Genomic DNA, 144,179 nt, shown 5'->3' on the forward strand with positions numbered 1-144,179 from the left:
ACTCTAGAATGGACTGTGTTGGAGTTTTGAAAAAAGACTCTAAGGGACATTACTAGGTCAATTTAAATATATATATATGATTAAATAAGAGTGTCAGTGATAAACTGTTGAAGTTGATAACTATACTGTGGTTATGTAAGAAAATATCCCTATTTTTAGAAAATACACACCAAGGTACTTAGGAGTAAAGGGTCATGATGCATTTAATTTACCTTCAAATGGTTTATAAAAGAAGTTTCATATATATGTTTGGGGAGGGGGGAAGCAAATGATAAAGCAAATACAGCAAAATCATAGTAATAGGTGAATCTGGTCAAAGAATATATGGGTGTGTTTTGTACTATTCTTATTCTTGCAAATTTTCTGTAAGTTTTCAATTTATTCCCAACTGAAAAGGTTATAAAAAACCTTTAAGTTTCATAGAAAAAAAGAAAATAAAGTGGGAAGACTGTACCTGATATTAAGGCCTACTATACAGCTACAGTTATCAAAACAGTATGGTCTTGGCAGAGGGATAGATGCATAGATTAATAAAGAACCCAGAAACAAACCTGCACACATATACCCAACTGATTTTTGACAAGGGTGCAAAAGCAGTTCAATGGAGGAAAGACAGCTGTTTCAACAAACGATGCTGAAGCAATTGGACATGCATTGGCAAAAAAAAAAATTAACCTTGACTTAAACCTCACACCTTATACAAAAACCTAGAAAAATGGATTATGTTATTTTATTCTATGTTATTCTACAGAAAATAATAAGAGAAAATCATCTAGGATCTGGAGCTATGCAAAGAGTTGTCACCAAAAGCATGATCCATAAGAGAAAAAAGTTGGTAAATTGTACTTTATCAAAATTAAATACTTTTGCTCTGTGAAAGACCCTTTTAAGAGGAAAATACAAGCTACAAAATGGGCAAAGATACTTATCTGACAAAGGACTAGTATTTATAATATATAAAGAATTCTTAAAACTCAACATTAAAAAAAATCCAATTAGAAAATGTGCAAAAGACATGAGCAGATATTTCACTAAAGAGGATGGACATACAGATATCAAATAAGCACATGAAAAGATATTCAGCATCATTAGCTATTAAGGAAATACAAATTAAAACCACAATGAGATAGCACTGCATACCTCAGAATGGCTAAAATGAAAAATAGTGACAACACCAAATGCTGGTGAGAATGCAAAGGGAGAAAATGGATCATTTACACATTGCTGGTAGGAATGTAAATGGTACAGCTACTTTGGAAAAGAGTTTAGCAGTTTCTTATAAAACTAAACACAACTACCATAAGACCCAACAATGGCACTCTTGGGTACTTATCCCAGAAAAAAATGAAAACTTATGTTCACACAAAAACCTATACAGCAATGTTTATAGTAGCTTGATTTGTAATAGCCCCAAACTGGAAACAACCCATATGTCCTTTGGGTGAATGGTTAAACAAGCCTTGGTATATCCCTACCATGGAATACTAAGCAATAAAAAGTAACAAAGCTATTGCTACAGGCAACAAACTATATGAATCTCCAGGGAATTATGTTGAGTGAAAAAAGCCAATCCCAAAAGTTACATACTATATGATTCCATTTATATAGTATTCTTGAAATGGCAAAAATTATATAAATCAAAAACAGATAGTGGGACTTCCCTGGTGGTCCAGTGGATAAGAATCCACCTTCGAATGCAGGGGACGCGGGTTCGATCCCTGGTGGGGAAACTAAGATCCCACATGCCGTGGGGCAACTAAGCCCATGCGTCGCAACTACTAAGCCCGTGCACACTGGAACCCGTGCACCACAGCTAGAGAGAAACCCATGCACCACAATGAAGATTCCGTGTGCCACAGCTAAGGCCCGACGCAGCCAAATAAATAAAAAATAACTAAATAGACTTATTAAAAAAAAGACAGATAGTGGTTGCCAGGGAGGAGGGAGATGAGCATGGCTATAAAAGTACAACAGGAAAGGCCTGTGGTGATCGAACTGTTCTGTATCTTGTCTGTATCAATGTCTACATACTGGTTGTGATATTAGACTATAGTTTTGCACAATGTTCCCACTAGGGGGAATGTGTAAAGCTGTACATAGGATCTCTGTATTATTTTTTACAACTGCATGTGAATCTACAGTTATTTTAAAATTAACAGTTTAATTTTTAAAAAGTCACATGTCTGCAATTTCATATAGTTCACTCTAATATCTAAATCGTGCTTGAGCCAAGATTCCACCGAGGCCCACGGCTTCATGGCTACACTCAGCTTTCTTGTGACGGCTGGCTCACTGTGGGAGACCAAGGACCATCTGCCAGGTTCCAGGGCGGAGACATGGAGGACTCGGAAAAGTCACAGGAGCATGGAGACCCAGGTCAGCCAGGGAGTGCTAAACTACTCTCCTGTTTGGAATGAGTCCCTTGGGGGTCTAGATAAGTGACACTCTGAAAGTAATTATGGGCCAGACCTATTTTGTTCTTTCTCTAATCCAAGAAGAATAGGAAGATATAAATATGAAATAAAGAAGCGAAGGGGGGGGGGGGGGGGGCTTCCCTGGTGGCGCAGTGGTTGAGAATCTGCCTGCCAATGCAGGGGACACGGGTTCGAGCCCTGGTCTAGGAAGATCCCACATACCGCGGAGCAACTAGGCCCGTGAGCCACAACTACTGAGCCTGCGCGTCTAGAGCCTGTGCTCCGCAACAAGAGAGGCCGCGATAGTTAGAGGCCCGCGCACCGCGATGAAGAGTGGCCCCCGCTTGCCGCAACTGGAGAAAGCCCTCGCACAGAAACAAAGACCCAACACAGCCAAAAATAAATATATTAATAATAAAAAAAAGACAGATTCTAGTCCTGACTTTGCCTATTGTGACCTCTGATGAGTGACTGAACAGTATGTATGTGGGAGTTCTGAACTACTCGGGTTAATTCTTACAAAAAAAAAAAAGAAGGGGAATGGGAGAGACCAGGAAGAGAGTGCAAATTGAGAGGCGTCCTCTCTATCAGCAATAAGCTGCGTTTTCTTCTACACCAGCCTTCATTCTCCATGCCATCTAGACTAACGTCTAAAGAAATAGACCCTTAGAAGAAACAATCTAATTAACAAAGCTACTCAGAAATAGCAGCCACGTGCCAGCAACTCCTACCCTAGACAAGTGTTGCCCTCTGCTCCTGGGACTTCTTACTTGGCCTTGGGGTTAGGACACCTAAAATCGAATCCTGGTTACCAGGACCATCTGCAAAATATTGGTTATGTCCCTTCCCCTCCTGGCTTACTATTTTAATCACCACGACCTCCACTCCCATTAATGAATGGGATTTAACCAGATGACCTAGAAGTTTCCTTCCAGGGTTTCCCACCGTCCTTCCCTGCATGTCCTAACTCTCACTAGTTTTGAAATACTGCTACGTATCAGTAACCCCAGTGGACCTGGCTTAGAGACTCACCTTTTCTTCTATTGTTTGGTATATCCAGTGGATTACAGTAGCTTCTTGGAGGGGCGCATTTGCTCACTGCTCAGACGTCACTGGTCAGGGTGGGATGAGAGAGACATTCTTCAGCTTGCCCTTTTAGTCCAAACATCATGTGATTTCATGGCACCCCTCCAGCTTGGAGCTGAAACCAGCCAGAAGTCTCTGGCTCCCACGGTTACAGCCTGCTCCAGGCAGATCCAGTGGGAAGCCTTCCCAGCAGTCCCTGGAGCCCATGGGAAAAGAATGCAACCTGAGAGAAGATCTTCCACCCAAGTAGAAACACGCAAGTGCCCTGCGGCACATTCATGAGCACTAGCAACATGGAATTTCTTTTCAAATGTCAAAAGTGCAAAACAAATATTGGGCATAGGACAAAAAAAAAGACTCCCAAAACCCTGAATTCCATTCATGGCATTGTGTTTACAAAGCTAAGTCCAGAAATTCAAAAATGGCAGTGCTCAAAGTCAATGGGATACAAGACTGTGTGTGTGTGTGTGCGCGTGTGCAGTGTGTGAGGGGAGAGGGGGCTAATAGAAAGGACCTAGGCTTTCCAGCTAGGCAGAGCTGTGTGAATCCTGGCTCTGTCACTAAATGTGTGACCTTATCCAACTTGCCTAACTTCCCTAAATCTCAGTTTCCCCATCTGTAAAATGGAGATAGTAAATAGTACCTACCTCACAGGGTTGTGATAAGTTTTACTATCATATGTAAAGAATCAAATAGGCTAAATTAAACAGAGGAGCTTGTTATAATACTATGTCCATTTAGAGATACAGATAAAAAAGAATGGCATCTTCTTTCACAATGAATAAATAAATTGTGTGTGTGTGTGTGTGTGTTTTCACGTGTCTCAAGAGAGAGAAGAAGGGGAGGTTGATAATTGGTGAAGATCACATCCTTCAAACTTCATGATTTAATTCCATGTCTGTCTTCTTTTACGCCTGAGGTGTCCTGTTACTCACCCTCCCTTACAGAAAGTTCCAGAATGTAAACTAAACTGTATAACCTAAAGGCATCTCAGGTGCCTTTGGAACCACTGGATGCTGTTTCATGTTACCCCAATGGCAATGCCAGTAGGACTATTATTAGTACAGGAAACAACTCAGGGCAGTCTCTACTTTAAACTTATTTTTCAGTCTGAAGTTCATATTGTATTGAAAATAAGTGCTTAAAAATCTGTCTTTCCTCCATAGACTAGAGCTCCCATATTTGCATCTGACACCTGGCTTATTAATCACAGGATTCTCTGCACTCGGCACAGACTTGGCAAAGTAGACGTTCTCATTAAATGTATTCTTATTCTGTTTGCGGTTTACATCAGAACAAAGGGACTTTATTGCAGGGGAGTGGTGATCATGAGGCAGTACAGAGAAGAGTCAGAGTAAAAAGTCACTACCACTCTAGGCTGGAAGGGCAGAAGGAGAAGGCGTTACAGCAGCCCGGGGGTTGGGACCACCGGACGGAAGCTGGAACCAAGGGGATGGATGTCTAGGAGAAGAAACAGCCTCTGCAGGGATTTCAGAAAATGTTTTCTGACCGGTACCTCAATGTGCAGCCCCACATAGCCCAGACATCCCTCACTTCCAAGGAGCTTTTCCAGAAATCCTCCTTCCCTGTCTTCCCTTATGTTATCTGGGATTTAGGAGCAGCGGAGAAGAGTGATTAAAGTCACAGAATTGATCACTTCTGGGCGACCCTTGGCAAGTTACTAGCCTCTGTGTGCCTTAGTTTTCTCCTCTGCAAAATAGGGAAATTCATATCTGTCTCGAAGGGGCACGCTGAAGATGAAATGTGAGATTACATTTACAAAGCATCTAGGCTTGTCTGGCATAAAGCAAATGTTCAAATTATGCTAATCCTCACCCTCCCTTTTTAAATGACACAGAACATGCTGTAACAAAAGGTTTTTGTATTCCTCTCTTTTCTATTAGAGAAGAACTATTGTGTGGAGCCTGGAAAATCTATCAAAGGGCAGGGGATCTTTCTGGAAATGTTGGCCCCATGGCTCAGAGTTTAACTGTAGGCTTTGATGGAGGGGAAATGAAATACAGGGTGAGTGGTTATCTACAGACACATAGTTGGGGAGCCTTTAAAGTAGCGAAGGACAGGGCCATGGGAATGGCTGATGGGGGCTGAGGGACGGTGATTTGCGGGTCCCTCCTCCTGTCTTCAATCTCCTTGTCAGAGACTTTTTTGAAAATGACAGTCCAATTGTGTAATGACAAATGATTTTTTTCTTCATGTCTTTCTAATTCTTTTCTTTCTTTCAAGCTCTCTGTGTGTGAATCTTAACTTGTATAATAAGAAAGAAAAAATTAAGTGCCAAGTTTTAGGCCAACTGAAAAAGCTGACTCTGTTGGTGAGGCTTTAAAATGAGCGGTAATAGGAAAATGGAAATAAGGTGGGTTCTACTAGGGACGCAGCTGCAGCCACATGGGAGAGCGGTGGCCATTTCAAACCAGTCTCACCGGCTGGGTCTGCAATCCTCACATCTTTCGTTCTGCTGGAGAGTGCCTTTGCAATACTTAGTATTGCGGTGTAATGCCTTCAGGGAAAGCCGGCATGCTTTTAAATCTTAGAATGTGTACATACACCCCTTTTTTTTTTTTTTCGGTTGAGGTATAATTATATTTAAAATTGGAGTTGTTAACCCCTCCTTCGTTTGCTGTGTATCTTTGTTATCATAGTATTACTTTGCTTTGGTGACAGAGATGGCTGGTGTTCACCAATGCCCATGTTTCTCTTCTTCCTGGGCACACAGCTAGACTACTTTCCCAGCCTAACTTGCAGTTGGTCATGGCCATGTGACTGAGTCTGGCCAAGGGAATGGGGAACAATGACGTAAGCCACTCAGAAGCCTGGCCTCTGAAACTTTTCACATAACCCTCCAAGCTCTCTTTCTTCACATATCAGCTGACTGGAAGCTGAAGATCCAGTTACTGATTTTTTTTTTTTAATAATTTATTTTTTTTTTTAATTTTATTTCTTTTAAAGTTTGTGGGTTTTTTTTTTTTTTTTTTTAATTTATCTTTGGCTGTGTTGGGTCTTCGTTTCTGTGCGAGGACTTTCTCCAGTTGCTGCAAGCAGGGGCCACTCTTCATCACGGTGCGCAGGCCTCTCACTATCGCGGCCTCTCTTGTTGCAGAGCACAGGCTCCAGACGCTCAGGCTCAGTAATTGTGGCTCACGGGCCCAGTTGCTCCGCGGCATGTGGGATCTTCCCGGACCAGGGCTCGAACCCATGTCCCCTGCATTGGCAGGCAGACTCTCAACCACTGCGCCACCAGGGAAGCCCCAGTTACTGATTTTGAAGCCCAGAAGTATGGTGGAGCTTTCAGATGGAGGGAGCCTGGGTCCCTGAATGACTGCATGAAACAAATCTCTCCTGCTCCTCCATCAATCTCATTGGACTGCAGTGTGAGCAAGAAACACCTCTGTCATGTCCAGAATTGAGATTCTGCAGTTGTTCGTTACAGCAGTCAGAATCCCCTTACCTAATAACACCTAAAGAGACTGCATACTGAGGCAGAAATATCTAATTCTGAGTGGTATCCCTGGTGACATGACGCCAGATGGACACTTCCAAGGAAGATTAGCTGGAGCTGCATATCAACATCTCCCAATGGGCCACAAAAAGCAAATAAGAACACTGGATGTAACCTCTAAGGACGAATTTCTCTCAATTACATTTGCTGGTTTACGTTTCCCTCTTCCATGAAAAACTACCTCTGCTTCTTATTTTCAACTGTGGGTCATTAATGATGATGGAAAGAACTAGACTGGGTGGATAGTAAAAGATGTTACAAAATGGAGAAGACTTTTGACAGTTTGAATATTTGAGAGGGTTTGCTTCTGTGAGCTTGGCTTGAAATATTACACTGCCTTATCCTGTGATGCTGACATGCCTCCATGAATTCTTTCTTTTTTTTTTTTTTCATGAATTCTTTCTTTCATTAAACAACTACTCTGAACAAATATCCCACTAGTCCCTTAGAATATAGCTCTGAGCAACTGAACAACTGTGGTTCTTTTACTCAAGGAGCTTATAGTCTAATGGAGGAGAAAGACATTAAATAACCAATTACCCAAACAGATAATCACGCAAGTGGAATAAGTGCTACGAAGGAAAAGCCCAGCGTACCAGCACTGTTAGAACATATAATGGTGCGGGTGGAGAAGGGGGGTGACTAAGCTCACTGAAAGGGAAACATCTCCCTGAGAAAATGAATGGACTTCAAGACCTGCAGGATGACCAGCTGCCCAGGGGAAAAATATATAAGATATAGGAAGCAAATCTTAATGTAGGAGGACTACTATTACTGATAATACTAACCAACACTTTTATAATACTCATTATATGTCAGGTAGTGATCTAAGTACATTACATATAGTCACACATTTAATCCTTTCGGCAACCCAATGAGGTAAGTGCTATTATTATTTTCATTTTACAAGTGAAAAAACTGAGGCAAAGAAAGGTTAATAAGTTACTAATAAACGGCAAAGGAAGGATTTGCACTCCAGCGATCTGGCTCCAGAGTTTGTACACTTAGTCACAATGGTCTGCTGAGATTTGGTGCATTCTGGGCAGGAACAGAGAAGACCTGCATGGGTGAAGCTTGGTGAGCAATGCAAAAGGTGGCACAAAGTGAAACACGAAAGATACGGATTTGAGATTCCTTTGGGGTGGGGGGAAGCTATGGCATGCACTAAGAGGTCAATAAAGTCCCCTAAAATTCTGCAAGCCATCTTAATCTTTGTTTTCTCCACGTGAATTTGGTGACCCATGAACTTCGGAGGGTATGACCCCCGGGGGATAGAGAGGTGGTCCTGCCCCGTCAGCAGCTTGCACATCCAATCAGCCATGAGTTCTTCCCTATGGAGTTTAGTTTAGTTCTTCCCTCTGGCTGATCTGCCTGGGGGCCACCTGGACATCCTACCAATGGGTTCAAAGTTCCCATTTTGAACTTTGAACCTTGGCTCTTTTGTGCTCGTTGAGAGAAGGATGAGAAAAAACAAGTATGAGGGCTGTGAGGGTCTTCCCCTGGCTCTGGTTTTCCAAAGTCTGAAACCCCAGGAATGAGGATGAATCTTAGTTTATACACACTATAAGTAAGAAAAGTAGAGGATTTGAGGACAGAGGGATGGCCCACTCATCTTCTCCTCACCCTTGGATGTTTCCCTGGGAGGAGGGGAGCAGGGAGTCTGAAAGAAAGAGGTGAAGATACAGATTTTGGAGGGTCCTGGAATGAGGGGCTTGGCAGCCTGTCTCTGAGGCAGCATCCTGAGACATTGCCCGTAGACAGTCTCTCAGACATTCCAGTGCTGTGGTAGGGAAAAGGATCAGCAAAACGAGTCCTGGGCCTGAAGAATGATTTCTGTGCCCATGGGCAAGATGGAGAAGAAGCAGGAAGAACATCTTAAGCTGACAGGATGGAAACACCTATGTGACTGATGACCAAGAATCACGAAGATGGATATCTTGGCAGATGCTTATGTTGACAAAGGACCTCGAGTATCAGAGGGACCAATTGCTATCCCATCTCCCAGTTCCTTGGAACTCAGACGCAACCCTGGAGAAAAGGAATGAGAAACTTCAAATTCATTGAGAGTATATCTACAAGGTTGATGTGGTGAGGATTAGAAACAGAAATTAGACCAAATTATAAGAGAAAATTATAAAAATTTTTAAAAGTTCTATTTCGGAATCCCCTGGTGGTCCAGTGGTTAGGACTTGGTGCTTTCACTGCCAAGGGCTCGGGTTCAATCCCTGGTTGGGGAACTAAGATCCCACAAGCCGTGGGGTGCGGGCAAAAAAAAAAAAGTTCTATGTCTTGTACACCTGAGTTATGGACTTACTATCCATCACACACATACACACACACACACAATTTTTTACATACATGGAATCATAAACTACATATTGTTTATATTTTTCATTAAGAATATATCTGACAATTTTTCCAATACATAGTGTTCCACATAAAGATAGAGTATGATTTATTATTTATTACTTAACCATATCCTTAGTGTAAGATATTTAGGTTGTTTCTAGTTTTTGCTGTTTCAATCAAGACTTCAATGTACATTCTTATGTATATAGCTTTGTGCACATATGTATTTCTGTAGGAAGGATTCCTTAAAATAAATAGTATATAGAATCAAAGGACATGTGAATTTTTAATATTGATATATACTAGCAACTTGCCCTCCAAAGTCACTCTATCAACTTGTATATCCTGTGACAGTATATGTTTCCCTTTACATTATAACCTCACAATCCTGAATATCATCAGTATTTTTAATTCTTGAGAGTTTGATAGCTAAAAATGTTTTTCATTGTTCACTTCAGGGTAATTGTAAAATATGAAATTTTCTTCCTCTTTCCAGCTTTGGCCAACTGACATATCCCACCTTAGGAACTGAGGAAGTACAAACTTCTAACAAAAAAAAAAGTGGTTAGCCAAACCAGATTTTGAGTAGAATCTTATGTTAATATATTGCAATGTAATCCTGATTAACAATCTCATTTTTCTCAGATGCAACACTTAATGAATTTAATAACAGAACTCATTTATAGTTGTCCATAACTTAAATGCAGATATGCAATAATAGAGAATATATCTTCTTTTCAAGAATTCATGGAGAGTCACAAAACTTCACAAAAGAATATTCAAAAGTTCCATAAAGTAGAAATCATACCAAAAAATTTTTGACCACAATGCAATACTACTAGAAATTAATATCAAAATTAAAAATCAAAACCCCTTCCACATAGAAATTTAAAAGAAAAACTATTAAACAGCCTTTGTGTGAAGAGAATATACAAAGTAAATACTATAATGAAGACATTGCATCTCAGAATTTGTGAGATATTGCTATGACAATAATCAGAGGGAAATTCACAGTCTTAAACATGTATAAAAATAATAGAATGAATATAAATGAATTAAATTCTCAACTTAAACAGCTAGGAAAAAAAAAAAAAACCAACAAACTGAACCAAGAAACCACAAGGAAGGAGATAATAAAGACAAAAACATAAATCGATGGAATATGACATAGATACATAATTAAAACTTCTTAGGAAAGAATCAGTGAAAGGAACATAGCTAACTTTTGAAATGGAAGAAATTTAAGAAGGCTTATTTATGGAGAAACATGAGTCTAAGGCTAGAAACAAGATAAGGTTGCCATTGTCTCCACTACTACTTAACACTGTATTGGAAATATCAGCCAATGCAGTCAGTCAAGAGAAAACAATTAGAACTAAAAAGTGGAAAATAAGTAAAACTCTTTCTATGTACAGGTATTATACATGAAAGACCCAACAGAATCAATACTATAACAAAGAAATAATAAAGGAATTCCTTAAGATAGCAGAAAATAAAGCTAACATACAAAAATCAACAGCCAACTGCCAGTCAGCCAACTGCTAGTGGTCTTCAAGAAAATAAGGAGCTAGAACCAGATGTAAACCAACTAGGCCTCTAAGCACACTATTGAACTGGACTAACAATTTTTTAGAAGAAAAACATCCTAATTTCTGAAGAACAAAATGAGTTGATTTATATAACACTGGGAGTAGCACTGGGATAAAGCAAATAAATAAATATATTAATGTGAATAGGAAATAAGATTTTCAGTCTGAGAGAAAGATATAAAATAAAAGAGGGTATGGAAAAATCCTGTAATGATTAAATTGGAATTAGAAATATCAGTATGAACTTATAACTTAAAATTTCTATATTTCTTAATTCTATCTAATGTTACCACAATAACAATGAGCATACTTGGTGCCAAGATCTTCGTGGTTTCTAAATACCCTACTACCCCACTAAAAGAGACCAGAACTCTGTGGAGAAATGACTAATTCCAGGTCTTAGAAGGGAAAGTACAAAATGACACTGTGAAATCTTATGCCAACAATCAAGTAAGTGTTCAGTCACCAATGGAACCATGTCAAAAAGAAACAAGAACAACTTGAAAAGGATCCTACTTGCCAAATTTGGGATGATTTGAGCGTGAGAAAGAATAATTATTAGAGCTAAAAAAGGCATTTAGCAAGATGTCAGGACACAACATCAATATACAAAAATTAATTGTATAGCTGTACTAGCAAAAAACAATCTGAAAATGAAATTAAGAATACAATTCCAATGTTACAATAACATTAAAAGAATAAAATACTTAGAAATAATTTTTTTTTAAAATAGCAAAAGACTTGTACACCAAAAGCTACAAAATATCAGTGAAAGAAACTGGAGAAGAATTAAATAAATAGAAATGCATCACATGGTAATGGATTGGAAGACTTAATATTGCTAAAATGGCCATACTCCCCGAATGGATCTACAGATTAAATACAATCTCTAGCAAAATCCCAGCTGTCATTTTTTGCAGAAATTGAAAAGCTGATCCTAAAATTCAAATGGAAATTCAAGGGACCCAGAAGAGCCAAAACATTCCTGAAAGAGAAGATCAAAGTTGGAGACTCATCAACTATACTCCAATAAAAATTAAAGAAAAAAAAAAAAAAGTTTAGAGACTCACATTTTCTATTTCAAAATGTACTGCAAATCTACAGTAATCAAGAGTGTGTTGGGCTTCCCTGGTGGCGCAGTGGTTGAGAGTCTGCCTGCCAATGCAGGGGACACGGGTTCGAGCCCTGGTCTGGGAAGATCCCACATGCCGCGGAGCGGCTGGGCCCGTGGGCCACAATTGCTGAGCCTGCGCGTCTGGAGCCTGTGCTCTGCAACAGGAGAGGCCGCGATAGTGAGAGGCCTGCGCACCGTGATGAAGAGTGGCCCCCACTTGCCACAGCTGGAGAAAGCCCTTGCGCAGAAACGAAGACCCAACACAGCCATTAAATAAATAAATAAATAAAAAATTAAAAAAAAAAAAAAAAAAAAAAAAAAAAAGAGTGTGTTGAACCGGTTTGCAAGGCAGAAATAGAGACACAGATATAGAGAACAAATGTATGGACACAAAGAGGGGAATGTAGTGGGGGGGGATGAATTGGGAGATTGGGATTGACATATATACACTAATATGTATAAAATAGATAACTAATAAAAACCTGCTGTGTAAAAAAATAAAGAAATAAAAAGTTTCTATGACCTGGGAGGAATGGTTCTCAAAACAGAATTTAACTTTAGGTATAGAAAAAAAAAAAGACTGTGTAGTGGGCTTCCCTGGTGGTGCAGTGGTTAAGAATCTGCCTGCCAATGCAGGGGACACGGGTTTGAGCCCTGGTCTGGGAAGATGCCACATGCCACAGAGCAACTAAGCCCCTACACCACAACTACTGAGTCTGCATGCTAGAGCCTGCAAGCCACAACTACTGAGCACACACGCCACAACTACTACACGCCTATAGTCCATGCTCCACAACAAGAGAAGCCACTGCAAATGAGAAGCCTGTGCACCACAACAAAGAGTAGCCCCTGCTCACTGCAACTAGAGAAAGCCCATGCGCGGCAACGAAGACCCAACACAGCCAAAAATAAATAAAACAAATAAATTTTAAAAAAATTAAAAAAAAAAGACTGTGTAGTACTGGCATAAGGATAGACATATAGATCAATAGGAGAGAATTGAGTCCAGAAATAAAACCATATATCTATAGTCAGTTGATTTTCAACAAAGGTACAAAGACAACTCAACAAAGAAAGAATAGTCATTCCAACAAATGTTGCTGGACAATTGCATATCCACATGCAGAGGAATTGGAGCCCCTACCTTATGCCATATACAAAAATTAACTCATAATATTTAGATCAAAGACCTAAAATTCTTAGAAGAAAACATAGGGATAAATCTTTTTGAACTGTGGATTAGGTAATGGTTTCTTAGATATGACACCAAAACACAAACAACAAAAGAAAAATTAGGTAAACTGCACTTCATCAAAATTAAAAACTGTTGTGCTTCAAAAGACACTATCAAAAAAGTGAAAAAAACAACCCATACAATGGGAGAAAATATTACAAATCTTATATCTGATTAAAGTCTAGTATGCCGTATATAAAGAACTCTTACAACTCAACAATAAGAAGACAAATAACCCAGTTTTGTTTTTTAATTATTAGCACCTTTAATTATTATTTATTTATTTATTTATTTTTGGCTGTGTTGGGTCTTCGTTTCTGTGCGAGGGCTTCCTCTAGTTGTGGCAAGCGGGGGCCACTCTTCATCGCGGTGCGCGGGCCTCTCACTATCGCGGCCTCTCTTGTTGCGGAGCACAGGCTCCAGACGCGCAGGCTCAGTAGTTGTGGCTCACGGGCCTAGTTGCTCCGCGGCATGTGGGATCTTCCCAGACCAGGGCTCGAACCCGTGTCCCCTGCATTGGCAGGCAGATTCTCAACCAATGCGCCACCAGGGAAGCCCAATAATCCAGTTTTTAAATGGGCAAATTATTTAAATAGACATTTCTTCAAAGAAGACGTACAAATGGCCAACAACAAAATATGAAAAGATGCTTGACATCATTAGGGAAATGTAAATCAAAATCACAGTAAGATCACATCCACAAGAATAGCTATAATAAAAAAGACACAATAGCAAGTGTTGGCAAGAGTGTGAAGAAATTGGAACCCACTGGAACTCATTGCTGGTGAGAATGTAAAATGGTAACAGCCACTTTGGAAAACAGTTTGGCCGTTCCTTAAAAAGTTAAACATAGGGTTACCATATGACCCAGGAACTTAATTCTTTTCTTTTTTTTCTGGAGTATAGTTGCTTTACAATATTGTGTTAGTTTATGCTGTACAGCAAAGTGAATCAGCTATACGTGTACATATATGCGCTATTTTTTGGATTTCCTTCTCATTTAGGTCACCACAGAGCATTGAGTACAGTTCCCTGTGCTATACAGTAGGTTCTCATTAGCTATCTATTTTATACATAGTATCAATAATGTATATATGTCAATCCCAATCTCCCAATTCATCCCACCGCCCCCTTTCTCCCTTGGTATCCATACGTTTGTCCCAGGAACTTAAGTTTTAAGTATATAATCAAGGGAATTAAAAACATATGTCCACACAAAAACTTGTACACAAATGTTCATAGCAGCGTTATTCATAATAGCCAAAAAGTGGAAACAACCCAAGTGATGACCGGATGAACAAAATGTGGTATATCCTATATAATAGAATATTATTCATCCATGAAAAGGAATGAAGTACTGATCCATGCTACAACATGGATGAACCTTAAAAACATGATGCTAAGTGAAAGAGCCAAGCAAAAAAGGCCACATGTATTGTTCCATTTACATGGAATGTCCAGAACAGGCAAGTCTATAGACAGAAAGTAGATTAGTGGTTACCAGGGGCTGGGGAGAGGGAGGAAGTAAGAAATCAGTAAATACTCAAAATAGTCAATACATTTTTAAAGTTAAAATTTTTTTGCAACTTAGTAATTAAAATTTTTCCCATCTGTAGAAAAGTTAAAAGAATACTACCCCTGGTGCCCTTCACCCAGAGTCATCAACTATAAACTTTCTCTCTTTTTTTTGCCACATCTCCTTGATAACTGAAGGCCAGCTTGGCTAGATATGAAATCCTTGGTTCACACTTTCTTTCCTTGAAAATATTGTGCCATTGTTGGTTTGGTTTGTACATTGAATCACTTGGTCTTTTTGCCTGAAGGCTTAGAGGAGTTTTCCTGGACATATAAGAATATGTCTTAAAGTTGACTATTCTGAGTCAATTTTCAAAGTTCCACGGTGTAACTTTCAATATACAGTGTCCTTTTCAATATATAGATTCAGGATTTATTTATTTATTTATTGGTAAGTTTTTATTGAATTGTAGCTTTAAACATTGGCTTTATTATTTGTTTTTCTTCTTTACAGAATCAGTTATAGGTGTATTAGGTCTTCTTTGTCTATCTTCTATAGCCATTATTTTCTTTCTGAGCTTTTCACTTTTTCTTATTTTGTTTCATCCTCATGGAAATTTTCATTTCACTTTTCCATATCTCCTTTGCGTACTTTGTTGAATCTATTCCCTGTTGTACATCTTGTAATTTAGTCCTCATTTTGGAGATCATTGTCATTTCAGTCACTTTCTTTTCTGTATTCAGCCAATTCTTATTTCACACCTTTTTTTGTGCCCACTTCTCTTTTGCATTTGTGAATTACTGATTTGTGATTTTTTTCATAACTTTTATGCCTTGTCTAACAATATATGATTCATGTTGGAGTGTTGTACTACAGTTTCTTCTGGTTTAAGTTTGGGTCTGGGGTGTTTTCATCAGCTGAAGATTCTTGATTCTCTATTTCCTTTTGAAAGTGACTTTGTGTGGATGTTGGCTGCTTTCACCTGTTCATTTTCAAAACTTTTGGATTTTTCTGGACCAGATGTTTCTACGGATAAGGTTGAAGGATTTGAGTGACTTACTAGTTTCTTAGTTCAAGAGTGCCCTCTTCAGTTGGTACAGTGAAATACAATTTCTTTAACAAAGAGGCTCTGTGGGATAAGGAAGGATGATTAGGGAGAGTTTAGAAAAACTTAATTTCCACCAACTTCTTTATTCTTCTCTCTTCGTCACTAACTCTCCAAGAGATATCTCCTCCTTCCAAGCTCCTTGTTCTCTCCCAGAAGCTACACCTCTTCATACATATTTAGAAACATTTAGACCCATGTACCTTCAAGCCCCTTCCTTCCCCCATTAGTGAGGTCTCTAATCCAGCATGGCTGTCCTCAGTATTTTTCCACTTAGTGTGGGACTCTCTGGGATGCCACAGCACTCTTCTTTTTGCAAATAATCCCTGCCTCACTCTCCATTTCCACATGGGCTCCCTGCTACTAATTACAGATATTTATTTCTCCACTCAAATGCAATGAGAGTTTGCAGTCCTCTGTTTCCTGGTTATGTGGTAGATATAATTGTGTTATGTGGTGAGTTAATTGTGATTCTGTTTGCTTTCCTTGATCTCTATAGTTTGGGGAAGACATGTAGAAACAGTAAGATTGAGGCATGTCATCTTCAAAGAGCCCTCACCATCTAACCTCTATTGATAAATACCAACATTTATAAATTTTTAGGTAAGGTTTTCATATGAACACTAAATAATTGGGCTGTTTTATTGGCTTCATATGGGGGAAACACAACAGTTTTTTTTTTTTTATATACAGATAAAATATGGAAGATGGTTCATTCAGGTCTTTAAGCAATGTTAGCCTGTACCCCCTTCTCCCTGACCCTGCTGGGCTGATAGAAGGCTTCCATATTGTGCTGAGTGCATATGATCAATGTGCCCAGGGTACATCTTGGAGGCCAACATGTCCGGAGTAGTCTGAGATGGTCAGTGCACCCAGGGTGGTTGATGGAATATAACATAGTGGATCTAGAGTGGTCAGTGTATTTGGACCATTATGTGAAGAGAGTGGCTGATCTGTCTTGACTAATCTGGATATGGACCATTCCTTTTTGTATCCCTGATTCCTCCTTGGCAGGGAATCATTTGCTCAGGGTGCATGGACTTAGAATGGGGGTGTAAGATGGCAACGCCTGATGGGATATGAGACCTAATCTCTCCATGGGAGGTCTTCTTGCCTTGTTAAAGGGACTGGCGCTAGGATACTGGCTAGGAGAAAAGCTGGTCACAGGAGAAACGCAACACTGCTCAGGTCCTAGTCACCTCCAAGTGGCAAGGCTCTCCACCCTGACTCCTGCAAGTCCTGCCCAAGGCCAAAGATGCCTTGACTGCAGGGCCCTTAATTGTGGCCCTTCTGGGTCTTTGGGTAGTGAGAGTCAGAATGAGGAAGAACAGCTGAATAATCGCAAGTGAGCACTGGAGTTGCAGTCTTCATTCTACCACTTACTGAATAGGTGGTCTTGAGCAAATTATTTAATTTCTCTAAGCCTGAGGTTCATCATCTATAACTGGTATACAATGCTTGGCCCACTGCCTGCCACCACAGAGTAAACCTTCAGTAAACTGTAACTGTTATCTTCTGTAACATATGCATATATGTACACACATATACATATATAATTCTATTTACACACACATATATAAAATGCATATACAACATAACTAGTTTAGGTAGGTTCCCTCAAGTATGGGTATGGTTTTCATTTAATTATTGGTTGCTTACATATTCAGTGGCTGAAATGAATATGGGAAAATCATACCCAGTCGACCTCTGGGAGAAAAAACTCAAGTGATTTATTTAAACAGGTGTTGTTCTCTGATAAAGCAAAATTCTACATAACTATGCATTTCTTTTGGTCATCAAAGTTAGAAAATCGTCCCCTTCATAGTGCCTTACCCTTACATATCCTACCCCCTCACTTCATAGATATCTAGACTAAGACCCTCATTCCTACCTCCTGAGTGCCTCTGATCCAGAAGTCCCACACCAGCTTAAAATGATATGCTGTTTGGCCCGTGCAATGTTTTCTAACGTTTAAATTGCCAACATTTAAAAATAAGATTTCAAGGGAATATTATGTCTACGTAGGGCTGATTCATTTTGCTGTGCAGTAGAAGCTAACACGACATTGTAAGGCAACTCTACTCCAATAAAAATTAATTTAAAAAAAAAAGATTTCACAGTGGCTCCCCTTTCAGCAAAAGCAGTGTCCCGCAGTTCCTCACAGACCCTGCCGCTCCACACCACCTCCCCTCACTCTCGTTTCACTCATTTTTGTTCCTGACTTCTCCCTTGGAGGCATTTAACTCTCCCCTGGAGGCATTCGTTATAATCCAACCATTCCTTTTTGGTGAACCCTACATCTTAGTTCAGACCTGTAGTACAATTACAATTTTATCATGCAAATCGGATAAGTCACTTCCCAGCAGAGTCTGTACTGTCTATTGCAAATTTTAAGATCAGGTCAATGCAGCTTGATCTTACCTTATCTCCCCAGTCCTGGCCTCCACCTGGCATATATGCTTATACGTCCATACGGATCCCATCCCCTTGGCCTGGGTTCCCCTCTTTCCTGCATCACTCAGCTCAAATATTAACTCTCCCTTGGTCTCTACTTAGCCAGCCAACAGTCACTCCACCTATATTCTGTCAAGTGTAATCCAGTGATTAACTCCAACAGTTATGTGTAGTTATTTAATCGTGTCCATCCCCTCCAGGAGACTGTAAGGAGGTCAAGGACAAAAACTGGGTCTTATTCATCTCTGCAGCCCCACAGCCTAACAGTGTTGCTAAGAGAAAGTTATAACTGGATGACACACTCATCTTGGACCCATTTCTATCAGTCAGCTTGGGATGAATTATGCTATGGTACCAAACTCCACCCAAATCGTAGTGGCTTATAAAAATAAAGGTTTGTTTTTCATGCACACTGCTCGTCCATCATGGAGTGGCTGCAGCGTTGCTCCAAGTCTTCACCTCAGGATTCAGGTAAAAGAAAAGCCCCATAAGGCTGCCAGTCTCGTTACAGAGAGTTGGGTGCCCATGCTCTGGCTCCCAAGGCTTCTGCTCAGAAGCGACACCTTCATTTCTGCTCACAGCCCAGTGGCTAAAGCACATCACATACCCAAGCATGAAGCCAGTGGGGCAGAGATGTAAAATCCTCCTGAAAGGTGAATGGTTTGAACTTGAAAACAATCTCCCACATTGCCATCGTGTCCAGTTCACCTTTCAGGGCCAGGGAAGCCTGGGCGTTTGCCCTTCTCCCTGCCACAGGGCCTGTGTCAGCTGGCTCCTGATTGGCTGCAGCTAACGGAAGGCCCTTTAGGAGGCAGGAGAAGATGAGGTTGGGAGAAGCCAGGCCGCTTGCCCCTCTCCCTGCCACAGGGAGCTTCTCCTGCAGAGGCTGTATTTCCTCCACGCCTCGAGCTCCCACCAGACAGGCCTGGGGGTTCTGCTTCTGCTGAGTAAGCCGGGACTCTAGGACCTTAGAGTCACGTATTCACATATTCGGATCCAGTCTCCTAATCTGTAGGATGTGATCTGTGTAGGATGGGATGATGGGATCTGCTCACATCATCGAGCTGCTTTAAGAATAAACCAAAGAAGGTCCATGAAAATATGTTAAGAATAAAGTGCTGGAAAATAAGGAGCTTGAGGGTAAACAAAGTAAGGCAACATGATGAACAGACAAGAAAATGAGACTCGGGGTCATAACTCTTGGTTTCAGGGTCTCACTCTGCCACCAACTGTCGCCTTATCCAGCGAACACCATGTTCCCTATTTTCCCCATCTACAAATTGGAGAAAACACTGTTGATAATGGGGTGGTTGCAGAGTGGCATAAATGAGAATACCTGTGAAGATGTACATTGCCAAGTGTAAAAAGCTACAGAAATGTTAAATGAACTCACTAGTAATAAGCAGAAAAAAAAAACTTTATTTCTATCAAATTAAAAAGTATGAATCGATCTTCAAGCAAGATAAAATCAATAACACAATTAACAGTTAAGAGAGCATGTACAGATTAGACTACAGGTTTAGAATCTTTGAATTAAGCACATACACCAAAATCAAGAGGGCCGACAACTTTCACACTGAGGAAAAGCACTGACTCATCGTAAACACACGACTTCTGGGAAAATGGAGCTGACATCTCACAGGACAGTAAACCAGAGACAAGTCGTCATTAGGTTAGAGAACTGATTTAAGCGCGAGAGGGATCATAGTGAAATGTCATTGTAACTCAACAATTTCCCGAGATCTATTCATCTCAAAAACAAGAACATATAAAAATCAGTAGTATAAATTCTCATAAAACTAGAAAAGCCCTCTAAGCCCTGACACCCTGGAGCTTACATAAAGACTGAGTTTTTGTTTTTCTTCCCTTTATTCTTCTCTAAATTAAACACAAAACATTGTTTTTATTTAACACATTTCTGACTTTATATCCAAAGCTTTAAATGAAGAAAAGAAAGGTTTTATGAAATGAAGTTAGACACACATCAACCCCAGGGAGAATCTTTAAGGTGCGCTGCTCTTTGACATGTGTTTAAACAGGAAATCTTTCAGGTCAAGAATTAACACTGTGCTTTCTGGAATAGCCTAATTATCACCAAAGAAGGAATGAATATTCTCTCTCTCTCTCTCTCACACATACACACACACACACACACACACACACACACACACACACCAATTTAGGGAATTCCCTGAAGCATACAGATAATGGCATTTATTTTGGCAAGAACTGTGCAACTTGTTAAAAGAAAGATAAGGTCCGGCATTTCTCAACAATTGTAATTATGTCTCAACAGATGCAGGAAGCAGATTTTTCCTCATAGTTGAAATACAGCTTCATGGCTCCCCGACACCTGGGTCTTGCACACTTTTCATCTGGAAACCAGACTGGGTCAGTTATTTATGGAAAGGGACGATAACTTAGGACCAGACCACATTCCCTTATTAAAAGAAGTCTCTGCTACTGGGTTCTTCTTTTGAAACACCAAACAGACAAGGAGTACTGAAAATGGAGGGAAATAGAGAGAAAGCAATTCATACTACGAATACAACTCTGTCTTATGAATTGCCTTTCTGGTAAAACTACTGCAGTGAGAAAAGATATCGTCTATTAAATGAAAAGAAATGAAATTCATCAGGTAGATACAAACGCCTCCCGAGATCCTGTGACCCAGCAGAGTACAGATGAGACACATGCCCTCTGTATATACAGTGTGCAACTACCACCAGGACCCACCCAGTGCCCATTTCCTGTCTCAGCACCAGAGCCAAAAGCAAGGATTCCAGGTGGGAGCAAATATATTGTTTCACCTATTCATGAGAACAGGGAGCTCAAACTACAGAAACGTACAAAAAAGGCCTTTTTGAATTTCCTGATTAATCCCTATAGGTAAAGGAAAAGGTTAAGTAGACAGGATTATGTCAGGTTTTAAATACAAGGAGGCAAGATCATTGAGCTAATACTATCTATTACATAGGGTAATTGTGGGGGATTTAATTACACAATGGATGCAGTACACTTAGCACCGAGTACCAATAAACAGTAACTACCAAGAATATGCTGATACCTTAACATATTTGGAAATCTGCTGACATTATGATCTGGGTAGAGACACTCCCCACCCCCAGCAGATGGTAAGACCTCTTTAAACGAATAGCCAAAGTCAGATGTTGAACTCAGGTCCCAGTGAACTAAATTTTACAAAAACCCTATTTATGGGTTTATATATAGGCATCTTTCTATCTAAATTTATCCTGTCAACAACCTATTAATGGCAGAAAAGGCCACAGCATCACCTCTCTCCCAAGAATCCTCTGTCACCTATGCCTATTCTTACCTCTTCCCCTTCCCTACCAAAGAGAGGGGCACAGCCTGGGTGAAGGTGGGCTGCTGGAGGATGCCAGGAGTGACCCTGTGGAAGGAAGGTGAGACAGGAAGCCAATATCCCATTTCTGCCAGAACTGTGCATGATAAGCACTGCCACCACATCCGAGCGTGGACAGAGGTGTGGATTTGGCATTCAGGATCATGTTCATGTGTAATGTCATACAGGGAAGATAGTATGAAAAGTCAAGGGTATTAGGGGCTCAGTCACCATTTGTTCACCTGCTAGCCCTTTAGGGAAGATCAGTTACTATCAGGGCCTTGTCTCGGCGTGGGAGTGAGGGAGGGATTTGTTCTGATGTCAGGGAAGCAAAGTGAGTCGTGTCTGGTGAACTTGCACGAGTCCAGGCCTGTGTGTGAGCACCACGGCTGGGGTGGCTCAAGCATAAAGGTCCCTTCAGGGGCACAATACCATGGACACCGAAAGGGTAGGTGAAGACCATGAGCTTGCCTCTGCCACAGATTAGCCTGGACCCAAGCCTACTTTGACAGCCTTTCATTTTATTTATAAATGAGTAGTTATGGAGGATCAAGGGCTCAGACTCTCCTCTAGCAGCTTCCTTTGCTTAAGCAAAAGAAAAAAACATTAAAAAAAAAAAGGGAACAGTCCCATACAGAGCTGAATGTCACCATAGTGAACTCCGCTATTTTTGATGTGAGGCCCCTTGGAAATATAAGCAAAACCAAGCAGCTCAGTGCCCTGCCTTGCTTGGGACAGGACACAGGTAGTTAACATCCAGGAGCAGAGTCAGGAAAACCTGGGTTTGAGTCCTGTCTACACTGTGCACGGGCAGCAGGAGGCAGGGCAAGATGCTTTGCTTTTCTGACCCTCGCCTTCTTTGTTTATAAACATGGAATCGTGCCTATCTCAAAGGATGCTGGAAAGATTAAGTGAGATGTTTGTAAAGGTCCTAAAACTGTACATAGCACTCAGTAGGCCTTCAATAAATGGTACCTATTATATGCTTGCTTTAGTGTTAGAGTGTATTAAACACAGCAATATTTTCAAGTTCCAAGTAAGCGGGAAGCCGGTCAGGATAGTGGAAAGCAAAATGAACGCAGAGCCGGCTAGAATCACAGAAGGTGGGGACACGTAGGAATCTTTGAAACCATCCAAACTACTCTTTTTTGCCTAACTGTAATGGAACCTCATGTGTGGCAGTAGAAGGAAAACTAAAGAAAGATATCCCTTTAATTTTACCTTTGTCAAAATATTTTCAAGAAAATTTTATTTTTTTTTTACAAAATCACTGAAGGAAAAACTAGACTTTGTTGAAGAAAACCAGAAACAGATTTTTTAGGCCACTGAACATGAAACAAGCATCATCTTTCAAAGCCCACAGAAACAGTGTTTGGCTTTTATTGGTCTCACCTAGCAAAGGTGATTGCCCTCAACTGCAGGGCAACGTCAGAAGCAGCACAGTGTTGAGATGCTGGCACTAAGTGTCTATTTTGCTGGAAGGGAGAAGGGAGGGAAGGATGGAGGAGCAGAGTATATGGGGTCAGGGGCCACCTAGGCCGTTTCCCATGCCTCTTTCAAAAACTCCAAAGCCAGTGGTTACACTGGAACATCTGCTAAACATTGAAAGAAGTGAAGACAGAGGTCTGAAGATTTTTCCGCTTCCAAAAAAGCACACACTTTCCTCTTCTGAATGATCCACGTAATAACCTTAACTTTCTACTTTTCCCGCTTTGTGGAAATTGTCTCCATGGCAGACGCAATTTTCCTCAGAGCAGACTTGTTTTTCTCTTTGCCTGATTCCCCAGGAAACCTGAGCTGTATCTGCATGCCTGATTTTCACCCTATCCCCATCAACTGGCATTCAAACACGACTCTTCTAAAAAGTCACTATCATGCACTGATGTTTCAAATACCTGAACTGGGCATTTTAAATGCATGAACCTAAAAAGTAAATAATCTTATTTCACTTTGATTCAGAGGATAAGGAGGAAACTGCTCTGTGTTTCCACTAAGGTAGCCAAAGAACATTCACAGGAAGGGACAAAGGGAGAGGGACTGGCAAGAGTGGGGGAAGTATTTGTAAGGAAGATGTACGGCTACCATACAGAAGCCATGGGTCAGTGAACTGACTGTGGATTCACTGTGACATCTTCGGAAAATAAATAACGTGTTTTAACACCACCTATGCTGAAATAGGCTTCTTTTGTTTTCTCACCAGGATGAAGAGTTAGACAAAAGTCACTCCCAGGAATAGTAAAGGACCCTCCCTGGGGACAACCACGATGCATGAAGAGGAATATCTATCTTTAAGGCAACAGGAATAAATTTCATTGTCCTTCCCAGAGGAGAGCAAGAATTATAAAAGATGGCCACCAAGTCTGGAAACCAGGCAAATCCTTAAATAAATGGTTTATTGATACTACATTTCAGTGAATGACAAAATGGTACGATCTATATTTCTAGACTTAATGGCCACCGTATAGAAAGCATCTTTGGAATAGAATAAAAAATTACGATTTTTTTGTCAAATCCCATCATCGTAAACCTGTCATCATCAGTCTAGGCATGGCTAGTGCAACGTTTTCCTCAACCCCACAGGCTCCATTCCCTTCACCAACTATTTATAATATGCTTGGGTCACTCACAGGAGAAAAACACTGTCAGCATTCAATATTTAGCAGCATTTTCAAAATACATTTTTTTTTGTCTTGACTAAAAAGCTAAACTATTCATTTAGTCCAGTAATTCCATATGGTCTTATTTACTTCTATACATAAGATATGATATGATCTTTTAACATTTATGGAGGTGAATATTTGCCAGTTTTTGAGGGTTCCCTAAAGACTCTGAGGGTTTTATTTTGCCACAATACAAGAAAGGAGCAGTGTCAACCCGTGAGAGTCAGACCAGCAGTTTAAATAGACCCTCCACATAGCTCAGTTCCTGGTGCATAAAGAGATTCAACACAGTCCCCTAGCTCTCAGCTCTTAGAAAGGAATTTGAGAGGGATAAAAGCAGGAACAATCTGCATTACTTAATAGTCTAGGAAGGGAGAAAACAGATGTCTAATAAAAGTAGTAAAAGCCAAATCCTTCATTCCAGGATGTCTGGAAAGGAGAGATTCTATGGAGTATGGATGCAGAGAGAAGGCGTCATTCCTAACAGAAAAAATGAATCGTGGGGAGTGACTCAAGGCCAGAGAAGCAACCACCGAGAGCTTAGCTTCAACCCCACTGTCACCAGGAGGGCACATACCAGAGAACCTGGGACAAAGGCAGCTACAGCCCTTGGCATTCTCAGGCCTCCTGGTGCTATGGTTCAACAGCCTTTGGGGGCTGGGGAGAACCAGGGACCCCCACCATCACGTGTGAAAAGGCCACTGTGGCAACACCATGGCTGTCGAAAATCAGCTAGAGCTTGGGTTATACACCACTTGAAATCCAGCCTGTACTTGCCTTCTTTCTTGTGAAGGACTTGAGACATGTGCAGGGACATCTTAAACATGTGCAGGTAGCCCCTCTTTTAGAAAGGCAGAGAAGAGCCTCTTCATTAACTCTTTCTATTCATTAGTTTTCATAGCAGTTCACCATTTAAACTAGAAAAGATGCTGCAAGCTATCTCAGCTAGCTGCTAATTGGGACATGGCACCAACACTACACATACAATTGAATGGATGACCATATCTTCCTGGTTCTTCCACTGGGCGGGCTCAGTAGGCTTCTTTGGACTGAACAGGTGTGATCTTGTTCGAGAAAAGTGTGTAAACATAGGGCCAGATTTTGTTAGTCTCCGTTCCGGAAAATTGGTGGAGTACTCCTCGGCTCCTGAAAAACAAAGTCCAACATACAAAGCATTTTAGGTTTCCTTTTGACATGATATTAGAGCAGAAGAAGATCCCGGGCATAATGTAAGCACAATCTCATTGTCTATATCACACATCACTGAGTGCCAAAACAGCCCCTACAAATGTATCAACACCCCCACTAATTCTGGCAAGCTTGCCATCGTGTCACCTTTTCTTCTCCCCTTTAAAAACATATTAAAGGGGACTTCCCTGGCGGTCCAGTGGTTAAGACTTCGCCTTCCAATGCAGTGGGGTGCGGGTTTGATCCCTGGTCGGGGAGCTAAGATCACACATGGTTCGGGGCCAAAAAACCAAAACGTAAAACAGAAGCAATATTGTAACAAATTCAATAAAGACTTTAAAAAATGGTCCACATCAAAAACAAAAAAAACCTTTAAAAAATAAATAAATAATAAAAACATATCAAAGAATAACATTATAGGGAAAACCCCAAATCTGCCTCAATATACACATTTAAAAAGCAAATCACTGACAATCCTTGCTACTCTAAAACCTTTATTACTTACAACAATAGATCATGAAATACAAGATGTGTCCTAATAATATGATCAGAAACCTCATATCTACAGGGTTGCTAACTTATTCGGGGGGTACCAGGTCAGAAATTGATTATAGCAGAGGCTGTATACTGCTGTGCTGAATGCAGTCCACATATAGGGTTTGTTTGGCTTCCGTGCGTTTAAATTTTTTTAACTTGTTGACAATATGAAAACTGGGGAGAGCCGGTGCACCACTGACGTCACTGCCGCTGACTGATTTCAGGTAGGCAGGAGTGCAAGGCCCGCGAGTTGGTCATAATGGCAGGCGAAGAAATTAATGAAGACTATCCTGTAGAAATTCATGGTACTTATCAACGTTTCAGAATTCCACTGGTGCTGTGGATGAGACGCTGAAGACCATGATGTCTGTTTCTAGAAATGAGTTGTTGCAGAAGTTGGACCCATTCGAACAAGCGAAAAAGTGGATTTAGTTTCTACTTACACATTAAATTCAGTGTTTTGGGTTTATTTGGCAACTCAGGGAATCAATCCTAAGGAACATCCAGTAAAGCAAGAATTAGAAAGAATCAGATTATACATGAACAGAGTCAAGGAAATAACAGACAAGAAAAAGGCTGGCAAGCTGGACAGGGGGGCAGCTTCAAGATTTGTAAAAAATGCCCTCTGGGAACCAAAACTTAAAAATGCATCAAAGTTGCCAATAAAGGAAAAAGTAAAAATTAACCTTTTGGTTTTGATGTACACATGTTCAAAAAGTACATAATTTTTATTGTTTTCCACAGAATAGATGATTACGTGGCAATGTAAGGTTTAAATGTATTCCTTACTGAATTCATATATAAAATTTGCATTTTAAATTTGTAATGCTAAATACTTTTTTCCCCCGAAAGATTAAGTTATCTTTAGAGATTTTCCTATAGAACACTATGAGGTTTTTAACATTGTGGTATATTTTATATTTACAGTTTACCATCTCTTGACAAGACTCATTTCTTTATCTAGGTCAATCTTTCAAGTGCCTTTTTTATAAGCAACTATGAAATTTAAGTTAAATGTTCTTTGTAAACATTTGTCTATTTCCGATGAATAATGATTTTATGAAGTATGCTGAAGTTATAAATATGTCCATTTTCACTATATAAAATTAAGAAAGCATGAAATGAGTTAAATGTCCTTTTTTTCTGTGTAGTTATTTCATTATGCTTTCATGGTTTTGGGAATCACTGCTTTTTGTGATATTTGAAGTATGAAATTAAGACTTTAAGGTTAGTCTTTAATTCTTGGCACTTTGCCAGTATGTCCCATTGAAAGTAAAATATATTCTCATCTATTTTAGATGGGAAATGAGGTTGTATAATGATGGCTGAATTCTGGCATAATGGCTATCCCCTATCAATAAAGCTGTAAATGTTGTGTAAAAAATATAAAAATTTAAAAATTTTAAAAAAAATTAAAATTGGGATTTTCTTCCACAGAGAGAGCCTGATTTCTGCTTCTCTTGAAAAACAGGGATCACTGGTCACACTGAGCCTGAGTGTCTCTGGGGTGATAACTGGCTGGAGAAACAGAGGAAGCTGTCCAGTTCAACTGTCTCATTTCCAATAACTGCCTTGCCTCCGTAGCCGTGTGAATTTGCAATCTGTAGTTTTAGCTCTTCTTTGTTTAAACACCCTCCAGACATGTCGGGGCCAAAAGTCCCTTCTAATCTTCTACCCAAGTCAGATATTTACATATGGGAGTATCAAAATGTAAGCCATTATTTCAGTCCCTTAAGAGAAAAATGAAAAGTCTAGATGCAGTTTTACAATCAAGCAGACAGAGATGATCAGGTTTTGGTCCTTATAAGAGTTTCAGCATAAAAGTACCAGGCATTGTCTCCCACGTACAATGCCAGCATTTCATATGACTTTCATCTGAGAGGTACTGGGCCTTTTGGGTTTATCAAGCTTAAAGAAACACTACCCCACTGCAGCCCAATGTCCTTCCCTAGAGGAGCCACACCTTTCTGGCTGGCCATCTGCCATGGAAACACTGAAGCACACTCACTTGTATAATTCAATGACTGGTTTTGCCACGTCCTTGTACTGTCTTAGTCTGGCAGCAACTGCTTCAGGTTTGTCATCTTCCTGCTGGACCAATGGTTCACCAGTGATGTCATCGATCCCCTACAAATACCAGAGAAACCAGTTAGTATGGCCAACAGTTGGGCTATTCCACAGGTTAAATAAAACCTTCCTGGGCAACACCATATATTCATCTTTGATTCCTACCCCATGATGATTTAGGCCTGGGGTACAATAGTAATGGTGAAGGTAGCTGAAAAAGAAATAGCGTTCGTAACAATATGTTAAGCTGTTTTCGTAAGAGCTGACATTAAATCTTTATTAACTTCTCATGTCTTTCAAAACATGTTCCAGTGGTTCTGATAAATGATACCTTCAACTCACAGTTCAAAATTCCATGCTGTCTCCCCCAACACCAAACAGCCATTAGACAATGTCACTCTAGCCCTCTAAACATTCCTAAAACTAGCTGCCTTTCTAAAGCCTGAGTTCATAATATGGAAAATAAATATCTCAAAGAACCAAATGGTTTACTTAGGGAAAACACTTAATTGAGGAGGAGGTATTTCAGTCCTGTCTCTGCTAGCTTTCAAATTCTGTCACGTAGCTCTTCTGAGATTAAACTTACTCAGGTTATTTTACTAAATTAAATAATGACATCTGAAGGTAGAATAGGCATGAATCATTATACCCATGATAATCAGGAACAAACATTCTGAGAACTGAAAAACTGCAATTTTAGAGAATTTGATTTTCAATATATTTTAACTTCAAGAGCCATACCACCTACTTACAAATAGCAAAATGGACACATGAGAATTTTGTCACCTATGTCCATGGCTATTGCCTACCAGGGGAGAGAGTAAAAGAAATAAATCTGTCAAAAGGTAGGCTAAAGCAGAATCAAAAGGCTCAGGCAACTCAACGGGATAGTCTGAAACTGGCTGTAAGTTTGAAATTCACTAAAATTTTATTATAGCTCAGGGCCTTAGGTACATAACTTACACTTAGGATTTATTGGTGAGCGATATAATTATCGCATGGGTATTCCAGGGCTGTTACCCTAACAAAACACGAGAGATGGGCATGGGAGAAAGCTGTACGTCACCTATAGTTCCCTCTCCATTATTTTACTTACTGCTGCAAAGCTCAGAAGCCATTTCCAGGACTTCAGAGCATCAGGAGATAACAACTGCTTCCAGAAAGAGCAGAATAGGACATCAGCATCTCTCCTGGGGGAGCTTGGCCGCAACAGCTGGTTGACTTAGCCCAGAGTAGCACTTTCACTGCTATCTTTGGAAATAGCACTGTAATTGCAGGTGTTCCTTTAGGGATACCCAGTCTTTGGAAAGCAACTCAGTGTTAAAGCTTCTCAAATTCTGGGAGAGTCTGCGTCAGCAGGTCTAGGCAGAGCCAAAATATGAAGCTTTTGTGTTAGACTCCAATGCATGTTCAGAACCCTATTTTCCTCCCTCTACATTTTTTTTTCCCATACTAGCTTTTGGGGATGGAATGGAGGAAGGGCTCTAATAAAGGACGTCCAGAACTACTTACATTTTAAAAAGAAAACCTGAAAAGGAGACCAGTGCTTAGCCCAAATGAAAAAGACTCATCAGGACTTAATGAAGACTTACAGAGCTAGGAAGGCGTCCTTAACCCCTTGAAGTAGTTTTCTATAGTTATTACTGACTCTATCTATATTCAAGTCTAGCCTATTCCACAAACATTAACCCAATAAGACACAATAGCCACCCCTTCCACATTTGGATAAGAACAAGTAATAGTATCTACCACCAAATAACTGAAGAATTATCAGATTGAACTAATTCATGTCTTTAACAGAAAGAACAGTAACTCTTTAAATGAATTTGTCAAAAGTTTCTTTAAACATATACCTTTACATGTATTTAATCTTATGCAGATGCATAGATGTTATATTTTGAACTTTTTTTTTTTTAAAGATTTTTTTGATGTGGACCATTTTTTAATTTATTTATTTATTTTATTTATGGCTGTGTTGGGTCTTCGTTTCTGTGCGAGGGCTTTCTCTAGTTGTGGCAAGCGGGGGCCACTCTCCATCGCGGTGCGCAGGCCTCTCACTATCGCGGCTTCTCTTGTTGCGGAGCACAGGCTCCAGACGCACAGGCTCAGTAATTGTGGCTCACGGGCCCAGTTGCTCCGCGGCATGTGGGATCTTCCCAGACCAGGGCTCGAACCCGTGTCCCCTGCATTGGCAGGCAGACTCTCAACCACTGCGCCACCAGGGAAGCCCTTAACTTCTTTTTAAGGACAATCTTTCATGCCTTTAGTCCTACCTAGTCCCTGCTCCTCACTCCCACCACTCACATGACCCCACTCACTCTAACCCTGTTCCTTATTCTGTCCCAGCCTCAACCATTGGCCAGCCCAGGATAGTTCCTTTATATCTTTATCACTACTCCTGTGAAGCTAGAGAGCACTTAGAGACATGTAAACAGATATATATAAAGAACGGTGGTCACAGGGAATTCCCTGGCAGTCCAGTGGTTAGGACTCTCTGCTTTCACTGCTGAGGGGCGGGTTCAATCTCTGTTTGGGGAACTAAGATCCCACAAGCCGTGCAGCGCAAGCAAAAAAAAAGAAGAAGGGCGGTCACAGTTTTAGAAAAATGTAATCATTCTGCTATTTGCTTTTCTCATTCAACAATACCCAGGGGAAATATTTCTCCGGGCCAAAGAATGTACTACTATGTCTCTTTTTTTTTTTTTTAACCTTATACATGATTTTCCAAAATGTGGATATTCTCAAATTTATTTAATCATCCACATAGATGAATATTCATTTTGTTTTCAAGTTTTGTTTTATTTTTCCCACTACAAACAACATGGAAATAAGCCTCATCATGTACATGACCTGACTGAAAGTGCTTACATTTCCATAGACTGTACTCCCAGAAGTGGGTTGAGTGAAATATGTATTTAAAAGTTTTAATGTAGGTTGCTTGGTTGCTTTTCTAAAAGACTGTTAATATTTCATATACCTCATACAGATAAGAGTATCATTTTCCCAGATCCCAACCAGCAATAAATGTTGTAAACGTTAATTTACATCCCTTCACTACTAGTGAATGAGAATTTTAAAATATTTGTTGGCTATGTATATTTGCTCTTTTTGGAACAGCCTATTCATATCGTTCCTCCGCTTTTCAACTGAAATGTTTTACCTCTTTCTTGTCAATATGTGAAAGTATTTTGTATATTCTTACATGTACATGAGGTGGATTGAAGTCCAGGTTATATACCCTCCCACTAGGAGGGTGAATCCAGCGTCGGCTGAGACGATCTTTGAGCGTTTCAAATGGAATGTTCAAAGTGATCACTAGGTCCAGGTCACATATTTTGTCCAAGGCTTCGGCCTGAACTAATGTTCTAGGAAAACCTAAATGCCAAACAAAACACATCAAATGTGAGACATTTCCCAATTCAATTAGTTGTTGAAATATTTTCTGAGACAGAATAATCAAATCTGCACATACACTACCCAGAAAGGAGATTTAATCAGGAATTTATATCTACTTCTATAAATTTAATACTAGAAGAAAATATGCTACTTTACAACCTAGCTTTAGCATTTGGAATATGAAAGGTTAAGGAGTCACATGATAAAAGCAATAAGTGCGAAACATCACTAGGCTAGTCCCAGCTCTAGTCTCAGCTCTGCTCTTAACTACCCGTGTGACCTTGGGCACGTTGCAACACCTCCATTTCTTCTTCTGTTAAAGAATCAAAGGGGCAAATTTTATTTGTGTCCTTTTAGTTCTAACAGCTTATAAGCATATTATTCTTAGGATACCACTATATATACACACAAATATTTTTTTAAGTCTAAATCAATTAAAGTAGGATCCTTCACTCAGACCTTCATTTGAGCCTGCACCTTAGTAACAAGGTGGGCAAAATTCCAATCTCTAAAAGAACTGGTGCTTTTGAAACTATTTGGATACTGCAAAACTTATAAATTCACCCTACTTTTCTAAATGTCGGAAAATAAACTGCAATTGAAATTTGGACTCATGGGCATCACTTTCTGTTTTGCAGTTAGTTGACCCCAAATTTTATATATATATATATATTTCCTACCCCCACCCCCAACCCCGGGGATTGACCTGCTTTAAATGTAACCCTAGGTTTGGCTGAGATGGTACACAGTAGTATCTTGTTCCTAAATAGTTTGTCAAGTTGGTCTGTTTTGTTAAAAACCTTACTGTATCCAATTATCACTTTTTAAAAAAATGTTCTTTAAATCTTAGTTAGGTAAAAGAGCTGGGTGGATGGAGAGCAGGAAAGAAAGCATAATAGGAGGTGCAATATTCAGAAGACAAACTTCAATCACTTCAGATAAGGAAACCAGACCATCCCCACCCTTTCATCATTGGAAGTATCAAGAGGACATTGTAAAGATGGCTCTTCATGGCCCTAAAACACTTAACAATCAAAGAACTCCTTTTCCTATTACAGAAAGTCAGTTATTCAAACATGAATGTGCTGCACTCTGTGTTAAAATCCCCAAGTCATTTGAATGCCAAGGTGATTTCAGAGTGTTTGTTGCATTCAATGTGACAAAACCCACCCAACGCTGTCTCTATGCCCCCGCTCCAGGTACCAACCTCTGTTCCCTTTGATGCCTTCCTTATTGCCTGTGAGGCCAGGCCCTTTTCTCCAAAGTTCATTCCTCCCAGGGTCCTCATCCATCATCTTCTGCACACAGAAATAGGCTCCTCTCTTCCCCTCCTCTCCATACACCAGGACTCTGGATGATATTTCTGATTTTCCTTGGTCTTGCATGTTCCCCAGCTGCAACCCAGCTCACCTGTTCGCACAACTTCACCTTTGGGCTACCCATGACACCATTTTCCTTATCTACACTTCCATAATTTATTCTTCTTTTGTTCAGTATCACATGACATGATGCCCAAGGTTGACTTTGGCCACATCGACTTACTTTCAATACTGCTCTCTTCACTAGCTCCTTTCAATCTTTGTAGTGTCAGATACCTCTGCCTCAGGGCCTTTGCATTTGCTGTCCTCTGCCTAAAATATTCTTCCTGCAGGTCTCTGAATATGACTCCTTATCATTTGAGATATATGCATAAATGTAACTTCCTCAGGGAGACTTCTTACACCAGTATACTTAAAATAGTCCCATTCCCCTTCCGCTATCTATCTCATTACTCTTTATTTTCTATTATTTGTTACTATGAATAATTTCCAAGTATTTATGCTTATTTTCTATCCCTATTTCACTCTGAGAAAAGGGACTTTTTCTGTCTTGATCATTGCTATACCCTTCAGCTCCTAAAAAATTAACACAGATGAGCAACTTAGTATAGGACCTTGTAGCTATTTCCAAAGTTTATGCCCTGATGAACTTGCTTACAGTACTTTGTATCTAAGTATCTTTGCAAGTTCCATCAGAAATTATCCATTCCCTATATCTTACTAAACTCAACATCTGGTCTGCAGTCCAATGTAAGCCCTGGTCACAGTAAGCACAGAAATGAGAAAAAACATTTAGGAATTTTATAGCAATTCCACAGAGTAATTTTAACTCTGTTGAATCTAAAATTTGGGCTTGAATTTATTGGGTTTTTTTCTTTTAATTTTTCCAGTAATTTGTATTTGACAAAAAAGATTGCTCTGCAGTGGATTGGGAAAACAAATAACACTGGATTTTCGCTACAGATAGTTTGTTCTAGGCTTCCCCCGGAGCTTCTTTTCTAATTTCTCCAGTAAGGGAAATTATCCAATGGCCCAAGTTTCTAAATTTTGATGTTGTTTATTGCAGAATTTCTTAAGAGATTAAGTGGTATCTCTTTGCAAAGGGATACAAGAACAGAGAGACCCAAACCCAGGGCACATTTCAACTCTATTCTTATGACAAGGAAAGACAGAGTAAGTCCAAACAGAGGTGAGGAGAGGCTTATCTTGCAGAGCACATCTAAGTTCATCAGCTACCATGTGCCCAACCTAAACTAAACACATGCTTCCACCAGGCAAAAGAGCTGTTCCAACATTACAGCTGGCATCAGAAGAAACTGCTTTCACATCCTCATTTGCTGTCCTCTTGTGATCTCTCTTGCATTCAGGCGGGCTTCGTCAGAGAAATAGGTATTTCTAATCTTGCAGCCTAGGCTCTTGTACCAATAGCCACTCAGCTGTATCCTCTCCTTCCTCCCACACTGGCTAAGCAACCCCTTCACATAAAGGTACCCGCATGTTGGGAGATTATGCTTGGAAGTATGTTCATGGTGCTTCTGCAATGGGAACTGAGATACAGTACCTTCAAAATAGAAAACAATACTGCCTTTAAATAAACTATCTAGATTTTTTTCAAATCTCAACATAATTTCTGTCAGATCAGATTATGACTGCTTGGTATTTGGGGAAGTAAAAGGTCAAATCATATCTGCCTAAGATCAAGTACAATGTAGACACCTTGGCCTTAGCTCTGGAAGGCAGCAACGCCTGGTGCACAGTGGGCAAACACTAGGTAGTTGTCTTCTACTGTTCTTATTATTTATTTATTTATTTATTTATTTTACTTATTTGGGTGTGTCGGGTCTTAGTTGCAGCACGCGGGATCTTCGCTGCAGCGCGCAGGCTTCCCTCTAGTTGTGGTACGCAGGGTCTAGAGTACACGGGCTCAGTAGTTGCAGCGTGCGGGCTTAGTTGCCCTGCGGCACGTGGGATCTTAGTTCCCTGACCAGGGATTGAACCCGCGTCCCCTGCATTAGAAGGCGGATTTTTAACCACTGGACCACCAGGGAAGTCCCCTTCTAGTTTTCTATTAAGTGAATATACTTCTTTGATTAGTCTGCCTTATTTGTAAATAATTCCATGAAATTATATGACTCTTGAGCTCTGTAAAGTCTATATGTAACCCTCTTTCTATTATGGAATGGCTTGATTACTTTAAAATTGATTCATTAAGCAACTTCTCTTTTGATTACTATGAAGTTCAAAAACAGACTGACTTTTAGAATTGGGGTTTCATAGCATTTCAGTGTACTCTGCAGCCCCGTATATGTGACAGCTACCACGTAAATAATAATGTAATGCTAGCTGGGTCACCAAGGAGCAAGATTTGGACCCATGTGGGCGCTCACGGCTCAATTCTATCTACGGCTACACAGACTGGGGGACAGGGAAGGGGGTCTTAGGAGAGTCCAGATAAAACCACACCAAATTCTTTCCCACCAAATTCCCTTTTGAATACTACACACACCCTCAGCCAGGTTCTTTCCTCTGTCTCCCTCCTCCCAACAGCTCACTGTAGGTCAGGCTGGGGATGCTAGAGTGAGCGCTTTGGTAGCAGGCCCAGGCACTATGCCAAGTCTCTTAGTCCACTTCACCTACACCACGCACCAGAGTCTGCCCTAGAAGATGAGCTTCCTGAGGTGGGGGTTTAAGACGTGTCTCACTCCCCTTGTTATCTCCTGGTACTGTGCCCAGTACAATCTACATTGAAACACCAATAAAGTGAGGGCAGTCAGCCTACCACATAAAGGCACTCTCCCACTGACGCCCAGGTCCTGCCTTTCCCTGTATAACCCACTCCTCATTGAAGCTTCAAGATGACAACTGGAATTCGAAAGATGCCTGCAGCCAAAACAATCCCAAATCAATCTTCACTCTTTCCTCAAATCCAGTTTCAAGGAAAAGCCATCTTCTAACGCAGTAGCTTCCAAAGAGACCCTCCTTAGAGTACAGAAAGAAACAGAACTTCTATTGTTTTTTTCTCATTCTTTTTAATCTTCTATTTTGGAGGGCCCATTTTACCAGTTTTATATTAATAAAATTGTATGTAATTATATATTTATACATAAATATCCATATACTGAAGATGTAGACAACATTTTTATTGATGACTATGCACAAAGAATTTTAGCAATCACTTAAAGGCCTCAATTCTCAGCCACAGTCCCTGGGGCCTTGTGTTCCAGCATCACTAGTCACTACCCTGACAAGCAAACATTGTTCTTTATCCTTTGGGTAGAGGCTGAGAGCTGAAAAAAGCCGTAGGAAAGAAGAGGCAGCTCTAAAACAGAATATAACAATTCCTTCAACAAATAAAAACTCAAATGTTGGGCTTCCCTGGTGGCGCAGTGGTTGAGAATCTGCCTGCCAATGCAGGGGACACAGGTTCGAGCCCTGGTCTGGGAAGATCCCACATGCCGCGGAGCAACTAGGCCCGTGAGCCACAACTACTGAGCCTGCGCGTCTGGAGCCTGTGCTCCGCAACAAGAGAGGCCGCGATGGTGAGAGGCCCGCGCGCCGCGATGAAGAGTGGCCCCCGCTTGCCACAACTAGAGAAAACCCTTGCACAGAAACGAAGACCCAACACAGCCAAATAAATAAATAAATAATAATTAAAGGTGCTAATAATTCAAAAAAAAAAAAAACTCAAATATTATTGGTTAAAGTTTCCTGGTTCAGAAGCCCGTCTACTCAGCTCCCCTAGAAATGTTTCTGAACTTTTGGGGCCTCTGGAAGAATGGGTGGGAAATGCAACTGTGTACAAAATAAGCTGAATTCCCAAGGAACAGATTTCAAAAACATGCTGGGCAGTGCCAACCTACTGGGCTCTCACATTCAGACCCATATTTAATTCCTTTTCTGAGATTTTCTAAGAGTTTAGGGGGTCACTGGTGCTCTTTGCTCTCTGCCACAATTACAGTTCAGCACACAGACTCCACATTCTGGTCCCACCCAGTCACCAGGGAACTCAACCCAAGCATAGCTTAGAGCCCGGGCACAGCATAACCATGACGGCAATAACCTTCCCACTCTAGTTATCTGTTTACCCCTTTTATCGCCTCATTTTTAGATAATAAAGCTCTTTAAATTTACTTTCCTGATCCAGTTCAATACCTTATCATGATGAGCTTTAATTTAGGTTAAAATTCAGAAGACTGGTAGATTCAGCACAAAGATTCAGCCTCAAGCTGCTGGTAGTACAGGTGTGTCTCGTGGCGGCAATGGGACACAACTTGCAAGGAACTAATCTACATGCAGGCTGCACTAACTGTAACAGAACCCACACCGAGAAAGCTATGGCTCTGCAGTCCTTTCCACCAGTGTGCACCCCATTTCTAGAAACATTCACACAGACAAGGAAACTCTAGAAGCTGGACTAGATAGTTTCCACGTTCCAATAATAATTCAGCAAACACAGCCTTTATGCTTCACGTGTATTTTTAGTCTACTGTTTACAAAGTACTTATATAAATTTACTTATTTCATTCTTCACATCAACCCTAGGAGGTGGGCAGAGCAGGAAAGATCACCCTCTGTTGGGTAGATAAGTATGTTTGCCTTCAGTGAGGGTCAACAGAGGAACTTGGATTTAACATCGGGTCTCTGGTCTTTCAAGCGCTCTTTCCATTCTACTATGCTGCTGTTCCAGGGGTATAAAGGGGGGTACTTAAAAGAATCCTAAATGTCACCCCATCTATCTTTCTTCAACCAAAAGAGCAGAGCATCATGGTAACATCCTCGTCATCATGGTTACTATTTGTCGAGCATCCTCAATGTGCCAGATATATTACATGCAACAGAAAAACCAAAACTTTGCAGTAGCCGGCAAAGGCTTGCTCTTGTTCCTGATTCTTCTCTCTCCTCATCTCCCTGCCCATCACTGACATCCTTGCTGTTCTCAAGCAGGCAGGCTCACTCCCGCCTAAGACATTTATAGTTCACGTCCCCTCTGCTTAGAAGGCTCTCACTCCAGATGTCCAGGTATGCCCTCAGCTTCACAAGCCTTGGCTCGAAGCAGGTCTGTCAGTGAGGGCTTCTCTAACCAGCCCACCACTGGCGCCCCATTCACCCTTCATTCTTTTTTTTTTTTTTTTTTAGGGGCACGCTGTCTCAGCATCTCCATTTTTTTTTTAAATTTTTATTTATTTATTTATTTATTTATTTATGGCTGTGTTGGGTCTTCGTTTCTGTGCGAGGGCTTTCTCTAGTTGCGGCAAGTGGGGGCCACTCTTCATCGCGGTGCGCGGGTCTCTCATTATCGCGGCCTCTCTTGTTGCAGAGAACAGGCTCCAGACGTGCAGGCTCAGCAATTGTGGCTCACGGGCCCAGCTGCTCCGCAGCATGTGGGATCTTCCCAGACCAGGGCTCGAACCCGTGTCCCCTGCATTAGCAGGCAGACTCTCAACCACTGCGCCACCAGGGAAGCCCCACCCTTCATTCTTTTTCTTTTTTTCTCTGCATCACTTTCTGTCTATGACTTATTTTCTGAGTGCTTTTATTCCCACTAGAATGTAAGCGAAGTGAGGGCAGAACTTTTAAAGTTATTTGCTGCCATATCCTTACTGCCTAAAACAGTGCCTGGTATATAGTATGTGCTGAATAAATATTTGTTGAATGAATTAATAAATATCTCAAAAGTCACAATTCTGCCAGGTAAGCGTCATCCCCATTTGAAAGTTATAAAAGCTGAGGCTCAGAAAAGTTAAGTGACTTGCCCAAGACCACGTATTTAATAACCGAGGAACCTAGAACCAAGGAACCAAGTGCTATCTGACTTCAGAATCACACACCATGTACCACACTTTGCTTTCTTCCTTCTGAAACAGAAAACTGCATACTATGAGAAGCAAATTCTCAGATGGGAAGCAGTGCCTGCCTGCTGCTGGCGACCAGAGCAGTCAGCTTACAAAATGACTTGAGAAACCCAAATCCTGGTGGCTTCAGGGGTTCTGCCTGGTCTAGTGCTGCAGGCACAGACTCGCCAGATTCTGTTCCCACATATGCATAATAAATATTCTGCATCTTGCTTTTTTCTGTTAATATATCTTGAAGATTTTTTATACATAGTACACATTGCTCCCTCACTCTCTTTAATACCTGCAGAGTACTCCCTAGTTTGGATGTGTCATAATTTAACCAATCCCCCTACTGCTGGACATCTAAACGGTTTCCAGTATACTCCAATAAATATCATTGCACACACCATTAAACACATGACTAGGGAAAAACAGCATGAAAAATATAGACTCTGAGAATGAATATAGGCTCTGGAGACAAACTTCCTCGGTTGGTGGTTCACCTATGGTTTTCTCACTTTGTGACGTTGGTTACCTAACCTTTCTGTACCTTTGAGAATGATGATACCTAATTCAAAAAATTACTATATGTAAATCCCAGCATGTTGGCTGGCCCAGGGCAAACTGCTGGAGAAGGAGTGGAAAATGGGGGAAAATGAAAACCATGTGGAGCTGGAGGTCAAAAGACAAATAGCAAGTTTGACAGTAAGAAAGACATGAAGGATGAAGATAAGCTTGGGCTTTTATAAAAGTATGAAAGAGGTGGTAGGGAGACAGAATAATACCATCGCCACCACAATCACCCAACAGGATGTTTTCACGTGGGAGAAATGAGTCGCCTCAAAAACAGAAGAGACAAGAAAAAAAAGTAGCATCGTAAGGGGAGACCCAGGTTTTCCTTAAGGCAGAAGGTAGACAGAGCATTCTACAAAGAGAGGGCACGTGGAAGGTGGAGAAAATTGATAAGGAAAGAGGATTCCAGAGTACGGTGGAAGAGTCAAGAATTAGGGGGCAGGAGGAGGGGAATCAGTAACAAAGAGAAGAGGATTTTTAAAAGGTCATGTGAGGGATATAATGTAAGAGGGATGACTTACATTTCTATTAATAATCAAGCATCACAGTTGGAAGTAACCAGTCTCAAATAGTATAATTTTCAGGGCAGCTGTGGTGTCCTAATCTCTGAAGTGGTCACCAAGGCCCTGGGGATGGGCCGGGGCTCCCACTGAAGTTTGGGGTACAATGTCACAGGCCTGAAGGGTCACAGGTCCTGTCTGTCACTCTAGTTAGGCGTAAGGACAAAGGCTCCACGGAGTGAGGAGCGCTCTTTATCTGCTTATAAGATAATTAAAAAATGAATATCCTTCAGCCTACAGATCCTAATTTTAAGACTTCAGGGCAGACAATAGGAAATGGTACTCAAAAAGGCAGCATGGGAGCTTCCCTGGAGGCACAGTAGTTAAGAATCCGCCTGCCAATGCAGGGGACACGGGTTCGATCCCTGGCCCGGGAAGATCCCACATGCCACAGTGCAACTAAGCCCATTCGCCACAACTACTGAGCCTGCGCTCTAGAGCCCGAGAGCCATAACTACTGAGCCCGCGTGCCTAGAGCCCGTGATCTGCAACAAGAGAAGCCACGACAGTGAGAAGCCCGCGCACTGCAACGAAGAGTAGCCCCTGCTCGCTGCAACTAGAGAAAACCCATGCACAGCAACGAAGACCCAACACAGCCAAAAATAAAAAAATAAAAGGCAGCATGGTAGCACCAGAATTCCTTGAATTGATTTACACCAGTGTCTCAAGTTGGGCTGAGTAAATCCTCAAAGTAATTCATTTGTTTTTTTCTTTGTTTGTTTTTATAACTGTCTGTTGTTTATTTTATTTATTTATTTATTTGGGAAGTCCCAAAGTAATTCGTTTGTAATTCTCACATCAATCAGCTGCCAAGAAGAGAATGTCAGAAGAGGTGCAATGCGACCAGCACATTTTAAACCGTTTTTTAAAAAGCGTTATTATCCAGCCATACATATTTTTTAAAAAGAACATAGGGCTTCCCTGGTGGTGCAGTGGTTAGGGCTTCCCTGGTGGTGCAGTGGTTAGGAGTCCGCCTGCCAGTGCAGGGGACACGGGTTCATGCCCTGGTCCAGGAAGATCCCACATGCCGCGGAACGGCTAGGCCCGTGAGCCACAACTGCTGAGCCTGCGCGTCTGGAGCCTGTGCTCCGCAACGGGAGAGGCTGCGACAGTGAGAGGCCCGTGCACCACGATGAAGAGTGGCCCCTGCTCGCCGCAACTGGAGAAAGCCCTTGCACAGAGACGAAGACCCGATGCAGCCAAAAATAAATAAATAAATAAATAAATTAAATAATAATAATAATAAAAAATTAAAAACAATAAAAAGAACATAATGTCAGAGGGGCAGAGTATGAAGACTACTTGAAACCTGTCAAGCAAGATGCCCCTGTATCAGGACATGAGATGTTCATATTGACTTTGGGGGTGGGGTAAATGTGGGCATTTTGCTCTAGAATACACTTAGTTACCATTTGATATCCACTGATCCAAGTTCTCTGCTAGAGATCTACTCTTGGTATGAGATTCAACTCGTTGGTATTTTGAATTGCTAGGCTACTGGGATTTGGAAGGAAACAAATAATTAGCTAATGTATGGAATGTTAAACCATGATCCCATGGAAGTCTTGTAACAGAAAATCTGTATCTAAATAGGAATAGCCATTCTGAACATGAAAGTATTTCAGTGCATATGCAAAGTATTTAAATACATTCTAACCAAGAGATTATCGTCTCTTAATTAAGTGATTTAGACGAGGCAGGCTATGATTACACTGGCAGGCCCAAGGAGAACCTGCCACTCTAGCTGTGGATATTTATTCTTCTTTAAATATGCTTGCTCATGGAGCCTATTAAAATTACAAGATCCCTGAGGGCTGGGGCTGTGTTTATTCCTGAAATGCCCAGGATACAGTCAGATCTCATGTGGTTATGGTATTCCTGGCAGGCAGGGATTACTAACCAAGTGGGCTGATGCACACTCAAATTCTGTCAACAGGTGGCAGCATTAATAATTTTTCCACTTAAAGAACTGCAACAATTGTGGTATGCTTTTATTTTTACTAAAACTAACCCTGAAAGACATGCTTCTAAATGACTAGCAGTATTCCAGCCTCCTTAGACAGCCTGTTACCAGTGAATACATTCCATTGTTGAGGAAACCAGAAAGCCCAACAGGTAAAGTAAAAGAAAGATCATATTTAAGCATAGAAAGCTTGCTTCCTCCCTTTAGCTACACATATGACACTGTTCCACTGCATGGTCTCTGACCAGGAGTATGGAAAACCTACTTCATGGTTTCCCTGTCTCATCTCATAACCTGGCCTGGAAAAGCTGCTCTGTCCTGTTCAAACAGCCAATCCACGTTGAAAGCTGAAATTTTATACAGTCTCCCAGAAGCTATCATGGTGCATCACTACTTATGGTGCCTTACAGGTTGTTTATAAAAACTCTCCAAAAGGGTTTCCCTGGTGGCGCAGTGGTTGAGAATCTGCCTGCTAATGCAGGGGACACGGGTTCGAGCCCTGGTCTGGGAAGATTCCCACATGCTGCGGAGCAGCTAGGCCCGTGAGCCACAACTACTGAGCCTGCGCGTCTGGAGCCTGTGCTCCGCAACAAGAGAGGCCACGACAGTGAGAGGCCCGTGCACCGCGATGAAGAGTGGCCCCTGCTCGCCGCAACTGGAGAAAGCCCTCGCACAGAAACGAAGACCCAACACAGCCAAAAATAAATAAATAAATAAAATTTAAAAAAAAAAACCTCCCCAAAAGATTTACCAGGTGCAGAGAGATGTCACTAAAGTCTTGACGGGTATTATGTTCCCAGCAGTGCTGGCCACTGGACCTTGGCACCGACTCCTGTCAGCCATGCCAAGAGCCTGAGGGAGGGCAGCTGAAGCAGGAGATGCCACAGCAACAAGCTCAGGCAGTGGAGGGCAAGAGGGAACTAGGACGTTTGTTTTTCTAATTTGGAGTGCATTCACTGCAGAGGAAGGGCACAGAGCCAGAGTCCACCACCACATTCCCAGGCAGAAAAGCAAGCCCTCCACTTGACGGAAATAAAAGGGCAGTTCTGAAGGGCAACTTCCAACACCCGCCTGGGATGGGCAGCTTGTGAAAAGGCCAAGCAACATCAGGCCCCCTTCCTACCGCCATTAAGATCTGGGGCCAACATGGTGGCTTCTGACCACCCATCTCTTCCCAGTTGTTAGAAAAACAAGAACCAGGTTACAGATTGTTCATCACAATTAATCACTGAAGGATTAAAGTTGAAATCAGTCAGTTATTCTTCCACAGTCTTCCCAAACCCAGTGGGGCATTCAAACCTTTCACACCACCCACCAGAAGCCTTAGTTGTAACTTAAAATTAATCACCATCAAAATCTGTTTTGTGAAGGCCTTTTCTCTCTTATATCTTATCTGTTTATTCAATATTTATTTGTATGTGTATCTAAGACCTCCATATTCCTTTTCAGCCAGTTTTTATTAACAGATGGTGAAAAGATTAAGAAGCAGCTGTGCTCCAGATGTTGACAAACGGAGCTTATGCTACCTCCTATCACTTTGTGAGCTCCACATTTCCCACTATGCCAAGAGAGCTCGAGGGCCTAATTCCTGCTCGCTGAAACCTCCCAGGGACACTTGGAAATCCTGTTATACATCCTCGAGTTTAAGAGATTTGTAATAAATGGGTACTGCTCTCAAAGAGCTTATATAGGTTAGCAGTAAATGATTTAAAAACCGATACGCTATAATCACTACTTAGTGATCCACTGATAAATACAAGATACAGAAAATTTGGCTTTAAACCACAAGTTTGGATCTTCAAAATGGCTTATTGAAATTAAAGAATTTCTATTAGGTAGGCATTCCTGGGGACATTCCCAAATGGCGTGGACATCCTCTGGCATCAGCTTAAGGATTTTTCCTGTTTAAGGACATAGAGGACAACTACTAACTTAAAACCTTTGTTCTTAAACAGGTTATTCTAACAGCACTGAGCCCTTTTACCAGTAAGGGAAAATGGGTATTGCACTGAGGAAGTAGCCGTCATCTGCAAATCCTTTGCTTAAAGGCTCTTCTGTTTAAGAATTCTGCTTGCTCATTCTTTGAACATCAGTCTCTAGAAACAAATTAGGGGAAAATTTGTCCCATTGTATCTCAATTGAGACAAAAGGGATTTGTAAATGATTTCACCAGGGCCCACATTTTTGCCCCAAGTATCCCCTACGTAGGCTTAGCTACAGGCTGTGGGCCAGACCTCTCTATAATCAGACATATACTTATAAGCCTTTTCTATGCAGCAAACACTGTGGTAGGCAATACAACCACGAACAACACAGATATAATCTCTGCTTTCTGAAGACTTCATTGGGGGTGGGAGCATGAGGAAGGTACGCAACACCAAATTTGCAGATAAATATCTAATGTCATGTGATTATAAGGTAAGAAGAAAGAGTGACATGGGTAGATAGGATGGTACACGAAGGATCCACTGAGGAGGGGATACCTGAGTAAAGATGTGAATGCAGCAATCCACATGGATTTCAGGAGCCAGGGCATCGCAGGCAGAGGGCATAGTAAGTGCAAAGGCCCTACAGCATAGCATGCATGGCAACAAAAGGTAAAGAAATTATAAAGTAGTTATGGAAATATAAATAAAGTTTTGCTCTCCTCTGCCCTGAACATATTTGAAGGCAAAAGGAAACACAGCCGTAAGAAAAATTTAAACAAAATAACGATAATGACAAAGAATATTCAACATAGCATCCAATATAACTGGCATTCTTGAAACAGAAAAACTGAACAGATGGACCAAAAAAACGACGTAATACAGGAGAACTTCCCTGAAAGGAAAGAACTGAATTGGGGATTAAAAGGACACACTATATATAAGAGGAAAAACAAAACCAATAGAGAGATTCTACTTACTTAAAGTATGAAGAAACAATTCGTCAGGAAGTCTATACGGGACAAAAGAATCATATTCACAAAAGGGAAAAAAAGTCAGACTGGCCTTAAGCTTCTACAGAGCAATAATCCAGGCCAGAAGATGATGAAGCATGGCTGCAAAGGACCCAAGGACCACTCAAGAATATCACAGGCAGCTCAGCTGTTGAACAATAAGGAGATATTTTCAAACTCAAAAACTCATGGAATATAGCACCTCATGAGCTGCTCTGCAAGGAGGGTGGGAGAGGAGAGGAGAGAGGGATTCAACAAAATCCAGTCAACCAAGTGATGAATGGCAAAGTTGTGTTAAAAAGTAGTACAAATGAAGTTATTTACAAAACAGAAATAGAGTCACAGATGTAGAAAACAAACTTATGGTTACCAGGGGGGGTAAGGGGTGGGGGGAATAAATTGGGAGATTGGGATTGACACATACACACCACTATATATAAAACAGATAACTAATAAGGACCTACTGTATAGCACAGGGAACTCTTCTCAATACTCCATAATGACCTATATGGAAAAAGAATTTTTAAAAGAGTGCATATATGTATAACTGATTCACCCTGCTATACAGCAGAAACTAACACAACATTTTAAATCAACCAGACTCCAATGAAAATTTTTTAAAAGAGAATGTGGGCCACCCTGCCCGCCCCCGGCGGCCGAAGCCCGCGGGGCTGGGGAGCGGGCGGCGCCCAGAGGGACTTACCGGGGACTCCAGACCATCAGGGCTCCCAGCCATGCAGCAGCTGGACCACCCCAGCCCGAGGGGGAGCTGCTGCCCTTTCTCTCCTCCGCACCTCGCCCAGCGACGGTTGACCACGCATCCCTGACACTGGACGTCGCCGGCAGCCCCAGGAGGGGCCGTCTCCCGGCTCGGCCAGGCTGCCCTCGGGTGTGAGGGCTGGCCCCTGGACTGTGCCATCCAAGTTGGCGAGCCTGGGGCACTCGGAGGCCGCCCAGCGGCATCTGCAGCCTGAAGGCAGAATGCTCAAGGGGCAGCTACCAAACACTGATGAAGACCTCGCCGCCCGCCCGGGATCCCCGGCCGCTGACCACCGTTGGGGACCCGAGAAGAGCCCAGCGCTCTCTCTGGACACCCCGGCGCAAGTCAGCAACGAGGACCCACAGGCCAGGGGGAGACCCTTCAGTCTGGAGCCGCCGCCGCCGAGGCCCAGGCTGAAGCGAGCACTGTCCCTGGATGAGAAGGGCTGGAGGAAGAGGCGGTTTCGAACCAGCCGTGAGGACCCGGCCGCGAGGAATGGGGCCAGCCCCACCGGGGGCTCCCCGCAGGACGAGGCCCCCGGGACCCCGGCCCGCAGTGGCTCCCCGCCCTGCCTGAGCACCTCCCTGCAGGAGAGCCCCACAACCCGCAGGGCCCCGGGCAGCGGAGGCCCCTGCTCGTGGGGTAACTGTCTTTGCGGAATGATCAGCACTTCCCTGGACCTCCTGCACCGGGATGGGGCCTCGGCCGGGAGCATCCACCGGCTGGCCAGCCTGCTTCCCCCGCGCCCACTGCCCGCCATAGACGGCAACGCCGCCTCCGACGCCCTGCGGACAGCAAACAAGGTGGAGTGGGGTCACGCGGACTGCAAGGTGCGGCTACAGGCCAGACGGTTCCGGGCCCACAGCAGCCTGGGCCCCGGCCGGCCCCGAGCCCCCTGGCCCGTGACGACTGCTCCCTTCACTCGGCCAGGTCCCCCTTCAGCCTCCTGGTGCCCATCCGCACCAAGGACGTCCGCAGCAGGTAGGGTCTCGGGGGCGGGCGGCATCGTGGCCTGCGTCCGTGGCCTGCGTTGGCCTTCAGAAGCCCCGTGAGAACCACAGGAAGCTTCCCCTGAAAGCGTGTGACGTGCTGCAGCGGGTCTCCCTCCACTGACCCCCATCTCCCAGGCCCTCCCCAGCTTCTTCTTTGCGTCTCAGCCCCACAGGCACCTATGAAGCAGATGGTGGGGTACACAGGTCCCTCTGCGCACTGGGCGGCCCTGTTTTCCTTCCCGTTTCTTGCCCCGTCGGAGTCAGCCTTCATCCACGTGCGCAGGTCGGCCCAGGACTCCGGGGTGGGTCGTGGAACCCGCGTCCACGTAGCCGCTTTGATCAGGACCAGCGTTTAGCCAGCTGTGCCCTGTGCACGTGCCGGCAGTTTTCCAGGACCGAGAGCTGGACAGGGGTAGGGGCCCCAGTGACAGCGGCTGGGCTGCCCCGAGGGGAGGGTCCCCGGGGCCCACCTCTGGCAGGGAGGGGCGCAGAGCCCGACTTGTGTACTTTGTTCTCAGGAGCGCCCCGGGATCTCTCAATGCTCAGGGCTCGGTCTGCCGAGGGCTGCCTAGCAATCGCCCCACCCCCCGACCCCGTAGGCAAGGAGAGGGGTCTCGCATCTCGTAAGACGCCCGGCCTCCGGGGCCCTCAGGGGACTTGAAGAATTAGTCCGTCTTGACTTCTTTATAGTTTAAAGGGGAGGCGGGCGCCGCCCTCCTACTCAGCTCCCATCTCGCACCTCTGCCCACCTCTTCCGAGCCAGAGCCATGAGGGTTCACCAGGACCCGGGTCCCAGGCGCTTCTGAGCCCAACCCATCCACGCCCACCAGCTCTCTCCTGACCCGTCGTCTGTGGGAGCCTGGTGTCGGGCCACACTGCGGTGCCCACGCTGTGACTCAGAAGGCCGCCCTGTCCGTGCTGGGCCTGGTCGCTGACCGCTGGCTCTCACGGCTCCTGCCTCGTCGGCCGGGGCTGGGCAGGTTGTTTGAAGCGCACATCGGGCCACGGCCTTGACTTGGGGGCACCACGCCACCCACTCCCTGCCGGGGCGCCCGAAGTCCCGGGGGGCGCAGGGAGCTCTGTCACCACCGCTCCCCGCCACCCGCTCCCATCCAGACTAGGCCTGCGCCAACCCTTCTGGACGTGGACCGGGGGAGGGGAAGAGTGAGGCGGTCCCTCTTCTGGTGTCCTGGGGCGGCTGCAACAAAGCACCACAGACTGAGAGCCGTAAAACAGGAGTTACTCCGTCCCAGTTCTGAGGCCAGAATTCAGAAATCCAGGTGCGGCAGAGCCACGCTCCCTCCCGAGCCTCCAGTAAGGGTCCTTCCTGCCTCTTCCAGCTGCTGGGGGCCCAGGCGTCCCTGGGTTGTGGCTCTGTCTTCACGTGGCTTCTCCTCTGTGTCTGTCTCTCCTCTTCCATAAGGACAGCGGTCATTGGATTTAGGGTCACCCTCATCCAGGAGGACCTCATCTCAAGATCCTTAACTAATTACATCTGTCTGTAAAGATCCTTTTCTAAATAAGGTCACATTCGCAGATTCTGGGGGTCAGGGGGCAGATGGAAAGTAATCCTTACCCACCCCCACCCTTGGTGAGCCCAGCAGTGAAAGCCAGGCAGGCGGTTCCTCTGGCCCCAGGCTCCCTCCTGCATCCTCCATCAGCACCGGGCATTCTTTTAGGACAAAAACGGGTTCCTTTGTTAAAGTAATTCAGCATGTTTCTCATAAAGCGCGAGATCTCTTAGTGCGTTTAAAGTATGATTTCACAGGAATTCCCGGGTTGTCCAGTGGTTAGGACTTGGCGCTCTCACTGCTGTCGCCCCAAGAACTAAGATCCTGCAGGCGGAGCGGCCAAACAGTATGATTTCACTGTTTAAATTTCATGCAATTTATGTAGACTCGCCTGTTATATAAAAATGAGAAGCACGTCTCAAAATCAGATCCCCAGCTTTGCTCTCACACAAGCGGCCAACAATGGGTTGATGGGCTCCCCACCTCCAGACTCTCTGCGTGTGTCCTAGGACACAGGTCAGCAGGCTGGATAGTGACTGTTTCAATTTTGTGAGCCGTGTGGTCTCTGTGGCAGTGCTCACCTCTGCCGTGGGGGTGAAAAAGCAGCCCCAGGCCTCGCACCAACAGCATGGCTGTGTGGCAGGAACGCTTTGTTCAGGGAGGCTGAAGTGTGAATTTCAGGGCATTTTCCCATGTCACAAAATACTATTTTTTCCCAACCATTTAAAAGCACAGGGGACTTCCCTGGAGGTCCAGTGGGTAAGACTCCATGCTCCCAATGCAGGGGGCCCGGGTTTGATCCCTGGTCGGAGAACTATGTCCCACATGCCACAACTAAGAAGTCCGAATGCCACAACTAAAAGATCCTACGTGCTGCAGTGAAGATCCCGCGTGCCGCAACTAAGACCCGGCACAGCCAAAATAAATAAATAAATAAACATTTAAAAATTAAAAAAAATAAAATAAAAGAGAATGTGTATGTATGTATATATATATATGTATGTATAACTGAATCACTTTGCTGTACAGCAGAAATTAACACAACATTGTAAATCAACTATACTTCAATACAATAAATTTTTTTAAAAAGTAGTGCAGCCTTACTCATATATAAATCATATTCCATACAAGCCACTCATTTAAAGTGTACTATTCAATGGTTTCTGGTATATTCAGGGATATAACTAAGATTAATCAAAATAAAATTAACAGAAGCGGTAGTGAGGAAAAAAATGAGTGCACAGAATTCATTAAAATTTCTTAACTGTAAGACCAAAAAAATGGGAAACTAAAGTTACAGAGAAATTTATAATAAATTTTAACAATAAAAGCTAAAAAAATTGGAAGGAAGGGGAGAGGAGATGGAAGTATAAGTATATTCTCTAAATTTGAAATGAGGCTAAAAATAAAACAACAAATTTGTCAATCTCCTAATGTCTTTCATATTTTTTTAAATAAATTTATTTATTTTATTTTATTTATTTTTGGCTGCATTGCGTTTTCGTTGCTGCACGTGGGTGGTGAGCGGGGGCTACTCTTCACTGCGGTGTGCGTACTTCTCATTGCGGTGGCTTCTTCTGCTGCGGAACATGGGCTCTAGGCGCGCGGGCTTCAGTAGTTGTGGCTCGCGGGCTCTAGAGCGCAGGCTCAGTAGTTGTGGCGCACAGGCTTGGTTGCTCCGCAGCATGTGTGATCTTCCCAGACCAGGGCTCGAACCCGTGTCCCCTGCATTGGTAGGCGGATTCTTAACCACTGTGCCACCAGGAAAGTTCCATCTTTCACATTCTTAAGGGGCTCCCATAGGAATTAATATCCCTGGTGATGAAAGTTTTATCTGAAATTCAGTGATAATTCCTTAGGGTTCACTTTAGCTTTTGCTATATTAAATTTGAGTAAAATTAATGGCGTTTTTTAAAGAATGTAAAGTATGATATCATTCTTACAGATTTTTATCTGCATATGTGCATGGAGAGGTATCTACAATGATGGTTTGCAATTGTTAACCCTGGTTATTTCTGGCAAGTGGGATTTTGGGCAATTTGTTGCCTTTCTTTGCCTTTTTCCATATGGCCTGAGTGTTTTATAGTGATCATGTATAATTTCTATAAAAACAGTATAAAAAAGGTGAAGTTAAATCGTCTGTGGGAATTCCCTGGCAGTCCAGTGGTTAGGACTTGGCGCTTTCACTGCCGAGGGCCTGGGTTCAATCCCTGGTTGGGGAACTAAGATCCCGCAAGCCACACAGCGCGGCCCAAAAATAAAATAAAATAAAATAAATTGTCTGCATTTTTCCACATCATCTTCTACTTTTAACCCTAATCAACTTGTTCTTCTTTCCAAAATCAGAGTTTTCATATTAGTAATAGGAGAATCAAGAGAGTTTTATCCTGTTTTGTTTTATATTTACTAGGTAAGGTTTAATGGAAGATGGCTGATTTTATTCACTTAGGCTTTACCCAAGTGTACTTAATGAGGGGTAAAAATGATGATCCTTATTTATTAGAATGACAATATTTTTGTTAAGTTTCTCAACAGTTTATTATTGAAATGTTAAGTTCTAACATCTATATCAGTGTCTATGTATATATTTACATTAATAATAATTTTCAATTAAATTTTCTTTACACTGAAAATAAGAACACACATCTAACATCTGACCACCTACTGTGTTCCAGAACTCCATTACAAGTTTTACATTTGTTAGCCAATCCTTGCAAACCTACGACATACATAGTCCTATTTTACAGATGAGAAAAAAAGAAACCAGGAAAGGTAAATTTGCTTGCTCAAGACTACAAGCTAATAAGGCCTGACTCCTAAGTCCATGCTTTTTCCACCACATAACTGTTCTCTTAGTATGGAACTTTGTGCATAGTAAGTGCACAATAATTGTTTTATTATTAAACTAGCCAAGTATACCTCATATGCTTTGGATGTAGTTTTGCAATGAATTCTCTTAGTTCATCCAATTCCCAAGATACCTGCTTCATAAATTAGGGAAGCAGCCTCTCCTAACATCTAAAATTAGTTTCATCCTGTGCCTTACTTTACAGACTTCTAAGTAAGTAGCATTAGCAAATGAGCTAAGTGCATCTGAAAGTGTATGACAAGACAGGCCCAAATACAGGGAAACCATACTTTAATACCTAAAGTATGTCTGAATTTAAAATTTGTTAAATTTAGTTAACTTTTAAATGTTAGTTGAAAGGAAAGTTAAAATATAAATTATTCACTCTTTCAAACTCAGTTTTAAATTTTATTTTTAACTTCCTTCCACCTCATTTATAATATTAACTTGACACTTAATCAACTCCGTTTTTGAATTTCAAGAAGTGTTTAACTTTTGGCCCCATCCACTTCTCGTCTGCTCATATTTTCAGCTCTAGGATTATCCAACTACTTGTGGTTTCCAGAACACACCTTGTTGTTTCATGCCTCTATACCTTTTTTTAAAAATTAATTTTTATTGGAGTATAGTTGATTTACAATGTGTTAGTTTCTGCTGTACAGCCAAGTGAATCAGTTATACATAGACATATATCCACTCTTTTTTAGATTCTTTTCTCATGCCTCTGTACCTTTTGTACACGATGTTCCCTCCATCTAGAATGTGCTTTAATTTTCACTTTCCAAATTTTGCTCTTGGTGTCACCTTCTCCCAGAAACCTTCCTAATAGCTGCCTCTCTCGCCCCCAAGAGAGGGCCAGTCACTTTCTCCTCTGTGCTACCTCTCCCCTCTCACCCCCTTCACTGGTGCTCCCAAGATCCTACACTATGATTGTTTAATGCAGCATTTGCTTCTCCTGGGCTATGAAGTCAGGAAGTGTGCTACTCCCTCCTCCGATGGATCGATGGGATACACAAATCATGTATACTCAATTTGATTTTGAACTCTGAACCAAGTTTTTCTAGGATGTGTTCAAATATCTGTATACATATGGTTCCCATATGGCCCTTAATGCTCGCATGTTAAAATCTAGTCGTTCCCTGAAAACACAAACCGAATTAAACAAAGTCAGGATTGTCTACTATATTAAGATTGTTCCTCATCCTGGGGCAGCAGTCAGATCAATCAGAAGAAACCCATCAGAAATGGACACAGGGACAGGGTCTCAGGAGAGAATCCAACAAAATGAAGAAGAAGAGATCCAGAGTTTTACCATGTTTTTCAGTCACATACTCTGAGCTCATTCAGACACCAAGGACACTGAACAAAGGAAGAGTCACGGAATAAAAACCAAGTTCTCTGAACTTATGGTTACCGGGGGGAAGGGTTCCGGGGGTGGGGGGTAGTTAGGGAGCTTGGGATTGACATGTACACACTGCTATATTTTAAATGGATAACCAACAAGAACCTACTGTACAGCACAAGGAACTCTGCTCAATATTATGTAATAACCTAAATGGGAAAAGAATTTGAAAAAGAATAGATACATGTATATGTATAACTGAATCACTTTGCTGTACACCTGAAACTAACACATTGTTAATCAACTATACTCCAATATACAATAAAAAGTCTAAAAAAAAAAAAGGTCTTATACTGTGATTTAAACCAAAGATGACCCTCACGAAGATTTAACATTTTGTTAAATTTCTCAGCAGTTTATTATTGAAACGCTAAGTTCTAATATCTGTATTGGTGTCTGTACATATACATATCTTTCTCATATTCATATTCAATCATTTTTATACATATGAGCGCGTCAAGAAGGATGAGCCTGGTGAGGCAGCAGAGATTACAATTGTTCAATCCATGCTTGGCAGGCATGAACACTGCCACTGTACCCAGCAAAGTTCCATCAAGTCTATGACTCTCCATTCTTTAGCAGTCACTCCAATTGCTTCAAACCTTCTGTTCAAGGTATGACAGTATACATATTGCCTTAACAGTGATCAAAGACACAAATGTTATCTGACAATATTTTTCAGGACTAAACATCTGAAGGTACTCTTACTGTATAACACAGGGAACTAAATTAAATATCCTGTGATAAACCATAATGGAAAAGAATATAAAAAAAAGAATGTCTATACATGTATAACTGAGTCATGTTACTGTACAGCTGAGATTGGCACAGCACTGTAAATCAACTATACTTCAATAAAAAAAAAAAATTAAAAAAAAACACATCTGAAGGTAAATGAGTAAAATAATCTATCACCCTCTTAAACACACACACGTGCACACACACACACACGTGAGAAGAAAGCCTGATTCTTTTTTTCCAAAGAGAATGTCTTCAGTGACCTTCCAAACAAACCTATTATACATTTTATTTTTGAAACATACCCTACATTCACAAGGGCAACAGAAAAAAATTGCCCTTGGCATTTCTTAAAAGATGTGATTCAGAAGACACGGGATTGTCAGCTTTTTTTCTGTAGGCATATGTTGCCCAGTGGGATGTAAAACCATTCAGAGGTCTGATTCAGAAAGAAAAATAGGGCTTCCCTGATGGCGCAGTGGTTGAGAATCTGCCTGCTAATGCAGGGGACACGGGTTCGAGGCCTGGTCTGGGAAGATCCCACATGCCGCGGAGCAACTAGGCCCGTGAGCCACAACTACTGAGCCTGCGCGTCTGGAGCCTGTGCTCCGCAACAAGAGAGGCCACGATAGTGAGAGGCTCGCGCACCGTGATGAAGAGTGGCCCCCGCTTGCCGCAACTAGAGAAAGCCCTCACAGAAACGAAGACCCAACACAGCCAAAAATAAATTAATTAATTAGTTAATTTAAAAAAAAAAAAGAAAGAAAGAAAAATATGAAGGGGATAAGGTCAGAGCGGTTATGTACAGTCCAGTATGGTAAAACACATTTGCAAAACCAGGACAAGATACTGTAGCTCCAGCATCTGTAGTTTGGTTTCCCAGCATCCACCTTTTACTTGGATACCAAGGGCTCTGAATGAGCATGTATCCCGGAATATCTTAGGTCTGAGATCATTCACCTCTCAGGGAAAACAAACACATACAAACACTGCACACACTGAAGTGGCTCTGACTTGTGCTAAAAATAAATAAATAAATAAATCCCAGAATTACCCACAGAAAGCACCAGCTAGTGCTCAGAATGAATCAAATGGAATATACAACCATGGACTGAATGATGACTCTCCTTGTAAAGTTACCTTTATCTCCAATGAAAAGGCTTAAATTATATTCCACTTATAATTCCAAAATTTAAGATTGCTTTCTGTCAAACCGAAATTTGACAACAAATTTAAATATTTAGATGACACCTAAAGTCACCTGGCAGACAATTCTGTTACATCTTGAGATAAATTGGGACTGAGCCTGAGAACTTGCAGGTTACTGTTTAAATAAATGCACAGGTTTCGGCAACCAAGTTTAGAAACGAAAAAAAAAAATCTACTACCTAACACACCTCCCTACGGGCCCCATCTCACTGCCAGCTGCTTTTTAAAAAGTGAAGAATTTGTATTTGAGCTGGTTATTTATAAGAGCTGGTTATTGTTCCCTAGTTACTTCACCTTAAGATCACCTAGTAAGCAGTAAACACCCTCTTTAAAAAACAAAAAACAAACAAAACAAAACCATCATAGCAAAATTAGAAGGCTTGTGTATGACATTCCTCTGGTTGAATATTTGTCTTAAAAATTAAAATTATTTTCAGAAAACTGCTCTCACACATTAAACGTCTAAAGAAATTAAAGAAAGAAAAAGAAAAAAAGAGGGGAAAAACCACACTTATATACACATATTAACACATAAAAGAGTGTTTCTTATCCGACTAAAAAGCACACTGTGAAGGCAAGGTGGTGCTGAACTGTTTTTAGCAAGGACATAGCTGACCAAACCACAGAGAACTCACCAAGCCCATCCACTGCCACCCCTGCCGTCCCCTTGGTTTGCATCCATGCTACGCGTTTCCACCCACCATTTGTAGGATGCCTGTTTACAGCCATATGGACCAAGATGATGAGTCATCTGTCATCCAGAATTCTTTTCTTGACCTTTCCACATGCAATCACCTTTAGCACACTCCATAGGCACGTCCTCCGCAGAACACGTGCCCTGGAACATAAGGAGTTTCAAACTGAACACAGAACTTAGCATTCTTGATGGTCCTCACTTTGCCAAATGGATTTATTCCAGAGCTTTAAAGAAAAATCACAACCGAAACCGTGACCACATGTGTTTAGAAAGATACAAACTAAATCAGTTAGGAGACTGACGTCCTTTACTAAAAACAGGCCTATGATGTAAAAGAACTTCAGTTACTCACCGAGAGGAAGTTATAGCAAAACAAAGCAGTGAAAAGATACATAAAACATTTCACAACTGAAGCTGACTTTTCCAACTTCACGTGGCTGAATATTTTTTAAACTATTTTTGAACTTACCACTTCATGTAGTAACCTAAAAACAAAAATTCATGACCTGTACCTTATGTACAACAAATCACACAATCTCACATAGCACTTACTATATGGCAAATATAAGCACTTTCCGTATATTCACTTACTCCATCCTTTTCGTAATCTCTGTTTTCCATGAGGAAAAAAATGCAGAGACCTACGGGTAACTTGCCCAAGGGCACTGACAATGGCAGAGCTGGGATTCAAAGGGGGTAGTCTGGTTCTAACTGGGATTAGTGGTTATTATACTAACCACCTTCCCAAAGGAGTTTAACATAGATGATGATCCTTTTTTAAAACAGTTAAGTTTACTTAAAACTACACAAGTTTATTTTATAAGGTGAGAAGCCTTACAATTAAAGAATTTAAACTAGAGAAATTACTGTTAGGTGGTGGCAGAGCTAAAGTTTATCAGTCCTGGCAAACACCCACATAAGAAGAAGTAGTGGGAGACTAACTTTTTTGAGTTAAATGTTTAGAGTCTGGAGAAATCAACATAGCTGGAGAAGTGTAGGGAAGGTGATGACAGTCAAGAAACTCCAAAAGCTGGGAAGGCGATCAAAGAAAACCCCAGGGCTACAGTGCCTAACATAAGTCACACTCCTGTCAATTCTTCCTCCTCAATGCAGTCTTTCAGGAATGGTGCCTCCTCGCCATCTCACTGCTGATGCTTAAATTCAGGCCTTCAACATCTCTTGGTCCAATTGTGCTAACAATCTCTTACTCAGCTTCTAGTCACCACCTCCTCCCCTACCCCAGCATCCAATAGCTCTGCTGCTAACAGAATAGTCTTTCTGAAACACAAATACATCCGACTATGTTATTCCCCTTTTTAACTCTTCGGTGGTCCCCATAGCCAAAAATTTCCAGTTCCACCATCTTTGTATAGAATCAAAGTCCATCATCCCAGGATTTACCCTGCCTCTCTGTTTGCAGGCCCAGGAGAACACTAGGCTAAGTCATTCCTCTCTTACCCAGTTCACATTGTGCCTCTGCTGAAAAAATCCTTCTTCCCAACCCCCATTCATCAACCTGCAGGACATCTCTCTATTCATCTCTTTTACCATAAAGTTGTTCCACTCCTGCCTCCCACCAATAGAACCGACAATTTTCTCCTTTGTGTCTTCAGCGTATCACATGTATATGATTGTATTATACTGTCAATTTTTTATACACCTGACTTCCCTACTGTAATATAAGTCCCGTAAGAATACAGAAAGTGTCTTGTCATTTTGTCAACAGCACCTGATAGTGCCTGACACACAGCAGGAGCTTTATTCATTACTGCCTGATAAACACATGCCTTCCACGGGCCATTACAGCCTTTCTCTTGACAAAAGTTTTCAGTTCAGTCTCTTGGTTCCCTCCAGCCCCATGAGAACATAGGTCCTGATTTTTTTAAATGGAAGGTATTCTAGAAAGATATGATTACTCTATAGTCAACTTTTCAGAACACCTCCAAAGTGAAGAATAAATGTTGAATAGTAGAGTTCACAAAGAATGGACCATAGAACAAATCCCAGAGGTTAGAGGTAGGGTAGGACATTCTATGGTCATATACATTCAGAAAACGCCTCATGACATTTCCTTCTATGAAGACTTAAATCACATTATCATATTAAAGGTTCATTAAAGTCCTAAGAAATTGGTTAAGTTTGGACTTACTAACTTTGGATAGGCAAGTGAACCTTACTTTGTTTCTGTTTTCTCATCAATAAATGGAAATAACAGTCTCTACCTTGATATGGTTATTGCAGGAATTGAATGAGATAATAAATATCAAATGTTCAGAACAATACTTGGCATACAGTAAGTGCTCAGTAAATTCAAGCAACTTTTAATATTTAAATTGACATTTTCTAAACACATTTAACAACAAAGTCTGTTTTTTTTGTCTAGCCATCACTAACACTGCACACTACACACTTTGAGAAACACCAATATAGAATAAATACTCTACCACATGTTGGTCATTATGGAGATTTACGGCTCCAGACTTCAGGAGAAATATAGGCAATCTGATAGTTAAAATGTAGGACAATTCACTCTGGCTTCTCTGTGGCTGGCAAACATCAAAGTTTCAGCTGTCGCAACTTGCTGAGATAGGGAAAAGTGCATTGTGTGAACTAAAGGAAAACTACTCTGCAACGGAAAGAAGTTTCTTATATATAAATCTCACTACCCTTTCTGTACCTAGAAAGCAGTATATTCACCAAGTTCTGATTTTCATTGCCAAGGACTCCCGCTATTAAAGAGTAACACAAATAATCCATCCAGTCCATTTTTTTCCTTTAATAAATGAAAAGATTTACACTGGTAAAACTTAAAAGTAGATGATCCTTAATTCCAGCTTCCTCAAGTACAAAACTGTGCAGTATTTTGTGTGTGAGCATCTGTATGCATCTTCCTGGGTTAAGTATCATAGGAATGACTGAGTTTTCTTAACCATTTTTATAAAATTGAAGTATAGTTAATTTACAATGTTGCGTTAGTTTCAAGTATACAGCAAAGTGATTCAGTTATATGTATAACTGAATATATATACTTTTTCATATTCTTTTCCATTATAGGTTAATACAAGATATTGAATATAGTTCCCTGTGCTATACAGTAGGTCCACGTTGTTTACGTATTTTACATATAGTAGTGTGTATATGTTAATCCCAAACTCCTAATTTATCTCCTCCCCACTGCTATATCCCCTTTGGTAACCATAAATTTGTTTTCTATGTCTGGGGTCTATTTCTGTTTTGTAAGTAAGTTGATTTTGTATCATTTTTTTAGTCCCACATATAAGTGATATCATATGATATTTGTCTGAGTTTTTTTTTAAAAATCAGGCCTATGTATGATTTAAATATTAAAAATCAAACAATAGGAATGGGTATATACAGTGAAAGGTAAATCTCTCTCCCAACCCTAATCCTTACCCAGAGCCAACCACTAGTATCAGTTTTTTATATCCTTCCAAAGACAGCTTATATATGTGTTTGTAAGTATATATAGTAATATTATACTGTCACTCCATTTTTATAGAGATAATAGTATATGATATTAACTATACTGCAACTAGCTTTTTTCACTCAGCAGTTTATCTTAGAGCTCTATCCATATCAACACAGAGGTACAGATTATTTGGTTAATGGACATACCAAAATTTAAGGCAACCCTATGATAGATAGATAGGTTGTTACCAGTGTCTTGCTATTTACAAATAACACTGAAAACAAACAGCCTTTAACATACATCTTCAGGCAAGAAATCAAGCAGGGAATTGCTGAATCAAAAAATATAAAGACTGCTAAACTGCCCTCCAAAGGTTGTCCATTTTATACTCTCAAGAATACTTACTTCCTATACTCTCCATAAAAGGTTTTCAGATTTTCGATCTTTTTTAATCTGACAGGTAAAAAATGATAACTAATGCTTTTAATTTATGTGGCCTATTTTGAATGAAAGAACCTCTGATTTAAGATGAGTCATACTTATGACGACTTAGTCATGGAAACAAAGGCACGATCAAAACTGGAACAATAACAGGAATTCAGTGAAGGTTTGCTTCAAGCTGATGGCTCTAGGGATGGTGGTCTGCAGACAGAGGAATTAAAAGGCTTCACCATGTGAGGTTTCTATCACGTTGCCAAACTGGAATATGTCTAAATAGATGACTGAACGTTTAGGGGAAAAGGGCATTTTGCAACCTGTAAGAAATTACGGGAGTGTGCAAGGAGACCATGACCCGCTATTGGCAGAGGTCCAGCGGACCCACACGTTCAACTCACCATCCAGTAGCCAGTGCTGGCCGCGCCTGTTCTCCAGCTCTGACAGCATGAGGCGTGTGATCACGTGATCTGGAACCAAAAGACTTTTCTCTATGTACTGCTTTGCCATATCACCAACTTCTATTAAAGACAGGAAAAAGACACTCTCAAAAAAGAAGCTTCAAAAAAAAAAAAAAACTTACAAACTCTTTTCTGACAGTTTTGCCTTCTTATTTCTCCCTGATGGCACGGGGAAACTGAGAGGCACAACCATTCCTTAGAGACCAAAGGAAAAATTTTCCACTGCTCTTCTAGAAAGAATGCTGGATGACACAAACATCAACTGGTTTATTTCTTTTCATGAGCCTCAGGATAAGCAGATGGCACCTTGCTGACGCAGTTGTAGAAGCAACGCAGTGTTATTAGTGGAATGCCAAGTTCATAAAAAGATGTGAATTTTAAAATTTTTTTCATAGAAAAAAATGCTCATATCATAATTTAAAATAACAATTTCTTATATGTGGAAATTATAAGTTTGGTTCAGGAGAACAAATTAGCAGTTTAAATCTGCTAAATTTCTAGGAACTGAATTTCTTTTTTTAACCAAGATGAAGTCCTCTGCTCTCCAGGGATCTGATAATGAACCACTAAGAAACACATTCTTGACAGGCCAATTAAGTTCTTATAAAAACATATAGCAGAATTATATTACTAGGCAAAAAAGCTCAAGAATCATTTAGCCTCCACCTTCACCTAGAATTTAAGGCAGAGCCCTTCCTTCCCCAGACTGAGCCTATACTCCCAACTCTGACTTCAACACTGAAACGTGGGCTGTGAAGAGTTCCCATCACTGGACAAGGATCCCAAAATTAGGCCGAATGATGTGGAATCAGTAACGTGCAAGAAACAGAACGTATATGTGGCGAAACATGAATGTGAACAAAACACATTCATTCAACAAGGATTTGTTGACTGCATACGATTTAACAGGTAATATTCTACAAGTGTAACAGTGACTAAAAGTTGCAGTTACTGATCTCTAAGCAGTATTACTTTCCTTAAGAGCAACAATAACAATCTTCACTGAGAGTTCATATTATCTCAGGCACTTATACGTGTTATTTCATTGATTCCTAAGATCCTCAACTTTAGACAGGAGGTAATACCCATATTTTTTAATGACAGCTTTACTGAGATATAATTCACACACCATAACATTCACCATCTTAAAGTGTACAATTCAGTGGTTTTTTAACACTTCCTCAGTGTTGTGCAGCCATCACCACTACCTAATTTCAGAACATTTATATGACCCCAGAAAGAAACCTTGTACCTATTAGCAGTCACTCCCCATTCCCTCCTCCCTCTAGGCCCTGGCTTCTACTAATCCACTTTCTGTCTATAGATTTGCCTACTCTGCACATTTCACATAAATGGAAGCACACTATGTGGTTTTTTGCATCTGGGTCCTTTACTTAGCATAATGTTTTCAAGATGCATCCATGTTGCACCACGTATCAGTACTTCATTCATTTTCATGGCTGAATATTATGATTCCATTGTATGGACATATCTTATTTTTTTTCACTCTTTGGATATTTTGAATAATGCTGCAATGTACAAGTTTTTGTGTGAATGCATGCTCTCAGTTCTCTTTGGTAATACCTGTAAGGTATATATGTTTTATATCTGAAAAATCACTGTCAGACAGAATGCTCAGAGTAACTGACAAGCTTGGTGTCTACTCTGCAATGGTCAGGCCAGCCCCAGAGCCCTGTTTTTTAGTCCCATCCACCAAACTTTAAGGTACATATAAACAACAGACACACATCTTCCAAGGTGAGAGACCAAGATGTGAACTGGCTGCAAATATCCCATGAGGAAACAGTAATGCGTAGGGATTGTCTTGTTTGGAAAAGAGAAGAACCAGAGAAGGACATGACAACAATTTACTCGTAACCTGATACTTGACACATGGAAAAGGCATTAACTTATTTAATCCTCAGGGCTTAGAATTAGGACTAGTAGTAGGAATTATAAATGGACAGGAAAAGTTGCCTAAGGAAATGTTTGAATGGAGACTGCCCAGCAAGGGATATTATAGAGAGATTTGGAAAACTGGACTGGGGATTGGGCTTAATTCATGTTTTAGGTCCCTTCAGTTGGAGGATTTATGGTATTAGGATATATCTGAATTCAGTAATTTAATGAAGAACAGTATCAAAAATGATACGTCTAAGGCCTCTGATTATCTCCTGACTCTCCTAAATGGCTTCCACTGACACCTCAAACTTATACTGTCCAAAATCAACATTCCCCTCCCACTCTGCTCTTGCCCTAGTGTTTCTTGCCTTGTCAGTAATGGAGTCCCCCATTATCCGCAGTTTTCTTGGATTCAGTTACCCAAGGTCAACCACGGTCTGAAAATATTAAATGGAAAATTCCAGAAATAAGCAACTCGTTTTAAATCGGGTGCCGTTCTGAGTAGCATGATGAAATCTCTTGCCGTCCTACTCCGTCCCGCCTGGGATGTGAATCAACCCTTGGTCCAGAGTATCCCACCTTTTAGTCACTTAGTAGCAGTCTTGGTAATCAGATCAACTGTCTCAGTACCTTCAAGTGACCATATTTTACATAATAATGACACAAGGTGCAAGAGTAGCGATGCTGGCCATTTGGATGTGCCAAAGAGAAGCCATAAAGCGCTTCTTTTAAGTGAAAAGGTAAAAGTTCGACTTAAGGAGGAAGGAAAAACATTGTATGCTGAGGCTGCTAAGGTATATAGTAAGAACAAATCTATCCGGGAAATTGCGAAGAAGGAAAAAGAAATTCATGCCAGTTTTGCTGCTGAACCTCAAACTGCGAAAGTTATGAACACAGTGCATGATAAGGGCTTAGTTAAGATGAAAAAAGCATTAAATTTGTACAAAAAGATATTCTGAGAGACCACATTCACGTAACTTTTAGTACAGTATATTGTTATAATGGTTCTATTTTATTAATTATTGTTGTTAATCTCTTACTGTGCCTAATTTATAAATTACTTTACCATAAAATTACTTTATCAAAATTACTTTATCCTAGGTATCTATGTATAGAGAAAAAACATAGTATATATATATAGGGTTCTTCTCTCCTCATTGCCCATCCTAGTCCAGACACAACAGCCTCCTTGCACTTTCCTGAAGATCATAAGCATGTGCCCTCGCCAGGACCTTTGCATTTGTTCTTTCCTCTGCCAGGAACACTCTCTCCCCCAGAATTTCATATGGGTCAAGCCCTCATTGCATCCAGGTCTCTGATTAAGTATCACCTCAAAATGGGCTTCCCACCCTATCTACACAGCACAAGCACAAACACACACCCCTATCACCCTCTACTCTCTTATCCTACTGTGCATTATTTTCTAGAACTACAGACTTTACATATTATATACTGATCTATTTGTGAATTCACTTTCTGTCCTCCCCCACTAGAATATTGTTATTAGTTCATTGAAAAAATAATACTACTTTGCTCACTGCCATATCCTCAGTGCTTAGAATATAATCTGGCATGTATAGATAACTCCATAAAATTTTGTTGCATGAATGAATGAATACACTGAAGATTACAGAGAATTCTTTTCCCCTGGCAAAAATCAATCTGATCTTCCTATACAGTTATTACAGAACCATTTCCCCAAGATCATAGATAGGTCAACTTTGCCAGGTATCAACTTTTTCAAGGGAAATATAGACAAAGTGTGATCAGTACTAACTAGGTGAGATGGCCATGTAGGGTTTCATAGCTCAGTCTTATTTCCTCAGCCTTTCAAACCATGAATAGCAATGAATGAGGTCGGGGAGGGAAAACGGGGAGAAGGAAACACCAGGACCCAATGTTGCAGAGGCATGGGGCTGCTTGGCATACTTGGAGGAACTTCAATTAGTGACATCTGACAAAACCACGCCATGAGAGAGAGCTAGACAGGTAGGTTAAGGAGCATGGGCTTCGAGGGACTAAAGGAAAAATGGGTAGTTCCAGAAATGCCACTCCCACAGCTAAAACCAACTATTTAATTTGCAGGGCCCAGCGCAAAATGAAAACATGGAGCCTCCTTGTTCAGAAACTAAAAATGTCTAGATGGCAACAGCAGAGCATTGCACTAAGTGCAGGGCCTTGTGTGACTACACAAGTCAATGCCCACGGCGAAGTGAAATTTGGACAGGGCTGGCGTGGTGAAAGCCAAGGAGGCTGTGACAATAATCCAAGCACAAACAGGCCTGGTCCAAAGCAGAGGCAACATTAGAAGACCTTCTGGCCCTTGAGAGTACCTTTAGCTAACCCAACGGAGATTGTGCAACTCCAAGTTCAAAATAACTCTGTGGAAGACTTCCAGAACCATCTTAATCCAATTTACTAGTGAAGAGAAAGAGCTAAGCAGCATCCTTTCCCATTTTTGGCAGCCTGGGCTCTTCTCTGGAGCAAGACAGACAGCATGCCCTCCAATCTGATACAAAATCAAACTTGCTCCATGTCTCTCGCTCCACACCCCACCCCCCCTAAAAACCAGGAAAAGTCAACAGCAGCCAGAGCAAAATGGACTTAACGTATCTACATCTGAATGAAGACTTCACTACAACAGTAATCTGAAATAAAACACTAATCAGAAGACAAGCCCATTCCAGAAAACAGGACCTTCATCTGCCCTTGTCAGTTTGCTTGGAGGAGAAAGCAGTATCATTAAACGCTAATGCCAGCATGTTTGGATAAAACACGTACCTGCTCCAACTCCTCAAGCAGTATTCCAAAGAAAGGCTGTACACACACATACGTTGTCTTACACTGCTTTTGCATCCTTAGTGCGTATACATATGTGCACATGCACACACACATACACACACACACTCACTAAAATAATAAACCATAAACCACCAGGAAGGTTTCAAAAATAAACTTAATAAATTAAGAGTAACTCCAAAAAAGGCCAACAGCTTTGCATTTCTTAAGTGTCACAACAACTAAAAAATAAAAATAAAACTAATCATGTGTTTATGAGATTGACCAGAACACCAGTGATTAAGGCCACATTTGGAAAAACTTTCTTCAGAAAGGGAAAGTGTCAGATTACAAAATGGTATGTATTATAGAATTATGTATGTATATGTATAGATATATATTACCATTGTCAATGTTAAATGTATTAGAAGAAAATCAATGTTCCACCTCTTTTACAATATAAATTTTGTAGCAATGCATCTTAAAAACCTATCCCATTTAATTACTACTAAATATAAATTAAAATAGACATGACCTTGGTTACCTTGAGAAATATATATTTTCAATTTCTAGCCAGATCAGACAACATATAAGTTTTCAGAATTTAACACTACCTATTAAGTTGCATATTTAAAATAATACCAGGTAGAAAAATTTAAGATAACACAGAACTTAAGTACCTATTAAATTGGTCATTTCTCCAAAAGTCAGGCTTCCAGGCTATGGAAGATATTTTTATTGACCTCAGTTCTTTCACATTAAAGTTGTCCATATTCACTTAACAGACTGACATAGATCATTGTATTCTGGGCAGCAAATATGGCAAAACACCGTCCACTGCTAAAAGGAGAGGATTTTGGGCACACGATTTGAATTATCTTGATTAAAAAGAAAATACCGGGACTTCCCTGGTGGTGCAGTGGTTAAGAATCCATCTGCCATTGTAGGGGACATGGGTTCGATCCCTGGCCCGGAAAGATCCCACATGCCACAGAGCAACTAAGCCCATACGCCACAACTACTGAACCTGTGCTCTAGAGCCCACGAGCCACAACTACTGAGCCCACGTGCCACAACTACTGAGCCCACGTGCCACAACTACTGAAGCCCGCGTGCCTAGAGCCCGTGCTCCGCAACAAGAGAAGCCACCACAGTGAGAAGCCCGTGCACAACAAAGAAGAGTAGCCCCCACTCGCCGCAACTAGAGAAAGCCTGTATGCAGCAACAAAGACCCAAATATAAAATAAATTTATAAAAAAGAAAGAAAAAAAAAAAAACCTTGTCTAAATAACTAGGAGAGCCACTAAGCAAATAACATTTCTTTAGAAAAACCATGAGAAAACACTCACAGATATGTAGGTGGCACAAAATCCATTCTATAGCCACCCTAAATATTCACAACTGCCAGCTCAAACATTCCAGAGAAGGAATGACTTCCAAAAAGAAATAAATGCATAAAGATCCAAAATGTGAAAGACAAGATTACTGAAATGGGGTGGTGGGGGGGAGATGGTAAATACTGTTCACTAAGGGGAAACTGGAGAATATGGGATGTGGTTGGTTTTATGGTTTAAATACTCTCTGAATCCACTTAATACTCACTCAGTTGATATTTATTCAGCATCTACCATGTGCCAGGCCCTGTGCCAACCTCAGAGGAGGCCTGTCCCAGAGCTCAGAACCTAAACACTGGGGTCAGGTGCCAGCCACAGAAAGCTTTCAATAGCAAAATTTTATGGAATTTTACTCTGTCAGGCAAAAAAATTAAACAGTCGGTAATTATCACATTAAGTTATACAAGCTCTTACGTTGCCAATAAAATTCCGTATAAATATATTTTGAAACAGAAATAGGCTATTGGTCACAAACTAAGTGAGAGTATTTGGTCAAATATTCAACCTGCCAGCTAATTCACCTTTGACCACTGAAGAGTTACCCCTAAAATCCTAGTCCAGAGTTACAGAAAGTCAACCAGGCTCCCTTAATCTCTTGACACTGGAGACAAAAAGATTTGTTTTAACAAAGGTGGAGATTAAGAAAGATAATCAACTTTAGTCAGGTAAAATCCACTACTGGAATGGAAGTCTCTTGAAACCAAACCTCAACTACTATTAATACTTTAAGCAAAGGCAATGAGGTCTTTTTATTTTATTTGAATATATCTGTCTTTTGCCTTTCTTTGTCAAATACTTTTTTCAATAACTAGCCCAGAAAGTGCCAGCATAAGGACAACAATGACAAGGGTGTTTTGTGGCATGGGCCTCCAACCAGCTGTGCAATGACCCTGCCAGCATCCTACCAGAGACCTCCCATTTTACCCCTAGTGTATGAGAGTCACTCCAATTACTCAGAACCACAGGTGAAAACTCTCTTCCCCAGGAACATGCCACTTATCTAAGCAAAATTTTCTGTGCATCTACTACACGCAAGGCACAAAAGATACAAATATAAGAACACCTCCAAGAATGAAGTGTGGGGACAGACTCATGAACATAATTATTAAAAAGTGTATGCTCTGGGACTTCCCTGGTGGTCCAGTGGTAAAGAATCCACCTTCCAATGCAGGGGATGCAGGTTCGATCCCTGGTCGGGGAACTAAGATCCCACATGACACAGGGCAACTAAGCCCACGCACCACAACTACTGAGCTCGCACGCCTCAATGAGCGAGCCCACGTGCCACAAACTACAGAGCCCACGCGCCCTGGAGCCGGCGCGCCACAACTAGAGAGAGAACACCCGCATGCCGCAACTAAAGAGAAGTCCCTGAGCCGCAACGAAGACCCGAAGCAGCCAAAAAAAACCTATAATAATAATAAAATAAAATAAATAAAATTTAAAAAGAAGGTACCTGAGATAAATTTATAACTTATTTATTGTAAAATAATGCAAAACCTTGAAACTATAAAGACTTAAATCCTATCTGTTCTTTGTCCCTTTGGACATCATCAGACTAAGATGCCCAACAGGATCAAGTCACTGACCTCGTCTCTCCTGATTTCACATGAACCACACCTGTCTTCAAAACCGTTCCTCTGCCATTCAGTCTCAGGGTAAAAAATTTAGCTCATCATGGGGTCAATTATTATTTGTGTTTTAACCAAAGGAAATTGCAGCGAAAAATTATTTAAATCCGTGATCTATATAATCAATCACTCCCTACGTCAAAAGGATGTTAACAGTAAAAAAATTTCTTTTTCTTTTTAGATTTGAACCCAAATTTATGTAAAGTACAAATGTTTATCTCTTTACCACTAATTCTGAGATTAAAATGAAAGAATTTGTAATGTGATTTCTTTTTTTCTATCGAGATATGACTCACATATAACATTACATCGGTTTCAGGCCTACAACATAATGATTTGATATTCACATATATTTTGAAATGATCACCACCATCAGTCTAGTTAACATCCGTCACCATACATAGTTACAAACTTTTTTTTCTTTCGGCTGCACCACACGGCATGTGGGATTTGAGTTCCCTGACGAATGGATCGAATCCGCACCCCCTGCAGTGGAAGCACGGAATCTTAACCACTGGACGGCCAGGGAAGTCCCCAAACTTTTTTTCTTATGATGAGAACTTTTAAGATATATTCTCTTAGCAACATTCAAATACGTAATACAGTTTTATTAACTATAGCCGCCATGTTACACATGATATCCCAGGACTCTTATAACTGACGTTTGTACCTTTTGATCCCCCAAAGCCCCCGCCTCTGGCGACCACCAATCTGTTGATCACCAATCTGTTCTCTGTATCTGTGAGCTCAAGGTTTTTTGTTTTGTTTTGTGTGTTTTTTAGATTCCAAATAAGTGAGATCATACAGTTTATTTACTCTTGATATCTGCATTTTTATCAAGGGACAATACCCTTTCAAAAACACTGTAATGGCTTCATAATGAGGCAAAGAGCCAATACGCTACAATGAATTACCACCAGGCTGGGAATCTGAAGTCTTGATCTGAAGCTTGCCTCCAAGTCTCTGCCCACAGGGCTGAACACATCAATGTCCTTCACTTATCGCAGCCTCAAGTTTCCTCATCTGCGTGAGGGAGGTGGACTCTTCCTCTGTCATCTCAGAGGTGGAATTTCAATTTCCTGTACCTGGCTTTTGGCTTAGAGGGCTGGCTTCTCAGTACGCCTGAAACTACAGCAGGATCCTTTCAACCACCAAGACTCTACCTCTGAGGTAAGGACAGGCACCCCAGAGACTGAGAGTCTCTCCCTGCCTTCATGGGCAGCTAAGGCGCTGATCATTACACCCATTCTAGATGCGAGGAGTGGCATCCGGACCAGAACTCAGGCGTGACAGTCTGCCTGGGAATAAGGTCCAATGCTTTGTTTGGCCTCTTTGCTTTTTTCCTCTCTAGCCAGACTGGATATTTACATTCACTTAGTCTAATTTTGTACCCTAGGTCCAGAAATGTGTTGGCAGTGGGTGTGTTTCTGTAATAGCCAAGATAAAAATATGCATGGACAAAAGCCATGACTTTGGATAGGGTAGGGGCTAGCATTACTGAGAAAGAAGGTGATCCAATATCTAAGCACAAGGAATACCCTTAAGCTTTCTCATCCCACTAGCAGATCAGTTATGTGACCGCCCCCCCCCCAACACACACACAGATTCAAAGAATAAAATTGTACAGTAACTTCATTTTAAGACTTGAAATAAGTCATGAAAAGAAAAAGATACTGGAATTTCATTAAGCCAAAAAAAATTTGGATGTCCTATGTCGGGAATATTTTCTGGCCTAGAATAGGAACACATGCATTTATAGACACACCACGAACATCTGGAGAAGGACCACATGCTGCCTTACATAAGCAGCAAAGGAGAAAAAGCAGACTGGGATGAAGGCAACAGAATCTGGGCAAGGGAACAAATGGGGAAAGGCAAGTAATAGTAATCCACAAGGTTTACCAAAATCAAAGATGAGTTTTAGACCCAGAGCATTTAACCATCTCCTCAAGCTCGAGTTCTGCAAGTCTGCCTTGGCATCCACCATACCGGGAACTTTCAGCTCCAAGGAGTAGGATCATACTTCAAATCTTACAAGCTCTCTAGATTTTCTCAACTCCCCTGTAACCTTATCACAACCCAACTACTAGCCCCATTCAGAGGACAGGGAGGAATTTCACTTTTAAAGCAACATAAAAGGAACTCCTTCCCATTGCAGAAGATCCCGGGTGTGGATCTGGCTGTACCAGGCGTCTTGTCGGCTGCCTCTCTGGGCAGGATCTTGGCTGCAGATCTGTACAAGGGAAGCTGCTGTTTCCTCCAGTGCCATCTGCTCAAACAGAATGGACTGCTACTGCTGCCCATGGGGGACTTTTTTCTCTCTCTCCCTGCCTCCCTCCCTTTTCCCTCCCTCTGTCACATAGCTTTCCGGCAATATTCTGGTCAAGCACTACTCCAAGAACACCAAAGAGGTACATGTTCCCCAGCCTCCCACGGCTGGTAGGAGAGAGTCCTGCGAACAAAGGGAAAGAGAAGGAGGGAAACAGCTGATGCTACCACTCTTTTTGCTAGGGCTCCCAGTGGGGTCATATGGTCCACTGAGAAGGCCGACATGCAATCATCCTTTAACACCAGCAAGGACGACAACAACAACAATAATAATAATACCAGAGGGCAGTCATATGAAAAACAGTACGGAGGTTCTGCAAACCATCAAAAATAGAACTACCATATGATCCAGCAATTCCACTCTGGGTATTTATCCAAAGAAAATGAAAACACCTACTCGAAAAGACTTATGTAGCCCCATGTTCACTACAGTTCAATAGCCAAGATATGGAAACAACCTAAAGGTCCATAAGTAGATGAATGGATAAAGGAAATGTGAGAGAGAAATACATACTTACATACATACATACACACACACTCATATACACACAGACACACACACACACAGCGGAATATTACTCAGCCATAACAAAGAAGGAAATCTTGCCATCTGCCGCAACATGGATAGACCTTCAGGGCATCATGCTAAGTGAAATAAGTCAGACAGGGACTTCCCTGGTGGTCCAGTGGTTAAGAATCCATCTTCCAATAAAGGGGATACATGTTCAATCCCTGTTCCAGGAACTAAGATCCCACATGCCGCGGGGCAACTAAGCCTGTGCGCGCAGCAACTGCTGAACACCTGAGCCACAACTAGAGAGCCTGCGTACCGCAACTACTGAGCCCACGTGCCACAACGAGAGAAGCCCGCGTGTTGCAACAAAGATCCCACATGCCGCAACTAAGACCCAACACAGCCAAAAATTAAATAAATAAGTAAATAAAAGTAGAGAAGGAAGTCAGAGAAAGACAGATACCATATGCTCTCTCTTATATGTGGAACCTAAAAAAAAAAACAACAAAGAAAACCAAAAAGCTCATGGACACAGAGAACAGACTGGTGGTTGCCAGAGGAAGGGGGTGAGGGATGTGTAAAATGGGTAACGGGGGTCAAAAGGTATAAACTTCCAGTTGTAAAATAAGTCAGTCATGGGAAATGTAATGTACGGCATGGCAGCCACAGTTGATAATACTGTACTGCATATTGAAAAGTTGCTAAGAGAGTAGATTTTAAAAGTTCTCATCACGAGAGAGATGAGAATTAACAAAATTAATTCTGTTAACTATGTGACAGATGTTAACTAGACTTACTGTGATCTTTTCATAAGATATACAAATATTATGTTGTACATCTGAAACTAATATAATGTTGTATGCCAACTATACCTCCATAAAAATAAGTGAATAAAATAAAAGCAGGTCAATTTAAAATAGATAGATAGATAAGATAGACAGATAGACAGACAGAGTGTAATGGGTGAAAATACCAGAGGCAACAGTCATTAAACACTTATTAAGTGCTGGACCAGTGGTTGTCAAACTGCTGTCAGTATCACAATTCTGGTTTTGAAATTAAAAAGTGTTGGGGCTTCCCTGGTGGCGCAGTGGTTGAGAATCTGCCTGCCAATGCAGGGGACACGGGTTCGAGCCCTGGTCTGGGAAGATCCCACATGCCGCGGAGCAACTAGGCCCGTGAGCCACAACTGCTGAGCCTGCGCGTCTGGAGCCTGTGCTCCGCAACAAGAGAGGCTGCGATAATGAGAGGCCCGCGCACCGCGATGAAGAGTGGCCCCCGCTTGCCACAACTAGAGAAAGACCTCGCACAGAAACGAAGACCCAACACAGCCAAAAATAAAAATAAATTAATTAATTTTTAAAAAGATACAGATATGTATTCCAGTATTAAAAAAAAAAAAAAAGTGTTTTGTACCCAAAAAGGGAGAATATTACAAATTTTTTAAATGTATGTCATTTTATGTATTTGTAGGTATATAGTTAATTGCAAGGTTCTACTAATTCCTACTGTTAAAAAAAATGATTAAAGATGACAATTTAGGTGATACAAACAAACTTTAAACACTTAATGAAGTAGACAGTCTCCTTTCAGAGAACTGCAAGATGGGGCAGAAGGCAGGAAGCCCTTTATAGGATAAAGAATACAGAACAAAGAAGAGACAAGAAAAAGATATCTGATTGGCTGGGGCCACATCGTCAGTCGATCTGGTTTAGGGTGAGAAGACCTAGAGCTGGCTTGGCATTTGGGGACTGGCTGACTGGATGTACCACGTTTATGGTCAAGCAGAACACTGACATGGACATGAAACTTATCTAAGTTTCGGTTTGCTGGTGTGGCACACCAAGCAGAAGCAGTTCTGTCGGGCCTGGAAATTTATTTCAACCTTATTATGCGTCACATTAAAAAATTTAACACTGGGCCAAGCCCTACTCAAACCACTTATATGCATTATCTCATTTGATTTTTACAACAAGGCTAAGACGTAGTACCATTTTTTTTTTTTTTTTGGCCACACCGCACAGCATGTGGGATCTTAGTTCCCCCACCAGGGACTGAACCCGTGCCCCCTGCAGTGGAAGCTCAGAGTGCTAACCACTGGACTTCCAGGGAAGTCCCAGACGTAGTACCATTATTATCCTTGGTTTATAGTTGAAGAAATGGAGATACGAAGTATTTTAGCTTCCCAGGCGATGTGTTCCCAGAGCCTGTATCTTACATGCCCGAAAGTGCTGAATTCCCTGGCCCTGCCTCCAAGCCTTTCTCCACTTCCTCAGGCAACTAGTCTCTTCCTCCCAATTCCTCCCACAGTGCCATCCTTTGTTCAGCCATCTGCCCTCTCCCCTTCTGAACTGAGGACATCTCAACTGCAGGTCTGGTCTAGATGAGTGACTTAAACTAAGCCTCAGGGAGCAAAGGATGCCTTCAAGAGGTTTTCAAAGTTGAATAAGCAAACAAATAAAAATAGAATTTTTTAAAAAGGAAGAAAAGCAAAATGTAGCAAGAAAAAAAAAAAAAAAAAACCCTGACACTTGAGGGTTTGTCCTAGGCAAAGGGAAACTAAGTCTTTTTTTTAAATAAGTTTATTTATTTTTGGCTGTGTTGTGTCTTTGTTGCTGCGCAGGGGCTTTCTCTAGTTGTGGCGAGCGGGGGCTACTCTTCATTGCAGTGCGCGGGCTTCTCATCGCGGTGGCTTCTCTTGTTGTGGAGCACGGGCTCTAGGCACGCGGGCTTCAGTAGTTGTGGCATGCGAGCTCAGTAGTTGTGGCTCACAGGCTCTAGAGTGCAGGCTCAGTAGTTGTGGCACACGGGCTTAGTTGCTCCGCGGCATGTGAGATCTTCCTGGACCAGGGCTTGAACCCGTGTCCCCTGCATTGGCAGGCAGATTCTTAACCACTGCGCCACCAGGGAAGTCCTGGGGAACTAAGTCTTAATAATACTCTTCTCTTTCTTAGAAGTACTTGAGGGGACATAAGAAACTTTTATCTAAAATTTAATGAGATTTAAAAAGCACACTAAAGTTTTAAAGCATATGTCTACACTTCATTCAGGGAAAGCAATTTAATGAGGTTTTGGCTCAGCAAAGGTAGGGCTAGGATTTATCTGCGGGGTAGACGCTGAAAAGGTAAACTGCTCTGGATAAGAAAGTAACAACAGGTTTTAGATGACTGAAAGCTGGTAGACAGAAAAAGAGCAAATTTTCCAGAAAGGAAAAGAACAGGAAGGTAAACTGAACTCTAAGTTAGGAGAGGGGCAGGCAGGGCTAAAGGGGTGTGTAGGGAATGGCAGACAGGTTTTCAGACAGTGGTGTCTAATATGCCATGTCAGGACTTCCCTGGCGGTCCAGGGGTTAAGACTCCATGCTTCCACTGCAGGGGGGTCCGGGTTCGATCCCTGGTTGACTGGGGAACTAAAATCCCACAAGCTGCGTGGCGTGGCCAAAAAATAATAATAATATGCCGTGTCAAGATGTTGCTTATGCCAGACTCTAAACTTCATCACCCCCAAACCTTTAACACAACCACCTAAGATTAGGAGTCCTTTGGAAGAAGAAGATTAATGTCCAACAAGGAGTAAGGAATGCAGAAAATGGCAGCCCTTATAAGACTGAAAGGCAGAAGTGAAGAATTCCAGGGAAGCGTGAAATCTGAAAAAGGAGTGATTAGAGAGTGGCCAGTACCATAGATGGTGGAGTGAAATGCTGTGTACTGACCGAGGAGGTGATGGGAACCTGAGTCTTCCTGACTCAACAGATAATGTTGGAGGACCAGCCAAGTGCCACAGACTGTTCCCCAGGGTCGCCCATCACCCACACCATGACAGCACGTCTATGCCTGAGCACAGTCACTCCCAGGCCACACATCGTAATGACTCAACACTAACGACCAGGATTTGTGGTTTGCAAATCTCTTTAAAACTCAGTCCAAGCTGGCCCAGAAGCAGAAGTAATGAGGAGGAAGAGAAGATAGCACTGGATTTCATTCTCTGACTCTGGAAGTCTTACCTCACTAACTAATCTGAAGATGAGCTGGTAAATTACCCAACAGGAAACATAAAGCTCTGCCCATTAAACCAAAGGATTGCTTTCAGGCTAGGACAATGTATGCCCACAGTTAGTTGCCTCTATTCCAAAAGGAGTTCCTCAATAACTGAGGATGTTTCCCTTGTAAATGAAAGCGCCACTAGTTTGCTGGCCCCTCGATGAAGCTGAATTCTACACTACACTTGAGTGTAGAGTATACACTCAGGTCTCTACATCTTCTGCTAGATATGCATATACATGAAATTGAATGCTCCACCAGATATACAATTTTAGCCTCAACTTAAAACTTTCACACTTTCTCCACCCACCAAATGAAAGAGGGAAAACAAAGCAGACATATATAGCTCAGCAGCTGCCACAGCTGTTCTCTGAAAATTGGTACAAAGAAGGTGACATACACTCTTTTCAGACAAGAATTTCTCATCCCTTTTTTTTTTTAAATGCTAAGCCAGAAAATACCTGGAGTCTCTAAAAATGATCAAATTCATGCAACAGAGCCACCTCGACACAGCAAAGCAGAACTGTCTGGCAGCAGCCAACAAAATGAAGTTATGTTTTAACTCATTCCACTTCTCAAGTATGTAACTGGATTCCACTCTTTGGTATATAAAAACAAAATGAGAAAACCTGCAGGTAAATTTAAACCTCATCAAAGCCAATGATAACTGCTATGGTGATTATTAGTTTATTTAGCTTTACGTATTTTATGCAAAGCATCAACATCCAGTTCACGTGACCTTTTAAGAACAACTATTTCTCTTACTTTGTGCGAAAAGCAACATTGGATAATCTGTATAAGGGTAAGGGAAGAAGGAAGGAAAGAAGGAAAGACTACTGCAATAAGGTGGTGCCCAGCAGATACCTTGCCTTGCCTATGTGACATCTGGACTGTCAAGAACAATGCTTTAAAACATTCTGCAGCTTTTTTTTTGCCCTTCACTGGTCACTAACTATGAAAAAGATTTGCAGGACAGACATGTTTATAATCAGGCCTGGGGCTTCCCTTGTGGCGCAGTGGTTAAGAATCCGCCTGCCAATGCAGGGGACAAGGGTTCCAGCCCTGGTCCAGGAAGATCCCACATGCCGCAGAGCAACTAAGCCCATGTGCCCTAACTACTGAGCCTGCACTCTAGAGCCCACAAGCCACAACTACTGAGCCTGCGTGCCACAACTACTGAAGCCCATGCGCCTAGAGCCTGTGCTCCGCAACAAGGGAAGCCACCGCAATGAGAAGCCCGCGCACCGCAACAAAGAGTAGCCCCCGCTCGCCGCAACTAGAGAAAGCCCCTGCGCAGCAACAAAGACCCAATGCAGCCAAAAATAAATTAATTAATTTAAAAAAAAAGAATCAGGCCTTTATAAACTAAAGGCAAACTGGAGCAGAACCAGAATTACAGAAAGACTCTATCACCATAATTTAACTTCTAGAAACACCACTTCCCAACCCCCAGTGGGGTCCTGCCTTCTGTCACTTAGAACATCTCGTGCCGACTAACAGTAGTTCCAGCTCCGGCTCAGCCACCAGCTGTGTTCATCTTTCACAATCCCTACCATCGAGGAGAATCAATGTTGCAGTGCTGTTTGGTTTGGCTGGATTCCTCTAGACATAAGCTCAGTGCATGCATTTATTCTCTGGAGTGTGAACTTCAGCAGTGTTTGAAACATGACATTTGGAAACCTAAAACTGACCTTGATTACGAGATTTGGACTGGCACTCTGAGATAACGTAACAGAAATATCTATGCTGGGGAAAGTAGTCCTTCCAGGAGGCTCTTAGAATGCATTTCCTCCACAAAACTGACATCCCTGCAATAACTACAAACAAACATCAACACACAACACATTTGCCTGCAACCAGGGCACTCACCTTGGGCAAAAAATTGGAGAGGGTACAAGAGAAAACAAGCTCTAGTAACCAAGATAGATATTTTAATCCAGTGTTTTCAAATATCAAATTAAGGCAAAAAATCCAGGATGAACAACTACGAAAATTTTAAAGAGAATCCAAGCCTGCACACAACTCGTTCTCACTCACCTCACCCTAATCTCAGTCCTGTCGGATCTGCTCTTTATTTAAAATGTTGGTATTTGTTCATTTTACTGCATTACACTACTACTTATCTTGTTTACTGATTTTTTGGCACCCCTTTAAATTTTTTACTCAAGGAGAGTGCCTTGCTCATCTCATCCTAGCCTCCGCCCTGCCGACTCATATTAACTTAATACGCACAAGGAAACCCTGTGAGGTAGCTCTACCATTACTCTCAGTTTACAAATGACTTAACACAAAAAGTTTAGGGTTAGGTTAGCTACTTTACCCAAGTTCATACAGGTAGGGTGGCCAAGTCAGATTCCAAACCCAGCTATGTGGGTCAGAGCCCAAACTCTTAAAGACTACCTCTCAGAGCTTTGCATCGCTAAAATATTTACCGTAAGTGAAATTGAGCAGGACCCTGTGGGGCCCTCCTGGGCACAAAAGCCTTTCCGGGTCCCCACTTCTTATTTGCAGGATAAAGGCTTCAGCCTTCTAAACCTTCCCTGAGTTCCAAAGGGCAGATTCAAACAGCTACTACTCAGAGCAATAGGGAATGAAGAAACAAAGGAGGAACGATCAAGAAACTACAGTGCAGGGATTAAAGCAGGATCCAAGTTCCTCCTCAAGGGATATACATAACAATATCTTTGAGTTCTTCTGCAGCACTAAGGCCCCACCCAGGTGGAGGAAGGTAACTTCAGGCTGAGCTCAAGATTCTTGGAGCACCGCCCTGTTACCTCACCATCAACCAATCAGAACAAAGTCACACATCCTGCAGCCCTCACCCCAAATTTTGCCTATAAAAACCTTTCCGGGCTTCCCTGGTGGCGCAGTGGTTGAGAATCTGCCTGCCAATGCAGGGGACACGGGTTCGAGCCCTGGTCTGGGAAGGTCCCACATGCCGCGAAGCGGCTGGGCCCGTGAGCCACAATTACTGAGCCTGCGCGTCTGGAGCCTGTGCTCCGCAACAAGAGAGGCCGCGATAGTGAGAGGCCCGCGCACCGTGATGAAGAGTGGCCCCCACTTGCTGCAACTAGGGGAAGCCCTCGCACAGAAACGAAGACCCAACACACAGCCATAAATAAAAAATATATATATATTAAAAAAAAAAAAAAAAAACCTTTCCCAAAAACCATCAGGAAGTTCAGGGGTTTCTGTGCACAAGCCACCCGTTCTCCATGCTTGACCACCCTGCAATAAAACTTTGCCTGCTCCCAACTCCGACTTTTCCGTTCATTTGGCCTCACTGTGCATCAGGCACTCCAACTCTCATTCAGTAACCTGAGTCTCTACAGTCCTGGGTTTCATAAAATAATATGTGGAAAACAATCCAAATAAACTATAATTAATGACAATCTGGGTAAATCTGGTCATGAGTTGTTCATCGCTGATCCGTGTCCTGCAATCTTTAGGCTAAGTGATTAATTCCATCTGGAGTTCGTCCTGGAATCTTTCTAATTTGTCCCTAATTTTTTAGCTATTCTAACCTTCAGAAGGAGCCAAGGAAGAGAGACGATCTCTGGCCCCTCACTCAAGGACAGGACTATAGAGTTGAGTAGTGTGGAGTCGCTGGTGTCTGTACTTAGGTCTGAGATGACCCTAGTACACATCCTCAAATCCTGTCAGCTTTACAAGGCTACTTGAACGACACTGTGCATTGCAGGACAATGTTCAGAAATACTCCCAAATAACATGTTCGTTTAGAGTAGACTATATAAGTAAATCTATCATAACTGTAAGCAGATAGGTTAGAAGGTCCCAGAGAAGAAGAACTAGGAATGGCTTTCTTGACATGAGAGAAGCCATTTTGGCCTAGGCCGTTTTGTGATCTAAGCCTGGCCACAATGCTTGCCCTTGAACAGGTCTCAGTCATCAATGATCTTAAGGGAACAAAGGAATGTAGGAACAGAGAAAAGGCAGTCAAACAATAGTCCAGTGATAAAGCAGAGTCCTATTTCCTCCTCAAGGGATACACAGCACAATATACATATTTGAGTTCTGCAGGAACTAAAGCCCCCACCCAGGTGGAGGACAGGATGATGATGTTGACCCACTAGGCTTCAATCAACCAAGACTTAGACCTTTGCCCCAATTCTAAGCTGAATTTTTCTCTGCTCAAGCCCCTTCATGAATATGCATGTCCCCTTAGCTTAAAACTTCCCCAGTCTTGCTGTTTGGGGACGCTGCTTTGGGAAAGATCCCAAATTACTTGCTGTAAGTAATAAGTCCTTCCATCTCCCATTCTTCACCTTGGTTGTGTGTTTTGGCTTGACACCCACCAAGAGGTGAACCTGGCTTTCCGGTAACATAGCTACAATGATCCTGCCACATTTAGCCAGTTGTTCGGAAGGGTGGCCACTGCAGATTAAAAGGGTCATAGTGAAATCAGGCTGCAAAAGAATCTAGAAATGGTATCATGGGAAGAATGGCTGGGGGAACTAGGGCTGTTTCTCTTGGGGAAAAAAAAGGCAACTTAAGTCAGGGAAGTGGTGCCTAGCAACTATTTTCAATTATCTGAAGAGCTAGTGGGTTTAATTTATGTGACAACAAAAGACTGAAGCTGGATAAGTGGATGACAGTTTATGGATGACAGTTTCAAGGAGTTGGCTTTCATCTCAGTATAAGGAAAAAAAATCTTCCAACAATTAGACCTGTCCAGCAATCAAAGAGCCTGCAAGTTGGCTGTCAGCTTCTATAGAGGAGATCTAGCACAGAATGGCCACTTGGACAGAAGGACTTAAAATCCCTTCCAATTCTAAGATGTTAAGAAATGGAACAAATAATTAAACTAATACAGTCATTGTTATGCACAGTGTTTAGTTCCTAAGAACCCTAGAAAACTGAAACAAAACTATGAGCTCAATGAAAAGGTTTTGCACTTTCATCCCATTCCAAGCTGTACCCTTGATTTTTTTTAAAAACTAAGCCCACTGAAGTAATGCAAGTTGAAAATCAGTCTCCCTCTTGGAAAAACTAAATTATGTCCTTGGTTGGTATTTATAGTCACCATTTAAGAAAACTGGGAAACTATAGTCATATATGCAATCAATATTTTATAGCTCTCCTGCAAATCACATGGGTTATTTTTACCAAGATCTACAGGGGTCATGTAGGAGAAAAAATACAGAAGCAGTTGTGTTAGAATTTAGGAAAACCAAGCAAAGCAAAAGTTGAATCAGATATGTCAGCTACCTGCATATTAAAAGACCTTGAGAAAATCTATCCAATCAGACAAATAGGTAAAGTTAGAAAACTGTCCCTTTTAATGATGACACAACTTTTAAAAAGCAATTTTACGTTAAGGGAGTCTTCCAAAAGAGGCACACACGTAACTTTAATGTAAGTATTTTTGTTTGGACAAGAATGGAAACGCCAAGAAAATTCAAAGGAAAACAGAAGGACAACACAATTAATAGAGGTCGAGCCCGAGGTATGCATGACACCAAAGCCCAACTATATTTCCTCTACGCCATGGAGCCAACCTCCGTGCCAACTACTTGCTATGCCAAACCTACATGGGTACTTGCAACTGGAACTTCCCACAGGTATGGACTGCCCTCCTTCTGTTAAATGAGACCACTTTTCTCCACAATCGTTGAAATTTTGCACTTCAAAGGGCTGCAGTTGGATCTGCCCTTGCCCACCATTCCCATACACAGTCACATCAGGTACTGCCATCACCACCTCAACTTCTCCCAAACGCTTCTTTCCATTACTTTTACTGTATACCTGATCTAACAGTTGTGACACTACCTTAGCTGTGCTCCACTTCCTCTCCATCACAGTCGACCCCATACTTTGCTATGAAAAACAATCAAACCACTAAAGGAGTTTGAGGAAGGCACTGACTCCCCACAGTCTTCCTAGTTACAAACTCAACCTGGAATTACATATAAGCCCCCAGGGACATTTCCAGCCTCACTGCCTATAATTCCGCAACTCTAGGTTTCAACCAAAATACGCTTAATTTTAATCACCTATTCCCAGACATGATCTTTCCATCAAAAACAACCTGCTCCCACTTTTCCAACTGCCAGTACCTTACCTATCTGTCAAGGCCCAGCTCTAATGTCACAGCTTTCAGTTACTCTGTCATCCAGAAGTGTCACAGAACAACTATTATGCATTGACTGTATGTTAAGACACTGGAGATACAAAAATGAACTCTCCTCACTGTTCTTATAATAGAATTTTCATTCTTTTTTTACAGTATTCAGTAAAATCTGCCTGATAAAACAATTAATCGGCTATATGTTTTACCTTGTGAATTTCTTTTTTTTTTTTTAATAAATTTATTTATCTATTTATTTTTGGCTGTATTGAGTCTTCGTTGCTGCACGCCAGCTTTCTCTAGTTGCGGCGAGCGGGGGCTACTCTTTGTTGCAGTGTGCAGACTTCTCATTGCGGTGGCTTCTCTTGTTGTGGAGCATGGGCTCTAGGCACGTGGGCTTCAGTAGTTGTGGCACACGTGCTCAGTAGTTGTGGCTCATGGGCTCTAGAGCGTAGGCTCAGTAGTTGTGGCACACGGGCTTGGTTGCTCAGCAGCACGTGGGATCTTCACAGACCAGGGCTTGAACCCGTGTCCCCTGCATTGGCAGGTGGATTCTTAACCACTGCACCACCAGGGAAGTCCCTACCTTGTGAATTTTTTACAGGTGGAGACCATTTTTTATTCCTACTAGCAGGATGCTATTAGAATACCTTGATTAAACAAGTGCTTACTGAAGTTTAAAGTCTACCCATTTGTCTGTGGATACTGTAACAACCTCTTACCTGTCTTTGGAAGTTTCACTCTAGAACCATCCAGTCCAGTTTCCAAACAACCTGAGTGATCTATTAAAAAATGTGAATCATGTAAAGCAACTATACTCCAATAAACATTAATTTAAAAAAATGTGAACCAGATTGTCAATTCCATATTTAAAAAGAGTGGCTTCACCTTAGATGAGGCAATGGTATCTTAGCCACAACACCAAAATCACAAGCAGCAAAAGAAGAAAAGAACACAGGTAAACTGGATTTCATCAAACTTCGAAACTTTTATGCTTCCAAGGACCCCATTAAGAAAGTAGGACTTCCCTGGTGGCACAGTGGTTAAGAATCGCCTGCCAATGCAGGGGACACAGGTTCGAGCCCTAGTCCCGGAAGATCCCACATGCCGCAAAGCTACTAAGCCCATGCGCCACAACTACTGAAGCCCATGTGCCTGGAGCCCACGCTCCACAACAAGAGAAGCCACTGCAATGAGAAGCCCGCACACCGCTACGAAGAGTAGCCCCTGCTTGCCGCAACTAAGAAAGCCTGCCCACAGCAACAAAAACCCAATGCAGCCAAAAAATAAACATATAAATACATCCATTTATTTTTTAAAAAAAAGAAAGTAAAAAGACAATTCACAGGGAATTCCCTGGCGGTCCAGTGGTTAAGACCCGGTGCTTTCACTGACGAGGGCCCAGGTTTGATCCCTGGTTGGGGAACTAAGCCACATGGCGCAGCCAAAAAAAAAAAACAAAACAAAAAAATAAAGACAATTCACAGAATGGGAGACAATATATGCAAATCATGTATCTAATAAGGGACTTATAACCAAAATATATAAAGAACTCAACAATAAAGGACAAGTGAGCCAATCTTAAAAACTGGCACAGATTTCTCCAATAGACATTTCTGCAACGAAGACAAGACATACAAATGGTCAGAAGCACAAGAAAAGATGTTCAACATCGTTAGTCCTTAAGGAAATGCAAATCAAAACCACAATGAGATACCACTTCACACCCACTAGGGAGGCTAAAAGAAAAAAGAAAAAGACAATAACAAGCACTGATGAGGATGTGAAAACATTGGAAAACTCATTCATAGGTGGTGGGAATATGAAATGATGCAGCTGCTTTAGAAAATAGTTTGGCAGTTGCTCTAAATGTTAAACATAGTGTTACCACATGACTTAGCAATTCCACTGCTAGGTATACACCCAAGGGAGATGAAAACATATGTCCACACAAAAACGTGTATACTAATGTTCATAGCAGGAAACAACCCAAGTGTGCATCAACAAATGAGAGAATAAACAAAATGTGGTATAGCCATCCAATAGAGTATTATCAGGCAATAAAAAGGAATGAAGTACTGATACATATCATATTACCACATAGTTGAATCTTGAAAACATGCAAAGTTAAAGAAGCCAGCTCCAAAAAAATCACATATTGTATGAGTCCATTTATATGAAACATCAAAAAAGGCAAATGCATACAAACTGAAAGTAGATTAGTGATTATCAGGGGCTGGAGGGAGGGGGGAATGGGGAATGACTGCTAATGGGTACAGGGTTTCTCTCCACGGTAATGAAAATGTTCTGAAATTAGATAGTGGTGATGGTCGCACAACTCTATAAAATATACTGAAAAGCACTGCTTCGTGCACTCTAAAAGGATAAACTTTACTATATGCAAGTTATATCTCAGTAAAGCTGTTATATATAAAAAGTAAACAAAAATAACAAAAAACAACAACAAACCCATCACTTCTCATCCAGTTATAATGAAGCCCAAACTCCTGGCCAGCCTGCAAGGCCTTAGGCCTACCTTTCCAGCCTCCTTTTCTGCCATCTCCTCCACGCTCATGGTGCCCCGGAGACACCTGCCTCCTCTCCCCTCCACTGATGGAAAGCTCACTCCTACATTACAGTCTTGTCACATGATCTTCCCTCTGACCAAGTCTACATACACCTGGCTTCCACACGCATGTTCAGAGCTCAGATTATACATCATCTCCTCAGACAGCCCTCCTCCGACTTCACATTCCCAAGTGGTCTTCCCAGTCACTCTGTCATTGTACTATTACATTTTCTTCATAGTACTTATAAAGCATAAGGTGTACAAAGTTATCTTGATTATTTTTCCTTTGTTTGTCCCTCCTGCCCTAATAGGCTATCAAAACATCTGTTGAGCTGAACTGACGCTAATGAACTTACTATTCAGATGGTGAACGATTGTAACTGAAGTTATGAAATAGATCATCTTACCGGGAGGTATTAATAAATGCCATGTTAGAGGTACAGATGGGTATGAGAGAAATTCCAGATTAGAAAATGACATGTAGCTGCAACAGCTGTGGAAAAGCTTCATGGAAGTGATGGGACTGAAAATAGACTGCGAGATTAATGGAAGTGTGAAAGGCATTATGGGAGAAAGGTACCTCTGCATAACGCCCTCCCCGACCGTGTCCGTGACCAGCACTTCACCCACATACACCCCACCATGACTCATAGGACTGTAACGTGGAACCAAGAACTTGAATCTTAAACCATAAATGCTTCAAGGGCACTTGTGCATGCCTCCCCCCACCTAACGCAGGCATAGAAACATTTGTCAAACAACTAATAAAGAAACAAGTACAGGTACTATTCCAGAAGTCTTACCATTTTGATGAGAAGCAATTTCTGCCTCCTCACAATTACACATGGTTTCTATTGCAGACCTTTTCTGGCCTTTTATTTAAGAGAAAGGAGGAAGTTCGTCCTTTTTTAGTTTTTTTTTTTAATGTTTTAAGGACAGAATGATAACAACAAACCACATATCTCTAGGTCACCCTTAAAGCTGAATCTCAGTGGACTTGTGGAGAACTAAGCTGCAAAGGTTCCCTGCCATTCCTGTCCCAGTGTGGCATTTCTAAGACATGAAGTGGATTTTCAGTAGTTACTGGAGTACCTGCATAGCAGCACGACATAATGGGAAGTTTAATCCCAACCATGTGGTCCCAAGTTTGAATGCTAGCTTCTCTATTTAACTAACTGTTTAACCTAAGGTAAGTAAGTCAACCTCTCTGAGGCCATTTCTTTACTTGTAAAATGATGTATTTCAACTGCCCTGTAGATGTGTGTGTAGACTAGAGAATGTGCATACATTAGCCACTGCAGCGCCTAGCACACGCTTGATCCACTGCAAACGTTAGTTACAATGACCAAGTCAAAAGAATTACAGTCACCAAGAATTACAAAGTGCCAGGGTCACAGGTTGCTGGTCAATAAAAAAAAAGTGCTTTAGTACAGAAAATAGTTGATTTCTAGCTTCTTGGGAATTTGATGAGCAGGACTGACTTTGCATTATTGCAATACTATCAGTCTTTCTGGCTAAGGAAGGGATGCTTGCTGCTGAACCTGTCGTTTAACCAGTACAAGAACTCTTGGAACTTGGAAGTGAGACTGTTAAAATATAACATCAGCCATCTAACTGAACTGCAGGAAGCTCTACAAATGAGACCTTTTGTACTATGTCTTAAAGGCCAACCTGAACTAAATATCAAGTGGTGGAGGGAAAAAGGCAGAGTAATCCAAAGCCTCTACTACCTGCTTTAAAAATATATGAATAAAAATGTGTATCTATCAGTTTGCTAAAAGACAATACGTAGTTGATATTATCTGATCCATTGTGAAAGCATACTGTCTAAAACTTTACAAGAAAAACAATTTCTGAGTCTTAAATCTTCTCACAACATGGACCACAGAGTGCTACTGAGCAGACTAGCATAATATAATACCATGTAACAATTTACTTGGTAGACTGTTAAAGAGGCAATTCTATGTGCTCTTCGCAATGGGTGGATTTATAGCTAATAGTCTAGTACCCAGTTTACTAGGTTTCATGATCAGTTGCCATCCCGTGAGTTCCAGGAAGCCTGAAGCAGAAGACTAAAGGTTTCCTGGTACCATATGTGTATGTATCTTAAAGGTAAGCACAAGTAATGGAAACTGGAAAAGGTGATCTGCAGCAGGTATAATAACCCTTTCCTTTGATAGTATGTACAGCTAAGAGATGAATGAGGTCTGAAACGATACTATACAAGGTGTGATCAAGCCACAAAAGCACACAAAAGATCCCTGTGAACCACAAACAAGCTCTAGAGGGGGAGTTCCAATTCTCTGTGGCAACAACCACCTTTCCTCACGTTGCAGATGGGCTCATTTGTCAGAACAGCTCAGGAGTCTCCTCCAGCTCTAAAAAGCCTTCCCGAACCCTACCTCCTCCTAAATGCCGGGTAGGCTGCCTCTTCTCTACGTCCCCAGGACCTACAAACGCACATCTTGCAGACTTTCACGACTTCATGCTTGTTTGCCTGACTGCATCTCCCAATAAACTTAGCAGCTCCTTCAGGGAATAGACCTTGTCTCACCTCTTTCTGTTCCAGAAGCCAACACTGCCTGGCACTCAAACATTTGTCGAAAGACATATTTACAAGACATTCAGGCCAGCATGCTTTGTATACTGAAAGGCTATAAATAACCTACCCTCCCATCAACAGGGGACTGGTTAAACCAGCCATTCTCAAAGTCTGGTCCAAGGATCCCCGAGGGACCATGAGACCCTTCCAGGAGTCTGCGAGTTCCCCCTTTAACTACGTATCTGGGTGAAGACACATATTCTTCCAATACTTTAACCAAAACAAAATAGCACACCGCCTGAGTGAAGAACCAGATGTGAGAATCTAGCTTTCTTCTATTAAGCCAAACATAAGAGATTTGCAAATACTTGTAACAAAACTACCCTTTCTCATTGGCGTTTGTTCTGGAAAATAGTTATATTTTTATAGAAATATGTTAACATGTAATGCGTTTATTATTGTTAGCTTTAATGAATTAGCAAATATTTTTAAATTTTCTCAGTTTTAATTTCTAATACAGTTAGTATCCACAGGGAGAACCTGTATAAAAAAAGGCTCTTTGGGGTTCTCAGTGATTTTTATATGTGTTAAACGGTCCTGAGACCAAAACACCTGAGAATGGTTGGTTAAAGAAACAATGGGGCTTCCCTGGTGGCGCAGTGGTTAAGAATCCACCTGCCAGTGCAGGGGACATGGGTTCAAGCCCTGGTCCGGGAAGATCGCACATGCCGCAGAGCAACTAAGTCCATGCGCCACGACTACTGAGCCTGCGCTCTAGAGCCCACGAGCCACAACTACTGAGCCCGGGTGCCACAACTCCTGAAGCCTGCATGCCTGGAGCCTGTGCTCCACAACAAGAGAAGCCACTGCAATGAGAAGCCTGTGCACCGCAACGAAGAGTAGCCCCCACTCGCCGCAACTAGAGAAAGCCCACACAGCAACGAAGACCCAACGCAGCCAAAAATCAATAAATAAAATTAATTAATTTAAGAAAAAAAAAAAAAGAAACAATGGTACAGTTGTACAATAAGAGTATGCATCCAGCCTTATTTTTTAAAGAATGTGGTAGGTGGATAAGTGCTAGTAGAAACCAATGTCGAAGCTATACTGCTAAGTTTTAAAAAAAGAAGACAAAACAAAGTATATATGTGTACATTTTTTTTAAAAGAGGCACCACTATACATACATGAGATATATGTATACACAAATTCTTTGGATGAACATCCAAGAAAAGTAAAAAAGTAGGTATCCCTGAGGACAGTAACTGGGGAACCAGAGGGCAGGATGTAAGAGAGATCTTCCACTCTACTCCTAGTGTATTTGAAAATTTTACCATCTGCATGTTTTACCTTTTCACAAAATCAAGAGTGGAATAAAAATTATATTGAAATAGTACAAAGCATTAAACTCACATTAAAGAACAGACTGTAATGACACTGTAAAATATTAAATGGTACATTGTGAAATAAAACAAGCAATTTTTAAAACAGTAATACATAATGTATTCTTGAAAAACAGTCTGGAAGATATCCTGCATATAAAAAGTATTAACAGGGCTTCCCTGGTGGCGCAGTGGTTGAGAATCTGCCTGCCAATGCAGGGGACACGGGTTCGAGCCCTGGTCTGGGAAGATCCCACATGCCGCGGAGTAAACAGGCCCGTGAGCCACAACTACTGAGCCTGCACGTCTGGAGCCTGTGCTCCGCAACAAGAGGCCGCGATAGTGAGGCCTGCGCACCGCGATGAAGACTGGCCCCGACTTGCCGCAACTAGAGAAAGCCCTCACACAGAAACGAAGACCCAACACAGACAAAAATAAATAAATAAATAAATTTTTTAAAAAGAGTATTAACAGTATTTTTTGCTCCCAGTTAATGCAATTACAAGTTTTTTGCTTCCTTATCTTTCTTGTATTTCTAAACCTTTGATAACTTAATACAAACTATTTCTATAATCAGAAAAACATGGAAAGAGTTTACATACATAGGTACAGAGAATTCCCTGGTGGTCCGGTGGTTAGGGCTCCACGCTTTCACTGCTGAGAGCCCGGGGTTCAATCCCTGGTTGGGGAACTAAGATGCCACAAGCCATGCGGCATGGCCGAAAAAAAAAACCCATAGGTACAAATGTATGTGTATCTATGTCTGTACTTAAATAAAATATTTAGTAAGCCAAAAATTACATGAATATAGTAGCACCTATTAGATACCTTTACACCAAGACCTTGTCTGGATGTTTGTAAGCTAAGTTTAAAACTCTTGTGGGACTTCCCTGGCAGTCCAGTGGTTAAGATTTCACCTTCCAATGCAGGGGGTGCAGGTTTGATCCCTGGTCAGGGAGCTAAGTTCCCACATGCCTGGGGCCAAAAAACCAAAACATAAAACAGAAGCAATACTGCAACAAATTCAATAAAGACTTTAAAAATGGTCCACGTTAAAAAACAAAACAAAAAACTCTCATTACCCTATGGTTTAAAAACTATTCTGGGAACTTCCCTGGTGGCACAGTGGTTAAGACTCTGCACTTCCAATGCAGGAGCCTGGGTTCAATCCCTGGTCAGGAAACTAGATCCCACAACTAAAAATTTGCATGCCACAACTAAGGGGCTGGCGAGCTGTAACTAAGGAGCCTGCGAGCCGCAACTGCCACACCTAGGACCCAGTGAAACTAAACAAATAAAATATTTTTTTAAAAAAACTATTCTGATCCAGTCATTTTATTCCTAGTAACCTATCCCAAGGAAAGGGTATCTGCTCAGTGGTTTACATACAATGATGTTCATAAGAGCATTACTAAACAGCAAATAACCCAAATGTTCCATACCACACTGGTTAGACAGACTCTAGCTCAACCCTAAGGTACATGTGACACAGAGGCTCAGGCCAAAATCCTAGGACTCACTGTGCACTGCTTTGCCTCCATCACCCCTCAGAGCCAACTCATGCCGTCCAGTCAGCCCTGCCTTCATACACACCCTAAAGCCCTTCATTTCTCAGAACCACCACCCAGTCCAAGCCACGGTCCACTCTCTTCATCCACCTGGTGTCCCTGGTACCACTCTTGTCACCTCACACAGAATCCCAAGTCAACCTTTAGAAGGTCAATCCACTTGTGCTGCTGTCATATAAAACCCTTCAATAGCTTTCCAGTGCCTTTAAAATCCAATCTTTCCCAGGACCCTCAAGGCTCCACCTAACTTCCTTCGACATGCCCCTTGCTCACCAGGCACCAGTCACATTCCCTGTCTTTCTGTTCCTCAAACAAGCTATGCTAGGGCCTTAGGGCCTTCGCACTTGCTGCCCCTTCTCCCTGGAACACTCTGCTCCTGGATCATTATATGTTCATCCCTGTGGTTACTCACCTCCCAGACAGGCATTCCCTAACCACACAGCCTAGAATAATCACCTTAGCCTCATCACTAACTCATCACCCTTTCACGTCCTTCATAACAGGCACCTTTATCAAATACTATGCTGCTTATTCCGCATGTGCTATCTCCTGTCTCCTCAATGCCCGCATCCCCTCAACTTGCTGTGGACTCTCACCTCTAAGAACAAAGGGAGGGACTTCCCTAGGGATGCAGGGGTTAAGAATCCACCTGCCAATGCAGGGGACACAAGTTCGAGCCCTGGTCTGGGAAGATCCCACATGCCGCGGAGCAACTAAGCCCGTGCGCCACAACTTCTGAGCCTGTGCTCTAGAGCCCGTGAGCCACAACTACTGAGCCTACGAGCCACAACTACTGAAGCCCGCGTGCCTAGAGCCCGTGATCTGCAACAAGAGAAGCCACGACAATGAGAAGCCCGCGCACTGCAACGAAGAGTAGCCCCTGCTCGTTGCAACTAGAAGAAAGCCTGCATGCAGCAACGAAGACCCGACGCAGACAAAAAAAGAAAAAAAGAAAAGAACAAAGGGATATCTGAGTACTCAAAAGATACTCAAAAGAATATCTGAACGGACTATAATACAGAAATTTTAAATGTTTTTGAAGAAGCTTTAAGAACACAGGAAAATGCTTACAATACATATCTAAGTGGGAGGGGGAACGGTTATCAACTAATGGAACACCAAGTTTGTTGGGGGTAGCGGGGCAAATACACAGAAAAGAAAAAAAGTAAAATAACTTCTGTTGGAATTTCCAAGTGTTGGGGTGGAATTGTGGGTAATTTTCACTTGCCTTTTCAGTTTCTTCCACAGCTTCGCATTTTCCAAATTTTCTACAAGGCGTGACTTTGATCGGAAAAAGCTACTTTAAAAAAATGACCACACCGGAAGGATGCTCAGATTCAGCTGTGCATGTGACAAAGTCAGTCTTACTGTCATGGGACACCTTATTCAAGTCAAATAGTTCTCCCGAAGTACACATGAAAACCCTCAGACAAAGAAACCAGAAAAAATAGGGGGATGTGGAAGTGGACCTGTAGACTGGACAGACGCCTCCAAGCTGGTCAGACCCTTGACCTGGGCTACATCCCGAGTCTCACCAAGCTAGGGAAAAAAAAAAAAATGGAATATACCATACTCCAGATATTGCAGAATAAGCCAAGACTTTGTATGATCTACAAAAAGGTGAACTATTTAAAGTTGTTTTAGATACACTGTTGAACATCAGTCTCTTTAATACTTCTCCAATTCTCAGAAGTTTTCATTCATACATAAGAAAAGACACACATTTATACTTAATGAGTATAAAAAAACAAAAAACAAAAAAAACTTAAGCCCTCTGAACTAGGTCATCTTTTCAGAGGAGAGGCTCAGCCCACTGACTAATTTGAAATGCCAGTCCCATCTGCAAACCTCAGCAAGAGTTGCAGTTAATATTAAGAGCAGAAACAGGTTTGTTCTTGAACATCTTTTCTCTCAAGTCCAGGATGCTTCCAAATGGAAACTTTCCAATTTTCCTGCACTTGAGATAGTAGATCTAGTACAACCCTTAAAACAGGATTCTCATATCCTTCAGAGGGAAGTTTCAGTCACCCATCACTCAACAAAAGAAGCTACCGCTAAATATGTTTTAATGGAACTCACTACTGAGTGCCAGCTCTGTGTGTGTTCCTGTGTGTGCGCATGCACTCGCGTGCACACACAGGCTCATGCATATGTATGCAAACAACACACGCACACACACATAGAGAAAAGCTAATATTCTTTTTTTTTTTAATAAATTTATTTTATTTATTTTTGGCTGCGTTGGGTCTTCGTTGCTGTGCATGGGCTTTCTCTCGTTGCAGTGAGCGGGGGCTACTCTTTGTTGCGGTGCGCGGGCTTCTCACTGCGGTGGCTTCTCTTGTTGAGGAGCACCAGCTCTAGGCGCACGAACTTCAGTAGCTGTGGCATGCGCGCTCAGTAGTTCTGGTGCACAGGTTTAGCTGCTCTGCGGCATGAGGGATCTTCCTGGACCAGGGCTCAAACCCATGTCCCCCTGCATTGGCAGGCGGATTCTTAACCACTGCGCCACCAGGGAGGCCCCAAGGAAAGCTAATATTCTTTATGACAGAGTGTAGGACCCCGCTTCTGGCAACCTAAGAGAACTCTCCCATCTATTTACTCACTCACTTGCTAAAGAAAATGTGAGCCAAAGACTTGGGGGTGGGTCTTCCAATAAGGTATTTGATAAGTCTCAGCCTGCACTGCTCCAGGCAGACTAGGCAGAGCCAATGGGTGGCATCTATCATGAGGCTAATCTCAGATACACAGTAAATACAAACTTTTACCATAAATCATAGAGCTAATTAAGCAGAATGGACTTGATCGCTAGAGGCTGTTTGACTTTTTCTGGAAAAAATGTAGATAGAATCCGTGACCCATGCCTTCATCAGACTTGTTGAACTCCTTTTATGCATTAGGCAATTTGTCAGATCCCTGTCCTTTAAGTCTCTCAGCAGAAACCGGAACATGGTGAAGGTAGAAAAAATATCACTCTAGCCCCCAGCACCTAGAACACTGATAGATAGCAGGTACTCAGTAAGTCTCTACTGGATAAATCAGAAGACATTTGCTGCACTGCCTCATAACTGTGTGTGACGGCAGCAACAGAATCCACAAGCTATGTGCAGAGGAAAGAGACGAATTCTGCCAGGGCAGGTGAGGGAAGACTGCCCAAAAGCAATGAGTAGCCAGCCCTTCCCTGGAGGAGCCACCAGGGAGTGGCTGCAGGAAAACCACCCGGACAGGAGTATGCCCCAATCCAGGCTGCAGCAGATGGCCCGAGCTACTTTCCAACTCAAATTCCTACCAAGGTTTTATTTCCTGGGGTTTTGCTGCACTTCATCATCTCCTTCAAACCTTCAATTATAGAAGGGTACGTACCTACAGAGGGATCCTTGTGCTTCTCTACCAGGAAATTAGGGAAAAGCAAACAGCCGCTAACAGAAAAATAAATGCTGTGGAATGTTTTCTTATTTACCAGGCAATGAGCCGGTAAGACTCTTAGACCTTCTGAGAGAGAAAAAATAATCTGAGAACATCCTCCAAGTCCACTAGAAACAGGACACTTTAAAAACGAATCACTGTCCTTTATTCCTCCTCTTCTTCTTCTTTCCCTGATAAAGCTTTTTAATTGTTCATGCATAAACTACTTGCTTCCCAACAGAAAAAGATAATTTAAACATTGCAGAGTCACTTCTTACTCCTGGGAGGGAAATGAAAGCATTTGAAAGAGAATGGAAACTAAAATTCAGAACAAAGGAAAGTTAAAATGAACAAAATAAGGGAAAACAGCAAGTGGAAAGTTTTCAAAACCCCTAAAAAAGTGCAGAAATAAACTATTTCCCATCATATTCTCTTTAAAAATGGAAAGAGCCACTAATCCAGAACCAGGATGGATGGTGTGAAGCCCTTCATGCCAGAAGAAACAAGTTACCAAGTCAGTCGCTATAGAGAATGCAGAAAAATGGGCTCCCACCCAGCAGTTTCCTCCCCTCATTATGCCTACCAGGAGAAGCCCCACCTGACCACAAAACCCTTGGGTAGAGAGCCAGCCTTCCCTCTCACACAGTTCTCCCCCTCTACCCAAACTGCATTCCAAACACAGAAGGAATAAAATGCATTTGAATGTGGTATTAAAATTAAAATAGACCCAATCGTGGTAACAATACCCACAAGAGAAAATTCCAGGTGCAATCTGGTACACAGAACTCGGCCTTGTGTATGTTGAGGGAGGGTGACAGGATTCTTGAAGATCAAAATAAAAGCTTGCTTTTACAACCTGCTTAAGAGATAATGAACAAAACTCCGCCTTTGAGATACATTTTAATTCCCCGCTTTCAGGCTTTCTGTTTTCCAGCACCGTCCTCCACCTACCTCGCCAAACTAATCTGTGCTTCTGTAATGAAGATCCCTGGATAATTAGCCCATAATAGGCCATAACCACCCAGGCCACTGATGAGAACAGAAGCCACAGTGTAGCACCCCGTTTGCAATAACAAGTTTTCATAAAAGAGTTGCCAATTATGAGCATCTGCATCCCAGAAGGGCCATGTATATACCTCGCAGCAGCACCACAGCTACCTCTCGCCTTTGAACGCCAATTCATTATGAACTGGTGTGAACGTGGGGTGGGAGGAGAGGGGAGAAGGGCCGTACTGAACGGCTAAGAGAGCAAGCGATCTATAGCCCCCAATTCACCACGCAAGCCAAAGGAGGCATTCTCAAGAAGCCATTTCCAGGGAAGCTGGATTCAAAAATGTAATTTATCAGAACGAGTCTCCTCCTTGTCTCCTAACGGCCAGGCCCTTAGGAGAGGAGGGGGGGAGTTAGTGGTGAGAGTTTACCTTAGAAGGCGGCAGGGAACAGACAGGCCTTTCAAAGCCACCCAGGGCTCTGCCCAGAGGTCCCAGGCGGCGCAGAGGGGCTGGAGCAGCGCGCGGCTGCGAGCCCCGCGGCGCCACAGGTTCCCCAGCGCGCGGCCCCGCCCGACTCCCACAGGTGGGCGGCGCTCGGCCCGGGGGCCTCGGGCGAGAGGAGGGGACGCTGCGGGTCACCAGGGACGCGGTGGACGGGGTAGGAGGTGGCCGAGGGACGGGGATGGCTTGGCCTTAAGGAAGCCGGGCGAGAGGGAAGCTCGGGGCTTTCAGCTGCCTGGATCTCGCTCCTCAGCTGGGTGGTAACCGGCTTCTCGCCACGGCAAGAGCAGCCCGCGCGGAGAGAGGGGCCGCGTGCACCTCCCACCCTCCTCCCAACAAGCCTCGGCCTCCTCCCTGGCGCGGTTAAGCCGCACGGCCGCGGGCCACCGGCTGCATGCACCCCGGCACGTAGGAGCCTGCACTACCACATGTGGGCGGGGGAAGGGCGCCCGGGGAACCGAAGAGACCCGGCCCCTCGCCGGCCCTTCGCCTCCCGGCCTCACCCGATCCCGCGTCGGCTCACCCCGCCCCTCGCCTCCGCACGTCCTCACCCGTGTTGGCCTTGATGTTCTCCCGCAAGAAGTGGCCGCTGGAGAGATGCTGGAGGCCAAAGTTCTCGGCGATCCTCTGGCACACGGTGCCCTTGCCCGAGCCGGGCGGCCCAAGGATGACCGCGCGCAGGAGTTTGGAAGCCATTGCCTTGGCGAGGAGGGGGAGGCCGAACTGGCAACCCGGATAGCGGCCTCGGAGAAGCCCCGGGAACTTTGCTTCTTCTGCCTCAGCCTCTGACACCCTGGGCTCGCGCGGGGACTTGCCGCGGCCCCTGCAGGGGAAGGAGAGACTTTTGAGACAACCCCTCGCCTCCGCCCCGCCGCGGGGCGGCTCGAAGGCGGAGTAAGCGCCACGCTACACCTCCCCGCCCTCCTCGCCCCCACGCTGCGATTCTGGCGAACGCCCGAGCGCTCGCCCCTGGCGGGGGCAGCCGTCGGGGACTCGGAGGTCCAGCCGGCCCGTCCCACCTCGATCCCTTCCTAAACCTCGCGCCCCACGCCCTGTCCGAGAAGGGAGTAGGGCATCCCCACGCCAGCCTCCCCCGAGTGGGGGGACCGGGCTAGGCGGTGACTCCAGACGCGCCTCCAGTCGCCCACGCCCCGGGAGGCCTGGGGGCTGAGCCCCAACCCGGGTCCCCGCACGTGGGCAGCGTTTGGTCCGCGCCTCGGCCCCTCCCCGGCGGCTGTCACCTCCCGGGGAGTCGCAGCGGCTGCCGGCCGCGCGGACGGCCCAGCGCCCACCTCCGCCGAGGGCTGACGGATGCGCTCTCAGCTGTGAGGAGCCGGAGTTCGGCGCCTCTCCACCCGGAGCAGTCATATAAACACACACCTCCGCCGGGACGCGGCGCTCCGCGAGGCTTCCAGCCCGGATCCCGCTGGGCGGCGCCGCCTCCGCCCGCCCCCATTCGGAGCCCCGGCCGGCCGCGCGGGACTCGCGCCTTACGTAAGCGGGGAGAACGGCCCCGTGCTAGCCGCCTGTCAGTCCGCCCGCGCCTCTCCCCGCCCCGTAGCTCCGCTCCCAGCCGCCTCCCCGGCCCGCTTGCTCCCTAAGACCCCGTGGGGTCCGCGGGGGCGAAGGGAGGTGGAGAAGACGCAAGGGACAAAAACCCCTCTTTTGCGGTCGCCTGGGGACCCGGTCTCCTGTGGAGAGGAAGGAAAAACACAACATGCTGAGCGCCTACTGTGCGTCAAGTTCGCGGCTAGGTGATTTCCTTCAGCAACAACCGTTCCAAGTAGGGTATGCACAAGGGAGGAAGGGAGGCTTGGAGTATGGCCATTCATTCATTGATTCATTCATTCAGCAAATGTTTATTGAGCCCCTACTATGTGCCAGACACTGTTTTAGTCCCTCAGCATATAGCTGCGAACCAGAGATAGAATCCTGCCCCGGTAGAAGTTACATTCCAGCGGGAATTTTGAACTCTCATCTGCCGGACTCCAAAGCCCAGGTTCCTTGGGTTGGGAGGAAAAGGTGGGGCGGGGAGGGGGGGAGGTCATCCAGCCCTCAGGGTCTTATAGCCGACTGGTTCCAGGACTTCAGAAGCCAGGACTTTGGCACTACGTTTACAACTCACTAAGTCCCGGTGGGTGCTGTCTCCTCCCTCGCCTCCCCGGCATAACCAAATATCCCAATCCAGATTCTCTGAAATCTGTTCCCACACCACACACAGCTTTCATTTCCCACTCAGATTTAGCGTGATAACCGCCTGCCCACAAGTCTCCGGCTTCCGCCAATCCATCCGTAATGCAGCGGCCAGAGATACTGCTAAAGTGCAAATCAATTTCCATTATTTCCCCACCTCAGATATTATCGTCCCTTCAACATAAAGCAAAAAATCGTCAGCAGGGGCACACAGGTGCCTTCCATACACCTTTGCATCCCACCGGCTCTGGTCCTCTGCCCTCCTTCCACAGGCCTCCTGCCTCCTGCCTTTGGGAAATCCACTGCAGGGTTCTGAGTGCGCCCAACTCGTGGCTCACAGACTCGGAGGGACAGTGTGGAGAAGAGCCTTCTCTAGATTCCTGGCTGCTCTGTCTGTGTTGGGGGACTGGGGGATGGGGAAGCCTGATGGTATCCCAGGTCCCAGCCCTTCTCCTCCACACACTGATGGCCAGACAGCACCTGTCTCTGGCTACCTGGGAGCACACCCAGGCTGCCAACCCCCGGCCAGTGTTTGTTCCATAGGTTCATGCCCCTGTCTAAAATATCTCAGTGTTCTGTGGGTCTCGGGGGGGGTGTTACACTGAGCCCCTTCAGCCCTTCTCCTGGGAACAAAGAGGGAAAAGAATGTCTGGGGGTTTGGAGGGGACGACTTAAACCTCCACTGTTCTTCCTGCCATGCGCCGTATAGTGTATAGCAGATACTTTGCAGTCATTCTCAAACCTGAGCATGCATCAGAATGACTCGGAAGGCTTGTTAGAACAGAGTGCTGAGCTCCACCTCCACCGTCTCTGATTCTGTGGTTCTGAGGTGGGCATTTCTAACAAGTTCCCAGGTAGTGCTGGGGCTGCTGATCTGGAGGGCACACTGGAAACCGCTGCCCTTGGGCAATGAGCATTGAGACAGGGGAGCTGTGCGGCCTCTGACTCCTCTGCCTGCTGTGGGACCTTTGGCCGTTACTGTCTTCTCTTTCGAAATTGAGGAGATGATTGGATTTAGCACAAGGTCCCTTTGTATTTACCAAGAATTGAGCCTATAAGTTCCCACAGGAAAGAGAGCCTCTAGCCCCCGCAAACTAGATGTAGATAGCCTACCTTGCCCTCTCACCCAGTTCTTTTGCCTAGTTTTGAAATGTCTTCACCAATATCACCTTATGGTGTCATGCAGCCATATTAGCTACTCACATGGTCCTAGGACTTGGTCCTTTTCAGAGTTTAGGAACACATATTATGAAACAAAAGAGGAGTTGTGACATAGTAAACTTAGAGAAGCCCAGCTGAGATTAGAACCTAACATTTCAAGAGCCCTGAATGGACCTTCCTTGTGCACAGCCATCCTCAGTCCCACAACTCAGCTGCTGATTGGAAGCCGTAGAATTGGAAGAAATGGGTTTTGGAATCAAAACGACACCCCAGGATGAAACTGCAACAGCACCATTCACTAACTGCAAGCCTCTTGATCTCTGTGAGTCTTAGTTTGCTTATCTGTAAAAGGGAGATAGGACTTATCTCACAGGCTTGTGATAAGGCTTAAATGAAACAATGTATAAGAGAATTTAGCACAGGACTGGGCATATAATAAGTATTTATTCATGAACATCACCATGATTAACCATGGAACAATTATTTAGCCTCTCTGATCTCAGTTCCTGAGTTATGAGCTAGTATGGCAAAGTACCTAACAGACCCCCTAGCCCTTGGAAGGGCCATAATGGTAGCTCTTCTTATCACAAACGCTCATGTAATCAGCTTCTTCCTATTTCCTTTGCCTAGGGTTTTAAACCCATTTATAATATGTATCACAGTCTACAAAATAATACACATCTATGTGTTAGTCCATAGACAAACAGTAAACTCTGAGGGCTAAGGCCAAATTGAATTCATTTTTCTACTTTCAAAAATCTACAGCACTTTGCCCATAGTAAGTACTCTGTAAATGTTGGCAAATCTCCTCCGCATCCTAACACACTCACCATCAAGCCATGTTGCCTCTCTGCAGCTTCACATAATATAAAGTCAACATTTGTTCACACTTTACACCTTCCTTCATCAGATTCTCACAAGCTTGCAAAGAAGTTTGTGTAGAGATTCTTCTTCCTATTTTACAGACGAGAATACTAAGGTTCTGAGAGATTCGGTGAACTTCCCAAGGTTACAGAGCTAGTTGGTGGTATTGCAGGGACTCAAACCCAGATTTTCTCATTCCAGGCATAGTGTCTTATTTACTAAACTTCAGTCATTTCCATACTACTTTCCCCATTTTGCCATAACCTTGTACCACCTTGGTTCTAATCTGCTTATCATGTTTCTTTATATCAACTCAATTTGTTTAAATAATTTATTTGGAAAAGAAACTGTATATAACTCACTAACCATAAGTAAAAGGATACACTAGAATAAATGCAAGAAAAATAAAATAAAGTTACCAAATTCCAGCTGAAATCTACCTCTTGAGTTTCTGAGCTTAATCTTTGTTTAAAAAGAAAAAAGTAAGTGTGTTGTTTACCGAGTGTTAGCCAAAACAAAAAACAACAAAAAAAAGACATGCAGCATCTAAATGAGACTTTCTGTTTGTCTATAAACATACAGCTCAAAATAGAAAGGGGGACTTCCCTGGTGGTCCAGTGGCTAAGACCCCGCGCTCCCAATGCAGGGGGCCCGGGTTCGATCCCTGGTCCGGGAACTAGATCCCACGTGCTGCAATATCCCACATGCCACAACTGAAGATCCCGCACGTGGCAACGAAGATGCCATGTGCTGCAACTAAGACCCGGCACAGACAAATAAATAAATAAATTTTTAAAAATATATTTAAAAAATAGGATTAGAAAGGGAATACTTTCCTAACATTTAGTTTATTATTATCTAAAGCCAGATCCATGTACCACCTAGAGTCAGCTCTAGCTCCACATCAAATTATCTCTTGCTTCATCAGGGATGCTTTCACATACTTCAAAGTGTACCCTTGAAATGTAATTTAATATAACCTCACCAGGATTTTTTTAAATGATGTGACCACTTCAACCATAGTTCACAGATATTATGCTGCTCTCACTTCAAACATTAACCCTCATGCCCCCACCCCACCCCCATTCTTCACACTATCTTTCTCCATCACTGTCTTTCTATCATCATTTCAGGCTTATTTCTGTTGTATTTAATACAGACTGTAGGTTCCTTGAACATAGTTGTTACATGAAAACTGGGTTTGCCTCTTGGTGGGTGTTGAGCCAATAGACACAACCAAGCCAAAGACTGGGAGAAGGAAGGATTTATTATTACTTGCAGCAAGTAAGAAGAACACCAGAGATCTTTCCCAAAGCAGTGTCCCCCCAAACAGCCAAACTGGGGAAGTTTTAAGCTAAGGGTACATGCATATTCAAGAAGGGGCTTGAGTAAAGTAGAATTCAGCATAAAATTGGGGCAAAGGTCCAGAGAGTCCAAGTCTTAGTTGACTGAAGTAAGAAGGGTCAACATCATCATCCTGTCCTCCACCTGGGTGGGGGTCTTAATTCCTGCAGAAGTCAAAGATATATTATTATGTATATCCCTTAAGGAGGAACTAGAACTCTGCTTTGTCACTGCAGTATCGTTTGACTGCCTTTTCTCTGTTCCTGCATTCCCTTGTTCCCTTAAGATCATTAATTACCAAGACCTGTTCAAGGGCAAGCATTGTAAACTTATTTTGGCTAGGCTTAGGCCAAAATGAGTTCTCTTGTGTCAAGAAAGCCATTCCTGGTTCTCTTTCTCCAAGGTCCCTGCAATCTATCTGCTTACAAAGTGGCTTCATCTTGTATATCGTGGCCTCCACAGAGTTAGGTATCGATTCCAGACATAGAGAGTAAATATCACTGAATGACTGACTCACAGCTGAATGAAGAGTGGATAAAGTGTCTGGACAGACAGAAGAAAGCCTAGTGACTTGGAAATGGCAAGGTTCAGAAAAGAAAGATGTAAAATAATGGGAAGAAGGGACAAGATATCAGCCCCAGAGTGCCTGACTCCTTTCTCCCTATAGGCACTTATGAAATATTTAAGACACCAAAAGATTGTGTAACAGGGAAGAACAAAATCTGACTCTACGTTGGATCTGTTTCTTTTACTTTAACCTTTGTTCTCCGTTGCTTTTTGTTGCTATAATCACTAAAAGGATGCTGTCTATAGCTTTAAGCATACAAAATGGCCTGCCTTGGGGAACCTGCCCCTCTGCCTGAATGTTAAACTAAAGTGCCTTTGTTCAGTTCTAAGGGAAACATTCTGACCCTGCCCACCTGTGAATGGCTGTATGAAAGAAGAAATTAACACATCCCCTCCCCAAGGCTGACCAAACCAGGAGATATTTTGCAAGACTTATGGCCTTTTTACTTTTACTTTACTTCCTCACCGCCTCCCCCTCTCTGTTCTATAAAAGAAACTATCATCCAGACCCTGATAAGATGGTACTCTAGGATGCTAGTCTGCCATCTTCTCAGACGCCCGGCTTTCTGAATAAAGTCACTATTCCTTGCCTCAACACCTCACCTCCCGATTTATTGGCCTGTCATGTGGCAAGTAGAGTGAGCTTGCACTCAGTAACAATTGTATTGAGAGAAGAATAAATGGTGAGGACTAACATGGCATTATGTGTGACACTAGTACATTCTTACAAGTGAAAGAATCATCTTATCTCCAAATTTTACTAGTTAACATGGTTATTAACTTATAACATCTTAACAGTTATTGAAAAGAGGCAGCAGCATTTTTTTTTACAAGCTTGCTCTCAGACAAAAAAAAAAGTTCCCAAGCAGTTAAAAAAAAGAACTGGGAGGAAAGAAATCAACATTCTTCATGTTTACCTGGCATGACCCATTATTCTCCACGAACAAAAGACTACTTACAAATTGCTCCTGGAATAACAGTCTATGATAGAGGTGCTTCCGCGGGAGATGAAGGTGTTGAACTCCCACCCTAGGTCTTTTCACTGTGAAACACTAAAAAGCAAGGTAACAATTTGTTAAGCTCTACCCTCCAAATGTAGTGATATAATGATGATATCTTGCTTAGAACTTTGCTCTGATTTGCACATCTGGTAGTGGGGATAAACAAGACTGTGTCATTCCCACTCTTCACGCCACCTTCCTAACCACAATCACTCCTTCTTAGAGTTGCCTTGGGATTAGTAGGCAAGTCTCTACTTTGGATGCCTTTGACTGTGTCTTTCCTCTGTGCAAAGTTGACTGCCAGGGGGAGTGCAACTTTCTTCCTGCTCCAACTGGATGAAGGGACTGGAACTGAACACTGAGTTTATTCCGCCCAAGTATTGCTCATCAGGTTCGATGGGTAAAGGGGATCCTGCTTGTGGGAGCCTTCTGAGTTTGGTCTTCTGATATGGGCAGTATAGACTATAATTAACATTTATTGAGTATTTGCTATGCGCCAGTGTTTCTCTCTCTCTCTCTGTCTCTCTCTCTCTGTATGTGTGTATATATATATTTTATTATATAATATATAATTACATTATTATTATGTTATATATAATATTAATTCTTGTCACAGCCCTAGGTCATAAGTGCCTATTATTTTGTGTCCATTTTATAGACCTTAAACCTGGAGCAAGACATCTGGTAACTTGCCTGAGGTCCCACAGACATAAGTGGAAGATTAAGGACATAAATCAAGCATCCTGACTCCAGAGGCAGTGCTCTTTAATCACTGTGCTACGCTGATTCAGGAGTAACACTGTTATCTTTTTATTTTATAGATGAAGAAACTAAGACGCTAAGAGGTTAGGTAATTTATCCCCCAGTGTCACTGAGCCAGAGCTGGAATTTGAACCCAGGCATCAGGGTCAAGGCACATAACCACTACACACTACCCAGTCTCCCCAGTACTTGAGTGAAGAGGGTCCTAAGACTCTGTCAGGAGGGCTTTGCGCCGGATTGCTGCTCTGTAGAGAAATACTAACAGCAAGGAGAAAGTCACTTATGTTCAACCTGGCTTTACTTGCTAGGTGAGGCCAGCAGGGTCCTATGAAAGGTTCTTCCCACTGGGCCCTCCGTCTCAGGAATCTCTGCAGGTTTTAACTTACATCTTCCTTCCTGGACCTGCCAGTTCATCTGTCAGCCTCCCGCTGCCAGCCTGTTGCCAAATCATTGCTGTGCCCCAGATCTTGCTGCTAGACCCCTTTGACTGGAGCTTGGCTCACTGTGGATCTGGCTCTCAAATGGCATTCTCACTTTGTTCTCCACCCCATGACCACAGGCCAACCTACCAAACCCAGAGTCAAGTTCCAGCTGCCCTCCCCCGCCACCACTGCCACCTCTCTACCACACCAATTCCAAACTTGTCTCCCAGCTCTCCAGCCTCGGTCATAGACCCCCCCCAGCTGTGTGAGAGGTCACTACAGACAACTCATTCTGAGTGACAAACCAAAGGGGTAGAAATTGAGTATAATTTAAAAGGTGTGTCTTACCTATGGACTGGGAGAAAATATTTGCCAACAATGGGACTGACAAGGGGCTAATTTCCAAAATATACAAATAGCTCATACAACTCAATGTCAAAACAGTAAACAACCCATTCAAAAAATGGGCAGAACACCTAAATAGACATTTCTCCACAGAAGACCCACAGATGGCCACGAGGTGCATGTAAGGATGCTCAATGTCGCTAATTATTAGAGAAATGCAAATCAAAACTACAGTGAGGTATCACCTCACACCGGTCAGAGTGGCCATCGTCAAAAGGTCTACATGGGGCTTCCCTGGTGGCGCAGTGGTTAAGAATCCGCCTGCCAATGCAGCGGACACGGGTTCCAGCCCTGGTCCAGGAAGATCCCACATGCCGTGGAGCAACTAAGCCCATGCGCCACAACTACTGAGCCTGAGCTCTAGAGCCCACGAGCCACAACTACTGAGCCCACGTGCCACAACTACTGAAGCCCACATGCCACAACTACTGAAGCCCATGCGCCTAGAGCCCGTGCTCCCAACAAGAGAAGCCACCGCAATGAGAAGCCCGCACGCCACAACGAAGAGCAGCCCCCGCTTGCCACAACTAGAGAAAGCCCGCACAGAAACAAAGACCCAACGCAGCCAAAAATAAATAAATAAATAAATAAATAAATAAAAATTTTGAAAGGTCTACAAACAGTAAATGCTGGAGAGGGTGTGGAGAAAAGGGAACTCTCTTGCACTGTTGGTAGGAATGTAATTTGGTGCAACCACCATAGAGAACAGTATGGAGGTTCCTTTAAAAACTAAAAATAGGCAATTCCCTGGCGGTCCAGTGGTTAGAACTCCGTGCTCTCATGGCTGAGGGCCCATGTTCAATCCCTGGTCAGGGAACTAAGATCTCACAAGCCGTGGGGCAAGGCCAAAAAACAAAAGAACACTAAAAATAGAGCTACCCTATGATCCAGTGATCCCACTCCTGGGCATATATCTGGAAAAGATGAAAAAATCTAATTCAAAAAGATACATGCACCCCAACGTTCATAGCAGAATTATTTACAGTAGCCAAGACATGGAAGCAACCTAAGTGTCCATTAACAGATGAATGAATAAAGAAGATGTGGTATATATATACAATGGAATATTACTCAACCATAAAGGAATGAAATCTTGCCATTTGCAGCAACATGGATGGACCTAGAGAATATCATATTAATTGAAGTAAGTCAGACAGAGAAAGACAAATATTATATGACATCACTGGAATCTAAAAAATAATACAAATGAATTTATTTACAAAACAGAAACAGACCCACAGACATAGAAAACAAACTTATGGTTACCAAAGGGGAAAGGGGGGGTGGATAAATTAGGAGTATGGTGTTAACAGATACACACTACTATACATAAAATAGATTAACAAAAAGGACCTACTGTATAGTACAGGGAACTATATTCAGTATCTTGTAAGAATCTATAATGGAAAAGAATCTGAAAAAAAAAAAAAAAAATATATATATATATATAAAAAACTGAATCACTTTGCTGTACACCTGAAACACAACACTGTATATCAACTATACTTCAACTTTTTTTAAAGTGTCTTGTTGTAGAGTTGCACAGAAGACCCAGAGGCGAAACAAAGATCAGAAATTCGATGACCAGTTATAAGACTGATTAAATAAGGCTTTCCAAGTGAATTCCAACTATACAAAGGCAATATAGCACAAGGGTTAAGAGGATGCACCCGAGAGACAGATTGGCAAGTTCAATCATTGGCTCTACCACTTACAGATGTGTGACTTTAGCAGTTCCTTAATCTGTACTTCATTTTTTCCACCTGAAAAATGGGAAAATAATAGTTCCTATCTCATAGGATTGTTTAGAGCTTAAATTAGTATATGTAAAGACTTGGAACAATGCCTGGCATATACTAAGGACTATATAAGTGTAAGTTTCATTATTATTGGTTCTTCAACCACCACAAAGCTCATTGTGCTTCATGACACTAAAGGCAGGTTCTGGAAGAATTAAGCCTGCCAGACAAATTTATTCCACTACCAGGGCTGTCTCCCGAGGACCTGCACGTTGTTCGTGTAATTTGTTTTCACATAAAGACTTTCATATATTTGAAAACAGCCGTATTGTCCCACCTGTGGCTTCTCTTCCTCGTGCTGAATATTCTGAATTACTCAACCATTCCTTATGTAATATGGTAGCTTGCTGGAGACTAGCACACCAGTGTGTCTTTTGCTGTTCAAGCAAGAAATACCAGAGAAATAGACTCACAGACATAGAAAACAAATTTATAGTTACCAAAGGGGTTAGCAGAGGTAAGGGGGGGAGAGATAAATTGGCAGTTTGGGATTAACTTGTACACACTACTATATATAAAATAGGTAAGCAATGACCTACTGTATAGCACAGAGAACTATACTTAATGTCCTGTAACAACCTATAATGGAAAAGAATCTGAAAAAGAATATATATATATAAATAACTGAATCACTTTGATGTGCACTTGAAACTAACACAACATTGTAAATTAACTATACTTCAATTAAAAAAAAATACCAGAAATTTCTCCTGTTCATCCTCAAAAGATTTATATATAGGTAACATATAGAATGTTCCCTTCTTAATGAAATATTAATAACAATAACAGCTAATATGTATTAAATATTACTATGCCTTGTATGAGACCTCATTTTGAACCATGTAAATCCCTGGGGGTCCTTAGATGATCCACAGAGGACCCCCAAAGAAGATGCTACAGGACTTCCCACATGGTAGATTATATAACTGTCCATGAAGTATTCTGATTTCCCATCATGAAATAGCTCTCCTCATTTTGCCATCTCAGGCCATGTGATTTACTTTAGCAAATATTAGCAATTGCTTTAAGAGTCAGGGTTCCCCTTGTCAATTTCCTCTTGGCTAAAATGTTTGTGTGTGTTGCAGAGTAAAGCTGACTCCATCTCCCTAGAAAAGAATGAAACGTGATGGGCATGTAACAGGAGCAAGAAATAAATTTTTAATTTTGTAAGTCAACAAGATTTTTGAGGGTTTTTTTGTTTGCTTGTTAGTTTGTTTTCCAGTGACCCTCCTACCTTCATTATCAAGGTTTTCAGAGCCAGGACAGAGGAGGTTGCAATGGGGATCTCGACAGCCCCTTCTCTCCTGACCACTAGACCCACAGGATTCCTCTAGCCAGGGGCAGAGGTCTGAATCCCTGCCTTTTGGGAAACCTGGCCCCTACCCCACCTCCCTCGCTCAAGTGTCCCTAAGGTCTCAGGCCAAGCCAGATCCCAGGGCTGAGCCAGCGGGTGTGACAATACCCCGTCCTCAGACAGCTCTCTTGGGGCCCCGGGAGCACTGCCCGTGTGGGTGGGTGGGGCCTCCTGAGCGTCCTTCCTGATTTGAAGTCCAGGTCCCTGGAGATCACAGGGGTGGGACCGGTCCCCAGGATTACGGAGAACATGACATCACCAAAGAGGCTGGCCCCCCTTCCCAGCAGGTTAGATGACACATTGGGAAGATGTGAGCCTGGGACCTCCTAGGAGGGACAGGGGAGCCACGTGGCACAGTGAGACTCCCAGGGCCGGTGGGCAGCCAGGGACTGGGGGTTCCAGGGTCACGTCTTCTTGGCACGATCTGCTGCGTCCAAGTCAGCCATGTTGCAGGCGGCTGTGATCAGGTGGTGATCCAGAGGCGCGTTCGGAAAAGACCCACAAAGCCAACTAAAGGTCCCTGAGAGATCACAGGGGTGGGACTGGTCCCCAGGATTACAGAGAACATGACAGAGGAGAAGGCAGTAGAAGGGCTCATTTCCAGCACCCAGGATAAATAGAGCAGGTCTGGAGGTGTAGTAGATGCAACGCACTGGATTTCCAGACAGCTTAATCATCTTGTGACTTTCACTGCCTCGGACCACAGAACTGTGGAGGTGCAGCCAGTGGCTGGCCACATCCAAGCTCATGTTGAGCTGGAAGAGAAGGGTGGCGTGAGGGTACAGCAGGGCCAGGTTGACAAGCAGACACATTGTGGAGCAGCAGTCTGCCCGCATGTCCAGCATGGCCCCAAACCCGGTCCCTTGATTAAGGACTCAAACAGCGTGTCCATCAAAAGCGTCCAGAAGTCCACTGAGCAGGTAGAAGGAGGAGGCCGTGAGGGGGCAGCAGAGCATGAAGTAGAAAGAAATGATGGCGAAGACAATCTGTGCATAACTGATGAGGTTAGGCGCAAACAGGAAGATATTTTCGTCTGGCACCGGAGGTCCCCTGGCCGCCCTGGGCCTTATCTGGAGGTGTCAGCTGTGTCCCACCCGGGGCACTAGGCTCAGCCTCCAGCCCAGTGCATTGGTCGTGCCCACTGCACGCAGGTCCCCGCTGCCCCAGTCGGGTCCCAGATGTTAAAGCTCGCTGCCAGCCAGAGCATGGGCCAACCCAGCTGTGCATAGAGCAGAGGTCATTTACTATCACAGCATAAACTAACTTATCTTGACTGTTACATCCTCAGCCTTGGATGCTGAATGTTGTATAGAAGTCTTATTGATTAGATACTTATATAATGTGATTCAGAATCCCTTTACCTCCCTGGATCTTCTGTGGATAAATATATTCTTTCTAAGATGAGATACACAGCAACATACAAGACATTCCCTGTGTAGTCTGATGAACGCTCCCTTGTTCTGGACACTATATTTCTTCTATAGCAGGATAACATTTTCCCCTATTTCACCCCATGAGCCTTCTCCCTCTTCATGCAACAGCTGAGGAATGTTATGTCCATCATCTTAAGAAAGGTAATGCAGCAGAAAGAGAGAAGCCAAGAGTCTTTTCTTGGCTTTGAGTTTTGGGCTAAGGCCCCAGAAGAAGTGGAAAAAATGCTTGTGCTTAGTAAATACAATTGATTTGGGAGTCTGCAAATGGTAGAAAGCTTTCTACTTCCCATATCCTGAAATTGGAAAAATCCTCTGGGTTAGGAAGATGAGAGAGTCAGAGGAGAATTTATTTATTTATTTATTTTTGGCTGTGTTGGGTCCTCGTCTCCGTGCGAGGGCTTTCTCCAGTTGTGGCAAGTGGGGGCCACTCTTCACCGCGGTGCGCGGGCCTCTCACTATCGTGGCCTCTCTTGTTGTGGAGCACAGGCTCCAGACGCGCAGGCTCAGTAATTGTGGCTCACGGGCCCAGTTGCTCCGCGACATGTGGGATCTTCCCAGACCAGGGCTCGAACCCGTGTCCCCTGCACCGGCAGGCAGACTCCCAACCACTGCGCCACCAGGGAAGCCCCCAGAGGAGAATTTAAGTGAAAATGATTTCCTGGAAAGAAGGGGTTACCTGCCTACCTGTTTACTTCCCAGGACTGAGCCCAGCAGGGAGGATGAAAGAAACAACAGAGACTGGGAAGATCCAAATGCAGGGAAGGTGTGTAGCCGCTTCCCCAGGTAGGACCTAGAGAAATGGCAAAACCCCAGAGTGAAGTGCATCACAGAATGAATCTTGTCCACAAACAGGTCTTGTTTGGCAAGCACAGGGTTTTTAAACTATGTGATTTTGAATGACTTTGAGTGGAGCATGCCCTTCCTAGGTTCACCAGTCCTCAATCCCTATTATCTTGTACCTGGTCTACTATACTGACTTTCCCCTACAGACACTGAGTTTATTTATGTATTTATTTTTTTTAATTTTTAAAATTTATTTACTTATTTATTTATTTTTTGGCTGTGTTGGGTCTTCATTGCTGCGCATGGGCTTTCTCTAGTTGCAGCGAGTGGGGGCTACTCTTTGTTGCGGTGTGCAGGCTTCTCATTGTGGTGGCTTCTCTTTGTTGCAGAGCACAGGCTCTAGGCACGCGGGCTGCAGTAGTTGTGACACACGGGCTCAGTAGTTGTGGCTCACGGGCTCTAGAGTGCAGGCTCATGTGGCACACGGGCTTAGTTGCTCCGCGGCATGTGGGATCTTCCCGGACCAGGGCTCGAACCCCTGTCCTCTGCATTGGCGGGCGGATTCTTAACCACTGCGCCACCAGGGAAGTCCCCAGGCGTTGAGTTTAAAATCCCTGACTAGAGAGACAGACATGAAAATACTCCACACAGTTCCCAATATGCCTCAGCAGAGTATTTCTGTTTACTCAAAAGAGAGTGGTGCGAGAGGAAGAGAAAGAGGACGGGTCAGCTGTGGTTGAAAACCAGATGTAAACACGAGAATTCCCAGGCAGTCCAGCGGTTAGGACTCTGCACTCTCAGTGCTGAGGGTCCAGGGGTTCAATCCCTGGTCTGGGAACTAAGATCCCACCAACAAAACAAAACAAAACCAAGAACAGATGTGGATGGGTGACAACTAGACCAGGATGCTTCCTCAAAGTTATGGCACTTCCAAAGTCCCACTCTCCACCAAAACTGGGAGAAAGCATAGCAACACTGAATTGACTGAGATGAAGCTTTTACAACCTAGGTATAAGCTAGGGTTGGGTTAGACATTGTGTTTGACTCCCTAGTAGCTATTCCCTCTCTCTCTAATTGAGGACCAGCAATGAAACTTGGGAAACTGATCCTGACTTAAGTGATATACCTGATTGGTCCAAGGGCATTTCAATTGCCCCCTGCCAGTAATTAATTCAAGAATGATAAGTGACCCAATTCTGAGCAATTATGAGTAAAAGCAATTTATGGAAGTTTCTGGGAAAGTTCAGAGTCAGCAATGAGAGCCAATCTATCTTTCTTTGAAACAAGACGTCTTTGTAGCCCAACTATTGTTGAGAGCCACCCTACAGTCACGAGGGGGACCAGAATGAGTTTGAAGCCAACAGAATGAATGACAGAGCAGAAAGATGAAAAGAACTTGGTCCTTGATGACATAATTCAACCAATAGACCAACCCTGAATTCTTCCCTGCTTTTGGATGTCCTCTTACATTAGCCAATAAATTCTTTATTGTTTAAGTCAATTTGAGTTATATTTTCTATTGCCCACAGTTGAAGCATCCTGACATAGATTCATAATAAATATTAATTTTAGTCATAGAAAAATTTAAAAGCTACAATTTTCACATCATAGTTGAAGAACTAAGATTCGTTTTGTTAAAATTTCACATTATCTAAAATTGAAGTTGGGACTTCCCTGGTGGCACAGTGGTTAAGAATCCACCTGCCAATGCAGGGGACACAGGTTCGAGCCCTGGCCCGGGAAGATCCCAGATGCCACAGAGCAACTAAGCCCGTGAGCCACAACTACTGAGCCTGCACTCTAGAGCCTGCGAGCCACAACTACTGAGCCCACCTGCCACAACTACTGAAGCCCTCATGCCTAGAGCCCATGTTCCGCAACAAGAGAAGCTACTGCAATGAGAAGCCCACGCACTGCAATGAAGAGCAGCCCCCGCTCGCCACAACTAGAGGAAGCCCGCATGCAGCAACGAAGACCCAACGCAGCCAAAAAAATAAATAAAATTTATAAATAAATAAATAGATAAATAAAATTGAAGTTGCTTTTTTCGCAAACCCAGTATTAACTTATGTAAAGCATTGAAGATATACATATTTTTTAATTATTCATGGATAATCACTGGAAACTAGACAGTTTCCACTCTCTACTTCTGCCTCATTCATTCATTTAACAGCATTTATTGAGTGCCAACTGCATGCCAGGCACTTAATACAATAATGGTCAAAAGAGTCCCATTTTCATTGACTTACAGATTATCGGATACAAGGAATTCAGGTTCAGAAGTGGTTTAAATACCTCTGTCAGGAAACCCCTAAATGAAAAAAAGAGATATGGGTTAAATTCTTAGATGAAGGAAAATTCAACAAGGAAGTCAGTTCCAAACACTAGTCAAAATAGAGTCCAGGTTGAATTGGTGGTGGAATCAAAAATCTCAGGAGAGGACTTCCCTGGTGGTCCAGTGGTTAAGACTCTGAGCTTCCACTGCAGGAGATGTGGGTTCCATCCCTGGTTGGGAAAGTTCCCCATGCCACGGGGTGCGGTCAAGGGAAAAAAAAAATCTCAGGGGAGTTTTAAATGGCAGCATCCTAAAAATGCCTTGTCTTAAAGTAGACCATATCTCAGGTTATATTCAAGGCTTTTCTCCAATTGGATCCAGAATACATCCTTTTCCCTTCTTCCTCAACATAGGTATGTATAAATAAGCCACTATTCATTTTACTCATTCAACAAACATTACTGAGTTCCTACTTTATTCCAGCTTCTAGGCTAGGTGTTGGGGATACACAGTTGAATAGGGACCCTACCTTTCATAAAATTTAAGACCGATGGAGGAGTCGGACATATAACAACAACAACAACAAAACAAAACAAAGCAAAAACAAAAAATTGGAAAAGAATGGGCTCCAGTATCAAAGGGACCTTAATTAGAAACCAGGATCCACAATTTACAAGATGGGTGCTATGGACCCATTGTTTAACCTTAATTCCTTTATATCCAAAAGGGGAATAATAATAATAATAGCTATGTCATAAGATTTTTTTGATTATTAAATGCTTTCTGAGAAAATCATATATCAAGCACATACTAAGCACTCAATAAATATTAGCTATTACTACTACTCATTAAATGCTATGATTCAAGCACTGCTCTAGATGTTTGTGATATATCAGTGAATAAAACAGACAAAAATCTGTCCTTGTGTAGCTTACATTACTATTTTCATGCAATATAATACATATAATGAAATACATATAATGAAAGCTCACTGTTGTAACCTTAGAATCTGACTTTCTTAACTTGGGATTCTCCCAGATCCTGAGTAAAGGAATTGGGCGTAAGTCTTTTTTTTGAGAGGTGATCCTGGAAAGCATGGTAAGGGAGAGAAGCGAAAAAGGGAAAGAGAAAAAAGCCCGATATAGTACACATGAATTAGTGGATCACCTCGAGAGGCAACTGGAGCTCATCCTCACAGGGACTTTCTGAATGACTGTGTAGAGCACAGCTCAGAACTGTCCTGGGATATTAGTCCACCAGCTTGTTTTCATTGGTAGAAGGTTGCTCCTGAGGCGTCCCTCAAGCAGAAAAACACAGGAAGCCATCTGCATGATAGGAATTGTCCGCCGGTGATCTCATGGGAGGATTAAGGGGATATGGGTGAGGGACAACAGCTCTGTTATACTAATAAAATTAATATTTTATTATAAATGCCTCTCTTACTAAGATAAATTATACTTAAAAAAATTACCTCATATAAATGCTACTGCTAGGCTGAGATAATGTTCAGCATTAATTCCACCTATTTTCCGTTTTATAGACATAAGCGTTAAGAAAACTTTTCCACGCAAATCAGAGGATGGGAATAGAGTTTTGTTGCAGCAATATCATTCAGTTCTTTGAACTCCTTCCAAGTTATATTCCAAAAACTGCAGAATGATCTATCATTAAAATGCATTTTATCTGTTAGCTGAAACTCGATTCTTCCCTCAATTCTGTTGCAAGCAAAGAATTAGAAAATACCTGACTTGCAAAAGCATTTGTTATCCAGTCGGGAGAGCCATTGAGTTTCTGGATTTCTGGGAAGTTTATCAAAAGGGCTTTCTCAAGAATTATCAAACAATTATTAAATCAGACTTGTTACTTTTCCACCTAGAGGCATTTTGATTAACCTGGTATGTTCAGAAAGGTTTAGAAAATGAAAATACCATTAATTTCAAAATACCTTAGGTAATAAAAATTTTGACAAGGAATTTTTCTCTCTTAAATAGTGTGATTTAAATATATTTTATTCAAAAATCTTGGTGCTGTATTTTTAGCTCATGGAAATATCTGCCTAACACCTAACTGGAAAAGTCAGCCCTCACTGTCAAACCAACCAGCCAAATCAGATTGTTTTTCTGTCAAAAAAGATCTGACTACATTTTTCTATCCAAATAAATATATTAAGACACATCCTCATGACAACCATCTCACTTCTGAATTCAAAGAGAGAGAGGATCTTGCTGAGAAATTTGTTCCTGAATGAAATAAAGTATATAAAGTGCCGTTAGGTTTTTAAATTTTTGATCAATACTCCCCACCCCTCCCCCACCCCCATTTGTTTGTTTGTTGTCACAAGACTGTCAGAAGTGATAGATTCTTTTTTGGCCACGCCGCATGGCATGGAGGATCTTAGTTTCCCTGACCAGGGGTCGAACCCATGCCCCCTGCAGTGGAAGTGCGGAGTCCTAACCAGTGAACCGCCAGGGAGTTTCCAGAAGTGATAGATTCTTTGACAATAGTTAGGGGACGGAAAGGTTGAGGTTGTTAAATTAAAAATGCCATCAGGGCTTCCCTGGTGGCGCAGTGGTTGAGAATCTGCCTGCCAATGCAGGGGACACGGGTTCGAGCCCTGGTCTGGGAAGATCCCACATGCCGCGGAGCAGCTGGGCCCGTGAGCCACAATTGCTGAGCATGCGCATCTGGAGCCTGTGCTCCACAAGAGAGGCCGCGATAGTGAGAGGCCCGCGCACCGCGATGAAGAGTGGCCCCCGCTTGCCGCAACTAGAGAAAGCCCTCGGACAGAAACGAAGACCCAACACAGCCATAAATAAATAAATCAATAAAATTAAAAAAAAAAAATGCCATCATGTCCCTACTGTACAGTGCAACTGGATTCAAAACATCTAACAGGGGCCAAAATAGTCCATCCCAGAGGTCACATTTCCTTCTTCACAGGATGTGGCATAAGTCAAGAAAAAACACAAGTCCGACTTTGGGTGCAGGCAGCCTGGATTAGAAGAGGCTTAGCCTACCCTAGTATTTTAAATAGTCTCTTTGGAGGCCTGGAGGTTTTTACACCCAGTGCAAGTTACCATAATAAGATGGGGACAACTGTGTCTTTTTATTTTATCAAATGGGACAAAGATGATTATGCATGGGGAGCTGGGAATGGAAAACCGGCCTAACACCTCAGTACCCAGCATTTCCTCAGAGAAATCCTTTCTAGCAGAATTACTTATGGAAACCAAGATCCAGAAACTAATTCCCTTAACAGTATCTGTATCATCCGATTTCTTGGAAAGTCCTTGTATCTGCCTTTGAAAACTGTTAGATTTATACCATTTACATCATTTGATCTTCATAGCAGCTCTGTGAGTTTGGTACTTACGAAAGCTATTAATATGACTCTCACTTAACAGATGAGGAAACTAAGGGGCAGAAGCATCACGCCAATTACCTAAAGTCACTTGAACCCAGCTGAATCAACAACCTGGGTTCATTTAGCAGAGACCCCTGCTTCTGCTCCAACCAAGCGGACCAACACACCACCACGGCACCTCTGTTTCCTACCAGGGAGGCCTCTACTGCTCCTCTCTGCCTCCTCGTAGGATACTGGACTAAATGACACTCAGGTTTCTGTCAGTTTCTCATTGAGACTCAATTATCATGTTTCAGCTCTGATTCAAGCTAATTTTTCTCCAACAGTTTATTAAGAAAAAATTTGAAAACATCTAAATTGAAAATTTTTATACACCCACCTGTATACCTAGATTCTACCATTAATATTTTACCGTATCAGCCAGACTTATTTTTTAAACAAATCTTTGGCAGCTTACATTTCCCCCTTGTATAAAACAGGAAAATATCATTGTACCTTCACCCAAAACGTTTTCAAGGAGTAAGGTTTCTGACCCACAGAAAACTAGAGAGAGAAATTTTCTCAGCTCCACTGGTTCAGGTCATTCATTCAGTTCAGTACTAAACTTGGAAGTACATTAGAAACACCTGGGGAGTTTTTAAAACATACCGGTGCCCCAGCCCTCTCCCTGATCAGTCAAGTCAGAATCACCGGATGTAGGTACGTGTTTTAGCATTCAATTAGCCAACAGGTAATTAATGAGTACCAACCATGTGTCAGGCACCATCTGAGACATCAGAGTGAACAAGGAAAGTCCCTGCCATCATGGCACTGCATCCTCTTGCCTGCCCACCAAATTCCTTTCTGCACATTGTGTCTCAGCCCCTTCCATCTAACTCTCCTTCCCTCTCTTCAGATCCCAGAATATTCTACTTCCCCTTCTCTAACTAGGACGCACCTACTTATGCCTCAAGGTCCAGTTTGCATGCCGCCTTCTCTGGAGTTTCACTTGCCCTAGAGCTCGCTCCTTCTCAGGAGTCTTACAGCTGGCTTTTCATATCATCATTATCGTAGGATACAGCTCATTGTGCAAGGGTTTCTGGTTTCACCTGTGGGACTCTGCGTGCTGTGAAGAGGCACAGACTACTGTATTTGACCTGATATGCTCATCATGTAGGAAAGCGCCTGTAACATGGCAACATTTCAAAATTTAAAACAAGCAAACAAACAAACAGAAGGCCAGTGTCGATATTGTATTGAACCTAAGGCAATCACCACCTCCATGTATGGCATGTTTCCTGAGACTTATTCTGAGTTCCTTCCTTACGACTCGTTTGATGCTCTCTTTTATCCAAAGGGACAGAAGCTAGACTTTGCAGTGGACAGACCTGATAATGAAGAGCCCTGAGGCTTACAAATTGTGTTCTTGGATCTTTCTACATCCCCCATTGAAAAATCTTTCAAACTCCTGCCCCCACCAATGGAATTTGTAAAGGGGAATGTCCGGGAGAAGACAGGCCATGAAAGAGTCCACTCGGTTAGACAGAAATAGTCGAGCACACAGGCTTTGAAGTCTGATGCAACAGAGGACTTCACCCTACTATTTGACTTAGGCAGTTTACTTAACCTCTCTCTCTGAACCTCAGTTTCTTTACCTATAAAATGCAGACCAATATTCTCTCCCCCTTCTCTCCACATCAGCCACAAGCTTCATGAAGAATCACATTAATAGGTAAAATTTACTGAGTGTTTACTGTGTGCCAGGCACGTTGCTAGCTCCTTTACAATGCAAAACAACGACCCTCTGAGGTACTGTTATGATCCATGGTTTGCAGGTCATGAAACTGAGACAAATTAAATAAGTTGTCAATGATTATACAGCTAGTAAAGAGTGGATTCAAATCCAGACAATCTGGCTCCAAGAGCCCACTCTTATCCATGTTCTAGGGACCTTGTTTACCTTATTCAGCCCCTATCTGCAGGTCCTAGAATAGTGACAGACACGTGGGTGCTAAAAATAACTGTTGAATGAATGAATCAATACCTTCTTGAAACATTGTTGTAAGGAGGAAGGAAGTTCTATTTATTTATTATCTACCCTGTTCCAGCTCTTTTATGTGTCCTATTTCACTTAATCCTCCTACAAGGATTGCATACACAGAGGAGGAAACTGAACAGAGGTAAAGTAACTTGCCCAAGGACACACAACTGACAAACAGCCCCTATGCCTCCTCACAGCAAAGCCTGTGTGCTCTTATCTCTATACCTGTGGTCTTTAAGTATTTTTGTTCACCTTGTACCTTTTCATGTTGACATCTAGAAGGTTTTATCATTAGTTGAAGTAATTGCAAAGGCTGTAATTTCCTAGGTATTATAAATACCGACATTTTAAAAACATTGCATCGGCTTCCCTGGTGGCAGAGTGGTTGAGAATCTGCCTGCCAATGCAGGGGACACGGGTTCGGGCCCTGGTCTGGGAGGATCCCACATGCCGCGGAGCAACTAGGCCCGTGAGCCACAACTACTGAGCCTGCGCGTCTGGAGCCTGTGCTCCGCAACAAGAGAGGCCGCGATAGTGAGAGGCCCGCGCACCGTGATGAAGAGTGGCCCCCACTTGCCACAACTAGAGAAAGCCCTCGCACAGAAATGAAGACCCAACACAGCCATAAATATAAATAAATAAATAAATAAACCCAAAAAGTTAGAAAAAAACAACATTGCATCACCTTTCTTTGGTGGGGTAGTTAAAATTTCCTTAATTTTTAAAATGTCTGGTACTACTACCACAATTTGCAAATCAGGGCAATATGCCTGATGCAATAAAAAGAAAAGGAAAAAGCTACAACTGTTAAAAGATCTCAGGAATGTACATCTAATTGACACTACATCGCATTAGTCATTAATTGCCTTTTGTGCCAACTGACTATGACAGCCCTAAACAAGAAGGGTTTCCTATTTAAGCTGCAGTAACTTTTCTGACCATGGATGATCGTCATTCATTATTCCTTCTGTGGCAGATTTCTGTAGTTCCTCTAATTCATTTGAGACGACTGTCTCAAAGTAATCTGCAACTTTCCTGACAACTCCTTGTTCTCTCTCCTGCTAAAACTGTAGCCCTTTTATGCCAAGTTTTTAGAACCTTCTACTACCATATCCATTACTTCTACCACTACATTCAGATCCATAAGCACCACCATAGAGAATACCCCCCTTTGTTGGTCTATAATTTGACTGCTATTGTCCATTATAATTTCCAAAATCATAGTTCCCACCACCACCATAGTTACCACTGCCAAAATTTTCTCCTTCATTGCAGCCATTATATACTCCACCACTGCCACCATATCCTCCACCTTGGTTTCCACATCCTGGTCCATTCCCCCCTCTATTACCATCTGCCATTGTTGCCACCATCACCTACAAATCTCCATATCTACCATTATGCCCTTCATAACTACCTGTGCTGCCACCACTTCTATTATCATAGTTGCCTCCCCTGAAATTACCACTATAGCTGAAGTTCCTCCATGACCCCTAAAGTTGCCACATCCTCTCCATGACCTCTTTGTAATCCAGCAGACTGTGCTTCTTGTTAAGAAAAAGCCTTTTTCACTTCAGAATTATGCTCATGAATAGTGTAGTCTCGGGACTTCCCTGGTGGTGCAGTGGTTAAGCATCCGCCTGCCAGTGCAGGGGACACGGGTTCAAGCCCTGGGCTGGGAAGATCCCACATGCCGCAGAGCTACTAAGCCCATGCACCACAACTACTGAGCCTGTGCTCTAGAGCCCACGAGCCACGACTACTGAAGCCTGTGTGACTACAGCCCGTGCTCCACAACAAGAGAAGCCACTGCAATGAGAAGCCCGCACACCACAACGAAGAGTAGCCCCCGCTCGCTGCAACCAGAGAAAGCCCACGTGCAGCAACGAAGACCCAATGCAGCCAAAAATAAATAAATAAATTTATATATAAAAAAGATAATGTAGTCTTTCTGAACAATTTTATCAACTGTATCATGATTATCAAAAATTACAAAAGCTAATCCTCTCTTTCACTCTGCTTGTCTTCCATAACTTCTATGGTTTCAATCTTACCATTGCTTTCAAAGTAGTCTCTCAAATTATATTCTTCTGTATCTTCTTTAATATCACCAATTTCTTTACTGTTAGATGGGCACCAGGCTTTAGGGCATCCTCTCTAGAAACAGGCCCTGGCCCTCTGGAGGCAGATAAAGTCTAGCTGGGGGCAACTGGGCAGACGACTTACCTCCATTTTGAGACCTGACTGGCCTCTTCCAACTTGGGTTTGATATGGGACTGAGAGGGAGAACTGAATCACTTTTTAAGATACATCCGGTGGAATTTAAAACCAAAAGTGAGTTTGTATCCACATTATCTATTTTTAAAAATACATGAACAGGTCTATAATGGCTAGAAGTTTTGCTTTATTCCCTTCTGCTCTTGGACTCATATCTCTTTTTCACTTCTCCCTCAATATTGTATTCTATTGTGATTTATTTTATGCATGAAAGTCATTTGTTGATCACCCTTGCACACAGGTCTTTTAAAAATGCGTATTGAGGGCTTCCTTGGTGTCACAGTGGTTAAGAATCTGCCTGCCAATGCAGGGGACACGGGTTCAAGCCCTGGTCCGGGAAGATCCCACATGCTGTGGAGCAACTAAGCCTGTGCGCCACAACTACTGAGCCTGTGCTCCAGAGCCCACATGCCACAACTACTGAAGCCCATGCGCCTAGAGTCCATGCTCTGCAACAGGAGAAGCCACCGCAATGAGAAGCCTGCGCACCGCAAGAAAGAGTAGCCCCTGCTCACGGCAACTAGAGAAAGCTCACGCACAGCAACAGAGACTCAATGCAGCCTAAATAAATAAATTAATTAATTAAATAAAATAAATTTTTTAATGTGTATTGAAATTTTGATAAATAATTATTACATATTAAAAGCTAATTGTATTGGAAATCCATCTTTCAATGAGCTGGTTGTGTTTTTGTTTTTTCAATTAGTTCATGAATCCATGGATTAATATAAACTATTGCTAGAATAGAGAAGACTGTATTCCAATTTCATTCCTATTTTTTGATTTTATGGGTATAAGAGCTGAGAAAGCTGTTCATAAAATATAGATGGGAATGGATGTCACTGAGCATGTCACTGAGTTCTTTGAACTCCTGAGTTGTATATCTGTTACCGAACTCAGGTTCAGCTACTTACCACTCCAAAGTCAATGCTCGAGAGCCAAGTGTTGGTTGGAAAGGAAAGGCTGCTTTATTCAGGTGGCTGACAACCTCGGGAGAAGGCAGACTCATATCCAAAAACCAACTCCAGGGACTTCCCTGGTGGCTCAGTGGTTAAGATTCCACACTCCCAGTGCTGGGGGCCCGGGTTTGATCCCTGGCCAGGGAACTAGATCCCAGATGCATGCCGCAACTAAGAGTTCACATACCACAACTAAGGAGTTGGTGAGCTGCAACTAAGGAGCCCACGTGCCGCAACTAAGGAACCTGTGAACCGTAACTAAGGAGCCTGCCTGCCGCAACTAAGACGCAGAGCAACCTAATTAATTAATTAATTAAAACAAAAACAAAACCAACTCCAAATATTCTGCTTGACCATGAAAGTTTTTAAAGGGAAAATTATTTGAGGAGGGGTTCAGAGTCTTTGTTATCTTCCACTGTGTGCAGACTTTCTTCTGATTGGTTGGTGGTGAGGTAACAGGGTGGCGTTCCAGAAATCTTGTACTCAGCCTGAAGTCACCATGCTCCACCTGGGTAGGGGCCTTAGTTCCTGCAGAACTCAAAGATATATTATTATGTGTATCCATCCCTAGAGGAGGAATTGGACTCTTGCTTTATCACTGCACTATTGTTTGCCTTTTCTCTGTTCCTACATTCCTTTGTTTCCTTAAGATCTTTGATTACTGAGACCTGTTCAAGAGCAAGCATTATGGGGACTTCCCTGGTGGTGCAGTAGTTAAGACTCTGAGGGGCTTCCCTGGTGGTACAGTGGTTAGGAATCCATCTGCCAATGCAGGGGACATGGGTTCGAGCCCTGGTCCAGGAAGATCACACATGCTGCGGAGCAACTAAGCCCGTGAGCCACAGCTACTGAAGCCCACGCGCCTAGAGCCTGTGCTCCACAATGGGAGAGGCCACCGCCATGAGAAGCCCGCACACTGCAATGAGGAATAGCCCCTGCTCACTGCAACTAGAGAAAGCCTGCGCGCAGCAACAAGGACCCAATGCAGCCATAAATAAATAAATAAATAAATAAATAAATAAATAAATAAAATTTTAAAAAGACTCCAAGCTAGCAGTGTAGGGGGCCTGGGTTTGACCCCTGGTCAGGGAACTAGATCCCACATGCATGCTGCAGATAAGAGTTCGCATCCCACAACTAAGGAGCCTGCAAGCCACAACTAACGATCCCGCCTACCACAACTAAGACCCAGTGCAACCAAATTAATTAATTATTTTTAAAAAAGAGCAAGCTTTATGGCCAGGCTTAGATCACAAAATGTCTTAGGCCAAAATGGGTTCTCTCACGTCAAGAAAGCCGTTGCTGGTTCTCTTTCTCTGGGGACCCCCTAACCTATCTGTTTACACTGGTAAACTTCTATTCCATAAACTTAAGCTTACCAGCCTCTTGTCACTGCCCATCCTCCTGGCTACTGCTGTGTTAGGTACTTCTCTGTGTTCTGTGTTGCCTTCGTACTTGCACCCATTCCCTTATAATTTTAAGCCTACTGATTTTTCTTCCCCTTATTTGTGAGCTCTTTGAGGCCAGGGTCAGTGTCTTTCCTCTTTGTCCCCAAAGCGTAGTTGGGGTCTAGCCCACAGGAAGCATTCAATAAGTGCACTTTTGAAGGGTCAAGGGAGGAAGAAAGAAATAACCTAACACAACTGTGTTAAGGAGAAATGCAGAAACTGGAACAAGACGAGTCCAGATACATTGGGAAGAGCAGAGCAGATGACATAAGGCCCCTTCCAACCTTGAGCTCTGATGTGTCTGGGATGAGAAAACTGAAAAATAATAATAAAAGAGGACTTTTATTGTGATTCATCTCATTCTTCTCACTCCCTCTCTCCTCTGGTCTGCAAAGAGAAGAAAGATATGTTCAGACCCTGAATGAGGAATAAGGCAATGGTTTTGCAGGTGCCATCATTAACTATTTGCCTATTAAAGCCCAGCAATGCACAATCTTTCCCTGCCTCCTCTTTCTTATTATCTGCCTTTTCATGAAGAAAAAAGGAACAAAAGACTTACTAGAGGAGTATGCAGTTGTTTAATTTGGGTTTCTCTGGTATCCTCTAATAGCCCAGCAAACTGGTATTCTTATTCCTTGCTGAATTACAAAGGATATATTATCCCTGCTCATTCTACTGCAGGAGAATAATGGTGTGGGGAAGGAAGAGAAAGGGACATTATTTTTCTAGGCCTCTTTCTCAACAAAGAGGAAAAAGCTGTTGCCAAAGGACTATGTGTTTTGCTAGGCACTGAATCCTTCCCTCTGGTAATATCTAAAATCTTCAAGTGAACCCAGAAATTTGAAATCTCTTCTACTAAACTAAAAGTATGAATAAATAAGAAGATAGACACACGAATATTTTATGCAAAATGTTATTTGAAGTGGCAAGAGACAAAAACACTAGAGACCACTTGGGCATTTACTATAGGGGAATATATAAATAAAATATGGTATATCCAAACTATGGATATTATGCATAAAAATAATGTTCAATCTATATGTACTTACCTGGAGGGGTTTGAATGAAATATAGGTGGAAAAAGCAAGTGATTTTTATGAGTTTATAATTCCCGTTTTAAAAGAGTATGACAAAAATCTCTAAATAGGTGAATATATATGCATATACAGACATACATATGTACAGTGTATGTATGTGTGTATACATATATATATATATGATATGCATAGATAAGAATGTGAAAAGATATGTACCAAAATGTTCACATTTGTTATGATGGGAGGTGGGAGACAGGCAGATTAAGCAGAAGGGGATATTGCTGACTCTTTTACACAGTGGTATTGTTTGATTTGTTGCCTCAAGCTGTCATTATTTTTGCACTTCAAAATGAAAACCTAAAATTTCCAAGCCCACACACATACACACACTTTAAAGTCCTCAACTGGTGCTTTAAAACTAAAAAACAGTTTAACAAGCAGGATCCCTTTGACTTCTCCTAAAGTCTCCCTGGTTAGCTTGTTATAATAGTACATCTGGACAAGAAAGAAAAAAGAGGCTGAAACCCTCTCGCTGGGCTGCATAAGTCTTTTTTTAAATTGACCAGCCTGCTGAGTGAGGGCACTGAGGACTGTGGAAGCCCAAGCTCTGGAATGACCCATCAAACTCTGTGTTCTAGGGAAGGAGAAAAGCAGAAAAAGGCAGCCCGATTGCCTCTTGGCTCTTTGCCAAAGAAGTTGCTAGTGGTGGGAGTGGAATTTTTCCATGGCAAAGGAAGAGGAAAAATCAGATCACATTTCCTACAGGGAGAGCCCTATTTATTCAGGAAGATCTTGGGGCCCTTGCTGTTCACAACAGGAGCATGTTCATTGGGTTATGCCTTGATTTTCACCAGTGGAAATCTTCTCTTCTTTTCTTTTCTCTTTCCTTCTTTCTCTTCTCTTTTTTGCCTTCAAGTTTGAAGGTGTTTCTCCCTAAAATGCAAACGACCTAGAGAAGAGCCACAAGTGACCATTGTTAGATAAAGTGCAAAAGAAAGTCAAGGCAAAAGATCTATTGGTTCAGCAAGGAAACGTACATCCTCCCGAAGAACTAGACCTTTCTCTCTGTTACCTCACTAAATGAACTGGATGAGCAGCTTTTGGGGGACTTGAGAGCCCACAAGCAGAGGCTCCTGCCCCTTACCTTTTCTACCACTCTCTCCCAGCCAGGGTACTTGAATAGGAATCATGGACCTTCAGAAATCATTTTTGTAAAATTTCACTTGGGAGCATATTCTACGGTTAACATGGAACCACAGAATCTGTACACTTGGAAGGCACTTAATGGCCATCTACTTGCACCTCTACTGATATACTTACTACTAATACTACTTGACACCATTTTCTGAGGGCTTATTATCAGCTATGTGCTCTTCATTTGATATAATCCCCACAACATCCCTAAGAGGAAGGGGCTTCATTTTCCCAGCTTACAGATGTAGAAACAGGCTAAGGAAATTTCCAAAGTCACACTGCCAATAAATTTTTATGACCAGGCTATCAACCTCCAGATTCTATGCTCTTTGTCCCAGATACACTGCCTCTCTTTATGATGTCACTGAAATGTGATCACAATCTCTGCTTGGACACCTCCAGTAATGGGATGCTCACTATTTTTAGAGGCAGTCCATTGCTAATTATGGGGACATTCTTTTTTTTTTTTTTTTTTTTTAATGCTGGCTGTCGTCTGTTAACGCTGGTCATGTTTATCTCTTCAAGCCTGCTCAGAATATATCTAATCTCTACTTCTTCTCTGTTATCTCTTCTTAGTTCTTTCAGCTGTTCTTTCCTGTTTCTTACTATCCTGGTTTTTACACTCTCTTGCTTGTCAGCTTCCCAATTTAATTGTCATGGCCAGAACTGAAAAAAAACAAAAAAACAATCTACCCAGTTGTGAACTCCAGATGGCAGAGAACGTATCTGTCTTGCTCACCAAATAGAGCAAGACTCTCATCTCACACTGGATGCTGTCAAAGTTGGCTAATGCCCTCTAGCTCACTGCTAGCTTTATGGCAGTCGCCCCAGGCCCAACACTGACAACTTACCCGGAGTTCACTGTCCCTCAAATCACTGAGGATTTCTGAAAAAATTCCTGGCATGGACTCCCTTGGCGGTCCAGTCCAGTGGTTAAGACTCTACTCTTCCACTGCAGAGGGCGCAGGTTCGGGGAAGATGATCCCACATGCTGCGCGGCGCAGCAAAAAAAAAAAAGTAAAAAAGTACTGACGGGACTTCCCTGGTGGCGCAGTGGTTAAGAATCCGCCTGTCAATGCAGGGGACACGGGTTCGAGCCCTGGCCTGGGAAGATCCCACATGCCGCGGAGCAAGTAAGCCCATTCGCCACAACTACTGAGCCTGCGCTCTAGAGTCCACGAGTCACAACTACTGAAGCCCGTGCGCCTAGAGCCCATGCTCCACAACAAGAGAAGCCACAGCAATGAGAAGCCCGCGCACTGCAATGAAGGGAGTAGCCCCCGCTCACCGCAACTAGAGAAAACCTGCGCGCAGCAACGAAGACCCAACACAGCCAAAAAATAAATAAATAAATAAAAAAGCACTAGCACATAGCCAGGCAGGTCTTCCCCAAACACTTTTGTGAAATAGGTTTTAATTTTTTGCCTGTAGAGACAATATGCTATCGCGAAAAGAACATAATTTTTGGCCACAAACGTATCTGAGCTTTACCATTTACTGGCTGCATAATCTTGGTTCCATCAGTTAGCCCTTTGGAACGTCCCTTTTTTTTTTTTTTTTGGCTGGGCCAGGCAGCATGCGGTATCTTAGTTCCCCGACCAGGGATGAACCCGTGCCCCCTGCAGTGGTGGCGCAGAGTCTTAACCACTGGGCACCAGGGAAGTCCCTGGAACCTCCATTTTCAACATCTGTAGAATGAGGATAGCAACACCTTATCCACAGAAATTTTCTGATTAAATGAGATAATGGATGCAAGGTACCTAACACATGAGAAATGCCTGATAGATTGTTAATTTACTCAAACTAAATTTCTATCTTAAGTTCTTACATTACATCCGCAACTTAATCACTCAAGGACACGGCATTTAGTCTGAAAAACAGAGACCAAGAAGAATATATGAAACTCCTGGTGCTTCTATGAAGAAAACAACACCTAAGAACTAAAACACCTGGAAAGATAGACGATCAAGACTGCTCTGCAGACCAGCTATCAATGAGATACCTCCTGGCGTAGGGCCAGGCCCAGAACAAGCAACACACAGCTGCAGTCATGAAACACTGATGGCACAGAGAGCCATCGGGTAAGGCAGGTGACATCCAGATACCTCCAGGCTTCCACGGTCTCAGAAAGATAAATCCAAGGCAACAAAGCACGAGTAGTCAGGAAAGAATTAGGGTGGGTTTTCTGGGATTTAATCCATTCACTTATTCAATAAATGTTATAGAGCGTTTCATATAAGCCAGGTGCTACACTCAGTGCTGTCCACACGGAAATGAGAAAGGCATAGTAGCTGCCCGCCAGCAGCTTGAAGTCTGGTATATTCGCAGGACGATGGCGTAAGTGCACCAATGGTATCTGCAAAGTCTGGAAGAGCCACAAAGGACAGCAGAGGACATCACAGAGTAACCCAACTGTTTCTAAAATCTTAACGGGTGAGCAACGGGCAAGATGCTATACTTAAAAAGCAGTAAGCTGATGCTCGGAAGACAGGAATTCTAATCCTTTCCTGCTACTCTTCGGCTTTGCACAAATATTTTCACCTCTTTGGGTCTTTGTGTCTCAGTTGAATGATTTACATGTTTCTTAAGGTTCAAGCAGTGACCTAAGCTCTCTGTATGTCTGAGTTTCCTCATCTGTAAAATGGGGATAGTAATAATACCTGTCTCATAGGTCTCAATGGCTTCGTATTTGTAAAAGCACTCAGAACAATGCCTGATTCATAATAAGCACTGTACACCTATTAAATAAAATAAATATAACTATCTTAATTGTTTGTCACCAGGTTCCTACTTTCAACCTCTGAGTGAAAGGAATTAAAGGACCTTTCAGGAACCCTACAAGCCCCAGCAGTGAATCTCACATCATCAGACCACACTGCCCAACACCCTCCCGCTTGCAGACATCTACCAACCCTAGGTCCCTGACTTAGCTCCTGATTCTCTGTGACTCTCCCCAACACTGTTCCCATCATTATTCTTGCGATTTCTTTATCCACGTAGATGATTCTTCCGGTGTCCCGGTCTCTTCATCACTGACTTCTCATGTTCTCTATCCTACTTGGGGGGGCTCATGTGTATTGGTCACTGTCATTTTGACTTTTGACGAATGCTGTTTATTTTTATGTTTACCTAGGAAGTTCCTACTTATTCCTAATTTGTACAGAGCTATGTATAAAATATTGATTTCTGAATATATCTTCAGTTTTTCTGATAAAGGGACTAAATGAGTCATAACATAGTGAGTTGGAATAACAGAGCTCATTACAAACGAAGTGAACCAATTTCATTCCCAAATAAACATATTCTAGACGTTTCTTAGTTGAAACTTGCCAGAGATTAGATGGGTAGTGTCTATTTAACATTAATGAATGGGCGTGGGTGGAGGGAGCCTTTGCATTGTGCAGCTGGAAAAGAATCTATGTATGTCTCAAGAAGGCTGTGATTTTTTTATGACAAGAGACAGGAACATCGTTAAAAGTTAAGTAAGGCTCTTCCTTCCCTTCTAGATTCTCCCATCCTTGTGTTTACCAAGTTAATAAAATATTCCTCACTCCCTCTCCCTTGTCCTCGCCAGGCCTCCTCACTCTCCATGGCTGCTACTTCTCCTGGGAGTTTCACCATGGAATCCTCTAGCCATCTGGACAGAAGCGGCTCCTCTAACTTCAGCCCTTGCTTTGCTGGAGTCAGGGAATCTGGAATTGGGCTGCTCCCTCAATTTGCTAAGAGCCCTGGGCTCCTGCCCTCGCCCACCCTCAGATCCCAGCCTTTCAGACTCCTGGTCTACTTCCCTGGCCTCTACCCCTGCATGAGGGCTGCAAATTTCTCATTTATACTTGAATTCCCCACTGGGCTGAGAGCTCTTCTCTGAACCTCTGTCTATTTGTTTGGGTCTTCACACCCTACTTAGCCCTTGCTGGAATCCCAACTCTGTCACTAGTTGTAAAACCTGGAACAAGTAACCTAAGTTTTCTGAATCTCCATTTTCTTTTTCTTTTTTTAGTCCAATATATTTTCAAATATTATAATATTTATTTTCAATACTTAAGATTCATGTTTCTCTTTCCCTGTGATCAATAAAATAAATTGAGACAATAAAAAAGGTTTTTCTGTGTGACTTTCAACAGGAATTGAATCTGCCACCTATGCCACAATAAGAGAAGGATGCCGTAGGGAGCTAAACAACTTAAGCACAAAGACCAATAAACAAGACAGAGAGCAAAGAGGGGAGAGAGAGAGAGAAGAGTCAGGGAGAAAGGAAGGAAGGGAGAGAAGGAGGAAGGGAGGAGGGGTAGGAAGGAAGGAACAAAGGAGAGAAGGAAAGAGAGGAAGGAAGGGAGGAAAAGAAACAGTCTCCATTTTCTGCATCTTCTCAGGGCTGTTGTGAGGACGAAATTAGTTTGACTGACAGATGCAGGTATGGATATAGATCAGGATATAGATAGAGATACAGAGATATTCAAGAAATATTAGTTCCCTTCTCAGCCTGCTTTTCCCTCATCTCAGCTTTGGGTGTTATGTCCATTGCTTCTGGTCTTCTTGAGTCTCCATGGAAGCATGAATTTCCCATACTGCAAGCAGATAGGTTAGGGGGTCCCTGGAAAAAGAGAACCAGGAATGGCTTTCTTTCTTTTTTTTTTTTTTTAATATTTATTTATTTATTTATTTATTTTGGCTGTGCCGGGTCTTAGTTGCCGCACGTGGGATCTTCGTTGCGGCATGTGGGACCTTCGTTGTGGCATGCATGCAGGAACTAATTCTCCGACCCGGGATTGAACCTAGGCCTCCTGCATTGGGAGCACGGAGTCTTACCCACTGGACCCCCAGGGAAGTCCCAGGAATGGCTTTCTTGACATAAGAGAACCCATTTTGGCCTAAACCATTTTGTGATCTATGCCTGGCCACAATGCTTGCCCTTGAACAGGTCTCAGTAATGAATAATCTTAAGGGAAGAGAGGGAATGCAGGAACAAGGGAGGTGCTGTCAAGAAACAATAGTGCAGGCTTGGGGCAGGGTCCTGGATCCTCAAGGGATACACATAATAATATAGCTTTGAGTTCTGCAGGAACTAAGGACCCTGCCCAGGTGGAGGACGGAATGATGATGTTGACCCTCCTGACTTCAATCAACTAAAGCTTGGAATCTGTCGACTTTTGCCCCAGTTCTATGCTGAATTCTCCTCTGCTCAAGCCCCTTCATGAATATGCTTAAAACTTCTCCAATTTTGCTGTTGGGAGACACCGCTTTGGGAAGGATCCACAATGTTCTCCTTACTTGCTGCAAGTAATAACAAATCTTTCCTTCTCTCAATCTTTGGCTGGGTTGTGTTTATTGGCTCAACACCCACCAAGAGGTGAACCCAGTGTTTGGTAACAGTACCCTCACAGACAGTCCTGCGTGCCCACCAGTGCCATGCCATCCCCTCTCCCCTATCTTCCTCCCCAGCATGCGCACTGAGGTCCCTGCTTGCACCAGGGCGGAGCCAGCATAGCTCTCAACAGTTGCACCTGTTTGGATCATCTTCCCTTCTTCCTGTCTTCTTTCCTATCCCCAAACTCCTACTTGGTACTCAGAGTTCAGTCTGAGGGCCAGAAGGACCAGTACCAACGGGAGCTCATCAGGAATGCAGAGTGCGGTACCCCTCTCCCCAGACCTGCTGAATTACTGTATTTTAACAAGATCCCCAGATGACTCATAAATGCACTACAGTTTGAAAAGCACTGCACCAGATTATTCTTTAGGGCCTAACTCAGTCATCACTTCTATCAAAATGTCATTGACCCTCCCATCCAATTTGTCCACTTACCTCCATGTGGGCGCTGTTACTTACTCATTCCTCCATGCTCCCATCTACCCACCACTCATCCATCCATCCATCCATCCACTCCTCCATCCATCTTGGAATCTGCAAACATTTAATGAGGATTTATCTTAGCAAGACCTCTCCTCATTGGTGGAGATAAAAACTAAATCCTACAGGTTCCTTTCTCTCAGAGAGATCACGGTCCTATGGAGAAGATAACTAGTCTATAGGCAATTACCAGATACTGATAAGTGCTATTTATTCAGCAGTCACAAATATATTTGCTGGAATAAGGGTTTGAACCAGAGGCTAAACGGTACAAAAAAGGCACACCTCACTCAGCCAATGAGGTCAGGAAGACTAATCAGAGACATTGACATCCAAGCTGAATGTTAGTTCTTTAAGTCTCAGCCTACACATTCCTCCTTCTCCAGGAAGCCTAATCTGATGTCCCTCTACTAGGTTAGGGGCTCCTGCTGTATGATCTATCCCATAGGAATCAGCCTGCCAAAATGCCAAGGAAACACATTCTTGGCCCTGGGAACGACATATGCAAAAGTCTATAGGATAAAAACATCGTGGAGCATGATATATATAGATGATATATATACATCCCCTGCATTGCAATGATCTCTGTTCTTATCTGTCTCCCCTACTCATCTGTGAGCCCCCAAAGGGCAGGACTATGACTTGTTGATCTCTGTATTTCCATCCCCCAGTATAGTGCCTGGCATGTAGTAGGTGTTCAATAAGTAAACAGACAGGACAGCAACAAGAAGATAGGTTTGGAGAGGGGTTTCTTCTGGGTTTAGCTCATTGTCCTTCAAACTGATATCTTGGATGCTGTTCTACAGCAGTAGGATAAGACCACTAGGGAAAACAGTTTTTTTTAATTTAGGAAACAATTACAGACTATGGCAGGTATATGAGTCCTGTGTAAGCTAAAATTATCATTAAAAAAATCTCATTCATTGGAAACAGTCAAAAGGGTGGAGGAAAAAGTTCAGCGGTGGCTGAATAGTAAAGCATGAGCGCATGTTTTTGGTTTCACTGCCTCGCCAGTTTCAGGTCCAAGGGCACATATGTCCTTTTCTGCAGACTCATGTATGTGACTTAGTTATAGCCCCTGTGTTACATTTCTTCTGCATATAATGCAGAGGTGTGTGCCTCTTTTGCTCATTGCTGAGAAGGGAGCCAGACATCAGCTGGCTTGTTCTGGTTACACAAGCTGAAGTTGAGAGAGCCTTAACTCTCACCCCGTTTTTCAAATTCTACTGGGATTATGAGCTTTAGAGTCAAACAGACATTAAAAGTCTTCTAGTCCACCAGTCTCCAACTTTCAGCCCTTGGCTCCATTAGAGTTATTGCAAGAGGTCTGTGAATCTATACTGGCACCTTGCACTGCGTTCGGCCTGAATTATAGTTACACATGTGTACACGTACTATATTTTTCAGATCATAGTATAGTGATTTAGAACACTGACTCTGGAGCCAGACTGTCTGGGTTTGAATCTCAGCTCCACCTTTACAAGCCATGTGCCTTGAGGTAAGGCACTTTCTGTGCCTCAGTTTCCCCATCTGTAAAATGGGTATAATAACTATACCTCTCTCACAGGATTACATGAGCTAATATTCATTTAGTGCCTAGCATAGCTTCTGGGACATAACAAGGACTATATAAATGTTGGTTAAACAAAACAAAAAGAAAGCTGGTAGTAGCATTTATTACAACTCTAATAAATAATTATTGTGTGTATATTTAACACTGTCTGTCTCTCCCTAGCCTGTAAGGGCATAGGAAGACCAAGTTGCCTCTTTCTTTTTCTTTTTTAAAAAAAAATTTTATTGGGGTATAGTTGATATACAATGTTGTGTTAGTTTCAGGTGTAAAGCAAAGTGAATCGATTATACATGTACATATATCATGTACATGTATGTCATATACATGTACATATATCCACTCTTTTTTAGATTCTTTCCCCATGTAGGCCATTACAGAGTATTGAGTAGAGTTCCCTGTGCTATACAGTAGGTCCTTATTAGTTATCTATTTTACAGTGTGTATATGTCAATCCTGGCCTTTTTCTTAATGATATCTACAATGCTGGCAAAGCAGCTGGCACATAGTGTTTGATAGATACTGTTATGTATGGTAGACTCTTCACTTCTTTCCTCACTCCATCTCCCCTGCTCAAGAACCTACTATGGCTCCCTATTGCTTACTGCACCAAATCCAGTGTCTTTGCCTGAATTTCAAGGCCTAGGAAGCCTGGCCACATTTAGTCTCTCTGTCCCATGCATTCTCAACAAGGGCAATATCGCCCCCAAGGGGGCAAATATTGGTTCTTGGAGGTTGAAAAAAATCCTACTCTTTTTATGTATGTAGCATATGAACAGACCTATAGTACATAACAGATATACAAATAGCTGTGGTATTAAGATTTCATTGGAGGGGGCAATTAGGAAAAATGTCTACAATGGTTCCTGGACTATAATGAAAAAGGGTTTAAGAAACATTGATGTAGCCTATTTCTCTCAAGAGGAAGAACACTCAGAGCATAAAGGGCCGAGGAAATCATTTTCTCTTCTTTGGTCCTCAGTTCTCAGGGAAGTCAAATGAGGGAGAGCTGCCTGTGACCTCTGAGGCCCTTCTCAGCCCTGACAGTTAACGACCCCAAGAATCAGGCGCTCACCAAGCCCACATGTATGTACTCGCCCAGAGCCTTTGCCCCTTGCAGAAGTGAATCTCATTCCCACCCACTGGCCTTCGTTTACTCATGTCACTCGCCAACCCCTCCTCTTCGCCCCGACAGACTCCCAGAACCTCTATCTTCTCCTCCCCTTTTTGACCCCCTACCTCCTTCACATGAAGCCTGTCTGGGTACCACTCCCACCTCCAATCCAGGTAGTGCTGGCCTGGGTGTGTGAGCTAGGATGTGGGTGATGGATGATTCCTCAGAGCCCTAGGAGGTGAGATTTCCAGCTGGCCCCCAGCATGGTGCTTGGCATGAGATCAATGCTTAATAAGTACTTGCTGAGTGAAGAACGCATGAATGAATGAATGATTTGTCTGTATCTCCCTAGCTTGTAAGGGCATAGGAAGGCCATCCCCTTTCACAATGTCTTCCCCATCCCCTTTCACAATGTCCAAAGCAGCAAAAAACTCATTGGACAGGGAGCATGGTCCTCTCTGGGTTTCCCCGGAAACCATGAGACAAGGATCGGAGTGCAAGTGGTCTGTTTGGAAGGTGACTCCTGGAGACACTGGTAGAGGAGTGGGGAAGTGAGATAGGAAAGGAACAGACACCAGTAACTGTTGTGATATTAAGCAAGTCACCACTATGGACAACCAGAGCTTCATTCGACTGGAGCTCTCTGGGAGTCAGTGTAGTTACCCCACAAGAGAGGAAGGAGCTGGGGTGCTTCTCCACCAGATCACATTACACTATGGTGGAGAGCTGTTCCCAGGAGGCATGAATTCCCTGGAAGTCCCAGCCTGCAGCAGGTGAAGGCACAGTGGTCACCGGCATCTGGAGAATGCCCTCTTCCAAAGAGACCCAGGCACTGGCAGTTGATATTCAGGCCAGAACTATGGAAACAGTTAAACCAAGGGACATGGTGGGTAGGAGAACCTACACCATCTGCTACACGGATGCAGGCAAAGAGTGAGGGAGAAATGACTGCTCAGAACCTTTCCTTCTCTCCTTCCCAGGGTCCTAAACACGATCCATTCCAAACAGATAAGAAGACTCTCTTGCATTTGTAAAACACCTAGCACATTTTTACTGTTCTTTCACCTTTCTAGCACATCAACCCTAAGGGGATTCCCCTGCCATGTTGCCCAATGTCCATCCCTGGATGGGGTCCCTGGAGTTAAAAATGTCCTGCCTGAGAGGCAGGCAGGGCAGGAGAGCTGGCGGTGTGGGCGCCATTACTCTTGTCTCCATTTGAACTAAAACACCCTTTCATTAGACACAGAGTGAGCGAAAGATGAGCAGAGGTCGGCGCTCTTGTCTCCGCCCTAGGAGGTGGTGTGTTAGGATGCTGTGGCGCTCTACTCCAGCTCCTTCCTGTCTGGTAGGACCCACCAAACCTGGGCTGCTCTGTCCTCAGGCTGCCCTGTGTGCAGCTCTATGAGCAAAGTCAGACACAAGGAAGCATAAGCTGCGCTTGACGAAGGGCCCTCTGACCCCCGCATCCCACTTGGACTTGGGAAGAAAGAGCCCTGAGCTTTAGATTCGACTCTGCCACTAACTTCCTGTAAAGCTGCAGCCAAGCCATTTAGCCTCTCAACCCTCATTTGCCACGTGTATGAAATGGTTCAATTCTCCTCTTGCCACTGAGAGATAAGGCCTGAGAAAGTGTTTTACAGACTGTAAAGTGCTGTAAAAATATAAGATATTATCCTTGTTGTCGTTAATAATGTCTCCTGTCTCTGAACTCCTAGTGTGCTTGTGTCAGAACCACACAATTGCACTCGCATTTTCTCCCATCGTTGCAATTTTTTTAAAATAAATTTATTTATTTATTTATTTATTTATTTATTTATTTATTTTTGGCTGCGTTGGGTCTGCGTTGCTGTGCGCAGGCTTTCTCTAGTTGCGGTGCGCGGGTTTCTCATGGCGGTGGCTTCTCTTGTTGCGGAGCACGGGCTCTAGGCGCATGGGCTTCAGTAGTTGTGGCTCAAGGGCTCTAAAGCACAGGCTCAGTAGTTGTGGCGCATGGGCTTCGTTGCTCCACGGCATGTGGGATCTTCCCGGGTCAGGGCTCGAACCCGTGTCCCCTGCACTGGCAGGCGGATTCTCAACCACTGCGCCACCAGGGAAGCCCCATCGTTGTGTTTTGAACGACTTGGCATTCCCTGCAGGTGCCATGTTCTTTCTTGTCTCCAACGACTCCCTCTACCTCTGCTCACGTTGACTCCTGGTTACCTCCTACTCATCTTTGAGGACTCGGCCGCAGTCATGCTTCTCCGAGCATCGTCTCCTGACCCCAGCCCTCTGCAGTCTGAGGAGGAAGTCCCACCTGTGTGCACCTGTGCCTCCCTGGACACCCCTCTGTGGCTTACCGCCTGCTTTGTCTCCCTGAAACTTCTGCAAAGCAGGGAGACTGTATTAGTCTGCTCGGGTGGCTGTAACAAAATACCACACGCCGGGTGGCTTAAACAACAGAAGTTAATTTTCTCACCATTCTGGAGGCCAAGATGAAGGTGTCAGCAGGGTTGGTTTCTTCTTCTTCTTCTTTTTTTTTTTTAATATTTATTTATTTGGTTGTGCCGGGTCTTAGTTGCAGCACATGGGCTCCTTAGTTGCAGCATGTGGGATCCTTAGTTGTGGCATGCGAACTCTCAGTTGTGGCATGCACGTGGGATCTAGTTCCCTGACCAGGGATCGAACCTGGGCCCCCTGCACTGGGAGCACGAGTCTTAACCACTGCTCCACCAGGGAAGTCCCAGGGTTGGTTTCTTCAGAGGCCTCTCTCCCTGGATTGCAGTTGGCCATCTTCTTGTGTCTTCATGTGGTCATCTCTCTGTCTGTTGTGTCTGTGTCCTAATCTCTTCTTCGTAGGAAGACAGTCATAGGTGTCCCCAAGGGCCCCGTTTTAACATGATCATTTCCTTAAAGATCCTACGTCGGGGGTGGGGGAGGAGGGATAAATTGGGAGACTGGGATTGACATATACACACTACTATACATAAAATAGATAACTAATAAGGACCTACTGTATAGCACAGGGAACTCTACTCAATACTTTGTAATGGTCTCTATGAGAAAAGAATCTAAAAAAGAGTGGATATAGGTATACGTATAACTGATTCACTTTGCTGTACACCTGAAACTAACACAACATTGTAAAGCAACTATACTCCAACTAAAAAAAAAAAGATCCTGTGTCCAAACAGTGTTACATTCTAACGTGCTGGGGTTAGGGCTTCAACCTACAAATTTGGGAGGGACAAAATCAAGTGTAACAGAGACTATGCTTTTATATCTCTGTATACAACTCTGTGCTGACACACTGAAATTGTCCAATAAGTGCTCTTGAGTCAGTGAATGAAGAAATGAACAGATATGTGTTGTACATGTTTTCTCAACCAGAGCATAAAGCTACTTGAGGACAATGAAAGAACACTAACCTTGGAATCGGGAGACCTGGATTATTCTCCTCTGCTTCATGTCAGTGGAGGAGGAGATCCTTTTAGCAGCAACTTCAAAAGATGCCCCTTTACCTGGACCTAACATGCCTGTTCCACTCCTAAAGCCATTGGAGATTCAGAGCATTTATTCTTCACAATGCCTAGAGGACTTGCCAAATTCCAGGCTCCTACAATTTCAACCCAAGAAAATGCCATCTGCTGCTCAAAAATTGATTGTTGGCCACCTTTTATCTGTTATATTCTCTTCCAGTGAGAAACCGTGTTTCCCTGCAGGGTGAGTGGTTCTTCCATAGACACTTAGTAATCACTGGGGAATCTATTGTCTTTACTGTTGCAGCTTGATTAGTCATTAGTGTTTATTCAGCCAAAACATTTCAGACACACATGAATTACAGCATTTTGGCCTTGGAAGGAACCTTAGAAAGCATGGGCCATGAAACTTTAGACCCGAGTATAAACCCTGCTTCCTTGGACAAACTAAGGTTTTCCCATCTGCCAAACATGTGGAGTAATATTTAACAGACTTATTCTGAGTATTGAATAGGATAATGTGTATATAGTGCCTCAGACATAAGAGGACTGAATAACTGTTCGTTTTCTTCGTCTCTCCATTTTACAGATGGGCAAATCAAAGCACAGAGGAGGAAAAAGCCCTTAGCCCTAAGCAAATCAGCAGCTTTTTATTTTTATTTTATTTATTTATTTTGGCCATACTTCGCAGCAGGTGGGATCTTAGTTCCCCAGCCAGGGATCAAACCCACGCCCCCTGCATTAGAAGTGCAGAGTCGCAACTACTGGACCGCCAGGAAAGTCCCCCTCAGCAGCCTTTTAAACAAGTCAGAGTTTGAACCCTATTTTCTTAAAATTTTTAAATTTTATTGTGGTAAGAACATTTAACCTGAGATCTAAGTGTACAATACACTATTGCTGACTGTAGGCATGGGGTTGTATAGCACTTATTCTTTAGAACTTATTCACCTTGCTTAAATAAATTTAATACCTGTTGATTAAACTCCCCATTTCCCTCTCTTTCCAGCCCCCGGCAACCACCATTCCATTCTCTGATTCTATGAATTTGACTATTTTAGATACCCCCATATAAGTAGAATCATATAGTATTTGTCTTTCTGCAATTGACTTATTTCACTTAGCATAAGATCCGCATGGTTCATCTGTGTTGTCGCATATGGCAGGATTGCCTTCTTTTTAAGTCTGAATACTATTCCACTCTATGTGTCCCTGGGGTCTTGATTTCAAGTCCAAAATTATTCTTTTGGCTCCATGCAGGATTTGTAAAATCTCTTTACCCACTAAGGAAGTAATTTTTCCTGCACAACAAGCAGATATCTGAGTTGACAAGTCACCAAATAAAGAAGAGCAAACATTTGAAAAAGAAATGCACCCATTTTCTATAAGAGACTGGTGTCCAACACTCAGGGATCTCACAGACAAGCGAAGACAACTTCCCCCAGAATGCTTTGCCATCCAGGCTAGTCTAGCCAGTGATGAAAGTTTAAATTCAGGCCTATGGGTATAACTGTGCAAAATACATTTCCCATCATGAGCTCACTAATGCACCCCTGCTCTCAGCATTATCCTCCAGATATTTCTGAAACTTTAGACAGAGGATGAACCTCCACTTGAGGTCAACGCCTCTCATTAGATTTCCAGCTTCTATCTAGTCCGGCCTCCTGGTTGACATCAAAATTCTCTTTGTAGAACAGAGATCTGATCTTGTCACTACTCTGCTCAAAAACTCTACATGGTTCCTGATTTCTACAGGATGAAGTATAGACTTTTAAACACAAAAACAGCAAAAGTATGTGTTAAAATGCATGTACACATCTGGCCAGATCATATGTATATCAGTTTTCGAGGGCTGCCAGAACAGAATGCCATACACTGAGTGACTTAACAGAGATTTATTTCTCATAGTCCTGGAGGCTAGAAGTCCAAGATCAAGGTGTCAGCAGAGTTGGTTTCTCCTGAGGCCTCTCTCGTTGGCCTGCAGATGACTGCCTTCTAGCTGTAATCCCACATGGTCCTTCCTCTGTGTGATCATGCCCCTGTTGTTTCTTTGTGCATCTAAATTTCTTCTTATTAAAAGGACACAGGGGAGTTCCCTGGTGGCGCAGTGGTTAAGAATCCACCTGCCAATGCAGGGAACACGGGTTCGAACCCTGCTCTGGGAAGATCCCACACGCTGCAGAGCAACTAAGCCTGCACGTCACAACTACTGAGCCTGAGCTCTAGAGCCCACGAACTACAACTACTGAGCCCGTGAGCCACAGCTACTGAGGCTGTGTTCCACAACTACTGAAGCCCGTGCCTAGAGCCCATGCTCCGCAACAAGAGAAGCCACCGCAGTGAGAAGCCCGCGCACCGCAATGAAGAGTAGCCCCCGCTCACTGCAACTAGAGAAAGCCCACGTGCAGCAACGAAGACCCAACACAACCAAAAATAAAATAAATAAAAATTTTAAAAAAGGACACAAAGTCAGATTGGATTAAGGCCCAGTCTAACAGCCTATTTTAACTTAATCATCTCTTTAAAGGCCCTATTTCCAATTCTAGTCTCATTCTGGGGTATTGAGGTTAGAACTTCCCCCAAATATATAAATCTGGGGGGGACACAATTCAGCCCATAACAATATATGTGCATTAAATATGTTTTAAAACTGTACATTCTAGAAAGAGTTTGTTTAAAAGGTATTATAAACCAAATTATTTAGTTAATTTTTATATTTCAGATGTAACTTCTACTGGACGGGAAGACCAAGAATTTGGTATTACTAAAAGTATATCTGGCTTGAGTTGGACTTTGAGAACTGCCATAGTAGAACTCCCGGAATTCTTGAATATGCTAGGTCTCAATCAATGTTTCCTGGTTCATTCTCAATAACACTGTGACTTAAAATTCCATCTTATTTAATTTGTATCCCCAGCCCAACACCTAATAAGGATTCAGTCATTATTTTTTTAATTCAATGAAATTAATCATGCAAAGCCCCATCCTTTTCGTGCCCAGTTTTCGGTCTCACTAAGCATCAGTCTCTTCCCCAAGCATACCTCTCACTCTTGTGTTTTACACATGGTGTTGTCTCACCCTTGACTGCGCCTTTGTCTAGAGAGCCAACACAGCCATGGAGACCTGACACATATGTTGCAGATAAACACTCCCTCTTTTATCCTCCCATTGTATTATGTACCTCTTGCTATTTAGTAGATATCAGAATGTATTTTATTTTATTTATTTATTTTTAAAATAAGTTTATTTATTTATTTATTTATGGCTGCATTGGGTCTTCATTGAGGTGAGCAGGGGCTACTCTTTGTTGCGGTACGTGGGCTTCTCATTGCGATGGCTTCTCTTGTTGTGGAGCACAGGCTCTAGGCATGCGGGCTCAGTAGTTGTGGCACACGGGCTTAGTTGCTCCGCGGCACGTGGGATCTTCCCGGACCAGAGCTGGAACCTGTGTCCCCTGCATTGGCAGGTGGATTCTTAACCACTGCGCCACCAGGGAAGTCCCAGAATGTATTTTAAAGGTCAGTTTTCCCATCTCCCTCACTATACTTTATACTCCTTCAGGGCAAGAAGAATATTCTATCACACATAGGCACTTAGTAAATGTTAGCTAGATGAGTTGGTCTGCCATTCTGCATGGTGGCATGAGTGGCAGTCATACACCTGCATGGACCCAAAGCATGAGTTTGCCTTAGCCCCGTGTTTTTTCCAGACCCATAAACATCCACAAGCCCAACCTGACCCCAAGACAAAGAGAGGAAAGAAGTCCTTTCATGATGAGGTCCCAGGATCCTCAGTTCTACCCTCAAAGAGTGCCCAAAGCAAAATACAGCTTTGGAAGTGACTGCTCCACCTTGCCCAGCCCCTCCTCCTTCCTCTAAGCCACTCCGTCATCTGACTTTAGCACTGGGAATTTCTCAGTCCAGTTTCAGGCTATGCTAAAGAACGAACAAGAATTGTCTGTCTTTGAAAAATGTACATGACCTTTGATAAATGGGGAGAGAGGGGATATTTTGTTATGTATGTAACTGGAAGAGAAAACACATAATTGCTAATAATTGTCTTTGGGAGGTGATATTATGACAGATTTTTACTTTATTCCCTAGAATAGGTTGCATTGTCTAAATTTTCTACAAAGACCACATTTGACTTTTATAATTGAAAATAAAGATACAATAAAATCCCCTCATAGCATCCTAGTGGGGCCATAAAATTCAATTGTGTAAGATGTGTGGTCTTGGCCCTGTGAGGTTACTGAAACGACCAGGGCAAACCAGGTCAGCCAGCCTGGGGGTTTCGGGGGTCAGCCAGTGCCATCCAAATCTGTCCCTGCCCTGGCTGGGGTTTGGCACTTCCTACTGGTGGTGGACCACAGTGGTAATTCACAGCCTCTTCCTCTTGGCTGACTGACTCTTATAATGTCAGCCCAATACTGGGGACATCGGGCGCCCTGGCGAAATGGAGCTCTCTGTCTCCCAATACACAGAGGAGAGGATGAGAGAGAGGTCAGAGGAGAGGTGGGGAGACCTCCCTTCAGGAGAGAAGTGGCTGCTTGGCCGCATGGAGCCCTGCTGGCTGACAGCCTCCAGTTACCAGCATCTTCAGCATCTGCCTCAGGATCAGCTTAGGAGCTGAGGTCATGCTCCTTTTCAGCAACCCCTAGCCAACAGCTAAGCATGGCAGGATACTAGGGCCTGGTAGTTTTTGCCCAATGTGGACCTATTCTGATGGGCAGTCTTGGTTCCAGAGCTTCCCAGTGGGTCATCCAAGACTCTCTCAGATCATGGTCTCAGGCTTTTCCTACACAGTCCTGCTTCTTCCCCTCTTTTATCTTCTTTTTTTTTCATTTTAACAGTTTTTAATGAAAGTTGTATACAAGATTACTTCATTCCTGCATCTTCTCAATTGTTTCTTCCTTATATTTGCCCTTTTCCTTTCCTACTTGGCGAGATTTGGCTTTACGTTCAAGGATCTTTTTGCGGTCTTTGTCCAGTTTTAGTCTGGTGATAACCACCTTGCTGGGGTGAATGCCCACGTGGACAGTCGTGCCATTAGCCTTCTCCCGCTGCACTCGTTCAGTGTAGATGACATACTTCTTCCTGTAAACCTGGACTACTTTGCCAATTTGCTGCCCTCTGTAGCACCCTCCTACAACCTGAACTTCATCATCCTTTCGGATGGGCATGGATCAGACATTGTACTTCTGTCTCAGCTCCTTAGAAAGAGGGGAAGACATAATCTTCCTGAGAATGTGGGAAGGCGCATTGAAATGCCTTTTCCGGTTCTTCCTTCGGTCAGAAGTCACAAAGGGATTGAACTTCATTTCGGCCGCTAGCGCTTCAGCGATGGCCGCAAAAGGGAAGAGCCCCTCTTTTATCTTATACAGACACTGTCTCCGACAAACCTCTTGCACTCCCAACTGCAGCTTAGTGGACCCTACTGACAGAGTTTTACACACACACACACACACACACACACACGTAAGGACCCATGAGTCTGACTAACACCTGAGCGCTCCATGCCACACGGAAGGACCTGCTCATTTAGCGAACACATGCTGAGTACCTACTCTGTGCAGGAGCATTGTTCCTGCCCTCAACCAAGCCCTGTCTAATGAGGGACACAGAGAGGAAAATAAATCAGCAAAATACATTGTGAGATCTTAGTGTAATACATGCATGCTTCTAATTGTTTAAGTACATGGAAACCTCTAATGAGTTCCCAATGTTCTCATCCTACTGTTTCCTTTGAGTAAACGTTCCTCTTGCAATCTTGTTTATCATTTGGCTTTGCAATGTCTTTTGCTACTGACAAAACAGAGTTAAACTCGAATGCGTATCCAACGGGGAAACTCTAATAAATTCTAAATTGGGGACTTGAATTAATGAATCCCTGAATAACAGAGTTGATTATACTGCCCTTTGTATTCCAGTTCCTGGTGTTTTATTGGTTTTGTCTCTGAAATGACTGATGATCAGCAGATCTAATAATGACAGTAATGGCTGAAGTCCAAAAATAATAAGACTTAAGCCACAGTCACATTAAAGCCGGTAATAATAATAAGCCTCTACCCATACATTAAAGCCTTAGCTTGCTAATTGTACCTGTAACCTAAGCAAACAACTGCTGAGAGGAGAACCAAGAACACGACAGAGGAGCCAATATTCTGTGGCATCACAAGTTGGACTTTTTCTATTTTAAGAAACTCTAAAAGAATTTGTTGCCACCCTCGGGGAGTTCACAGAGAGGTAGAAGTTGGGTCACATATTAATTTTCTAGATCACTTATAAAAGGGCCTGATAAACAACAAGGTCCTACTGTATAGCACAGGGAACTATATTCAGTGTCCTGTGATAAACCATAATGGAAAAGAATATGAAAAAGAATGTATATATATGTATAACTGCATCACCTTGCTGTACAGCAGAAATTAACACAACATTGTAAATCAACAATACTTCAATAAAAATTTTTTAAAAACTTTTAAAAAGGGCCTGCATCGTGTCTTTGACACAAAAGCATCCAAGTACACCAGGCTTCTGGCGAGATATATATATATATATATATATATATATATATATATATATATATACACACACACACACACACACACACACATATATAATATGTATATGTGTATATACATACATATATATACACACAGCTACATACATATATACACAGATACATATATACACAGATAACTATATATGTGTGTATATATATATACACATATATATTTAATCTGGGTCCCTGTTCTCGGGGCTGTGTGGAAGTCCAGCACCTACCCAAGATTTCAGGGGGCTCCTCCTGAGAGGGTGGCTGCAAGTCTCCTTCCATGGCTCACTCAGCCAGCCTGCTACCCGCTTGATTCCTCTTGACCACCCTCTACACTCTCAAGCCTCCTGAGATTGCTCTCCTCTCTGCCCCTCTGCACCCCGGCACGCCAATATTCTTTCTCCCCTCATTCTCCATAGCGGTACTAACATGGGGCTATTACAAGTTAAAAACTCTTACTGACTGTATAAGAATAATGAAAGCAGGTACAGGGTAGCCCAAACAGGAGTCAACTAAAGAACTCCTCCAAATCAATAATAAAAAGAAAACCCAGTTTTTAAAAATGGAGAAAACACTTGATTTCAAAACAGACGTTTCAGAAGTTATACGAATCACTAGTACACACATAAAACGTTTTTTACCAGTGTTCGTGAAAATACCATGTAAATTTGTGTGAATACCTCATTATTCATCAGAGAAATGCAAATTAAAACCGTGAGATACAATTTCTTACCCACTAGAATGGCTGCATTTTAAAGGAATGACAAATGTCAAGTGTTAACAGTGACGTGGAGCTCCTAGAACTTATGTACATTGCTAGTGGGGGATAAAATAGTACAACTGCTTTGGTAAACTGTTTGGCAGTTTATTGTAAAGAATATACCCACACTATGACCAGGAATTCCACTTCCAAGCATCTACCCAAGAGAAATGAAAATATATGTACACAAAAATCATATAGGAACGTTCATAGCACCCTTATTCATAATAATGAAACCTGGAAACAAATTAAGTGTTCGCCAACAGGAGATAAACAAATTGTGATTTTTTTGTATTTAAAAGCATAGTAAGAAGAAGAAGAAGGAGGAGAAGAAGAAGAAGAGGAAGAGGAAGAGGAAGAGGAAGAAGAAGAAGAAGAAGAAGAAGAAGAAGAAGAAATTATTGATATCCATATTAACATTGATGAGTCTCAAAAATATATTGAGCAAGACACAATTGAGTACATACTGTTTGATTCTATTTATAAATTTTGTGTGGAATTAAAAAACAGTTGAAACTAATTTATGGTGATAGAAATCAGAACACGTGTTACTTAGGGTCGGGGTGGGACAGACTGACAGGAAAGGGACATTTCTGGGTAATGGAAAAGATCTCTATCTTAATTAGGGTGGTGGTTAGAAGAGGGTGAACAATGGTCAAAACTCATTGAACTGTACACCTAATATGTGTGTAATTTGTTGTATGTAAATTATACTTTAAAAAAATCCTAATGCCTAGGCCACCCCCTAGTCCAATCAGATCGTAGTCTCTATGGGTAGAATGAGGGTACCAATATATATATATTTTTAATAAATTTATTTATTCATTTTTGGCTGTGTTGGGTCTTCGTTTCTGTGCGAGGGCTTTCTCCAGTTGCGGCAAGCGGGGGCCACTCTTCATCGCGGTGCGCGGGCCTCTCACTGTCGCGGCCTCTCCTGTTGCGGAGCACAGGCTCCAGACGCGCAGGCTCAGTAATTGTGGCTCACGGGCCCAGTTGCTCCGCGGCATGTGGGATCCTCCCAGATCAGGGCTCGAACCCGTGTCCCCCGCATTGGCAGGCAGATTCTCAACCACTGCGCCACCAGGGAAGCCCCGTACCAACATTTTTTTAAAGCTCCTCAGCATGGGCCTCATCTTCCACAGCTAAAAACTCCGCCATGGGGTTTCCATTAAAAAAAGGGAAAAAAATGAAAGCTTTCTCTTTGTATCTTTTAAAGGAGCCAGCTCAAACCAGAGCCGAGTTAAAAAAATTAGTTTTGTCTCACTTCCTTCGTATTTTTTAATGGATCACCACTGACAATAAAAAAAAAGGAAGGAAGGGAACCAACATTTATTGAGCACCTACCAGGTATCATGCACCAGACCCTGAACTTTATACTCATCATCTAATCTTTGGAACAATCCTTTTGGTAATTATTATCTTCATTTTGAGAAATAAATCCTGAGAGTTGAAAAAAACAGGTAATGTGCTCCAAATTTTTAAAAAATGCACAATGGAGAATAAGATCCAAATGTGTTTGACTTGCAAGTTTTCATGTTATGCTCACACAGATACTTTTTAGAAAGTCTGACACAGGAATTTGAAAAAACAACATAAAAAAATCAGGCCTTGATTCTTAGCTGCTATAAGGCATGAGCTTTTGAATTGTTTGTTTTGTGGAAATCATACCTTTAAGAGTTGAGATTTCTTCCACTACCACACATAAGGAGGGTTGTGATTTGGCAAGCAGTATCTGGCTTTCACCGCAGTGAGCCCTAGATTCCACACCTCAGCTGAGCATTGTGGGGCAGACCATTTTCTCATAGAAACAGCATTATTATTGGAGGTTGTATTCCTGAGCAATATTCTCAACACCAAATAAGTCAAAGGAAAAAGTAGTGATTAAAAACAAATATATACCTTCATAATTATTTTGAATAATCAAGCTGTACTTCCCAGCCTATGAAATGATCCCAATCTTTCCAAGGGTCTCCAGGGTACTCTTATAACTGTACATACAGCATATATAACATACAAGTCTGGGGTGGATTCACTCATAAAATGAATCTAAGATTAATAATCTAGCCATAACATATATTAATTAAACATTTCAGTAATTATTTTGCTTGTATTTTTAGAATTTTAGAAGAGCTTTATTTATATATTTATTTATTAGAATGGAGCACTGGTCCATCTTTTTTAAAAAATATTTATTTATTTATTTATCTATTTGGCTGCATTGGGTCTTAGTTGTAGCACGCAGGATCTTCGTTGCGGTGTGCGGACTTCTCTAGCTGTGGCGTGCGGGCTTAGTTGCCCACGGCATGTGGGATCATAGTTCCCTGACCAAGGATTTAACCCACGTCCTCTGCACTGGAAGGCAGATTCTTAACCACTGGACCACCAGGAAGTCCCTAGAAGAGCTTTAAAAGTTGATTAAAATGAAGCATAACTCTGCAACCTACCAGTTCAGTTACCAAACAGGTTGATCAGGGGAATGCTATAGAAAACCTGTCTGAATATCTTCAAGCTTTTGGAAGTATCTTGGTAGGAGAATGGAGGGAGGAGATTAAAATGTGTACAAGATGAATGTCAAAAAGAATCATTGCAACAAACACTTACTGAGTGTTACACACTGTGTTAAATACTTTACCTATATTATTCTGTTTAATCCTCACAACAACTTTGTAAAGAGGGCACTGTTCTTAAGATGAAGAAATTGAGGTTCAGAGAAGTTAAATAACTTGTCTAAGGATGCACAGCCAGGAAATGACAAGATGAAGATAAAGGTCAAGCTGTTGACTATAAAGCCCCTGCCTCCCCAGATAATAACTACTCACCTTCTTGAGCACATGTCCTGTGCTGCATTGCAGGTGTTTCATCCTTTAATCCTTACAAAAGTCCTATGAGTTGGGTACTATAGTTATCATTTAACAGTAGAGGAAAAGGAAGCACAGATAAGTCAATGCGTAACTGACTGAGCAGCCCTTCTTAAAGAGTGTTAACTGTTGAACACAAGCAACCAGAGGGAAGGTCTCCAGTGGCATGCCACAGTGAGCTGTCCCTGCCCTGAGCTTTTTATTCAAAATTTACTTGGATAAAGACTGTGATCTACTGCCCAGATATAGGAAAATATGAATTTGGTGGGATAAATTACATAGAATGGCTGAAAATTAGGCTGCAAAAAGATCTCAGTAGTCTAGAACAATGAGCTGAATATAACGAGATGTAACTGAGAGAACTAAACATAAAGTCCTAAACAGTTCCCAAACTAGGTCAATTGGAGGCCAAATGAAATAACAGTGACACATGTAAAAGAGTTGTATAGAGTTTGACTTAAAGTGTGGCT

The 144,179-nt window shown here is 42.6% G+C and overlaps 2 protein-coding genes, 1 long non-coding RNA gene and 3 pseudogenes across 13 annotated transcripts in view; 1 reads left to right on the forward strand and 5 right to left on the reverse strand.

Annotated features, from left to right (window-relative positions):
- Positions 1 to 6,468, reverse strand: part of DNAJC6 (DnaJ heat shock protein family (Hsp40) member C6) — a 166,132-nt gene extending 159,664 nt beyond the window's left edge. The window contains exon 1 of one of the 2 annotated variants that reach the window (XM_082453394.1): positions 3,447 to 6,468. The gene's annotated coding sequence lies outside the window, so the exon portion shown is untranslated. Of the gene's footprint in view, positions 1 to 3,145; positions 3,170 to 3,446 lie in introns of those variants that run through there. The other variant, XM_082453397.1, reaches the window with a different exon arrangement.
- Positions 6,469 to 19,777: 13,309 nt separating this feature from the next.
- AK4 (adenylate kinase 4) lies at positions 19,778 to 94,382 on the reverse strand (the record flags this gene model as incomplete). 7 transcript variants are annotated; one of them, XM_082453841.1, is made up of 6 exons in its annotated part: positions 94,271 to 94,352; positions 93,442 to 93,713; positions 59,201 to 59,320; positions 31,397 to 31,569; positions 28,136 to 28,254; positions 19,778 to 25,548 (listed from the first exon to the last, which is right to left on the reverse strand). In XM_082453841.1, the coding sequence occupies exons 2-6, from the start codon at positions 93,584 to 93,586 to the stop codon at positions 25,434 to 25,436; spliced, it is 672 nt and encodes a 223-aa protein (XP_082309967.1). In that variant the 5' UTR covers positions 93,587 to 93,713; positions 94,271 to 94,352. The 7 variants fall into 7 exon arrangements, with proteins under 7 accessions (XP_082309967.1, XP_082309963.1, XP_082309966.1 ...); XM_082453837.1 differs by having other exon boundaries at positions 94,183 to 94,336; XM_082453840.1 differs by lacking the exon at positions 94,271 to 94,352 and adding an exon at positions 94,132 to 94,260.
- LOC309657076 (nuclear nucleic acid-binding protein C1D pseudogene) lies at positions 25,555 to 27,675 on the forward strand (annotated as a pseudogene). The gene has a single exon. The product of its transcript is annotated as a nuclear nucleic acid-binding protein C1D pseudogene (transcript).
- On the reverse strand, positions 72,365 to 81,158 carry LOC309659488. Its single transcript, XR_014262833.1, has 2 exons — positions 77,018 to 81,158; positions 72,365 to 76,705 (listed from the first exon to the last, which is right to left on the reverse strand). It is a non-coding gene; the product is annotated as an uncharacterized lncRNA (long non-coding RNA).
- A 3,972-nt stretch (positions 94,383 to 98,354) lies between the features above and the next one.
- On the reverse strand, positions 98,355 to 106,819 carry LOC309657070 (CDP-diacylglycerol--inositol 3-phosphatidyltransferase pseudogene; annotated as a pseudogene). The gene has a single exon. The product of its transcript is annotated as a CDP-diacylglycerol--inositol 3-phosphatidyltransferase pseudogene (transcript).
- Positions 106,820 to 138,339: 31,520 nt separating this feature from the next.
- Positions 138,340 to 138,919, reverse strand: LOC309657073 (large ribosomal subunit protein uL24 pseudogene; annotated as a pseudogene). The gene has a single exon. The product of its transcript is annotated as a large ribosomal subunit protein uL24 pseudogene (transcript).
- Positions 138,920 to 144,179: the final 5,260 nt, after the last annotated feature.

The sequence above is a fragment of the Balaenoptera physalus genome (genome assembly GCF_965194825.1).
Source record: "Balaenoptera physalus genome assembly, chromosome: 1".
NCBI lineage: Eukaryota > Metazoa > Chordata > Mammalia > Artiodactyla > Balaenopteridae > Balaenoptera > Balaenoptera physalus.